The 121896-nt window shown below is 40.6% G+C and overlaps 2 protein-coding genes and 1 non-coding gene across 6 annotated transcripts; 1 reads left to right on the forward strand and 2 right to left on the reverse strand.

Annotated features, from left to right (window-relative positions):
• Nucleotides 1-14564: 14564 nt before the first annotated feature.
• GEN1 (GEN1 Holliday junction 5' flap endonuclease) lies at nt 14565-41301 on the reverse strand. 2 transcript variants are annotated; one of them, XM_075557081.1, is made up of 14 exons: nt 41135-41301; nt 34713-34891; nt 32127-32313; nt 29195-29371; nt 28159-28269; nt 25752-25825; nt 23697-23788; nt 22248-22398; nt 21920-21956; nt 21750-21830; nt 20002-20132; nt 19030-19091; nt 18561-18704; nt 14565-18072 (listed from the first exon to the last, which is right to left on the reverse strand). In XM_075557081.1, exons 2-14 carry the CDS (start codon nt 34871-34873, stop codon nt 16820-16822), a joined length of 2661 nt encoding a protein of 886 aa, XP_075413196.1. In that variant the 5' UTR covers nt 34874-34891; nt 41135-41301; the 3' UTR covers nt 14565-16819. The 2 variants fall into 2 exon arrangements, with proteins under 2 accessions (XP_075413196.1, XP_075413197.1); XM_075557082.1 differs by lacking the exon at nt 41135-41301 and adding an exon at nt 34496-34612 and having other exon boundaries at nt 34713-34842.
• A 216-nt stretch (nt 41302-41517) lies between these two features.
• Nucleotides 41518-121079, forward strand: SMC6 (structural maintenance of chromosomes 6). 3 transcript variants are annotated; one of them, XM_075557078.1, is made up of 27 exons: nt 41519-41736; nt 49847-49969; nt 53017-53134; nt 55368-55473; nt 60496-60632; nt 61728-61789; nt 66726-66806; nt 67525-67626; nt 71608-71727; nt 71829-71927; nt 75554-75700; nt 75968-76056; nt 76241-76405; nt 76773-76951; nt 77504-77708; nt 80477-80591; nt 82605-82765; nt 83743-83878; nt 87412-87492; nt 88427-88597; nt 93422-93559; nt 97146-97291; nt 101291-101416; nt 105959-106064; nt 114606-114758; nt 119726-119823; nt 120655-121076. In XM_075557078.1, exons 2-27 carry the CDS (start codon nt 49853-49855, stop codon nt 120761-120763), a joined length of 3267 nt encoding a protein of 1088 aa, XP_075413193.1. In that variant the 5' UTR covers nt 41519-41736; nt 49847-49852; the 3' UTR covers nt 120764-121076. The 3 variants fall into 3 exon arrangements, with proteins under 3 accessions (XP_075413195.1, XP_075413193.1, XP_075413194.1); XM_075557080.1 differs by lacking the exon at nt 93422-93559 and having other exon boundaries at nt 41518-41736; nt 120655-121079; XM_075557079.1 differs by lacking the exon at nt 66726-66806 and having other exon boundaries at nt 120655-121077.
• Nucleotides 117208-117404, reverse strand: LOC142455775 (small nucleolar RNA SNORA74). Its single transcript, XR_012785906.1, has one exon. It is a non-coding gene; the product is annotated as a small nucleolar RNA SNORA74 (small nucleolar RNA).
• Nucleotides 121080-121896: the final 817 nt, after the last annotated feature.

Genomic DNA, 121896 nt, shown 5'->3' on the forward strand with positions numbered 1-121896 from the left:
CCCGTCCCTCTCATTCAGCACTGTCTTTTTGCTAAACGCCCCACCCCCAGACACACGCAATTTATCCAAATATGGACTTTTTTAAAGAGATTTTTTTACAGATTTAATTTAGAGATTTTTTGTGATCATTTCTTCAGTGTTTGAGACGCCATTTTCTGAAAATGAAACTCTTCTGGGACTCCAAATTATTCTTATTTGTGGCCAGCTTTCTGTCAGTCAGATAAGTGCAGATTATTGCGTTTCTCTGATGAGCAGCTTCTTTGTAAGCCATGGATTCATCTTCACGTGACCCAGGCAGAAGCCACACTTCTTGCCCAAGAAGCATGAAGGAGCAAGGAAAGAGCAAGTGGAGCTTTGGAGTTGGACCAGCTCTGAGCTTAAGACTGGGCCTGCTGTTTGCTCACTGCTGACGTTGGATAGTGCTTGGCTTCTGGTAACCTCCCATATAAGTTGGTGATAGAAGGGCTTTTCTCTCATAGTTTTGGGGGGCATGAATGAAGATATTGAAGTATTCATAAAGCATGTCACAACCATTAGCAGACATTCAATAGATACCATCTTCTTTCCCTCAATATAATATTTTGTACACCAGATATTTGAAATTGAGTAACCTATTGACAATTTTCAGTGCCCAATGACCTTTCTCTTTTTTCTTTCGATGTAAACTAAAAATATCATTATGGCCCCACCCCTGAATGATACAGATCATAATGGGATGCATTTCAATACATGAGTTGCAGATTACTGGTAGTTTTATGAGTGAAGACCAGTAATGCCAAATGTCTACATTCATATGTCACTCAAAGGACCATTTATCCTTAAAATTGAGAGTGAAGGGAAAGGGAAATGCCGTTCTAACTTATGGGAAGAAAAAGGCCAAGGGAGGTTTGCCCCATGACGTTCGTCTCTATCAAGACTAGGACAACCACTAAGACCACTGTCTGGAGGGCTAAAGAAAATGTTCTTTGGCCGGCTTCATAGGACACAGGCCTGTCCTGAATCCTTTGGCACCCCTCATAGACCCATCCCTGCTGTGAAATCACAGGGTCTTCTGAGGGTGTGAACTTGGGGTAGGTGGTTTTTTGAACAACCCCAGGAGAAAACCCTCCTGGCACGTGGCATTCACCGAGAGCCGCATCTTCAGTTGAACACAGTTGTGAATCATCTTAGCAAAGTTGCCCGTATTGGAGCAGATGCTCAGTCTGGTATTGTGTCACAACAAAGAAAGAAAGGCAAAGGATTGTGGTGTATCTTCACGTGGGTGTTTTATACATCATTTATTCTCCATTTCAGATGCACAGCATGCGTGAGGGCAGGCCTGTCTGATTCCACTCAGTTGAAAGGCAGATATACCTGTTGAGGGGGAGATGGAGATTTTCATGATAAGGATGCATACACTATAAAATTCTGCCATTAGAACTTTGATCGGAGAATTCTAAATATACAGGCTGTTTGTTCCAGGGTGGTGAGTCAACATTTTCCCTTTCACGTCTTGGCTCAGAATAGTGCTGAGAAAGCTCAGATACCCTATGAAAGAGCTTCTACCAAAAGAATTCTGCTAAATGTTGGCAAAATATTCAAAGTCATTCAGGCTACGGAAGGGCCAGTGTGCTCTGCTGGTGACTCTGCCCTCCATTGCCGGCGAGAAAATGTATTGAATTTGTCTGGCCTGAAGCTAGATAAGCTATGCATTCTGACAATCATAAACAATGTGCCAGTTTGGGGGGTGGGGGACTATGGTTGGGGCTGTCGTGGCAGCATGTCAACTTAAAGGCGATGTGGCAAGTCTTTGTAAGAGGCTAACGCAAGCTGATAAAAGCTTCTCCTGGCTAAGCGTTGCCCCATTAATCCACAGATGAAAGGAGGCTGCCTTCGCTGATATTACTAAAGCCGGTTCACTCTATGTGCTGTAAGCACAACAGGAAGAGCCAGCAGTTGAGTTAGTCCCTGGACTTTCAGAAAGCAAGCATCAATCTCGCGAAATCTTAAAATGCCTGAAGGGGACGAGTGATCAGGCTGGCAGGGGCAGCCATCCGAGAAGATGTAGTCTTTCTTCAGCCTGCCTGGTCACTCCAGAATTGAAGCAAAACAAACACCCTGAAACAGTCCGTCAATGAGCACTCATTCTCCGAACACTGCTGGTGCCAGCTCATATTGGATCCTGGGGATTTAGAAAGACAAGCTGGTTTCTTTGCCTCCAGGATGCCTGGGGGCTAGTGGAGCAGGCAGCCTTGTAGACCAGTTTACCCACACTATTGACTGATGCATGTTGGTCATTGGGGGAATAGTAGAGATCTCTAGGAAGCAATTGAAACTTTTCTCAGGTAAAAGGCATGTTTCCAAAGAATCTTGATGGGAAGGGTCAATACCAGTTGGTAAAGTAAGGAAGGGGCAACGTATCAAACCCAGTTTGTTCTGGGAGATACAAAAATAAATACAATTTGAGTCCTGTGCTTAAAGGGTTCTTAGTCCAGTCTAGGGGGAAGAGAATTACATGCACCAGTTGGGTGTTTTTGCCCCTCCCCCTCCTTTTTAAATTCAAAATAAGATATGTGCAGTGTGCATAGGGATTTGTTCATAGTTTTTTTTTAAACTATAGTCCGGCCCTCCAGCGGGTCTGAGGGACCGTGAACTGGCCCCCTGTTTAAAATGTTTGAGGACCCCTGAGCATTCCAAAAGGAATGTTGTGCTTACCACATAGCAGGCGCTCAATTAGAGTTTGTTGCATGAACGAATAGATAAAATATGTGAGGGTGCGTCAAACAGTGCTGCCGGTAGGGTCCCACTTCACACGGGCCCAGCTGGGTCCCTAACAAACCACGTCAAAACCTATCTGCTTTAGTGGATGGTCACGGACAAGCTCTCCCAGCAATGCCCTGGTCTGGGTCTCACAAGGGCACCTTCAAATAAAAGGTCCAACTACACCTTTCTGCCCTCTGCCAGAGGCCACGGTAATGGTGAAACCAAAGGTCCAAAGGTATTACAGGAAGGAATTGGGGACTCCACAGGAACAAATGTTGAACAAAAGATGCAATTAAATTGCGTACAGTTATACATAGTTATAAACAGTTATGCATAGTTCCCACATGCAAGTATTCAGAACAGAATTTTCTATCTTTTTTTGGTACATCTTATTTTTAGTGATATATACTACATGCAGTGTTTTAGCACATAATTTGCTCAGGTTATTTCAGATGTTTAATTGAAGATGATCAAAGACAAATAAAAAATAGAATTATAATAATTCTGGTAATAACAGGCAATAAGAAACAAAATCAGGGGTCTGGTGGGCTAGCTAAATTCTAGGCAGAGAGGTCACTTCAGAAGGCTATGGTGATTTTGGCGGGGGGTTGGGGAATTTTCCTAGTATGTAATCTGATCATTCTTTTCAAAGGACCTAACAGGAGCCCTGGTGGTTTAGTAGTTATGCATTGGGCTGCTAACCTTAAGGTCTGCAGTTCAAAACCACCACCTGCTGTTTGGGAGAAAGACAGTGCTTTCTACTCCCTTAAAACGTTAAAGTCTCAGAAACCCAGAGAGGGTAGATCTGCCCTGTCATATAGGGTTACTATGAGTCGAAATCAACTCGATAGCAGTGAGTGTGAGGAAGGTCACAGGGGCTTCTTAGGAAAACGTTTTGGGAAAATTGAAAATGGCATTGGTGATTAAGACATAATAATAAAACAGGGAAATTGTGCCAAAGAATCCCTCCACCCCCCACTACCACCCTGCCATCATGACAAAGCACCTGCACGTTCTTTGAGAAAGCAAGGGCTACCCTACAAGAATTTCACAGGGAAGCGTTACCCTGTCCACCCTACAGCCCCAATCTCACCTCTTTAGACCTCCTAGGTCCTTAATTCAAAGGACATTTCAAGGGAACATGATTGCATCGCTTGAGGACAGCAAAGCTACCCTTTTGGTAAGATGTGAGTGGAAGAATCCGTTGGGGAAAGGTTAGTGAGACAGGAACATGGTCTTCAGGAATGTATAATCCCAGAGGGAAGAAAGGGTGCCCAAGCTCCACATTTTGGTATTTTTGTTTAATAAAGATTTCTATGATTTTATAGCCAAACTTGCCTTACCCTTCAATTGCTACAAAATCATAAAACTATTAACGATAACTTTTATCAACTCCATAAAGAAAAGTCAGTGGAGTTAAAAATGATTCTACATGAGCCTGTAGAACATGCTTAAGATTAAAAAAAATGTTAGATGAGGGTAAGCAGTTAAAAAAATCAACGCCTCTGAATGCAGAGTCCTCCTTCATTACCTTAATCACATAGCACTTGGTCTTCTAAATGGTTTTCAGTCTAGCTCGGAATTTACACAAATCCATGCTATATCTAACCTCAACTGTACACATCGCTACACAGTCAGCTATAAATAATTTAAAAGGCATACTTCTTTGAAAAATGAAATATATGGGCACTTAAAATTGAGATTGCTCAATTGTATGAAATTATGTGAAAATGTGGGTGTGCCAGTTCAAACACACACACGCACGCACGCACACACACACACCATCTACAGGCTTAGTGAATTATCAAACATGGCTCTTCTAGCCAAAGTCTCAAACTCCCACCAAAAGACCTTTCCCTGCATGGGCCATGGAAGTAAGTGAGGAAGATACTGGTCGGATTCCCCTTGTTTGTAATTCCAAACAGGATTCTCTGGAGTGCCAGCCTGGTGTGTATAAAGCGAGTCCCTCTGAAAATCAAGAGGGACTGGATTACCAGAAGGAGGCAGGAGTGGACCTGAGATCCCTGTGCAGTGACCCTGCTGGATCCATCTGGCAGCTACATCAGAGGAGCAGCAGCAGAGCCCAAAGCTAGAGCACACGGACCAGAGGGATGGACTCTGTTCACCCACAGAACACGGAAAGACCAGTGCTTTTGTGCAGGAGGTTGGGTTGTGAAATGGGGTGCCTCTGGGGAAGTTGGACTTGCTGACTCATAGCTTTGGGCTGAGTCTTCCTAGGGTGGGGTGCTTCTGGGCACTTAATTCTGAGAGCTGGGTTTGCTGAACCATAGAGTTTAAGCTGAATGCTTTCCAGTTGAGACTTGTAGCCAAGTAGTGTGCCTTTTGGGCATTTATTAGCAGAATTGACAGAACTTTGTAAATTGCCCTGATAAACCAATCAACCAGTATTTCTCATTGTCATTACCACTTGTTAACTTCCTTAACAAACCCTTTAATTTTGCTGGTGGTGAGTTCTGTGTAGCCATGGTAATGGATCTTAGAAAAGAGAGAAGTTAAATAGGACATTAAGACACTTCACTATCAACAGAACAAACCCAATTAACTACATCTGTGGAAAGAGATGAATACGTTCACCACCATCAGCTGTGACAAAGTCAAGGAGCAACTGTGAAACATCATCAGTTGCTTACGTCCAAGTTCACAATGAAATGGAAGGAATTCAAAGGAAGTCTATAGAAGTCAAAATACCCACACCCACCTGGATTTAGGGACTTTTGCAAGAATGTATTTGATGTAATGAACATTCGTGGCTAAAGACCAGAATTGTGAGAAAACATCAGGGCATTGTAGATTAAAAAATGTAAAATGTGTGGCAAAGACAGAAAAAAAGAGCAAGTTGAATGCCAAATAGGACTCTGAACTGTGCACTTAAGCGCAGAGTGCCTAAATGAATGGGAAAAATGACTAAGTGTACGAGCTCAACAAAATATGTCAATGGGCCACTTGAGAAGACAATCTAACGCATTATGATAAAATGTGCAAAGACCTGAAGTTAGAAAACCTGAAGGGAAATACATGGTCAACATTTTGTAAGCTGGAAGAACTGAAGAGCAAACTCAAGCCTCGACTTACACTACTGAGATGATGGACAAAAAGTGAAGTGACGGGGGAAACCTCAAAATACGACAGGAGTGCATAGAGCCACTGTGCCCCCAAAGACTTGGTTGTTGATTAATTGTATTATGAGGCCATATAATCGAGAACAGTGGATCTGAAGGAAGAAGTTCAAGTTGCACTAAAAACATGGGTGAACAACAAGCCTCAAAGGAATGGCAAGTACGATATGCTTCAAGGAGCTGATGCCCTGCTGGAACCACTTAAGTCAAGAAATTGAGAAGATTTCTGACCAAACAATTGGAAGAGATCACCAACCACTGAAAGGTGATTAAATTGTCAGACAATATCATGATGATCAACATTGTGTTAGGCCGGGTTGACTAGAGAAACAAAGTCAGAGCCACTCATGTGTATAAGAGCTTTATATCAAAGAGTCATTGTATATCAAGAAAACATCCCAGCCCTGTCCAGATCAAGTCCATAAGTCTGATATTAGCCCATAAATCCAATACTGGTCCATAAATCTTTCTTCAGACTCGTGCAATCATATGCAATGATGCAAAATGCATGAAGCTCACAGGCCAGTGGGTGCAAAGTCTTGTGGATCCAATGGTGGTGGAAGCATCTCAACGGTGGCGCAGGTCTCCATGTGGCTCCTCCAGGTCTCAGAATGTGGCTCTTCAACAGGAAGGTGAAGCAAAGAGAGAGGCTTCTCGCAGGTCTCAGCCACTCTCCTCATGGCTTGTCAACAAGATGAAGGCAGAGGGAGGAAGTTCCCAGAATTCTCATGAGAAGACCCACTAAGAGGCACCATCAGGCTGCGGCCTGATGGACAGATCAAACTCCACCCCTTCACCCTTAATACCCTCAAGCTGACAGAAGATTATGTAACTAGCACATACATGCTAACAAGATTGTGTTAAAGATCATTCAAAAATGACTGTGGTCACGCAGGGGAATTGCCAAAGTCTAAGTTGAACTCAAAGGAGAACATGAAACAAGGGGTAACATAGTTGGTATTAGATGGACCTTGGTCCCAAGCAGGCAATACTAGAAAGATGTTACCTGTGTTTTATTAACTACATGAAGGCATTTACCTATGTAGATCATGGCCAAATATAATATTGCAAAGGATGGGAATCCCAGAACACTTCACTGTGCTTGTGTGGAGCTCATATCTGGATCAAGTTGTTGGAATGGAACAAGAAAATACTATGTGGTTAGAAACTGGGCAAGGTGCACGGCAGGGTTGAATCCTTTCACATTATTCAATTTATGTGCTGAGCACATTTATGAAGGTGGATTGGATGAGAGAAGGTAGCACCAGGATCGGAGGAAGACTCACTAACAACCTACAATATGCAGAGGGCATAACCTTGCTTGCCGAAAGCGAAACCTTGCTTGCTCCACTTCCTGCTAGGCTAGAGGTAAAAAATTATAGCGTTCACTGTGGATTATGTCTAACTGTGAAAACGAAATGCCTCACAACGGGATGTTATCAGTTATTTCATTCTACTGGGATCAGCAATCGATGTTATGGAATCAGCAATGAAGAAATCAAACCATGTGACAGTGGGCAAATCTGTTGCACATGATCTCTTTCAATAGTTACAAAGCAAGCTGTCACCTTGATGAATTAGGGACACATGAGCCAGGGCACGATCTTTCCAGCTACTTCATATGCTTATGAAAGGCTGACACGAAAAAGGGACACAGACATGGATACACATCTTCACCATGGTGTTGGCAAAGAATATTTACTTTATCATGGACTTCCAGAAGGAGAGCAGTCTGGATGCTCCTTAGAATCTGTAAGAAGGGGAGTTCAGTTGGTTTGCTTTGGACACATCAAGAAAGACCCATCGATAGAAAAAGACATCATTTTTAGTAGAAGGCCAGCAGAAACCCAAGGAAACGCTCAAGGAGTTATTGGAACCATAACCATAATAGACTCAAACATACCTGTGATCCCAAGATGACACAGACTGAAGTTTTCTAGCATCAGGTTTTCAGAGTAAATTCTCTTCATACATTACTTATCATTACTATCACTTATTAAAGGATTTTAAGAAGCCTCTGGCGGTGTAGTGGTTCTGTGTTGGGCTGCGATCTGCAAGGAATTTACATCTATTATGCCAGCTATCCTCAGGAATGTATTCAGGGACACCGTAGCCTTGAGTCAGACAGACTATATAGTTATTGATCTAGAATTAATCCTAAAGTATATGTACAGGACAGCTCTGGAAGGCTGTGGAAATTAGGAAGAGTGCTTTCAACGTAAGAACTGGAACTTGAGCCTTAAGGATAGAAGAGATTGACGTCGCCACAGTATATTTTCTGAACCCTTTCACCTTTTTAATTAATCACGTAAAAGTATCACCTTAAAAGGGAATGAACAGTTAGCAAATAACTAGATTTTCAAACTGTATCCCTTCCATTATATAGAGTAGTTCCTCGAGGGCAGATGACTGACTGGCTTTATTTAATATCCCTTTTGCCTGCATGTGTTTAAGCCATAGGACATTGCTGCTGTGAACGTTTGTGGAGCTAACTTTCAATTCACAGTAAACCCATGGATTGCAGAGTAGAAGTAGGGTTCTCTTGATGGTGAATCTTTATGGAAGTCAAGCTCAGGCCTGTCACCAGCAGAGCCTCTGAGTGGGTTTGAATTGCCAAGGGCTTAGCTGGGTTCATCTGCTCCTGAGTTCTAACACATATAGAGTTTGCACTCAATAAACACATTTTTCTAAAACAAAATGAAGCTTGGTTCCAGCTATTTTGTATAGCTTAAACAAAATTAAACTTGGGAAAAGTAAGAATTTACAAATCGTCCAAATTTCAGTAGTGATTTACAATATGGCATAAGGTAATGTTAGATCAAGAGATTTAGACTTCATCTCCAAAACTTGGGAAAATCTTCATTTCTCTACAACTGCTTCCTTATCTATAAAATGATGATGGTAGTGCGAACATGAAAGTGAGTTTAAAATATATATTTTTAGCATTTAAAAAATTTCTGGATAGACAAAATTCTCTACATTAAAAAATAGCAGCTTTGTTGTATTATAATTCACATCATAAAAAATCAACCTCTTGTTTAATTCAATGTTTTTGGTATATTCATAGTTTTGCAAAAGTAACCATGTCCCCTCCCCCGAGAAGAATTTGTTTCAAAGGACAACATTGATTCTGCAGCTCTGGGAGAGGGACATATCTGATCAGAGCACACGGGAGCAGATGAAGGGGGAGGAGGAGAGAGTGGAGCACAGCCTGGCCCACCAGGCCGTGAGGATGATGTTCCTGATTAGAGCAGGCAGTCCACAGAGAGGACAACATGGCTGGCCCCATTATAAGACATGATGCCCCTCAGTGACCCATGGTGCTACAGGGGACAGCACCGGAGACACAGTGTGGGAATTGCACCTGACCTGATCCCACCACACCGAGGCAAAGCACTGGGGGAGTGCAGCGGAACAGCAAGGGAATGGAGTGGCAAGGTCCCCAGGGAATGCTGAAAGTGGACTTTGGGGCCAGGGCGTGGTGCCCCAACAGACTGGACTGGAGAGCACTCCTGAAGGCCAACAAACTATCCTTGAACTGACTGCAAAAAAAAAAAAAAAAAGTAACCATGTCTGACTTTCTAGAAGAAAACCACTGAAATATATTCATGGAAATGGCTTACATAGTTGTGAATCCTGGCTAGTCCCAAATCCATCGGTCAGGTAGGAGACTGTGTTCCAGTGACTGTAGTGGCAGTCAAACCCAGAATAGGTAAGAAAGAGAGCAAGCAGGGTGCTGGCTGAGCGAGCTGGCAAATTCCAAAATCTGGTTAGAGCAGGCTGTTGGCTCAAGTGCCAAGAACCAGGGTTTGGAGACGGATGAAAGAGAGATGGAGAGTTTTTCCTGAACACCCTCAGGTTTTGAACGTAGGCCATTCCCCCTTCCCCCTCAAAAGAAATTCTCCTTTTAACTAATTAGCTGCTCACAGCATAGCCAATTATAGAGGATGATTACTTATTTCCTGCCAAGCCAATGAAAATCATGGCCTTGCCAGGTGGACACATGAGCTTAACCATCACACAGCACATTCAACCAGAGTATTTCCATCACCTTCAGCCCCAAACATCATGAAGTCATAAACTCCCTTACCTCCACAGTTCTAGGCAGTCACAAATAGGTTTTCATTGATCTATTCTGAGCATTTCATGTAAACCAAATCGTACACTATGAGGTCTTTTGTGACTTGCTTCTTTCATTCAACAGGTTTGCAAAGTTCATCCACGTTTCAGCACTTATCAATACTTTATTTTTTTTTCATTGTCAACATTACCCATTTTATCAGTTGATGAACATTTGTATTGATTTCAGATTTTTACTATTATAATAATGCCACTATGTAAATTGGCATTCAAGCTTTTTGGATTTTAATTTAACTTGGATATACAAGGAGTCCTCAAAAAAACCCAGAATTGTGTTGGGCAGAGCAGAGCTTTTGTAGTACACACTTTTGCAGGCAGGTGAGCATCAAGCACCTTGCTCGGAGTTAGTGTACCCAGTGGCATCACCTAGGAAGGTTCTCTCTGGTCATAGGGAATTTTTTTATAAAAGCAGTTTCACTTGAACCTCGTTTTTTTGTGATGGCTGATTTAAGAGAACAGCATGCAACTATGAAATTGTGTTTCCTGCTCAGGAAATATGCTGCAGAAACTGTTGTGATGTTGAACACAGCTTACAAGGACAGCACTTTGGGGAAAACTCTAGTATGTGAGTGGTCATCTCATTTCTAAAAAGGTGGAATGTCAATTAAGGACAAAACTTGTTCTGGGCGTCCGTCACCTTCCTGAACAGATAAAAACGTTGACTCATAGTACCTTTGGAGTTCATTCCGACAGATCAGACTGTTCCTCAAGCTTTCTATTTAGAGGTTCTGAAAAGATTGCAAACTGTGCAACAAAAAAGGCCTGATTTGCGGCAGGCAGACAGGGAACTGGTTTTGTCACCATGACAACGCACCTGCTTCAGCAGGCCATCTCAGTGCGCTATTTTTTGGCAAAAGACAGCACGCCTCTCTTGCCCCATGCACCTTACTCACCTAACCTGGCTCTGTGCGACCTTTTTTTTTTTTGTTTCCGCAAATGAACAGGGACATAAAATGACAGTGATTTGATAACTTCAGAGGTGAAGAAAAAAATGAGGGAGGTGCTGTGAGCTACCCAAACAGATGAGTCTGAAAAATGTTTCCAAATATGGATGGAATCACACTTGACAAATGTATTAAGTGTAATGGAGAGTACTTTGAAGGTCATACGGTTGTTTTGTAAAAAAATGTACATATATAGCTTTGAAAAAATATTCCGGCTTTTGGGGGGCTACCTGTTGAAGGCCATTAAGACTCAGCCTTGAAACGGCTGAGAAGTCTCATGACCTATGTGTCAGTGTTTGCTGATTTCTTCTGGGACTTTATGCTTTGAACAGACTGTCAAGGACAAGAAAGCAAGCAAGGTCTGGGAAAAACAGGTGGTTTAATTTTCTCAAGGATGTCTGGCTTGGCAGAAGATAGAGTTCCTAAGTGTATCAAATGTGCTTGCTTAACAATGAGATAATTAACCCCGGGTTGTTTCTGCATGGATGCAAAGAGTGTGTAGAATAAATTCGGGTGCTTCAGTCCATCAGACTGTTGCCCTCCCAATACTTTCTCTCTTTTTTTCCTTAATCATCATTCCCTTTTCAGGACTGTTCGACTCGTCGGCTGGCTCCAACAGCTAAGCCCCCTCATATGTAGTGGTACGGTGTTGGGCTACAATCCTTATGGTTGGCTTCTCCCTGGGAGACTGGGCTTTCTGCTCCCGTAAACAGTCTCAGAAACCCACAGGGGTTGATACGGGTCAGCATTGTCTCCAGTGGCAATGAGAGAAAAGCTTACAGGTGAAATGGCTGGGTCACATAACTCTTAACTTTTTGAGGAACTGCTTGTTTCCCAAAGGAGCTGATTCATTTTAAATTCCTACCCAGCAGTGTATGAGAATTTCTCCATATCCTCATTAACATTTATCTTTTTATTATTCCACCAAAATTAGTGGGTATAAAGTGGTATTTCATTGTGAAATTGATTTTAAATTTCCCTAATGGTTAGTGAGGTGAAATTTTGCTTCATGTGGTTCTTGGCCATGTGTATGTTTTTGGAAAATATTCAAACATTTTGCCCATTCAAAAAGTTGGGCTATTTGCCCTTTCCTGAGTTATTAGTTTCTCATGAGATATATGGAGCACAACTCCCATTCTGTGGGTATCTTTTTTTTTTTTTTACATTTTATTAGGGGCTCATACAACTCTTATCACAATCCATACATATACATACATAAATTGTATAAAGCACATCCGTACATTCTTTGCCCTAATCATTTTCAAAGCATTTGCTCTCCACTTAAGCCCTTTGCATCAGGTGCCCTTTTTCCCCCCTCCCTCCCCGCTTCCCCTACCCTTGTGAGCCCTTGATAATTTATAGATTGTTATTTTGTCATATCTTGCCCTATCCGGAGTCTCCTTTCTCCCCCTTCTCTGCCGTCCATCTCCCAGGGAGGAGGTCACATGTGGATCCTTGTAATCAGTTCCCCCTTTCCAACCCACTCACCCTCTACTCTCTGACCCCCTGATCCTGAAGTTATCATCCACCTTGGATTCCCTGTGCCTCCAGCCCTCATATGCACCAGTGTACAACCTCTGCCCTATCCAGTCCTGCAAGGTAGAATTCGGATCATGGTAGTTGGGGGAGGAAGCATCCAGGATCTGGGGGAAAGCTGTGTTCTTCATTGGCACTACATCACACCCTGACACATCCTTTTAAACAAGATTTTAGTGTTATTTCTAAGAAATCTTTGTCTAAGGTCACAATTTACTCGTTTTATCCTAAAAGATTTTTTTTTTTTTTACATTTAGATCCTTTAACCACTTTGGAATTACCTTTTACATACGTTGTGAGATTAAGACCAACTTTCATTGTTTTGCCTGTGGACATCGTTGGGCATAGCATTTTGTTTAAAAACTCTTCTTTCTTAATTATTTTGACATCCAATTTATTATGAGGTTTATTTAGACTTTTAAGAAAATAAAAACGTTTATTGTAAATTAGGTGGTTAAGATCATCAGTAGCAATGCAACAATTCACATTTCTTTAGTTTCTGTGTTTTATTGCAAAGACCCAGTTTCAGCCATACTTTTAAAAAAGTTTTATTGGCATACACTTCACATGTCATACAACTTAATCGTTCAACTATATTAAGGTCTTCACAATCAATTTCAGAATATTTTCTTCTCCTACTATTGTTAGCTCCCAATTTCCCTCCATCCTCACTTGCCATGTCATTATGAATCCAGTTACTGTCTCTACAGAATCACCTATCCTGGGGTTTCTTCTAAAGAAAATCATAAAAAAGAAACAGAAAGCAAACAAAAAACAAACAAAAAAACCCAGCAGCAATGACTAGACAAAGCATAGAAAATACTCAAAGTGGAAAATATTAAAAAAGTGAAACAATTTTAAAATGGATCAAAAGGGAGATCAAATAAGGTATTGCACTTTAACCTAACTACATCTGCCATAATGGATGGCTATTCACACCTCTGGGCTACGTTCAGGTGTTCGCCAGAGGCTTACTCCATGTGGGAACCCTGCAAATGGATTTGGGGTTTCCACTGTCATCAGTAGCATTTGTAAAATAGGTGTTCACAATTTAAGCTCTGATACTATTTCCTCGTTGGGATTTGGGCTTTATTATATATGATCCTTGGATTACACAGGCTAGTATATTTTTTCCATGTAGCATTGCTTAGTTGATGTCTCACTTTATGAGGTGCTTGTACTAAGAAAAGCCTTTTAGACGTTATTCTTTGATAGCCTGGCACCAATGGTTTCTTCTCACCTTGCTATAGCACTCACATCTTCAGTTATCTCAAGAGAGCAAGCCATGAGCAAGGACATGAGGACTAATTGTTCTTAGACTGGGGCTAGAATAAAGTACCTGCCCCCAATCTATTCATTTATCTATGGTGTATATGGTGTATATCTATGGTGTCTGTTTTACTTTGGAGCATTATCATGTTATAATAGAGAACATTCAAATTAATCTCCCTGCGGCATGAGATAATCCTACTGGTAGCATCATTAGGTTTGCCAATGGTATAGAACTTAAAACACTGTTGAGGAAAATCAAATCATACAAGTATAGGAAAGCTTCAGATCACAATGGAATTTTATTTTTCAAAGCTATATATTTATTAAATTTTACAAGACAACCTTATCACCTTCAAAGTACTCTTTACACTTAGTACATTTGTCAACTCTGATTCCATTTTTGGAAACATTTTCCAAATTCATCTGTTTGGATGGCTCATAGCACCTCCCTCATCCTCATTGGCATTTCATGTCCCTCTTCACTCAAGGAAACAAAGAAGTCACATGAAGTGTGAGGTCAGGCGAGTAAGGTGCGTGGAGCAAGAGAAGCTTGTTGCTTTTTGCCAACAACGGGTGCATCAGAACGGCTGTGTGAGCAGGTGCATTGTCGTGGTGGCAAAACCAGTCCCCAACTGCCACAAATCAGGCCTTTTTTGTTGCACACGGTTATGCAATCTTTTCAGAACCTCTAAATAGAAAGCTTGATGAACAGTCTGACCTGGTAGAGCAAACTCCACAAACACTCTCCCCCTCACATAAAAAAAAAGCCACAAATGAGCATCGGTTTTGGGGGGGCGGGTACTCCCTGTACATGAAATGTTGACATGTACATCTGAACTCCTAAGTGACTGGATACTATTTACACAAACATCGGGGTTGGTGATAGGGCAAAACGTTCAATAACACTCATTCACAAAGGTGTTACCATGCAGACTAGACTAAGACATGTCTAAGAAAGCAAGGAGAGCATTAAAATGGCAAATACAAGGTAGTCCCAGGCCACCATTCGTTGGGCACTCTCAATAGCAAGAGATCTGAACCAAAGTCCCCCATTCCATGAGATGGCACTCATCTGCTTCTCAGTGAGATATTTCAGCCTTATGTCTCAGGAGTATGTCAATGCTTTCAATCGGCTACAGGTAAGTTTGAGGTGAAACACAGTTCAATTACAAGGGTTTCACACCGAGTCTATCTGGGGTGGCAATGAAGGATGTTGTGCCCCAGTCTAAAAAGTCCCAGTAGTCTGTAGCACACAGTCTGAGTCCCCAAGGGCTGGACAGAAACGAGCCCAAGTGTGGAATTAGGAACATAGTACCAGGTGTATTCTCCATTGGTGCCCTATGTAATTATTAAGCATTTTTCCATGGGAGGTTGCTTGACCTGGTGTACCCAATAGAAGTGTCATTGCCTTCTCTGAGACACATGCCCTTGTCCCCCATCTTGACTTGAATTTCCACTAAGGTTAACTTATCACTCTTGGGGGAGTGTCTACTGATTTGACTGTACCATGAAGCTGTATGGCTGCAATGGAATAGTCTTCTCCCTCTCCCCACCATCTTGAAAAACTGACCCCGGCCAACGCAAGGTCTTCTCTATGTGCTTCTTAAGATGTACAGATACAGAGGGTGCTATTATGGTTCACTGGCCCTAGGCAAGCCCTCTTCCTTGCTGCTTGGGAGATTATATGACCTGAGGGGAGAACCTGCTTTTTTTTTTGGCATTTATCCTAATGGTAGTGCACAACATTTTCCTTTTGTGATTGACTACACTCAGCATACTTGTTTCCAGGTTCATCCGTATCAGGTGTTTTTGTTCCGCTCATCTTTGTCTCTCCTATGCCAGTAATATTCTCTTATAACTGTAAATTTTTGCAGTACATTTTTAAATCAGGAGGGTGAATCCTCCAATTAAAAAACAATGTTTTGACCATTCTGGGGTCTTTAAATTTCTATATTCTGCAAAGAAGACAGCTGGAAATGATGATGACTCTATTAAATCTATAGATCAAATTGGCGAGTAATGACATTTTTAACATTAACCTCAGGAGTGCTGGTGGCATAATGGTTTCACATTTAGCTGTGACCCACAAGGTCAGCAATTCGAACTACCAGTCTGCTCTTTGGAAGAAAGACGGGGCTTTCTGCACCTGAACAGAGTTGCAGTCTCAGAAAATCACAGGGGCAGTCCCACGCTGTCTGAGGGGCCCTGTGACCAGCCACGGACTTGAGGGCAGTAAGTTTTGGATTTCTTTCCCCCCAATGAACACATCTTTCCACTTATTTTTCTTCCACAATATAGTTTTAAGACTATAAGGTTTACATTTCTTAATAAAAACTTATTTCTAAGTATTATATTACTTTTGATGCTGTCACAAATGAAATTTTAATATATTTTGGTATAAATCATATGAATGTAGAAAAATATAATTGTTTTTTCTACATTGATCATTTGTCCAGTAACCTTGCTGAACTAATTTTTTAATTTAAATCCCTTCCTTAGGATTGTCTATACACAAGAGCTTGTTATCTATAAATAAAAATAGCTTTCTTCTTTCTTTCCAACTTGGATACTTCTGGCATTTCTGAGTACTAAGTAGTTAATGTACAAGTTAATACGACTCAACATTGTATATTTTACACAGATTAATTTTATTTTACAAAGTAACAGAGAACAATCAAGTAGGATATTAAAAAATGGCAAAAACAAGGGGTAAAAATACACATTTCAAATGATTAGGGCAAAGACTGTACAGATGTGCTTTATACAATTGATGTATGTATATGTATGAACTGTGATAAGAATTGTATGAGCCCCTAATAAATTGTTAAAATTAAAAAAAAATACACATTTCCTCAAGTGTTAACCATAAGACATATTTTAAAACCAATGTTCCCTAGGAGCATTTTTAAAAATTACAATTTTGCTTAAAAGGGTCTATATGTTTCATGAAACATAGATTAGTTTTTCTAGCAAAAATTGATTAGATACCATCCTTTTGCCTCTGCTAATGCGAAATACATGAATAATAAATTCTATGTCCATTTCACTTCAAGTGCTTTGGAATCTCAGTTTTAATCTTTGGCACAAAGGCAGAGGACTAGCCATACAAGCATAAGGGTCTTCTCTGTGTTTAGGACCCTGTGCAAGACTCAGTGGGCTTTGTGCTGAGCCAAGGGACTCCTTTGCCTCGTTTCCAGGTATGCTATAAGCCGGGACACACTGTTTAGCTCCATTAATATGCATTTTCTGACTGTGTGGTCTGTTAGTGTCACTTTTCTTTACTTGGAGTAGGTGGTGGTTCTGAGAACACTGCTTACTTTTTTGAGTTCTGTATTTAGCTTTCCCACAAACCGGGGCGCTTTCTTCATCGGAAGAAGGTCTGTCAAGGCAAACACTCTTCGTCATTACCGTTTTCCGAGTGCTCTGAGCATCGACTTTACTGCCATGATTTAAAGCTGTATTTACTTTATAATTTTCTTGAAGTGATTGGTCTCCTTTTAGAATAGCATTGTTTCTGTATTCATTTTGCAAATGCATTGTTGTAAAGTTCTCTGAAAGAGATGCTGGACAAACAGTAACGCTGTTAGCAATGCAAGGCTCTTTCTCCTGAAGAGAAAGAGAAGCTTTCAAGTCCGTATCTGGTTGTACCTTATCCTGGGCATATGATGATTTCATACGTATTCGTTCTTTTAAAGGCAAATCTTGAAGATGCAAAGCAGTGAGGCCAGAGATCAGATGTTCTTCAGGATGAGCTTTTCGAAGATCGCCATCTGATACTTTTTTGATGTTTGTGGGGCACCATTCTGAGTCACTTGACAATTGTTCTGAGGTATTTTCAAAGCTGGTGTGGACGGCTGGTTCCAGTTCTGATTTTAAACTGTGAGAGACAGTGCTCTTTGGAAGAGCCGGAGAATGACTGAAAGAAGTACTTTCCCAGTCGATGGTGCTCAGTTGTAGATCAGTAATCACAGATAGATTGTTGGATAAGGGAGTGGGTTGACTAGATGCTGAAGTTTGAAGCTTACTGACATTTGCAATTTCATATGTAGCCATAGGGTCTGGTGAAGACATTAGCTCATCCTGTCTATCTAAACTAGCAGCAGCTCCAGGTGAAAGCAAGCAACTCTGAGACTGAGAAGGAGATTCCTGGGATAGTTTGGAATCTGGAGGAATTTCCAAAGGGAATTTAGAATTCTGCTCAGGACAGGTTACACTAGTGTGTTCTAAATTCATGTGTGACTGTAAATTTATTACATCATCTAATTCACGCAAAACATTTTCTTTAGGCTTAATTTTCATACCTGAAAAGAATAGAAATATAATTAAATTATTTTCCTCACATTGTGTTAAAAATTAACGAAAACATTCAGATCAGAAATATTCTATAGAAGCAGTATCTTACTGGTCTCAATGTATTTTTGAAAACTGCCATAAAACCGAATATTAAGAAATATTTTCCTTTGAAACAGTGTTATAATTGAGTTGTTTTCCTCACCAAGTTCTGGGGGAAAAAACAAAACCTTATTTTTATAACCAAAAATGTTATACATTGCAGGTGCTCAAGAACTGGCTCCTAGAATAGGTGGCACCCGGGTAAGCTAGGAGACAGAGAGCAGAGGCTTTCCCTTTGTAAAGGCTTCTCAACTCTAAAGCATGTCAAGACCAGAAAGCTGAGCACACTCCTTACTCTTAATTTTATACAATTTTCAACAAAAGTCAGACAAGGTAGATTCACATCTAGAGGCTCTTTCACAATATTTGTATATGTCCTATCAAATCTGATACTTACTTTTTGGTTTCTTTCCTTTAACTTCTAACTTTTGCTTTTGGTAAACAGCAACAATATCAGGGTAGGCGGCTTCAAACAATGATTCCTCTTCTATTGTCTGGAGACTCGATTCTCCGTGCTCTCTCTCTTCCATGGTATAATGTTCTAAAAGATCGGTGATCCAGTTAAACCTTCATTACAGAGTTCAGAAATTCTCCCCGACCCAACAAAAAAGTTTACTAACTAACCCATCCACACATAGACTACTAACTGCAAATCTTCTTTTAAGACATCTCTATTAATGTAAAATTACTTCAAATTATCATATTTATTATTAGTGAAAGTCTAAAGTAAAGCATGCAAGCAATGAAATTAGCCATGTAAAATGCTATATCTCTCCTACATTTTGATACACGCCTTTTATACATTATCTATGAAACATGCATAGTTAAGTCTTAAATAAAACACTGTGCCTAAAGTGAACACTTACCAGGTTTTTCCCATTCTATTTCAAAGCAATGAACTCCATTTCTGATTCGAGTCTTAATAATTCTGCAAAAATAAATTCATATGAAAATTCCCAATTCCAAGAATTATGAAAAACCTTTGGAACTTTCCAATTTCTACACAGATTGATTCAAAATTACTCCATCAGCCTGTGGCATCTACTACTTTGTTAAAAGACCAGCTATCAAACTGTCAGGCTTTTGAAGTTTACTTTTTGTTTTTGCTACTCCCCCCGTCAATATTTTATTTGGAAAATGTTCAGTGGCACCTAGCAACAAGAACATGGCTATTTTCATGAATTTCAATGAGCACTTTGGCTACCATTCTGAGACGCAGATGGCGAGGGAGATCAGATTGTTTATTATAATTACTTTAATCTGGTGAATTTCTTTAAGTACTGTATGTCTTTAGACATTGTGCTTTTCCCTTCCACCCTCTTTTCTTTACTCGGCTTTTTCATGTATCTTTCTGGTACTTCAAAGATAATTTTCAGCAGACTTCCAAGGCCTCAAGAAGCATTTGGCTTGAGCTTTTTCTCTGTACACCCAAGCCTTTTATAGCTTGCCTCCATCGAAATCTTGTACTTCCGACCTGCTTCCCTTTTCCTGCAGGAATGACGTACCTCCTGGAGTATATAGATACCCCACATCTCTGACTCTGCCGGGCCTGTTTCAGTCTCTCTATTCACTTGACATTTTTGTGTGCTTTTTCTTAGGTAGTGGAAATGTTATCTTAATAAGTCTGGTTTTATCTCTTATATTTCTTTCTAAGGTTTCTCATTACTGTATGTATATGTCATCCTGTAAACGCTGAAGAGTCTTTTATTATTTTAGTACACTTTTTATTTTTATACAACTTTGTGTATCATACTATTAAGATACTAAGAATAATATTTTTGATAACAAGGTATTCAAATGGAAGCCATAGACATCGTTCTATAACTCTGTTGAATTACCGAATTGGCTGTAGTTGATCAGTGTTCCTTCTACCAAGTTTTCTTTCTACCATGTCATAGTGAGTCAGAAGCATCAACAATTTCTCACATGCATAATGATTAGGCCAATCCATTTTTTCAAGGGTAAATCTCTGTTAAGGATAATAAAAACAAAATTAGGATCTTATTACCCTTAAAGACAAACGGTACTCTTAGATATTTTTTCCCTTCGCAATTAGTACTATAACTTTTTCCCATGCACAACTAGTAATATAAATGAGGATATTACCAGAAAAAAACACCAAGTCTCCTAAAGGAGGAATGTCATATGATTAATGGAGAGTCATGATATTGCAGGTAATGTGCTCAATAGCAAATTTTAAGTGTCTCATACATATTGACTATATTGGTATTATTGTTAGCAAAAAACAACAAGGAGTTAAATTTTATTATGCTATTTTGTATCCCAAGTTACTCCAGTAAAAGTTTATACACATAGTCTCATTTAACTTGCACGGTGACCTCTACCTTGAGGATAATACATATCCAGCTAGTAAGGGTAAAAGATGTGGCAGTCTGCTCCCATAAAGATTTACAGCTTTGCAAATTCTCTCAGGCTGTTCTATTCTGTCCTCTATGGTCACTATGAATTGGAATTGACCTGATTGGCATGGTTTTTAGTTTTTGGAAGTAAAGACTGTCCAAGTTTAAATTTAGACCGCTGATAACAAATTCTAATATCCTTGTTAGCTACATCATCTTCCACATTCTCTTATTAAAGCCTCCCTTCACTCGTGGTGAAGTGAAATCGCCTAACATGGCTCATCTATCTATTAGTCTGTAACTCCCGGTGCATGATTGGGTGAAATCATGCAAATAAGGTGTACAGGACTCGAATTCAAAGATTGGTCAGTTTCACCATTTGTGTATAACAGATGTATCTTAGAAGCAGTAGCAGAGGGAGTCAGGGGACCATAAAAAAAATAACAGCCACCAGTAGAACATGTGCAAGATCCCTGTCTGAAGTGGTGGAGGCATCAGAGGCTGCAGTGCAGAGACCAGAGACCATGCGACTGTGAGGCATAGTACCAGGAGGGCTTCCTGGCCCACAGAACAAGACCGAGGCTAAGAAACCACACAGTGGAGAGGTGAGAGAGGTGAGAAGCACAAAGTCATGTGGCTGGTAGCTAAGGAGTGCTACTGTGGAGCAAAGACTGTATCCTTACTGTTTTCTGATCCTAGCTTGTGGTAGGTAACTTGTTAACCTTCCTAATAAACCCCCATCATCTCAAGCATTGTCTTGAGTTCTGTGTGCCCACTGCAATGGGTGATCAAACCCAGCAGGGAAGCAGAGTGCTGGGAGAGGAACAGCTGGTGTCAGAATTGAGCAAAGAAAAAAACAATCTGACCTTAGCCTTGGTTGGACTCGTATGGAGATGGATTCTCCTCCCTTGTGATGCCAGAGGTGGGCAGATGTGGCCCCCATGTCATCCTCACTACTTCTCATGCCCACACCCCCTTGGTTACAATCTAACAATATATGATAGATAAGGTGGCGTCTAAAGAACAATGTACTTGTGGCTTGTCTTATCTGTAAAGTATGGTCACTGTGTTGCAAAGGACGGGAGATTAGAAATAAATGCTGAAAAATTTAGGCAGTACATAGCTTCATGCTGCAAACTTCCTCGTAGATTAATGAAAATGCTATCTCGCCCAATCTTTCCAATATCTAACTTTAAACTGTAAAGTAAAAAATTATTTTCAAATACCTGAAATAATAATAAATCAGGTCTCTGGTACCTGATAACCTTCAACAATTTATCCTTATTTGAAAGGAATTCTTGGATGACCTATCAAGGAAAAAGAAAATAAGGACTGGACTATAAACTTAAAAAAAAAGTTTCTGAAATAAATGCACAATGAAATAACCGGTTATTACCTCATGGAACGGGAATCCCTCACAACTGCAAGCTTTTCTGAAAATAAATTACACATCTATCATCAACACCATCAGGCAATTTAAGACAGACTCTAAAACCACCTCGCCTCACCTCCTCCTGTTTAAGAAAGAATGTCCTGCACAGTATCTCAAATAGTCCTCAGTCTTTTCTGCTAAAATAGTCCAATTTTTGAAGAGAATTAGAGAAGAATTAGAAAATATTTTACTAAACTACAATCGGAAAATCTATGTAGAAACAATTCAAGCACAGGCGTATAAAATGGGTCACGTCAGTATATCAGTATAAAATGGGTCTTGAAGAACTTACTTCTTAATGTTGTTTTCTAATTCACTGAGTTGTCGCTCTCGCTCCCCAAGGTGCCACTCACACGGACAGCAGTAATCACGATCATGCGGCTCACAGTAGCGGTCACTCTCACACAGTGCGCACCCACTGCGTTCGTGATCCTTAGGTGAGCCTTAATGGAGACACAGAGAACTATGGTTCCTAACGCTCTGTAGAATTATCTTTTACTTCCTGACTGCCTAACATATAGAAGGCTTTAAATACGTTTTGGTTGAACAGAGAAATGAGCAACATGGTAACTCAGGGTAAAGTTGGTCTTGAGCTATTACTATTGCGTGGAGAGAATTTTTTTCTCCTGGCAAATTGCTTTTCTGTCTGAAGGTGTTCATTTGAAACTGAGACGATATATTTATAATAATCAATAATTAGGAATCTTTGATGTGGTTTACATGGAAGTTACACGCAAAATTATATGCATTAGTATGAAAGATTATTTATGTATAATAGTTCTTAAAATCATTTCTCGAGAGCCAGCAGTAATGACCTTTGCAGCGTCTAGCTTCCAGTTGCCTGTGTCGTTATTTTTAAACTACACTTGGAACATGAACAAATTATGAGCAAGCGCAGGTGAATGGCACTACTTTCCCTTTACAGGAAAGCACTAACTGATTCAACATTGTTTTGAGAATGGAAAGTGTCCATACTTGCTATAATGTGAAATTGACATTTAAGAGCTATCAAAAAAAACGATAGGATAACATGTGATAAATGTAAATGTCTTCTTCCTGATGTCACCAATCATTTAACAATGTGAATGACAACATATTCAGACAGAGATACAGTAGAATTTCTTTTCTGAGATGATCTAACATGATCTCCTAATTTCTTCTATGAGAAAAGGTTTTCCGTCCCCCAAACTAGTGAATAGAGCCCAAGCTATTTTACAATAAGGTAGAAATTAGTATAAATCCCCTATTTTCATACACAATGTAGGACAACTCTTCTTTATATGATTGAACTATTGAAATGTATGATATTTGGATTATGTCTCAAACGGTGTATAAGAGAAATCATTAATAATACAAACCCTTAATGTAAAAACAGTGTGTTTCCTTTGAATGACTGATTAGTCTCTGATATCTTTTGCTCTAAAATTTTTTTTCTGTATGAAAAACAGATGAGTTTTAAGGTCTGATTAATTCACTATCCAACTAGAAACTGTACTTATCCTGTTTCCTATCACTTACATCACAAGATTTCAGTCAATAAACATTTACTGTGTTACTACTATGATACTGTGTGAGATTTATGATTCACCCCCTAATTCCTGTAAAGAATTTTCAATTTACTGGGGAAGATGTAAAAGGCTTCCAAATTCTATTAAGAGTGACATATCACAGTATGATGAGAACAGGATAGACAATGTGGTTACCAGGAATTAATAATCTCAAAATAATATTCCCTGCTTACCTGGATGGGAACATACAGAGCAGTGAGCCAGTGTTTTAACAACTTGTGCTTGTGGATCAGAGTAGAAAGATTTTTCATTCCACTGATTAAATCTTTAGTAGAAATGGTTTTATGAAGAAACAAAAGCAAAAATTAAGGTCACGAAATGTCCAAGCCCCCCAGTGTCAGGCTGTTCTCTTCCTTTGGTGGTAGATAAAGTTGCTGGCCCCAATTCCCCTGGGAGCACCCTTGGCCTATGGACCACAGTTTTTAATTCCAAAAGCTACATATAGTCTTTCAACATAAAAAAAAATCTTAACGTTGTTGCCAATATTCGAGAAGACTAATTTGAATTTGTATATACTTCTTACCTCTTCTGATTTACTTAACAGCCCTTATTTAAGGAAACATTTTAAGGAAAATTTGCATGAGGGGGGCGTGTCTCAAGAAGTCGGTGGAACATGGAATTTTTCACAAATGTTTTAAAGTCCCTAGCGCGAGCTGTCATTTAGGACTCACGGTGTTTTTGTCAGAGTAGAGCTACATAGAATATAGCGTTTTTCATGGCTGAGTTCTTAGAAGTAGATTGTCATGCCTTTTTATGGAGGTGCTTCTGGGCAGAAATTGAACTTACAAACTGAAGGCTAGTAGCCAGGTGAGGTAACTGTTTGCATCAACCAGACACTCCCACCACTGGGGTAGTCAGGTATTAAAAATAAAACATAAGCGTTATGAATCATGTTCCTCTACTTGTAGAAGTTAAAACTTTAATAAAAGCTAACTTATGTCTTTTGTTCACTGCATAGCATCTACACTTAAAAACATTTATTAAAACATTTGGAATTCTAACTCATTTGTTACCAAGACCAATTACAAGCTTGTCAAAATTAGCCTCATTTCTGGATAAACAGGCTTCAAAATTACAAATAACTAGGAAAAAATTAGTCTGAATTAGTGAAAATTAGAATTGTAGATCATTTTAGTAAAACGTGTAATTTCTTTATTTTCAGTGTTAAGACAAACATTTAATAAAATGTTGGCCCAAAGTACATATTTATAGGCTCATTTTCAACAAGGATCCTATCTGTTTGCTGTTCTCTTTTACCTCATTCTCAACAATCCCCAAAGGGGCTAACTCTAGCCAAATGCCAAAGTAGACCTTTGCTTTCCTGCATTGACGTCAATAATGGATTTAACTGGTCTTAAATCTATTCACAATCAAAAAGTGGCAAGACAACATTGTAAATCAGATTACAGTGATCTGAAATGTTTTTTAGGCCATTCCGTCTTCATTTCTACCACTTATCTTTGCTTTTCTGGCATTCATTATCTCAAACATATGCGAGGCCAAGAGGGCTTTCTGTCCCTTAGCATCCCATTTTATGTATTCTACATCTCAACATCATCACTAGTAATTTTATAAAACACTGCTATCACCAAGTAAGCATAACGCATATGCTTTTGGACAGCAAATAGCAGTTGCTAAATTTCAATACAATATACAGAAGGCTCAAAAAAGTTTGTGGAAAATTTCATATTTTTAATATCATTTTCCACAAACTTTTTGAAACCTCATATTGACTCTAAAACTATTATAGTCTAAATTATTTTATGTAATTAAATGTATAGTTACATTAAAAAGGTCAGGTAAAAATTTTGATCAAGTGCTGATTAAATATATACCAAGTAACACAGATATTTCATTCACCAAAAGTACAACCACAAAGCTTTAAGTATAGAGTTATTTTAATGCCATGTTTATCTTCATGTGGTTTTATGTAGCAGGAGAGAGCCTGTAGTAAAATGCAACAGGTCATAAAATAAATGCATTTGATACCATACTAATCATGTTTGTAGGAAGCCAATGATATTTGGGAAAGAATATAGTAAGGCTTAGAGCATGTATTCTCATCCTTTCTTGTGAAGCTTCAGAGTAAATGAAAAATGATTTTAAAATATAGATTAGCTTAACATAACATCCTATTTTTAGAAAATAAATTCCTTTATGACACATTGGCTAATAAGCTCAAAAAGAATAAAAGTTCAATGTCACACAAAAAGGTAGGTTTTAGTTACCTGTGCAGTAAACTTTGTCCTCTCAAAGTCTGTATAAGTTTTAACGCTTGTTCTTTTCCAACTCCAGGAACGCCCTTTCAGAATGGGGGTGGGGGGGGAGAGAAATGCACTCATTAATCACTGGGGATTGGTGTGTTCATTAACGGAAGATCAGGCACTGAAGGAAAGAATGGGCCCCTCTCTCTGTGATGCTAGGTAAAAATGCCCAAGATGCACTACCATGTATAAAGCAACCATTCAGAGAACAGCTTATAGGATGATCTGGTTTGTTAAATCAAGGAACAATTACAATGCTCGTCTATGTAAACAAAAAGGTACACAAAATACCACTGACGATGGAGCAGAATTTTAGAAGGTTTTTATGTCAATGGCTTTGGTAATTAAAATTTTTATATAATATATTATATTTATAATCAGGAAAAAGTAAGTTTATTTAATTACATGAAAATTTATTACTTAAAGACATGGACATTCAAAGAGAATAAAGGAGAGCATTGTGTTTACTTTATCTTAAAATGAAAATATTGAGAAAATTGAAACAAGCCAATTTTCTAATGCAAAACAACAAATATATATATATATAAAATCATCCGGCAATGAATGATTTAAATGGAGTCTCCCGCTCCTGTGGTTTATGGACATTTCTTTATACGCAGAGCTGCTATTTCGCCACAGGCAATAGTATAGACACAGGAGCAATAAGTCTTTTCAAACTAGCTAGTAAACAGGCACTGTCCTGGCGGGCAGTCTGCCTGCCTGCACCGGCAGGCCTCTTTCTCCTCTAACCTGGGCTGCCATCCCACCCTGCCTCACTCAGGATCCAGCTACTAACACGGCAGCATTTAACACAGCACGGCACATGCAAAACCTTGCTCCATAGCTTCAGTTTCTACCAGTTATATGTTTTGAATAGCACCTTCTTAGTTGTATCTTAAATTCTGGGGAGGAGTCAAATTATATTAATATATACTCTTAAAAACATTTAAGTTAAAAAACATTTAACTATAACAATGTAAAAAAAAGCAGTTTTGATACATCAGTGATAGATGGTCAAAAATTGCAAGAGGATAATGTGCAATGTAAACACCATTGCAGCAAAAGTTTATTTCTAAGTTTTCAAAAATTTCTCTAATTCAAAATAAAGTTGTTTCTACATTTTAATTATCACATAATTATGTATGGAAAATGGCAGACCTCTATTTCCAAATGATAATTAACATAAAATAGTTATGTAGAGGCTATTTTTAAAAGTTCCATATATTTCCTTTTCCTATTAGTAAAAAAAATTCTATTTCCCTATTTGGCCACTGATAAAAAAATCGAGTTACTAATTGTTCACTAACCTACAATTTCTTTCTTTCTCGTAAAGTCTGGTAGGGAAAAAAGATATCCCTCTTTAGACTTCTCTTAGAGAGACAGGTATAAAGAGTGGCGCTTTGAGAAGATGAGGACATGGTCAGCCTGACGGGGCTGCATATGGAGAGCTGTAATGCCTGTCATTCAATATTTTTACACATCACTTTAGAACCGGGGTTATGCTCATAATTCTCGGTCATCACTGACCTATTATGCCTATTGGTTAGAGTACTAATTTTTGTATCGTAAGATAAATAAAATGTTTTTATTAGTATAGCTCAGTGCAGGGTTAAGAGGCAGAGAAGGATCAATGGCTTACTCTGATAATCATGTTATCCAGCAACAGTAATATATTGATTATATGTGTACAATTGGAAAGCTACAGGGAGACTAAAAACTGTTTAAATGCAGACAGCATGTTTCTTTAAAAACAAAAAATTACTTCTAGCTTCCTTATCTCTCAAACCTAAAAATAGTAGTCTGAGTGGCTGAAAAAAAAGAGGAAATGGAAAAGTGAAATGGGCTTGGAGTCTTTAGTGACAAACAAGGCCATCTCAAACAAAATAAATAAAAACCAAAAAAAGATAAAACAGTGGAAAAAACTAGCATTGGTATCTGTAAAAAAAGATTCTTATATTTCTTTCAAAGCGTAGGCACACTTGAATGTGAATTTTTTAAAATTAAATACTTTTATTGGGGGCTCTTACATCTCTTATCACAATCCATAATTCATCCATTGTATCAAGCACATTTGCACATATTTTGCCATCCATCATTTTCAAAGCATTTCTTTCCACTTGAGCCCTGATATCAGCTCATGAGTGTGCATCTTACAGGAGAGTGCAGATGCAATCTGTGTAACTATTTGTTACTCGGTTCCCGCTTACACCAGTACGCCGGCATGTTAATGCCTTCGGTAATATTGATTTAAAATGATATTCTCAATTACAGGCTTCTTTAATCATATCACCATAACATGTTCTTACTTAGATAGTATGTCAGATTCTAAAAGGCAAACAGAGTAGAAACAAGACCGACGATTTCAGTGTACCTTGGGAAGATAATCACAGCCAAGTAGTACTGCGAGGCCAACCAGAGCCTCTCTGTCCAAACCTAGGTTACTCTTGATAGATGACATTGTGTAACAGTCAACGTGCGGGTCCTAAAGGAAAGTACTGATTTAGTTTAATCTTTAAATAGTGCACACTCATACATATATTAAACAGGCAGCTGGCTGTCAGAGTTATCTTTATTTTTCCTTGAGAAATGCATGTCTTCTTTCTGAACGATTTGTGACATCTTCAACAAAATGGACTTGGCCTCTTCCCCAGGGGATCTAGACCAAGACTAACGCAGAGGTGGGAGATCTGCATTACCCATTCTTGCCCCGGCTGGTGGTGCTGTGAACTCCACAAATGACTGTTTCCCAGTTTGCTATACTGACCATGGCAGTGGGACAAGTACATTCACCAAGTTCTCTCACATCATGGCTGTAGTTCTTTCTGACTTGGCGTCATCTTCTTGCCTGAGTGCCAAGTGCACCTTAATCTTACAACATAAAAATTGTAGAAATGAAATATCCCTGTCAGGATATCACCTAAAGTTAAAGAACAGTGCTTCAAAATCACAGAAATCTACACTCCACAAAAGTATCAACACGTGGAGCTATTAAGTGTCAACATGTCCTCTGTGTAGGTTTACACACATCTGAAGGCAGTGCTTCCAGGTCTAAGCCTCCTCCTCTAGAGAAGTCTTCCAAGGAGCAAGCACTATGTGGCGATTGCCACGGGACAGGCATTGCACTAAGCACCTGGCATGTACTATTTGGTTTATTCACTAAGAGCCTCTTCAGGACAAGGTAATCTGAGGAGGGAGCACTAGGACTGATTGTGAATACCCAATTCATTTTAAAGGCTATTTAACCATGGCCGGGCATGTTCTAAAATTGATTGTGGTAATGCTGGTACATTTCTTCTTGATACCATCGAATGACTGAACTATTGAATTATTTGATATGTGGATTAGGTGCCAATGAAACTGTTGAAGAAAACAAACAGAAAACCAGTGCTGACAAAGAAAGACGGAACCTTTGTATTCATAGTGAAATTCCTGTAAACAGTCTGTGCCCCATAAAGGAAAGCATCCCCGTCATTGGTGAGGCAGCCGTCCACATAGCCATTAGCATTGAGGTAGGCACACATGGCTTCTGCTTCTCCTGCAGCTTGAACCCAGGGGATGCCTAAGCACTGTAGCATATCAAGGCACTGAAAAGAAAAAGGACAGGAGAGAAACCGAACAATAGTTTTACTGCTATTTTCTTGCAAGTTTAAGTTACTTCAAGGTAAAAATCATTAATAGCTATTTGGTTACATTAAAAATTGTATTTAATGCATAATTGGAAATTTGAACACTGAATTTGATGGCGTTAAGGAAACTTTGGATGTAATAATACTTTTAAAATTTTTGTTGTGTAATGGATGAAGGTTTACAGAGCTGATTAGTTTTCCATTACATAATCAATCACATTTTGTTCTAAGACACTGACTATAATCGCCACAATGTAACATCAACTATCCCACTTTCTTCCTGTGCTTCCAACTTCCATTCCTCCTCCTAAACGTTTTTGTCCTTGGGTAAACACTGCCCCTTTGTTATCAAATGGTTGATGATCCCACGGAGTTTGCATGTCCCTAGTGTTACTGTTCACCTTGTAGAATTTGCTACTGTTGGGCTGAGAACTGAGCCACTGGATGACTTCAGTGCCAGACCTGAAGGGTCATTAAGGCCCGCGGTGGCGGGTATTCTGTGAGTGGTCAGCTGCCCAGTAAGCCTCACCTTTTTTTTGAGTTTGATTCCACATTTTTCTCCCACTCTCTCTCTTTCTATTTCTCTCTGACTTTCAAGACCCTTGGTAGGGGTTCCACTTAGGCAATTCTGGTCTCAAAGTGATAATAGGCTAATGTTTGCAAATTTATTTTTACAGAGTATGAGAGTCTTCATTGTAGGACACTTATTATCTATCATTCTCTTTGTAATGAAGAGCACTGGATATGGTGAGAAAAAGAGGCTATTGTAGTTTCTAGAGACAGTAAATCTCTCTTTTTTCAACTACTTGTACACTAATGTTATAAATAAAAATTCCTACCAGATATTGCCCACAGTTGGGCAAAACACTATGCTTTATTGTTTTTTTTAAAATTACTTTTCAGGACTCTGCCTGGATGATTCTGGGGAGGCACTTTGCTGTAGGTGAACTATCTGGCTTTATTGTAACATCACAGTTGCTTCTACTTTATTCTAGATGGGAGATCTCTCTCCACAATAAGGGTCTCAAAGTTAGTTCAGTTGCTAGCTTCATTTGTCATTCCAGATCTTTTCAGAGAACCAGTATAAAATTTGTGATGAGGTTGGCAACAATTCTCCCTTCTCTAAGTTTTTATGACATTGGATAGAGGTGATCCTGGAGAACTAACTGCTGCTTTTGATGCTTACACTTCAACGAGGGCAGCAGATTAGTGAAATTAGGGCTTAGCCAACTGAGAGGAATATGAAAATGATCATGGCTGGGTAGGACTGAAGTGATACCAAATGACAAAGAACACCACAATCCATGCAATAAAGGGGCAAAAATGAATCAATTCTCTCAAGAAATGACGGACATCATTTTGCTTTAGATAAGATCTTTAGTGTCCTAAGTATTGGGGACTAGGGCTATTTCAATGAGCTGATTGGTCAACATATATAGAATACTAATTATTATACAATAATAAAATAATAAAAACATTAAAAAATAATAGTAAAAAGATACTTTCTGACATTAAAAAATACATTCTAGAGAGAAAAATGCAATGTCTTCATATTATATATAATTTTTAGCCAAAATTGATATAAATGAAAGACATGTGATAAAAGGTTTGTTTTTAATAATATGGAAATTGACAAAACAAAAAATCCCCAAACTTCAAGAGCTGTGAGAAAAGACCATGATGAGTTCTTCCTAACGAGAAACTAAAATTAAGTTACAACTTGAACCCTACCAATAAAAGGAAACATATTAAACTAGACGTCTTCAGATTTGCATATTAAATGTGCAAAAGTAAACTTAACATCCATCATTCTTTTGGTACACTGAAATTTATTATATCTTTTCTCATAGAAAGTAATCGAGCAAAATCACTCCTAAACTTTGCTCTCTCAATCCCACTTTAGGTAACTTAATCTTAAAATCACAAAACAATAAAAATGCGTATCATTATTTCATGTATAATAGTGAAAAAGGCAAGAAATATAATCAATCACTGAGTTGACTCATCTTCAAATACATGGTATAATCATTGTAAATGATTTTTAATACATTGTTTTAAATATAGATTTATGTCAACTGAAACACCTAAGATAAAACTTTTTGTACACTATTATGTCAACTTTAAAATATATAAATTTCCAGACAAACAAAATACTAATGGCTTCCTTTTGCTATCATTATATATTTTATATTGGTGATGGCTCAACTTTTATTACAATATATAATTTTACAAGTAATATATGGGATATAATATTCATTATATACAACAATAATTAGGTTTTTTAATTACAAAGCAAAGTCGCAGGGGAAATCAAATATGTATTCTACCTATGAACCATTATGAATCAGTGAGATCTCGGGACACACATCCTGGGAATGCTTTAAAGTATTAACACTACTAAAACTGGTCACATGTATCAAGTCCCTATTATGTACTAGTTGCTCCAGATATATATTTGCTAATTTTTATTGCATCACTCAAAGTATTACTAACCAAATTTCAGCGAGTAAGAGAGTGAAAATTTTCTTTGTTCCAGAATTTCTAAATGTCTCTGAGAACTTGAATTTAGGTGAGTTTCACTCCAAAAAATATAAACTTTTCTTTCTATTCACAGTAAGGTTATTGAGTATTAAAGATGGCTAGACAACCGACCTATCAGAGTAAAATGTACTTCTTTTTTCAAATCAGAACTGCAGCAGGCCCGACATCTTACCTCTCTTAAGACTGATTTGAAATGAGATCTCCCTGTTCTCTGAGACGATACTTTTCCAGAAGGCCCGTACCGAACCTGATTCCTCTTGCTGATGACATCAGCTTTCAGCTTTGGGGGTTCCCCTTCCATAACAAATATCAGTTTTACATCCATTAGCGTTAAAAATGAGATTCGAAAAAACAGGTTCCTGAAATACATTATTGGTAATAAGTCAATCATCATGTATGAACACCAAAAGTCAAAATGATAGCATGACGCGACGCTAAGACCATTAGATTACCAGTGTCAAATGTTATGGATTTCACTTATGAGTCTAGTGTGATCACAGGGAAATTAAGCCTCAGTTGTCTCATCGGTAAGATGAGAATCAAAATAACCTTGCCAGCTTCACTTCCCCCTAGGTGAGGGACAATGGATGTGAAAACATTTCATAATACTTGCCTTAAGATATTTTCAAAGAGAGCACTATAACAATGTTATAAAAAATAACCCCCCCCCCGCCCCCCAAAACCCAAACCCAGAACCACTGAGTCGATTAGCTACCCTACGCAGGGTTTCTGAGACTAAATCTTTATGGGACCAGCAGCCACAGCTGGGGCACTTTAGCTGCCATCCCTGTGATTAACACTTAACTCACAGTGTGACCAGGGCCCTATGGCACTAGGATAATGAATGTCCACTCCCTGCCATGGATTATTTCTGACTCAGGATAGAGTAGAAATATCCCTATGGGTTTCCAAGATGATAAGTCTTTAGTGAAGCAGAATGCCTCATCTTCCTCCCATGGAACAGCTAGTAGTTCTGCACTGCAGACCTTGTTGTTGGCAGCCCCACACATAACTCACTATGTGACCAGGGTTCCCTCTAATGCACATTAAACGTTATCTTTAGCTTTTGTGGAAATGACGACTATTGACTTTAACAAATTACCACTCATTTAAAGTAACTATGATATCAGAGATAAGTGATTCATATATAAATAAAAAAGCATTTCTAAAAAATTACAGAAATCTTTATTAAACAAAAATATCAAAATGTGAAGCTATTATTTTTCAACATATTCTTCATCCAGGTCTAGACATATATATACTTCACTAACATTTCCCCGAAGAATTCTGGACTCTGCTTTACATCACGTCAAAATGGCAGTTTTGGCATCATCAAGTGACTCAAGTTTTTGGAACAAAAAGACATTTGAAGAAGCAAGATCAGGGTTGTAGGGTTGATATGGTCATGTTTCCCTGGAAAATTCTTGGAAGACAGACCATGCCACCCTCAAAGAATGTGCAGGCGCACTGCGGTGCTAGAAGAAATAAGTTCCTCTCAACCTTCCTGACTGTGCTCACTAAAGTGGCTTTCAATTTTCTTACAACTTCTTCATGATAAGACCCGTGATCATCTGTGTCCTTTGAGAAAAAGCTATCAACATTCCTACTTTGGAATCCCCAAACCAGTCTACATAGCCTTCAGAGCTGACCTCTCTGGCCCACCATGTCCCTGTGAGCCACAATGTAGACTGGACCTTTATGTTAAGGCATCCTGATGAGACGAAGACTGAACTTGTCTGCAGCCATCCAACGAGCAGAGATTTTGTTGGGAATAAACCTGTATAACCATGAACTGAAACTAACAGCAATACTTTTTGACTTACCCTCTTTCCAGCAGGAACTACTTAGTAAGCACCTACTTTGTGCAAACATTGCATCAGACGCTGGGGATACAATTATGAACAAGGCAGAAAAACACGGTTCCTGCTCTCTGGGACTTTAGGATTTCAATGAGGAAAAAAGCAAAAAAATATTTATAAAATAGACCAGGATAGGCTTTGTAAGGAGGCTGCATTTAAGAAAAATAAAGTAGTCATTTGGAGCAGGTAGAAAAAAAAAATATATGTATATACATATATATGAATGTTATAGACAATAGCCAAGAACGAAGTGGGGCACCACGGAATGTTTTTAAGTATGAGAGATTTATGCTTACACTAATTGCTATTAGAGGATCAGAACAGTGATGCTATTTTAGCAGTATACATGGTAACTAACATTAGAATGGACTGGGTGGTTTTTTACAGCATTGAGAAGAGTTTATAAAAAATATATTTTGGAAGTAGATGTGGATTAAATATGGGAGAGTTTTTTTGTTTTACAGTTTTTTTCTTTGGCATATATGTCACATATCATATGATTTAATTATTCGGTCATATTAAGAAGATTTCAACAATCAACACCACAGTGAAGTTCAGAACATTTTCTTTCCTTATAGTTGTTAGTTCATTCCCCCCATCCCTCCCCTGCCATGTGCCTAGGAAATTATCTCTATAGCTCTACTAATGAAGAGATATTGTAAATCTAAAATATCTGGCTTACGGTGATGAGAGCATTCTGCTGGGTATTCTAAGTAGCCTGAGTGTAGAGCTGGAAGGGTACGAGGGGTAGAATTGTGATTCATCAACATAAAGATGACAAGTTTGTATAATTTAAAATCTGAAAATATAAAAGAACAGAATAAAAGAAAGTGGAAACAAAACTGAGATGCCCGCTGTTCATGCCCTCATGCACTATATTCCACGAGCGTTCACTGTACCTCAGGTGGGGCTTCATGACGGTTCCCATCATTTTTCTGACAGTCTGTGCCTCACATACCCAGAGACTCAGGTCAACTGCGATGGTTTTCCCACCAAGACTATGCAGGTGGGTGTGTTGCTTCACAGGCTCCAAAATTGGCCACAGATGATGCACTCCCATTCTGCCGATTATCTGTTACTGAAACACATGTACAAAGACAGAGTTAAAAGAAACAAAGGCTCAGAATAAGAATCGAAGCTAGTTCAGAACGATTCATAAATAGGGTGTTTCCCTTATTTCTTCTATTAGTTTGTTGAATCAAGGATACCTGAAACATTATAGACGGCATCAACTTGGGTAAATGCATCAATGCGTTGAGAACATACTGATGCTATAAATCACTCATATTTCACTACTTGAAGAATTATGCCTTGATTTACAGGCTTGAAGAGAGAAGGGGATTATGCTTATCAGGAACAAAACCCACAAAAAATTCAGAAAGCATGCAAAACAAACAAGTAACTAAAGGAAAAACTACAGGGTTAAGGAAAGAAAATTGGGGGGGGGGGAGTGAAACTCAGAATTAGGGAATACAGAATTAAGCTTTAAAAAAGGATATTGTTTTTTGAAAATTACAACATTCCAAGTGTCCACTGGGGAAAATTCAATGAAAAAAATTACTTGTAGTTTCACTACTTAAAAAAGTTATTTTTTTTCTATGCACATTTACATTTTAAAAACAAAATTCTCTGAAACCCTGTTATTGCAACCTGCTGTATTTTCTAAAGACGAGTTTTTTTTCTTATTAAACACTGGATTAATGTCCCCTAATGATGACCTTTATTCAAAAAACACAAAGTAGGAATTGCTGTTGGTTCCAATTTACAGTTCAACAGAAGGAAACACTGCCTGGTCCAGAGCCATCCTCGCAATTGTTCCCATGCTTCAGGATGTTGTTGCAGCCGCTGAGGCAATCCATCTTGCCGAGGGTCTTCCACTTTTCCACGCCTGATATCCTTTTCCAGAGACTGGTCACTTCTGACAACATGTCCAAAGCACATAGGACCAAGTCTTGTCATTTTTACCTCTAAGGAGTACCCTGGCTCTACATCTTCCAAGACAGACCGGTCTGTCCATTTGGCACTCCATGGTCCTTTCAATATTCTTCTGCAGCACCAGAAGACATAGATTCTTCTTCAGTCTTCCTAATTCAAAGTCCAACTTCCACATGCATATGAGGCACTGGAAACTACCATGACTTGGGTCACACACCTTAGTCCTCAAAGTAAAATCCTTGGTTTTCAATACTCTAAAGACATATTATACAGCAGATATACCTAACATAACACATCTTTTGATCTCTTTTTGACGGCTGCTTCCAGGAGCATTGATTGTGAATCCAAGCAAGACAAAATCCTTGACAACTTCAACCTTTTCTCCATTTATCATGATTGATAAATTGGTCCAGTTTGAGGATTTTGGTCTTCTTTACATTGAGTGATAATCCATACTGATGGCTGCAACCCTTGGTTTCTATTGGTAGTGTCAGTAATTTAGCCAATGGTATAGAATTTAAAAGTGTTAAGGAAAAGAAATTATCCAAGTATAGGCCAGCTTCAGACTGCAATATAAGAATGGTTGACTTGTACAGAGTATACTCTTAAGTGACTGGATACTATTTTGAAAAATAATGGGGGTTGATGACATGGCACAACTTTCATTAACATTCATTCACAAAGGCAGAACCATGCTGACCAGATGAAACATTTCTCCTTTGCTTGTTAAAACTATAAACTTTTTAACCACTTCAGTACCTTAATCTGTAGACCCCATTTACTGAGATGAATTTGAAATGGTTTTTAGAGTTTCTCTTCTGCTTTTAAGCACACCCGTACACAGTAACACTTTTTCATTTCTCTCATAAGTTCAAAGTAATTGTGATTACTATGGAATATGCTTATCTTTCAGGTTTTTGTCTAAACGAATCAGGGAATTTTAGAAAATGGCTTATTCAATGACATGTCACATTTACTCATAATTCTTTTCTTCATTCCCCAATAGCAAATTGATCAAGCCTGCTATGTCCAAAATAGATGATAAATTTACATTTCTTGTGATACTTTCCTAGTTTGGGCCACATACAACTATAATATTTTCCTATCAGGCTTTCCTATTTTCACTTTTTGCTACATCTCTACTCTCACAATTTTCCCAACTAAATTTATATAAAAAACTTAAAGTATATTAACACAATGGTCTTATGGTAATGCATAATGAGATTCTTAATGAACTTTTAGCTGTAACAAGTTAATTTACTTCTTCATTTATAGTGGCTATCTTATAGACAGTTATAAACTGCAAAAAATGCTAACATAATTATGCCATTGTGTGATATGTTCTTAAGGCTGTCTTCAGTACACTTAAAATCTAGTGTTAGAGATTCACTACACTTAAATATACAAATTCCTTTGAAAAACACCTCATAGAAGCAGATATTTTAAAATATCTTCATAATTTCAAAAAGGAAAAGAGAGTACCATGTTAGAAGTGCACCATCTCCATCATTCATTGCCTGCCATCACTTGTTACACTTTCTACAGCATGCCTTCTTCTGAAGTGACATTTAATGGCAATGGTAAACCTGTAAAAGCCTATAAAGTTCTGAGCAGGGCAGAATGCAACAGCTTTTAAGATACTCGAGTAGAGCTAAGTGCTTAAGGATAAGAACAGATGGCGCTTGCATGAGGTTATAATCAGACTGAGGAGATTACTTGCAAATAGCCTCGCATGAAATAAAAATGTTGTACACTACCCATATGATAACTTTTTTACGTCTTGTAAAAAACCCATTTATTTATTTGCTTAATTTGGGTAAAAACATGTACCCGTCCAACAATTCCTACACACACAAAGATCAGTGACCTAAGACTTAAGTCTTCACTTTGTTTCAAACCTCTCACTAAAGTGTAGCCTCATTGTGCCTTGCCATTCCCTGATCTATGATTTAGAGTTACTGGCATCAATTGGACCACATATATATATACTCTTTGAAAAGAGGGCATTACTAAATGCATTTGCTCTTTAGTAGTTGAGCTAGACTGTGGCTGAGAGGTGACTTCAGGGAAACGTTTTGCTTAAAGATCTAGAGTGTTCCAGGTCACTAGACATGTGGGTGCTCCCACTCTCAAAATGTCAAGTCTGCAAATTGTAAGAATTAGAACTCAGTTCTATGCATATATTTTAACCTTGATTTTTATTTCTAATAAGGTAAGCTTGTTTTTTGTGGTGCAAAATTTGATAAATTCCTATTCCTATCTTTTATAATGTAATATGATAATAATTGTATTGACTACAACAACCTGATCTTACAATCAATACATCACTTGGGAGAAGTCTCACAACACACTGTTTGCAGCTAATTTTAAAGAATTAATTGTGACACAATGAAAACTATGTGAATCAACAAAAACAGAAAAATGCACAGCAAACAATTATGTCCCATCAGTGACTTACATTTTAATTTAGTGAAAGGAGTCCTGGATTAGGGATAAGTAGCCTGAGATTTAGTCTTGTTTTAGCGATTTTCACTAATTAATTGGTTCCCCTTAAACCAGAATGCCTAAAGAGGTGAATGATAAGATCCTTTGAATCACATGACAAATATTGATAGTTTGCTATTTAAAAAAAATCATTTCAGATATTATTGCTTAGTAGAAAAACTTGAATTTATAGTTTAAAGAAAGGACTTGGCATTTATTTCAGGTTAAAAAAAATCCTTTGATGTAACCATATGGTGCCCATAAATCAATTTATGCTCCTAAAACTTCCTTAAAAGCTAGTAAGCTTTTACTGGTTAATTATAAAGCTGAATGAGGTGAGAAAAACACATGGCCTTGCTAACTCCACTAATGAATCAAATTAAAGAGCATGAAAAGGTCAGTGGTCTGATTTACGCAAAACTGACATCAAATCAAATCAACAGTTTTCCTGTTTTACATCAGGTTTAAGCAAAAATATTAGGAAGAAAATTATTTTAGCAATAAAGGAGCAGAAAACTTTGTTTCCCAATTCTCATTTAGATGACTATATTTTCATAAAAATTTGGTAATGATGTAAGCTTTACTTCAAAATAGGATTATTTTGTATGACATTTATCACATTTCACTAATTAATGCTACCTATTAATATTTCTTTCTAGTCTTCTTTTCATATGAACTTAGCCTAAGTTAAAAAAAATAAATCATTTTATTGAGGGCTCTTACATATATTATAACAATCCACACATCACCCATTATAGCCTACACCTTAAAGCATAGCTCAGGGAAGTTCCATACTTGCTATCCCAAAAGCAAATTTTCTGCCTTTAAGTTGATTCCAACTCATAGTGACCCCATAGGGCAGGGTAGAACTGCCCCTGTGAGATTCTGTGACTGAAACTGTCTATAGGAGTAAAAATGCTATTCTTCCTCCCGAGGTGTAGCTGGTGGTTTCGAGCTGCTGGCCTTTTGGTTAACAGCCCAATGTGTAACCACTTGTTATCAGTAAGCATTTACTGAGTGCCTATTACTTTACCAGGACCTTTCCTAGGTGCTGGGGAGAAAGACAGGGGTGTCTATTGCCATAAAGAGTTACAGTTTCAGAAACTATGGGGGGCAGTTCTACTCTGTCCTATAGGGTCAATGAGTCGCCATCGAGTTGATGACAGTGAGTTTTAGGTGTTGGAGACACAATCAGGCACCCTGGTGATGTAGTGGCTACGAGTTGGGCTATGGTCTATGGTTCAAAACCACCAGCAGCTCCAGGAGAAAGTCTGGGCGTTTGATTCCCACAAGCAGTTAGTTTTGGAAACGTAAAGGGGGTTGCTATACATCAGCATTGACTTGATGGCAGTAAGTTTGGTTCTCGTTGGATATATAATTATCAAGACCTCCATTTAAGGACACTAGCAGCACAAATAAGACATATAATGTGGGACTTAAGCCAGTGTGGAAAGTACAGGCATGGCAATAAAGAGTATATAGATATGCTCTACCCAGTCTTGGTCACGAAGGAAGTGTATATGTGTAATTATGTATGTATGCATGTATGTATATATGTTACCAGTTGGGCTACTAACTGCAAGGTCAACAATCCAAAACCATTAGCTGCTTCTCAGAAAAAAGAAGATGCTTTCTAATCCTGTAAAGAATTAGTTTCAGAAACCCACAGGGGCAGTTCTACCCTATTCTAAAGGGTCGATATGAGTCTATGGCAATGAATTTGTGTTTTGGTTTAGGGTCTTAACCAACTCCATTGCTGAGGCATGGTAAGGAGCCCTGTCGGTGCTGTGGCCTAGGCAACGGGGCTCTTAACCACAGAGTTGGAAATGATTACATGGCAGGGGGTTTGGGTTCACCTATCACTTTATTTAGCACTTAGTGTATCTTTAATTTTCATGCCTCATGTCTAATTTTCACTGTCATACTTTTCATTTTCCTATGGTAAGAGCCACAATAGTAACACTGTACATACATTTGACTCCATTTTCAGAAGCCTAGGGTGACTTTGGTGGAAGGAAGTCCATGAGTGGAGAGCAGATGTTTAATTCATGTGGGGCTGGGGGTGCCGGGTTCAAGTCATTCTCTCATTCAGAAGAGATGATTCTGAAGTATGTGTAAAGTGTTTTACCTTGCGGCATATTCATTTGTGAGAACTCTGTAAAGTCTATATGAAGAGGGAGGTTTTTGTTGAGAAAAAACAAAACCGACCTCACTGCCATCAAGTTGATTCCAATTCATAACGACCCTCTCCAGCAGAATAGTACTGCCCCTGCTGATTTCAGACTCTTTCAGAGACTCTTTCCGGGAACAGGCTCATCTTCGTCCACTGATCAGGTTAAGGAGAGCGCTGAACATTAAGCCAAGGAATTTCAACTTCTCTCCTTTAGACATTTACTGAGAGGTTTACAATAGAGGGGACCGATAAAGATTAAATAAATCACCACAATGCTAAAGGTAAGTGCTAAAATGGAAGTATTTGCACAATGCAAGGCTTACGTGGACGCATGTGTGTCCACGGGCATCGGGGAAGGCTCTCCACGTCTGAGCCCTGGGCAGCGGGGTGGGGTGGGGGCTGGGCCAACTTTGGGAGGGCATCGCAGGTCGTGGGTGGGCACCCCGTTCCCGACGCCCCAGCGCAAGCTGCAGGGACCTGGGTGGGAGACCCGGTGTAGGAAGACGAGGCCAGAGTCACCGGCCGGCGACGACGTTCAGATTTTCCACATGACTCAGTGGGAGTCGGAGGAGGTGGTTTTTGGAAGGAGGGAGAATTTCACCCCAGCCGCTTTCCGAAATGACCCCGGTAGGAGCCTACGCTGCTCGGGCGGAACTAGCTCACCCCTAAGTCAAATTTCCAAAAGCAGAGGAAGCGGCGGACCAGTGTCTCCACCGTTCAGCGACTTACCCGGGCCAGCTTTGCTCCTTGGTTTTGGAAGAAGTCCCTTCGTTACATTATTCCTTTGGTTTCCGAATTTTTATTCTAAAAAAAAAAACAACGTAGCACCCAGAGCCCAGAAGCTTCCTGGAAAGTTTTTGAATTAGGCGCCGCCTCCACCCGTAGCCCTGCCCCTTCCGGGAAAGCGCCTGTCACTCCGCCGGTCGCTTTCCGGGCTCAGGCCCAGCCCCTCTACGCATGCGTGGACCTGTTGCCGGGGGCGCCAAGTTATCTTCCCTCCGACTAGGGCAAATCACCGCCGACGCGCTGCCCTCCCGCCGCTACATTCGCAATTGCTTCCCAGCTTCCCCCACCCACCTAGCAGGACTTCCGGTCCTGAGCGGCGCAAGCGCAGAGCGAAAGCCCGGGCCGCAGGGGGAGGCGGGGCGCAGGCGCGGACTCTCCCGCCGTGCGCGCCGCGGCTGCGGGGCTCCTGCTTTCGCCTGCGGCAGGCGCGCGGTCCAGGGCCGGCCAACGGCGGCTGACGGGGTTCGAGACGCCCTCGCGGTGCCTGTAGCTTTCTCGCCCCCCTCGCCAGTCGGCTTCCTCTGGGAGATTACGACTCGTCGGAGGTAGGGTGAGGGTGCGCACTGTCGCTCCTGCTCCGGGATCCGCGGGTTGGCTGGCGCCCACTCAGTGGAGAGAGCGAGCAGCGGGTCCCCGGAGCTGCGGGGGCGCCCAGGGTGGCCCCCGCGGACCCGGACGGGGGCCCTGGTGGCCTTGGGCTGGTGGGCAGGTAGAAGTCCTCGCGCCCTCTCTGCGGGCGGCTCAGGTCGTCTCAGCCGCGGGAAAATCTTGGCGGTGTGCGCGGGGTACCTCCCTCCTCGCGGCGGGGAGTCCGTATTCCTAAATGCCCAGCCGTGGGCTTCCGTCCGGAATGACCCGGGGAGGCTGGGCTCGGGAATGGGGCTCTCGTGAGCGAGAACTCACGGACGCGTGCAGCCCTCGACGTCTATCAGAGGGGTCTATGTCATTTGAGTTGGGGTTGTTTTCAGGAGAACATACTATCCTGTAGGAAAATGAAATCGTGAGATGGGAAAGTCTCTCTCTGCCGCTCTCCCCCCTCCCATGACATTGTATTTGCCCCTTTGTGGAAATGAACTTGAGGAGCCCGATTTTAGAATTGCGGAAAACTGGTTGAGAAGGGTCCTGGGACCAATCGAATTTCAGATAAAATTATGCTAATTCGTAGAAGGAAGAACTATTCGGTGTTTAAAAAAAGACAATTTATGTGAGGTCTCATTATATAAGTGGGATATTAAAGGACAGCCTTGCAGACTAGCTCTTTAGTGACAATTCTCTATATAATGCAAATTCTCAGGAATTAATGTCCAAATTCCCTAGTAGACGGCTGCTATGTAGTCTTTTGATATGGGAAATAGCTTACACAGTGGCCTGCCAACGGTTTCATGGATGCTGTGGGCATAAGGAGGGAGCATACTGGAATATGGGAATTTCTTTCCACTGGGCTGAATCGACTCTATGGCGGTGAAGTTGGTTTGGACTCCCCGTGCCGGGATAGGACGTTTCCGAAGCCGTGTATCTACAGGATCAGGCCAGCCTCAGCTCTGTCACCTGGAGACGGATGGGTTTAAACCACAATTAGCGGTCTGGTCTGCCGTCCGCTGTCCAATGCATACCCAACAGCGCCGCCAAGGCGCCTTCACTTTTTCTCATTCAACTACTGTAAAACATACGGTTTCACTTTTATTATATAGGTGAAACATAACTTTACCTTTGGTTATGTGTTATCTTTTTTCCCGGATTAGGTGCAATTTTACAATACTTTAGAAATCATTAGGGTGAAAGTATGTTTCCGTGTTGTTGGCGCCTGTGCCAATTTCCGTTCTCTTATTGTCAATTGGGGGAAATAGCATCATACCTAACTTACAAGATTCTTATGACAACTAATATAAAACATAGTTATATTGGCATAAAGCAAGTACAGATGTCATGCTTGAGTAGTTATGTGACAAACAAGTTAGATTACTGAGTGTCTAACCCAATGCCATGGAACTGATTAGGACTGACCCTGTGAAGAGTTTCTAGGACTATGGATCTTTATGGGAACTGACAGCCTTATCCTTCTCCCCCTGAGCAGTCGACTAGTGGGTTTGAACCACCAACCCCACCAGGGCTCCTGTTGAGTGTGTATAACACCTGCCTAAAATTTCATTATCATTGTCAGACCAAAGTTAGAAAAGTTAAAAGGTGCACTTGGCTTACTTTCAGGAATTGATAAAGGACTGAAGATTTTGTCATGGTAGGATGCATTGTACTTAAGACATAATTGAATGCCAAGGATACATGGGCACCAATTACTCCAGTTGGCCGAGGGTCAAGTGTGTAGTTGGTTACTTTTATTCACATTAGCATCTTGGATTTGCTAAATGGGTTACTACATCTCTTCTCATCCTAAGTACATTCCCTGATGATCAAATGCAAACTACTCTCTGAAGATTTTCTTGACCCACCTTCTGCACACTCTGTATTCCTGGCATTCGTACTTACTGATGTCTCTGGTCTCAGTATTTTAGGCGTTAGTCGGTTGTTAAGTGTCATTGAGTCAGGTCTGTTGCGCCACACCCTGCACATCAGAAGGAAGCCACTGGGTCTGTGCTAGTCTCACAGTTTTCCTAGGTTTAAGCCCATTTTTGCAGCGGCTGTGTCAGCCCATCTCACCCAGGGCCGTTTTCACTTTTACTCACCCTCTCCCTGGAAGCACTTCCAATAAAATGATTTTGTTTTTATTCCTTCCTTTCCAAACCCGCTCTTTCTATCTATAATGAAGATTGTTTCCGAAGATTAAACACAGTAACGTTATAAAGCAAGCCTATACATTTATTGTTAATACTATTTTAGAGGAACACATAACAGTGAAATCTGTTTTGTTTTTTATATTTAATTGCTAAAGAAGCTTTATTATCTATGAAGGATGTATCTCCACCCCATAAAAACAGATTTTTTTTTTAAAGCTAAGTGTTTAAATTTTTTAACAAAACAACTTTTTCACCTTCAAAGTACTCTTCTTTATACTTCATACATTTGTCAAATCTGTGATTCCATTTTGGAAACATTTTTCAAACTCATCTGTTTGGATGGCTGATGGCTTCTCTCTGGATTTTCCTTCTCTACATTGCCAAATCTCTGACCTTTCATGTCCCTATTCATTCACAGAAACATAAAGAAGTCACAGGGAGCTAGATCAGGTGAGTAAGGCAAATGGCGAAAGAGAGGCATACTGGGTTTTTTTTTTTGCCAAAAACTACCACACTGAGACGGCTGTGTGAGCAGGTGCATTGTCGTGGTGGCAAAAGCAGTCCCTAGCCTGCCACAAATCAGGCCTCTTTTTTTTTTTTGTCACACACTGTTATGCAATCTTTTCAGAATCTCTGAATAGAAAGCTTGATTAAGTCTGACCTGTTGAAATGAACACCAACTGTACCACAAGTTGACATTTTTATCTGTTGGGGAATTGGACGGAGTCCAGAATGAGGTTTGTCATCAATGGACGTTTCACCTTTTTTGAAACGTGGTTTTGCACACTTGAGTTTTCCCATAGAGCTGCCCTTATAAGCTTTGTGCAACATCACAATCGTTTCTGCGGCATTTTTCCTGAGCAGGAAGCCAGATTTCACAGCTGCATGCGTTTTGCTTCAGTCAGCCCTCACAAAATATGAGGTTCATGAAAAAGTTCACTGTGACAAGAGAGAACCTTCCCAGGTGATGCCACTGGGTGCACTAACTCAGAGTGGGTTGCTTGATGCTTGCCCAGCAGGGAAAAAGTGTACTAGGAGAGTTACCCTCTGCCCAGTGCAATTCCGGTTTTTTGGGGGGATACCACCTTGTATTACATCTCATGATTTCATATTATATTTGAAGCGGTGTGCTTCATTAGTTCACTATATTAAAAAAGTGAGACTTTACTGTAGAATGAATATGTCCGTTGTGCTGAAGTAATAGAAACACAAATTCAGCTGTGTAGCAGCAGTTGGGGTTTTGTTTTTTAAGACCGTGGCTGTCCATTGAAAAGCCCTGGGGGTGCTGTGGCTGAACATCGGACTTCTAGTGCAGATTAGTGGTTCAAGCCAACCAGCTGCTCTGGGAGAAAGATGAGTTTCTCTGCACCTGCAAAGATTTACAGTCTTGAAAACCTGACAGAATTGACTTGATGGCAGTGGTTTTAGGTTTTGGGTTTGGTTGCCTATTAATGTCTGTTTTCTCTGCTATTAATCCTTACATTGAAACTAATGGGAAGTCTGGATTGTTAAGTACTCACAATAACATAATTTAGAATGTATAGTTCTATCAAATGATATTTAATCAAATTCCTTGTGTATATGCATGCCACAGTGAATCTCTACATTTTCCTTCGTGAACTCTTTATCAATATCTACATATCTGTTACTGCTTCTGCTCTAATGGAGTTTGCTTCTTGCAAGGGAGTCATGACCTGTATACCTAACTCTACTTTTTAATTATAAATAAATATTAAGGACAATAGAGAGTTCTAAACGTACCCTGGTGGTCCAGTGTTCACACCATTTGGCTTCAAAAGTTTGGCAGTTCAAGCTCACCAGGTACTCCGAGAGAGAGATGCTGCAGTTCACGTCCATGAAGAGTTGCAGTCGTTGTAGAAACCCAATGGGGAAGTTCTGTTTTGTATTATAGGGCCAGTATGGGTCAGAATAGACCTCATGCCAGTGGATTTATGAGGAATTCTATGGATATATTGAAAATCCCAGAGAAGTACTCTGCCCTCTTTTTTTTAATGTAGTCTAGAATATTTCAAAGCATTTTTCCTTGTATTTATTTATTGTTGGTTTTTTTGCGTGCCTCTGAAACAGTTTTCATATTTTAACTAGTATCTAGTTCTTAGGACACTCATGTGTTTTTAAAAATCCATCTTCACTGAATTATAGTGATTCTAAAGCTAGGATTCCCTCAGTGCCCCTAAGTGCTTGTTGTCATGGCAACCTCATAGCAAACTGCAAATCCCAAGCCAAACCCAACAAATAGAAAGCATGGCCATCATTTGTTTGTGCGTGCACAGCCTTGTGGGTAGCGTAGCACATCACATTCAATGTCAGAAGCATTACCCTTAGTGCATCTTTCCTGCAGTTTGCTTGAAAAAATGTTTTAATGGAAGTGGTAAATGGCCTGAAGGTAGCATCTGACCTCAGAATCAAAATCAACGGCATCTTAAAAAACCCAAAAAAACCACAACAGCATCAGTGGTCCCAGGCCTATGCCTAGGAGAAAAAGGCCAGACATTCCTCCACCTTCCAACCTTCAGCAAGTCAGTTCTGAAGCATATTAACCCCTTGGGCCTAGCATCACTGCCCCGTGTGGGTGGTTTCAAGGCTGCAGAAGTTTACAGGCGTAGAAAGTCTTCTTTCTCCATTGGAGCAGATGGTGGTTTTGAACTGCCCTGCGATTAGCATTCCATCCTGTAACACTACGCCATTGGTTAGTTGGAATTGGTCATTAAAATTGTTCAGGATGCAGGTGTGGGCAGCCATTTCTTACTGTGCCTGCAGACTTCCTCTCTCATTGCCTTCCTCTGCCTCTTAAGCCCCCAGTCACCGCCCCTTGACCTCTGCTCTGCTTAGGCAGTGTTACAAAAAGCACTGCTGACAAATGGGCACAGGCCACTTAAGCTCTGGGTAGGCAAACCTAGCTCCCAAGGCAAGTGCTCAGGAGGTACCCCTTGATTTGCAATCAAGACCCTTGCCCAAAGACATCAACTTTCTTGCTACTGGCCAGAAAGCCTGTTGTGATTTGTCTTCGTGGTGGTGCTGCCACCACTGCCTCCGGCATCACCTTTCTCTGTCGCCTTAGAGAGGGTCAGCATGTAATGATCTGGGAGTCCAAGGGCTGGCTTCTGCTTTCAGCTCTTCTTTCCTGATAAGATGCTTTCCTTTGCCACTTCTGAGATGTCGCCTTTTAAACCTAGCAGGTTAAAGTTCTATGCATCCTGTATGGTGGCCCCGCCTTACGTGGGTGTTATATATTTTATTTATGTACGCAACCTGCCTGGTGGACCTCATACACCTCACATTTGCATAGTGCTGACCCGGTCATTTAGTAGGAATTTCAAAGACTGTGGATGGAAGAGCCATGTCAAGTAATTCATTGTCCCTGCCCCCATCAGTAAAATATAGAATTAGTCAGCTGTTGTCTGTCAGAGGGTACGCCAAGGGCAAGGTCATATGTTAGGTGTTAACGACAGTGCCTAAGAGGGCATTTCTTGTTAAGAACAGCAAAATTATAATGCTTTCTCTTTCTATTTTAGAATAAGTAAATTGTCCACTGCCAGCAAGTTGATTCCAACTTCCAAGGGCCCAAATGGGGTTTCCAAAGCTGTAACTCTTTCCAGGAGCTGCTGCGAAGGGGCTAACAGGCGGCCTCAAACTATGGCCCGCAGGCCACATGCGGCCCGCCGTGGACATTATCCTGCCCACCAGGTGTTTTTGCCCTGTTTGTTTTTTTACTTCAAAATAAGATATGTGCAGTGTGCACAGGAATTTGTTCATAGGTTTTTAAAAAGCTATAGTCCGGCCCTCCAACGGGCCTGAAGGACAGTGAACTGGCCCCACCCTGTTTAAAAAGTGTGAGGATCCCTGGGCTAGAGACTGAGTGGGGGAAACGGAAGTGCATTTGGGAAAATAATGGCCTTAGAATTCAAGGGGAATCCTGATTGGTGAAAATTATAAGTGTACTCTGCTGATAACTGAGAAGTTGGAAGTTTGAGATAACCTCCAAGGAGAGAGGCCATAAATCAGTCATCGAAAACCCTGTGATGCACAGTTCCACCCTGAGGCTATCGGGAGCTGGAATTAACATGGCGGTAACGGACTTGATTAATATTCCATTGAAATTGGAATTAACAAATTGAAACTAGTATACAATGATTTTCATAATAGTAGTGTGTTTCAGGTGAAAGCTCACATTGAAAAATGTTTACACAAATGGTTGGTTGACCTTGCTTACATTTCCACAATGTGTCATCATTCTCATTATTGGTTTTTTATTTCTCTTTATTAATTTATCCTTTCGAGTCAGTAAATGGTCACCCTTTGGTTTCCTGTCCTTGATTATTTAAAGGGGCACAGTGCTCAGTTGAAGGTGCTATTTATTTATTTTGTAAACGGTCGGTTATTTGAATGTCGGTTATTTGAATGTCAAATGACCTCCAGACCCGCCTTCACTTTCAAGTTCAGAGGCATTTTAGGAATTCTGCTACTCTTGTTTCCTCCAGTAAGTTTGGCCTTTTTTAGGAATTTGAGGCTTGCTCTACATTTCTCACCCATTCTGCACACGACCTTCTCTGGTGTGCTTCTAGAGGTCTTCTGGTCTCACGCAGCACGAGGCCGTGGTTCCTGGGGCTTTTAGTCCTGCCAGCGAGAGTTTCTGTTTGTAGGGCTTGGTTTCCTTCATTCTCTTTTGTTCCCGGTGGGTAGCGACACCATAGTTTGCTCGGTCTTCTCCCACATCCATTGTTTCTCTGCCCTCATTCTCATGAGTTCTCTCTCTGCACAGCCTGCCTGGTGTGAAACCACCCTTGCCATGCCTCTCTCGTACACCCTCGGGCCTACGCTTGTGGGACTGCATGCAGGTACCATCGGGAGAAAGCTGAGATGAGTTACAGTCGCGGGAAACTCACGATAGATCTAGCTTGTTCTACAGGGTTACTGCGAGTCAGAATCGACTCAATAGCAGTGAGTTTTTTTTAATAATACATATCAAATCCAGTTATCTCTTCCAATGAAGAATGATTAGGGCTTTTCGGTTCAGATTCATGGGAGAGAAATCTCATTTTGTCTTCTGTTACCATGAGGAAGAAGGGGAGCCAAGTCTATGCACAAAGACCGTTACTGTAGTCCACGTTGGGGCAAGTTAAATGAATTGAGGCTTGAAAGAATCCTTCATATTCTTATAGCTTGCAGACTTTTAATTAACCACGTTATGGATTTTTTGTCTATCTAGAAAACTGACTAGTTTTCCACTGTTTGAATCTTAAATACACTTTAAAGAAAGAAAAGTGCAGGCAATAGGCAGGGTAGTCATGAAGTTTATTTTCAATCACAGTCTATTAACTGTCACTTGAAGTTCAGTATTAACAAGTTTCGCAACAATTTCCTGAGACTTAAATTAACTCCCTAAGTCCAAGCATCTGGTTGTCCATGGACTGGCACAGACAACACAGCTGTCCCTGAGGAAACACTGAAGAGGATCTATCACCACTGCCAAGCAGCATGGCTCCGATGCATGCCTTTTGGGGGAGGGGGGAAGGGGGAGGAATAAAACAGATAAAAGGAAGTTGTCTGATTTGCTGTTACATCATAACTTGCAGAAATTACTCTAGGGTAATTTTAGATGTCATTATGTTATCTCTATAAATAGATTTAGGAAAATAGAAACTAGTTACAAAATTAAAATTGCTAACTTTAGGAATTTGGGATTCAAAGCATGTAGATAGTCTCAAATATAGGTAGCATTGTAATCACAGCGAAGTCTTAAAGCCAAGTAAGTGTAGAATATACATATATTTATGGGCATGCTACTTAAAACTTAATAAGGCTTATATGATTTATTATGTTAAATTTAATGTATCTGGACCAGCCACAGATCTCAAAATTGATTAAAATCATCATGTTTAATGTTTTCAATGTTTTTCAGAACCTGATGGCCAAAAGAAAGGAAGAAAATTTCTCATCTCCTGAAAATGCCAAAAGATCCAGACAAGAAGAGGCGGAGGATTTTGATAAAGATGGTGACGAGTTTAATGGCACCTCCACATTGGTAAGGACAGAATTAGCTCATGTCTGCTTTATAAATGGAATTTTTTTGGTAGTTTAGAATCAAGAAAGATGATAAGGTTGTTTAAAAGCTAAGGTGGAAAAACTGTATTCTGATTCATTTTGAACTTGATGGTAATTATTAGAGAAAATTCAGTGAAACAGGTCTGTGGTTTTTTTGGGTTTGGTAAAGATCAATAAACTTTACAAATGTCAGGAATGATACAGTGAGTGAGTGCGACTATAAACCTGCAGGCATTGGAAAGATAAAGGAGGGCTAACTGTGTATAACTCTAGCAGCCCTGGTGGTGTAGTCAGCAGGTGTCCTCAAACTGGCCTGTCCAGGACATTATCCGGCCCGCCGGGGGTTTTTGCCCCGTTTGTTTTTTTACTTCAAAATAAGATATGTGCAGAGTGCATAGGAAGTTGTTCATAGTTTTTTTTTTTTTTTAAACTATAGTCTGACTCTCCAACGGGTCTGAGGGACAGTGAACTGGCCCCCTGTTTTAAAAGTTTGGGGACTCCTGGTATAGTGGGTTGCCGCTTTGGACTCTTAGCCACAAGATCAGTAGTTCAAAACTACCAGCTCCTTTGTGGGAGAAAGATGAGGCTTTCTAATCATATGAGATCTCAGAAACTCACAGGGCCAGTGACCTTTAGGGTCACTCTGAGTTGGAATTGACTTAATGGTAGTGAGTGAATGAGTGAGTTTATTACTTAGCACACATACATTTGAAACCTTGATAATGTGGGAGTCTGGATTATTGATAGGAATGTGGTTGGGGACCTACATTCAGTGTCACAGTTGGCCGCCACTTTTAAGTGGGACACTGCTGGCTATTTCCTGTCCTGGTCAAAACCCGAGGCACAAGAGATTTGATTTGATTACTGTGCACCTTGCCCTTGTTACCATAGGCTGTAACTAGACTTTTACCATCAGTTCAGAGCTTTGCGTGATCCACAAAAGGAAAAATTGATGTCTTAGAAATCATCGAAATTTACACTTTTACTCTACAAAAGACTAATAAAAACCTTACATTGAAAAGAGTAAGGTGGAAGAACTGCCTTTCGAGGGGGCGAGAGAAACAGCGGAGGCATGGAATGTTGTTTAATGTTTCTGCTTTCTTCGTTTAAATGATAAAATTATATCATTAAAGCTGAAGTAGTTCATGCAAATCTTTTTAAAGTTGACTACATCAACTATTTTGGGATGAGAAGACTGAAAAACACCGATAGTTGTGAGGTGGACTTTGTGGAGATTCCTTTTATTTTAATGGCTTTGTCCCTGGTCCTGAGGGGGTTATAGGGAGCACGAAATAAACACAAGAAGCCAATCACTGAAGAGCACCATTATGTGATTCTTAACTTCCAGAATGACCAAATCTCTAGAGGGGAAGTAAGGCTGTGAGGACTGGGCTAGGGGGGTGGTATTCACGGGGACAGTTTCCTTTTGAGGCAATGACTGTGCCTTGCAGTTGACTGGTAAATGCACCTCCAAACATTCTAAAAGCCATTGAATTGTACACTTTAAGTGGGATTTGAGCTATTGCAATAAAGCTCTTTTACAAGAATAAATGAGTAAATATTTACTGAAACCTCTGTGCCCCCCCAAAAGAGCTTTGAATGATTGCAAGTTATATGACAAAGTGGAGAAAGTCTTGGCAAACCACAGAGGTGACTCACGAAAGGAGCCCTGGTGGTGCTGTGGTTAAGGACTAGACTGGTAGCCATTGACCACAGCAATGAGGATTTACCATCACACACAGACTCGGACTAGAAGCACGACGTGAATGGATAAACCAACTGCGGTGTACCAGACCAGGAAGTACCACCAGATCTACAGGCGCAAGCTATCGATGCAAGCAGCAAAGTAGATGAATCGCTAGAAAGTTATTCTGGAGAAAGATTTCTTACAGTGTGATTTCATTGATGTAGTGTTCTTGGAATGACAACTAGATAACAGTTGTTGGGATGGCCTGGTGAATGCTGGATGGTGATAAAGGGACAATATGAGGGGTCTTTGTGAGAGAAATATTCTATGCCTGGACTGCATCCCCTTAGATACTTGGCCTATCGTATCTGTTGTATACTATAGTTTTGTAAGATGTTGCCAATAATGGAGAATGGGTGGAGTGCACACAAGAATGCTGTAATTCACAACTGCCTATAGAATTAGAATTATCAAGATTTTCAACATTAGAATTTAATTTTAAAACATTCTTTCAACTAAGGTCTTCTTTATTGTGTTTATATGAGGATATAAGTAATTTGTACTTTTTCATAAGTTGTCTATCCAGAAGAGGAGATCCAGGAAATATCTTTTTTAGAAATCATTGAAACAACTGGAGGCATTAAAGCAGTTTGCAAAAAAAAATTGAAGGACTGTAGTATAAAATAGACTAGATTGATTTATTCTGTTACTCGATAACTACAAGGACAAGTGAGTATTGCGTATCAAACCCTTGCTTAAAATGCTTATACATGTTAATCCTGACATAGCCTTAAAATAAAATGGTTACTTATAGATTAGGAAGTTGTATATTCTTCATACATTACCACAAATCATGTAGCTCTGATCTTACCTGGCAGACCCAGAAAGGCAAATAAAAAAATCTTTTAGGAATATTGTCTCTTACTCTTTGAATTGACTGTGAGTTGGCCTATCATTTCAGATAATTTTATATTCAAAGCATGATTTGTGCATGCTAATGGCCTTGTGGATAGAAACTAGGGATTCTGCTAAACATCATATAATGCACACAAAAAGTTCCTGATAACTGAAAAATTATCTGGTCTCCAAAGTCAATGATTAGATCCTTTAGAAAGACTGTAATAAACTGTGACTTATTTGGCAAGTTAGTTTATTAGTTCCATTACATTGGTATGACAGTGTGAACGTTCCTATTGTATTTCACTTTCTTCCCTGATGGAAGTTAACATTTCTGGAAAACAATGCTTTCATTGGTCGTATCCCTATCAGTACATGTTCGGGTGAGTACAGTGAGTGAGCTAGATAGATTGACTGTTTGTCTTTTTTGTTTTTAATTACAGACTGCAGCAGAAGTTGGAATAATTGAGAGTATTCAACTAAAGAACTTCATGTGTCATTCTATGCTTGGTCCCTTTAAATTCGGATCTAATGTTAACTTTGTTGTTGGAAACAATGGAAGTGAGTTTGCCCTTCTTCCCATTTGAATTGTAATAGTGAATTCAGATCAGAATGCATTAAAGTTGTTTAATTGGTTACTAGTACTTATAAGTCTTTGTTCTGTAGATTTATATCTTGTAAATATAAACAGTCTTCAGTATTTACAGCCACCATACACATTTAGAAAATAGTGAGTTTACGAGGTTATTTATTTATTCATTCAGTAGGGATAGATACCCCTTTTTTCTTTTTTTTCAGAATCTGTCTACTGTATGTACCACCAAAAAAGTAGATGATCCATTTTCATTATATTGGATACAGCCTTGTACCTTATCTCTACTAGATGTTATAATTGGGTATCAATAAAGTATGATGTGAACCCAAAAGTGGGAGTGACTAATTCTCACTATTGTGGCCACTGAAAACTTTTAAGTAAGACAAGATAGTATTCATGCTAGCTCTTCAGTGGAAATTGTAGTCTCATTAGGGAGGAAGAAGCTGAGAGGGTCTAGACAGGGTTTGCTCATCTACTGAGATTTGGAGGGAGTTAAGTGTGTCTGAGGAGTGGTTAATGGCCCTGTAAACCTTTATCATGTAGATGATCGCCAAAAGCTGATGAGTTAAGTTATATTGCTGATCACATGACTGAGGATCTTGGATGTTAGAAGAGGGATTTGGGGATTCCATTCAGAAGTCAGTGGAGAATTGCTAAATACTTTTGAGTGAAGGGGATAGCATGGTCAATGTTTGTGAAAAACACTGGCCACATTATGGAAGATGGATTAGAAGGAGGGAGAAAGACTAGTTAGTGAGCTCCTGTGGAGAACCTGACTGAGATGATCCACATGGAGAGAAGGCTTGCCCAGAGTTCACCGACCTGTGACCTGGCTGGGATGTAAAAGTAGGTGTCTGGGGAGGGACTTCAAAACGTTTATGGAAAATTCCATTGTCTTTCCATTCAGTTTTTTCTCAAACATTTGAAGCTCTATCATAATATAGTTCCATATTCCATTCAGTTGCCGTTTGTTTTCTTTACCATTCAGTTAAGGAGAAACTTTTCAAAAATAGGGGATGAACAGAAACCGTATACATGCTACAGAGAATAAGTAGAAAGAAAGATCGAATGGCTCTGCATTTGGGACTTTCCTTCCATAAACATGGAAGAAAGTAATGGAAGTAGTTGGACAACGGTGAAATTGATAAAGAAGAGAAAGAAGAGACTCACAATAAGAACTTACAGTGCATTCCAGGAACTTAGTTGGGCAGCGGTAGTTTTGGTTAATTTGGGGTATTGGGTAGAGGGTCATGGTGCTGCTGTTGGGTTAGCATTGGGCTGCTATCCACAAGGTCGGCAGTTCAAGCCCATCAGCTGAGAGGATGAGTTACACCCTCGGAAACCCTGTGCAAGGTTGATTCAGAATTCACTTGATCTCCATGGACATGGTTTGGTTGTGGTGTGACGGGTCATGATCTGATAAGAGATGATCAAAATGGTGATTATAAAGTTCAGAAAATGATACCATATTCTGGGTCATTCATATATTTTGGAATTTTAAATTGTGACATTTTAGGGTAAAAACTATTGTTCAAAGATAGGAAATAAATGGTATTTTAATTATAATATTAAAAGTATTGTAAATGCTAATTTTTCCCTTTTAAAGTTCATTTATTCACTGTTATTTGTATGCTCATTAAGTGCTGAAACTGGCAATACGGCGTGGAACTGAAAAATAAGCCACGTGGAGCTCTGGTTGATTAAATAGTTTTGGAAAAGGGTGGTGCAAATGGTCAAGTGCTGGACCACCACCCAAGTGGTACCTCAGGAAGAAGGCCTGGCCGCCTGGCTCTGAGGGGCACAGCCCGGAAAAGTCAGGCGCATGCAGTTTTACTCTGCACACGAGGGACCACCGTGGGTCAGGATCCTCATGTCCACAGAGGGATAAGTCCATCTCATAGGTCGATGAACCAAGATGATACAGTAAACGTCAGGATGAAAAGCCATCACAAGGATTTTTCTCATTTCCTTATTAATACTTATAATTTGCTCCACACCATGTTTTTTCCCCCAGTAGCAGCCATTAAGTATCTAAGGATATACACCTGTTTATTTTTTTCTTTTCTTCAAGTTTGGTGCCACCTCACTAGAAGTAAATTATAACTCCCTTCTAAAAATTTTATTTCATTGTAACACCAGTCAGTTTCTTGCCAAACTTTTTTGTTGTTGTTGTTGAGTAATTTTTCCTTGTTTGTTCAGGTGGGAAGAGTGCAGTGCTCACAGCTCTCATCGTTGGTCTCGGTGGAAAAGCAATTGCTACTAATAGAGGATCTTCGTTGAAAGGTTTTGTGAAAGATGGGCAGAAGTAAGTGTTGCTTTCTACCTGTATTCTCACCTTTTCAGTAAAGCAGCAGCCACGTTAGCGCCCCAGTTGGTGTTGCCATTCCTGGACATGAAGCAGCAACTCTGGGGATGCAGCAGCAGAGGTATCATCTCATCACCTGTGCTTGCCCTTGGTTTCCCGCATGGCCAACTTCTGTTTGCAGACAGATACCTTGTGTATGAATTATTGCCATGTCACTTGCTACCCACTTAACACTCTCCAGAAGTGTGATTTTTCTGGAAGAACCACCAGTGATGTGTAAATGCTTCCATAAACATTAGTATGTGGGAATATTTAAACACTGGGCTTTCTTGGCGCTTGACCCAAATTCACATCACCTACACTCCTGTGGTAGCGGCAACAACAGAGTCACTAGTCAGGTAAGGTCTCCAGAGATGTCAAGGCAGTAGTCCACCCTCTGACTTTGATTTTATACCGTTTATCCAGATGACTTAAGTAATGAGGAGTATAGTCTAATTGTTCACTATTGTGACACTTGGTGAATGCCAACATCATCCTACTCCTTAGATTTATATTTCTTTTATACACTTTATTTTCTTAGCTATATATTCATTGTCCAGTTTGCATCATCATGGACTTTGGGCCTTTTGCCATCTAGAAATCCTGTCTTCAGGCCATTCTCTTTATTCCTTTTAACGCCACCACAGATACCTCTGAAAGGATTCTTGTTTCTAGTAACAACTAGATGTCCTGAACTCTCTTGTACCAGAACCCAGTGGGAGGCTACTCTCACTGCTCATTCTTCTCTCATACACCCAGTGCCTAGGCATTTTGAAACATTGGTAACTAATGATGCTCTGCTCCCCAGCCCTGCCTCCATCCCCCCCAAAATTAAAAAGAGATTGGGGTTGGAATGTAAACCAGGATTAGGAGCCTTGTATGTATTTCTAGATACCTTAGGTTGCGTGACAAGAAAGCTTTCAGTTCAAAAGTTTTCAAAGAAAAGAATTGGTGAAAAGATGCAGAACATAATTTTCCATGCTATATGGCCTTGGAAAAGAACAATTTGTTAATAGTTCTTTGGCATATTTTGTCTCTTCTTAATCTTTATTTTTGACTTCCAACCCACCAAGGTCTTAGCTACTGAAACAAACTTATGTCTGAAGTAAACAGCCATGATGACATGTTTAATAGTTCCAACTCTTCTATTTTATCATGTGTAATTACCCCTTTCTGTTTGTCCAAATCATCATCTAGTCCACAGATTGCCAAGCTTATTTGGCCTACAACCCCCTTTTCGGGGAGCTGGGGGGAAGGTTACTCAGTGCCCCCCTGGCAATTAAAAATTCCATCCTATAGCTTTTAATCCAGGATAAAGTGTGGGTACCAGTTGCTGTGGTCCACCTGGAAGATTCCTGCCACCTGGGAAATGAACCCGGCCAGAAAACACAGCGGCCTCTCAAACAGAAGTTGCAGGAAGAAATTGCCTTCCATGTTCCATGATGTTTTATGTCTCGGAGATACTTGGAATATTTTTGGAAAGCACCTGGGCAAAAGGTTGCTTTTTGTTTCCTATTACGTGCCACTGTCCAAAGTTGAGAAAGAGGCCAAGTTGTTCCTGGGGCTTTGCGTACTTACATTTCTCCTGAAAGCGCTCTCACCGAGAGTCCCATCTCTCTACTCCACGGCACTGTAATTTCAGACATTGGACTCTATGGTTCGTGACCCAAATTCCTCATCAGTAAAGACCAGGCTGCTATTATGGAGAGAAAGCAGAGTGGGTGTCCAGCTCAGTGGTTCCTGTCTCTTTGCCCAAGTGTTTCGGGTAGTTCGTTACTAGGCTACTTAGCAACCTCTCCCTCCTTTTTTTAAAAGAAAGGTTGCTTCTTTTTACTAAATTCCCATCACAACAGCATACCCATGCCAAATGAAAATTAAATGCAGTAGTTATCTGGTTTAAGATTTAAGATGTTTTCCTGAGGCATATTCACTTAATATTAGATGATTCTATTAATAAAGTAAAATATTTTAGTGCTTCATTTGGTTGGCTAGGTTTCGTTCTCCTGTCACACTTAATGGTTCCCAAACTTGGACTATTCATTAGAATCAACATGAGAAACCTTTACAAATGCTGTTATGTATAACCTTTAAGACTATGCCCTAGTCAAATGCTGATTAAAATCTACCCCCAATCACGTCAGGTGGCTTTAGAAAAAGTAATCTGCCGTAAGGATGCACGGATGTTTATCTGGAAGCTGTGGAGTGGAAGTGCCACTGGATTGCGTGAGGGACCACAATGGAGAGACACTCAAGAACGAAATATGTTCTGTCTGCAGGCATTGTGTGTGTGTGTGTGTGTGTGTGTGTGTGTGTTGTCTCGTCTCCAGGGAGTGTGTGTGTGCACGCGCGTGCGCACGTGTGTGCATTTCTACATATCTTTGTCTCCAAGCCTCTGTCCCCCTCTCCTTTTATTCCATCTTACACTTCGTCTCTTTGATGTCCCTAATACTCCGCACACTCAGCGTCACCTCCTCACCTTCTGTACTCTCCTCCTGTGTCTCTTCTCGTGGCAAGTGTATATGTACAGGACCGTGTGTCTATTTAATTGTCTAAGGGAAGCTTATGCTCTGGCACACTATCCATGTGCCCCAGCATTTAGATTTTGTGTGTGTGTGTGTGTGTGTGTGTGTGTGTGAGAGAGAGAGAGAGAGAGAGAGAGAGAAAGAGAGAGAGAGAGAGAGAGACGTGAGTGTAGGGATCTGCTCTTGCTTCCTCAGGGTCTGATTGACTGTGCCACCAGCCATTGTTTGTGCCTCTGTGCAGATGCCTTCCCCAACTCTTACTTGTTTTTTGCCCCTACTTTCTTTCCACACTTAAAAAACCATCAACATTTTATTATAAATTGAGTGGAGGTTGTTATGGAGCAAATCAGTTTTCCATTCAGCAGTTCATTTTATGTCTTGTCCGTGATTGCAAATCCCACAATGTAACAGCTCTTAGCCCACTTCATCTGAGCTTCCTGGTTCCATTCCTCCTTTCCTAAGCCTCATATCAAGGAGTACTGTACAGTTGCTACCACAGTCAGTTTCAAAACATCCTATTTCTTGAGCTCCTTAATACCAGGTCCCCTTTATTCCCCTCCCATACTGGACCCCCCCAGGAACCCTTATTTTACTTGTTTTCTCTGTAGGTTCATCACTCCTGGGTTTCATATACTGAAAAACAAAACATGTAACAGGAGATCAAGAGGGCTTCCCACAGTGGCAAAATACATCAGAGATAAACCTCAATACCAGAAGGAAAAAAACCCAAATTGTTGAAAAACCAGATCAGGTCCAATGTGTATTGGGCATTGAGCAGGCTCTCAAGTACCCAGATTTTAACTGTTCTAATCGGGGTTATCATCTTGATCTAGAATCATCTCTCCAGTACTCTTAGCTTAGTAACCAGTTTTTTCCCATGCCTCCATTTATGGATAGAGAGAAATCACAAGAGGCTTATTTCCTGTGAAAATGTCAGAAATGTATCATGGCCTTCCACTTTCATCTCACAACTGAGGCTTTGGAACTATTTCCTCCTTTGGAGTATATGAATTACAATCCTTGTGCCATGATGTTTGTGTGCTTCTTCCTATAGACTTAGCTGACATCTCACTTAGAAGGCTGCTTGTTTGGAAACAAGTCTTTGAAATCCAATAGTCCCCACACTTTGCCTATAGCAACCATATCTTCTCTGTTCCCTTCCTGTGGGCAAGTATTGAGCAGGGCCATGATGTAAGAACTAGTTGTTCTTAAATTGGAGCTAGGATTTAGTGTGAGCCCTCAATCCATTCCTGGGTCTGTATTGTTGTTTTTTTCCCCTGCCATTGGCTCCCCTTACAGACCTCCTTGTTAATGTACGGTCGAGCGTGATAACGATCATCTCCTTGTAGCATGAAAGATCTTGTCATTGATTATCCCCTGGTATTAATATATGAAACACTTTAAACAGAGATAGTGGACCAGTGAAGGCTAACTACATATCGTAATACTTGGGCTATTTTACAGAATAAATCCTTATTGCCTGGACACTATTTACATAAACTGTGGGAATCAGTTGTCAAGTGAAATTTATAATATTCATTGACAATGTCAATCACAGGTCTGCTGGGATAATCTGTATCTTAATACCGCACATAGTGCATTTGAAGATTCAACGCTCCAGCGTTCTCTGACACTTGGCCTGGCTCTCTAGGGTGTGTCCAGAAACTCAGGCCAATGTGGTGCATATTACCCTGGGTACCCTCCCCCCTCCTTAGGGTTTATAAAAGTATGTTAGTCATTTTTCTCCCAACTTTGAGGTCAGTCTTCCCCCCCATTTTCTGCCAACAGTCATATGCTGTGTTCTTCCAGACGTGTCTACTCCTTTTTCCCTCTCCTGACTTGCCTTTCCCATAGCATCCTTTATTCCTCTCATAGGGGTGTTTACCTTGTGGGGGGGCGAGGAAGGGGGCGAGACTTTGTCTTAGCTTTGCATGGAACCCCGTGGTCAGCATGCTTTCTTCCTCCCGTGACAACTTGACTCCAGTTGAGGTGAAGAGCCCTCTGTCAAAGTGATTTTCAGGATAGATACCTAGAGAGGATGGTGTGCTTTCCTGGCACCCGCTGGGCTCTCCACCAGCCTGTCGGGCTGCTCAGGCCAGCAGACTGCACACCCTGCAAGCCTGAGCTTGTGCCTGTCCTGTTCAGGCAAGTATGTGTTTTGAAACATTTTCTTTTTTTTTTTAATAAACTATAATTCTATTTACTTATGTTCAATTGGAATTTAATGCATATATTATTCCATAGTTCAATCATGAAGTTTTTTCTTCATCCCAACTTTATTTTTTATCAGAAATAAAATCTTTGACATTGATCTGTAGTAGACTGGAAGCCATCAGTTGCTGGTAGAAAGCTAATTTGCAAATGGATTTGTCAAATTATGTTGGGGAGCTCTGAAAATGATAGAAAGTTCTCATAACTGCAGTGTGCCATCATGTGACTTTGCTTACTCTAATTGTTCTAGCTCAGCAGATATCTCGATAACATTAAGGAACAGAGGAGATGATGCATATAGGGCAAATGCTTATGGTGACTCCATAGTCATACAGCAACACATCAGCATGGATGGAAGTCGATCTTACAAACTAAAAAGTGAAACAGGTTTGTATTTTTATTTAATATAAAATGTTAGTAAATACCCAATTAAGAAAGACTAAGTATTATACTGATAGAGATGGATGGGCACTTTTCAGTTTCTTTACATCTCTATGGGAAGGTGATTGGATGTTTGTATGTGTATTTACTATGTCTGTAAACATATTACTCTCGTGACTTTACCAATAGGACATTCTAAGCAGAACTTCCATTTGAAATAGGTCATGCCATTTTGTTTTCACTTTGTAGACCCTCTTTCCCCCCTGAGTTTGTACAGCATGTAAAGAGGAAAGGTTAAAAGATGTGAAAAGGACATGTATTAGTTTGGGTACTTTAGAGAAACAAATCCACAAAAATTCATGTATAAGAGAGTTTTATATAAAGGTTGAGTGCACATCAAGAAAACATCCCAACCCAGTGCTGCCCAAGCTCACAAGTCCAACTTAACCCATATGTCCGAGACCAATCCACAAAATCCTCCTCCATCTCACAAGCCACATGCAAGGATGTCGACTGCAAGAGGAAAGCTGAGTCAGTGAACATGTAAGCATCTCAGCGCTGGCAGGGGTCTCCACACTGGTGCTTCAGCACTCAGGGCTGCATCGGGGTAGGCCTATGTGGATTCTCCTTGGGGATGTCTTGCAGGAAGTGAGCCTTGCCAGCTGGAGCAGGGAAGTGGCTAAGACAGCTGCACCCTGGTCCAGCCATCACAAAGCAAGAGACCTGAGAACTCAAAAGGCGAGGCTCTCCGAGCCATTTGTCTCTCCGCCCTTCAATTAACTCCACATGTGTTTATTGGCCAGCTTGGCACAATAAACTAACTCAGGACACAAAGGAAGAGGTAATTGTTAAGTTACTGAGTAGAAGAGAGGAGTTGAAAGAGAAAGATTTCACAATGGGGAGAAGAGAGGCATTTTCATTTTATCTGTATGCTAATTCTGTTCTTGGGCTTATGCAATGATTAGAGTGTGACCTTAGTTTGTTTAGACTTAAGAATACTTCAGTGGTAGCTGCCTTATCTTGACATCTTACAGATACTTGTATATTATTGCCTTAATTAAATATTGCCATGATTAAATATATTTTATTTCTTATAACTAGGGAGCGTGGTCTCTACCAAGAAAGAAGAGCTGATTGCAATTCTTGATCATTTTAACATACAGGTGAATGTCAAATTTCCGGTTCAGATTAATTCACCAAACTGGTTGTCTTGTTGTGTTTTCACTTGCAGTATAGAAAGAGCTAAAATGATCTCTAGAGTAAGGTGACCACAAGAATGAATGTGAATAATTTTTTAATGATGTTTTTTACATGGAAAATTTTCATTATCTTTTAATAGCATTGTTCCACAAACTATTTTTAAAATTGTTTTATTGGCACTTTATCCACATATCATACAATTCTATAGTTTAGCCATATCAGGAAGTGTACAGTCATTACCACAATCAATTTCAGAATATTTTCTTCCTTGTACTCATTACTCATAAAATTAATTGTAGCAAAGAAATTACACAACAAAATATTCTCCAATTCAACAACATCTACATGTATAATTCATTGCCATTCATTATATATTCTCTTTGTGTTGTACAACCATGATTTCCAAATTATTCCACCACCATTATCATAAACTCAATGCCCTCTAAGCAAAAACTCTTCCACCTTCATCCATGGTAACCAAAGGTCAAGTTTGGTTTCTTTCTTTCTTTTTAGAAGTTTTCTTGATACGCTATTCATGTATCATACACTTCCATAGTTAAATCGCTTTTTAAAAGAGTTGTGTATACATCATCGCAATCAATCAGTTCTAATATTTCCTGTACCCTCCATGAACTTTTTGATACCCACTTGTAAAACGCTCTTAGTTTGAGAGAGCAGTTAATATCTAGTCTGTAAATGTTAAAATTTATGTTGGTGAAGCTAAAAAATTACATTCATATCTGCTACCCTAGTCAAAATAGTATCCGTTTCCTAAACTAAATTACCAAACTCTTTATGGAAGCAAATTAACTGCAAAAAGATTAAGCATTGCATTGGGTAAATCTGCATAAGACTCCTGTTGAGTGTTGAAAATTAGGTTATTTTGAGGATTAAGGTGCACCTGACCAAAGCCACGTTATATTCAATTGCTTCACATCAATGCGAAAGTTTCCCATTGAATAAGGAAGACCAGAGAAGAGTCTATGCATTTGAATTGTGGTGCTGACAAAAGAAAATTGGAAGTACCATGGGCTGCCAAAAGGACCAACACACCTGTCTTAGAAGTACAACCAAAATGCTCCTTAGTGGAAAGGAAGGAGAGACTTTGCCTTACAATCTTTGAACGTACTGTTCAGAGAGGCTAGCCCTTGGAAAAGGACATCATGCTTGGTAAAGTAGAGGGGCAGCAAAAAGAGGAAGGCATTTAATAGTGGCTGTAACAGTGGACTCAAACATAGAAACAGTTAGGAGACTAGTGCAGGACTGGGCAGTACTTCGCTCTATTGTGCATAAGGTCGCTATGGTTCAGGACCTACTTGATGGCACCACCACCACCAAGACATGGCTCTCTGCTCCTATCAGAGCCATCATCTAGTGGACCCACCGGGGCAGGGCTGTTCTGTCCTCTAGGGTCCCTTTGAGTTACTGGACTTGACTTCATAGCAGTGACTGGTTTTTTGGAGGTTTTTAGAGAACTAGGGGACACCAGACTCTGAAAGAGGACATGATGCTTGGGAAAGGAGGGTTAGTGAAGAGGAAGACTCGGTGAGATGGGTTGGCATAGTAGCTGCAGCCATAGACTTAAGCGTGGCAACAGTTGAGAGCAGGGCAGGAGCGCACAGTGTAGCTTGCATTATATTTCTAGTAGACTGTGATGGTCTATGTCGCCAGGTGAGAGGAGATTACTTAATTCTTTAAGTACCTGGTTATATTTATCCCTGTGCTGCCCCTTTTCATCCTTCCGAGGTCTGCTTGTTTCCCCAGGTGTTGGGGTCCTGTCAGGTGAAGGTATTTTAAAAACAATCTCTACAGTAGTTTATGCACTAGGAATGCAGTTTCAGAAGCAACGAAAGAGTAGAGATAGGAATATGAGTTTTGGTGAGGCATTAATCCAAAGTTGGTGGTTAATTGCTACTCATTACAGCTAATGTTTTAAACTATCTGGTGACTGGCAGTCTGGTCTACCTTTATGTGTTAGGCTGGGTTGACTAGAGAAACAAATCTAGAGACATATGTGTAAGAAAGAGCTTTATATCAAGAATTAATTATATATCGAGGAAACGTCCCAGTCCAATTCAGGTCAAGTCCGTAAGTCTGACTCAAGAAGCCACATGCAATGATGCAGAATGAAGGAACATCACTGGCTGGGGGTGCAAAGTCTTGTGGACCCAATGGCAGTGGATGTAGCTCCAGTGCTTGCACAAATCTTAGCGGGGTTTGGCAGCCAGTAGGTGAAGACAGAGAGGGGCTTGGCTCCCAGGTCTCTCCTTATGAGAAGACCATGCCCACAAGAAGGCACCATCCCACTACCTGATTGACAGGTTAGATAGGCCCCCCCCCACCCCACCCTTTCACTTTTAGTATATCTTGAGAAATGCTAACCCTGTTGTCTCTTGATTTTCTAATTCCAGATCTTTGCATATGTCCTTTATAAGCTTTGCTTTTTCTTCACACGCTGCTCTTTGAAATCTTAGGTATTTTTACTTCATTTCTTCTAGTCGCTTTAGCTACTGAACATTCAAGAGTATATTTCAGTCTCTATTGTTACTTATTTTGGTTTGGCCTTTTTGAATGACTTTTGCTTCCTTCATGTGTGATGCCCTTTTGGTCATTAATATTCAGTACACCAAATCTGTTCTTCATGTAGTCTCTAAATTCAGATGGGATATATATATACACAAGATCGTGTTGGCTCTTGTTTTAATTTTCTTCAGCTTCAACTGATGTGCATCTGAACAATTGTCCTTTCCATAGTTGCTCTCTAGCCTTCTTCTGACAGGTGCTGTTGAGCTCCGTGTCTCTCCACAGAGAGTCCCAGTCTGATTCCTGTGTTGTACATGCTGTGAGGTCCATGTGTACGAGATAGCTTCCAAAGATGTGTGAAAAATAGAATTAAAAGATAGTGCATTATGTACGTGCATTTATGTAAGCTCCCTTCAGTAGTCACCGTTTATTGTTGCTGACTAAATTATTGATTTTGCCAAATTCTCTCATTCAGTTTCCAGATTTCTGTCGCCAAGGTCATAATTCCCCGCTGCATATCCTTCTTGGTTTTCAACTTTCACATTCCAATCTCGAGTCATTATCAGTACATTTAGAATACACGATCAGCCACACATTTCAGAAATCTGTTGAGAACCTCGGTTTCTTCACCTTGGCCCTTGTGTTGATGTGTAAGTTTGATGAATAGTCATATTAACTTGTCCCTACAGGTTTGTGGCTATTATAACTGACAGCATTGCACTTCAGGAGAGAGGGTAAAACATTCTTTTTGAGAACGAATGCTTTTGTCATTGCCAGCACGATAGGCCATTAACTTGTCCAGTTTCGAGTGGGCAAACCAGTACACATTGGCTCCCCGTTATCCTCAGGTATTGCTCTTATACGCCGTACATTCCACTTTCTGATGATTCATGTTTGCTTGCTCATTTTGTCCGCATTTTGAGTCATGCCTCATCAGCAAGCGCAGGTCTAGAAAGTTGTAGTCTTTTCATGTCTTCAATGTCAGCTCTACTCTGAGGAGGCAGCTCTTCCCTGTTTTATTGTGAGTGCCTTCCAACCAGAAGCACTCATCTTCTTGCACTCTATGAGACAGCGTTCCATCGATACGCATAATGCTATCGCCAGTCCCTCTTCTAACCAGTAGGTCCTTTGCCCTGGTCTTTCTACTGGCTTTGAAAGCAGACCCTTTATTCTCTGTAAAAGGTATATCTACGACTAAGTTATAGAATCAGAATTTGGCAGTAAATAATTTTTTTTACCAGAATTTGGTGATAATAAAAGTAAAGGAGGGAACCTAATAAAGAATATGCTAGGTCATATAGTGGGCTGTTTCCTAGTCGGTCAGTGGTCTTCAGAAAGTTGAGTGAGTGTGCTCCCATAAAGGTCTCCAGTCTCAGAAACCTAGGACCCGGATGAATCAATTTCTCTAACTCATTTATATTGGACCAACTTTTATGCTGGTCTTCCATAATCCATTTGTAACCTATGAACAAAGTTATTTCGTAAAATTAAATTGCTTAATTCCAAAGGTATAATTGAGTAATGTTGCTGAATCTTTTAAAGCAAGTTAGGGTTGTTGTTTTTTTAACTTTTTCAAGTATACTTTGATAATCTTACTTAGGCAAGGGCAATTTAATTCAAGTAATGGCTTTCTTAATCTGACTTCTTTGCACCCCCTAAAAATGTTGCTCAGCAGTATTTGTAACTTTCAAAATATGATGAATAAATGAAAAATTTGAAGTTTTCTAGGCAGGTGGAGACAGCCAAAATAAGAACCCAGGTCAGCTAACTTCCCGCCTGCTGTGTCCCACCCTCCTGCCCCTTGATTAACCATGACCAATAGTGATGCCTATGTAATAAGGGGAAGAAATGAAAATGTCCTAATGAAAACACTTTCTCAGAAGTTCTTATACTTACGTTCTCAAGTTATGCCAGGATATATAATTTGAATGTATGATGTTGTCAGTATCCTTCAACTTAACGTTGTGTTTCACGGAACAAAATATTGCCTGCTCCTGTACCCAGCTTCATGATCATTAGTTTGGTTGAGTCCACTGATAATAGTATTATTATTTCACCATCATCACTTGTGGTATCGGTGTCTGACTTTCAGAACTCTAGATTAAGACAGGCTAAGCAGCTTGGTTTATTTGTGAAAATTAGGTGGTGAAACCATATGGATCTAGCAGAATTTTGCACTGTCGTCTGTTACAATGCAAGATGATAAGCTCTCTCAGCTAGAAGACACTCCAAATATACCATGGCTGCAATATTGGCTTTGAGGATGTCCTCCGTTCTGAGGAGGGTGTAGCACCAGGACATACTGCATTCTGTTTAACTTGAACCCACTGAAGTGAAACATTAAAAAATATTAATCTTTCTGTTTTTTTGTTTCAGGTAGATAATCCTGTTTCTGTTTTAACACAAGAGATGAGCAAGCAGTTCTTACAGTCTAAGAGTGAAGGAGACAAATATAAAGTAAGGTGTCACAAAAGAAGACACGTACAGATTAAACATGAACACTGACACTAACTCCTGTTCACATAATAGACACTGTAATTCCCTCCCCCACCTCCCGACCAGCCCCTTATGTAAAACAGTATAACAGGGTAAATTAGGACATGGTTAAGTTAAATAGAGGTATAATTAATTTTCTTTGCATTAACGGGGGTAGTTCTAAATTAATCTTTAAGGAAACAAGGGAATAATTGTCATACATACTGGGTTTTGATATTTTCTATTCTGAAAATTAAAGATGAACTGTGATCAAAGATTCAAATGTTACCATTTTTACTAAGACAATGAAGCTTTCAGTGAAGGTGAAAGACAAAAGTAAGCCTTCTGAAGAACTTTCACAATGGACACGTAGATGTGTACATAGCAGATTAAGTAAACCAGCGTTGCGTCTGAAGTGAGAAGTGCTCTCTGGTGAATATCGCATGTCTTGTGCCAACTCGAGCCCTGGTGGCGCAGCGGTTATGAGTTGGGCTATGGGGCTGTGATCTGCACGGCCAGCAGTGTGAAGTCACCAGCAGCTCAGTGACAGTGAGTTTGGTTGGGTTTGGCACCAGCTTGCGCATGCTGTTAGTAGCTTTTTACATTAATTAGTCTACAGTTATTTTTGAGAGATCAAGTTCCTTTTTTCCCAGTTCCATGCAAGTTTACAAACTCTTGAATGTTTTTATTATTGATGTAGTTCTTCATGAAAGCTACGCAACTTGAACAGATGAAGGAGGATTACACATACATTATGGAAACAAAAGAAAGAACAAAGGAGCAGATAAATCAGGGAGAAGAGGTTTGTAAATAATGTTATTTTTTGAGGTTAGCCAAATTCTTGTAATACTTCAGGGAAGTTGTAGTGTAAAGTTATATACAGATATACGCATTAGCTTATATGTAAGACTCTACCTGTGTATAAGCCAGTAATTTCTGTGTTTGGAGTGTTTATTATGTTAGCCTTTACTTTTTTGTTTTGTGGTAGTGGCTATTGGATAATACATGCACAAGAGACAGGGCATTCTTTTACAACTATTTGCTCTTTCAGTGATTTCTAAATTTATACTTTAGAACTAGAATTCTAGTGACAATTGACCCAAGACAAATTGATTAGCTGCTGCATTGACCTTTTTATAAATTTTGATGAATGTGAACTGTAAAATTAGGTTTGTAGCTGTGTGTGATTTACTAAGTGAAAGAAAAGCAAGGATGAGAGTATTGTTCTCCCTGCATTCACCTGTGAAAAGCTTACCCAGGAGGAGAGGACAGTGAGCCCAGGTCTCATCTTTAAGGATGCTCATGGAAACCAAGGGAAGAGAGCATGAAAAGGAAGTGGTTAGAACCAATCCTCAGCACTAGTAAGAAGTCAACCATCACAGCGGCTGATAAACACTAACTGTATTTACTCACAGAATCTTGAAAAACAACTGTACACGACTGCTTCTGTTATGCTGAACACAGAAGCCAGGCAGATAGATGGCACTGAGAACTTAGGGAAAGGAGGAGATAGAGATAATTTTCAAGAAACTTGGAGGGAAGGTGAAAACTAGAGTAAAAAATGATGGCCCGGGTTGGGTGGTGGTGTTTATTTCTGTAAGTTGGAAAGATATACAAGTAAAGATGTAAGCATGCTAGTAGAAGGGAGTTAGTGAAGAGTATGAAGGAGAAAATACAAGTTGAAAGAGGAGATGAAAATCAATGAGTTTAGACACACTGTCAAGAAGGGGTTTAAGTTCTGGAGTACAGGTAGGGTGCAGATAAGTGGGAATTGAATTGATGGCCGTGAGTTTAGTTTTTGAGTTTTGGTAAGAAAAATATGAGGTTTTCAACTCATAGGAGTTATCTGTCTTGGTAATCTAGGGCAGTTCTCTGCTGTAAGGGCAAACTATGAATCATAACTTGATGTATATGAGTTTGGTTTTGGCTTGGGGCCACCTTACTGCTGTGACAAGGGAAAGAAAAGACTACCATACATCTGTGGATAATGTTGGTAGTTGGACGGAGGTGTTTCTTTCTGATGACTTCTAAATTCTTTGAAGCTGGAAGCAGGAACAGCCGATGGGAGAAGAGGCTGTATGGATGGAGGAGGTTTGAACACAGTGACTGTAGGTTGAGATAACCCTGGTATAAGAAGGTGGATTGGTTGTGGAAGCACCGTATGACCCGCAGTGTTCAGTTGATGGTTGGATGTGTGGTGGTGGTTAGATGCTGTGGGGACCGTATGTACAGCCACAAAACATTGCCTGGCCCTGTGGCATCCTCACGACCTGTGCTGAGCCTGTCGTCATAGCAGCTGTGCCAGTCCATTTCATTGAAGGCCTTCCTCTCTCTCACTGACCCTCTGCTTGCCCAGAGTTGAATATAATAAGCTCGAATGAAGAGGATAGGCTATGTACCAGATGTGCAGAGCATGTAGTCAAGGAGCCAATTCAGAAGCTATCCTAATATAGACAGTAACTGTTTAGTGATCGACAGTATTTACAATGTCTCTCCCCTTTGGAATGGCTAGTAAGTACTCATGATCGAGAGCATTTAAAATGTGTCTTCCCTTTGGAATGGCTAGTAAGTACTCATGATCAAGAGCATTTAAAATGTCTCTCCCCTTTGGAATGGCTAGTAAGTACGCATTATCAGGATCAACAGATGTGCTTGCCTATCACGGGGTATGCACACTTTTGAATGGAAGAGCCAATCCACTCTTTCACAATAACTTAGAAATTATTTGAGAGCCATACATATATTTTAATAAACATGAAATCATGATTATCTAGATGCTAGCCTTTAACATTTTTCAATTTTACTTCAGAATCACACGTATGTACCAAAAGAGCCGAATATGGCTCATGCCAAATCCTGAGCTCTCAGATGAGAAATCAAGAGAGAAAATGGGAAACTGAGTTTTGGGATTTGTCTGCAACTGTGTCAAAGCCAGCTGATGAGTGAAACAGTCCTGCAAGGGGGAGTGAGGATTATGGAAAAACAGAAAGTATCTGGAGGGCAACAGTCTGATGGACTGAAGCACCCAAGTTTATTCTACACACTCCTTAGATCCATGCAGAAACAACCCGGGGTGAATTATCTCATTGTTAAGCAAGCACATTTGATACACATTGCAACTCTTATCTTCTGCCAAACCAGACATCCTTGAGAAAATGAAGCAACCTATTTTTCCCAGGCCTTGCTAGCTTTCTTGTCCTTGACAGTCTGTTCAAAGTGTAAAGTCACAGAAGAAATCAGCAAACAAATAGGTCATGAGACTTCTCAGCCGTTTCAAGGCTGAGTCTTAATGGCCTTCAATACAACTGTGTACTCTTATATCTGATTTTGATCTTTCTTGTTCGAAGAATGTTTGTCCAATTTTATAATGCAGAAATTAGCCACATTATTGCACCCTGTAAAGTAAAAGTAAAGAACCAAATCTATCAAATCAATGGAAAGAAGGTTGTAGGATGCCTAGTGGGCTCAATCAAGGGCAATGTAGCAACAAGGAGTTACTAAACCCGAATGAAGGCCGAACATGATGGTGGGGCAAGACTGTAAAAAGGAAATAGAGGACAGTAGAACCAGGAGGCAAAGGACATTAGTAGAGGCCTAACTACAGGCATGTCCACATGTAACTACATATATGTAACGAAAGGAACAGAACTATGCACTCCTAGCTATATGTTAAGAATAAAGGATGCAGATGGACATTGGACCTCAAGTCAAGTACTCCCTTAACACAAGAACACTTGTTCTAACAATCTGACATTCTGCGATGCTCACCTTCCCAACAAGATCACTGAAGACAAAATGGGTGCATAAGCAAATGTGGTGAAGAACACTGATGGTGCCCGGGTATCAAAAGATACAGCATTGGGGGTCTTAAAGGTTTCAAGATAAACAAGCGGCCATCTAGCTTAGAAGCAACAAAGCCCACATGGAAGACACACTCCAGCCTGTGTGATCATGAGGTGTTGATGTGATCAGGTTATCAGGCATCTAAGACCTAGAACAAAACCATACCCAAGGTGACTAGGGAGTGGGGCATGGAGTGGAGACTCAATGCCCATCTTAGACAATTGGACATCCCCTCACAGAGGGGTCACAGGGGAATAGATGCATCAGTCAGGGTGCAGTATAGCACTGAGGAAACACACAACTTTCCTCTAGCTCTTTGGTGCTTCCTTCACCCCACTGTCATGACCTCCATTCTGTCTTGCAAATTCCATTAGACCAGAGCATGCACATTGCTACGGATAAGAGCCCTCAACACATGGAATCCAGGATCAATAAACCCCTCAGGGCCAACAAGGAGAGTAGAGATACCAAGAGGATTAGGGGAGGATGCGGGGAGAAAGAGGGAATCGATCACAAAGATCAACTAGAACCCCTTCCCAGGGGGATGAATCACGGAAAAGTGGGTGAGGGGCAATGGAGGATGATGTAAGATATGGGAAAAATATCAAGGGTTTGTGAGGGAGGGTGGACGAGGGAGGGAGGAGGAAGAAATGGGGAGTGGATATCGGGCTTGGAAGAGAATGCTTTGAAAATGATGGTGGCATATGTGAAAATGAGCTTGGCACACTGGAGGAATAGATTGTGTTAAGAGATGTAAGAGCCCCCAATAGAAGTATTAAAAAAAAAAAACCAAACATGTCTTTATTTCTGCATTAAGTCATTTCTCAACCAGTGTTTTTGTAGTGCTTGTTTAGGCATGGATTTCAGAAGCAATTTTATTTGCCAAAATGATATTATTTCAAAGATTATGAGAGATAAATCCTTGTTTTCTCTTTTCAAGCGACTTATTGAACTGAAGCGTCAGTGTTTGGAGAAAGAAGAACGTTTTCAAAGTATTGCTGGCTTAAGTACAATGAAAACGAAATTGGAGTATTTGAAACATGAAATGGCTTGGGCAGTGGTAATTTTCACTTAATTACTTGTCCATCTATATTTGTAGAAATAGAATTGTTTTGGTTACAGTTTGTCTTTTTAATGCTTTGCTCTGTCATTTCTCTTCAGGTCAACGAAATTGAGAAACAGTTGAACGCCATCAGAGATAACGTTGAACTTGGGGAAGAGCGTGCTGCCAGACTTGGCAGGAAGGCGGAAGAGCAGCAAGTACTGGCAGCCCGTTTCATTGTGTTTTGGGCTGAGTCCTAACTGCTGGTTTAGATGATCTTAACCTTTAAAGATGTTCCGTTGACTCCGTGTTTGCCAATATTTGCTACCCCAGTGATGCAGACCTAGACTTTTTTTCTTCTTTTTAAAATCATTTTATTGGGGGCTCGTATAGCTCTTATCACAATCCATGCATTCATCCAGGTGTCAAGCTTATTTAATTTTTTTTTTCATGTCTTATACCGCCCTCTGTCTCCCTTCATCCACTTTTCTGTTCGCCCCCCTGGGAGGGGAAGGGCAGTTTATATGTAGATCATTGTGATCTCTTAGCCCTTTCTCCCCCACCTTCCCCTTCCCCTCTTGGTGTGGCTACTCTCGTTATTGGTCCTGAGGGGGCTATCTGTCCTGGATTCCCTGTGTTTTGAGCTCTTGTCTGTAACAATATACATTCTCTGCTCTAGCCACATTTGTAAGGTAGAATTAGGGTCATGATAGTTGGGGGGCGGGGGAGAGGAACCATTAAAGAAGTAGAGGAAAGTTATATGTCTCCTCAGTGCTATACTGCACCCTAACTGGTGTGTCTCGTGACTCTTCTGTAAGGGGATGTCCAGTTGTCTACAAATGGGCTTTGGGTCTCCACTTTGCCCTCCCCCTCATTCACATCAATATGACTTTTTGTTCTGGGTCTTTGATACTGATATAACCTGACCCCATCGATACCTGTGGATCACACAGACTGGTGTGCTTCTTCCATGCGGGCTTTGTTGCTTCTGAGCTAGATGACCACTTGTTTATCTTCAAGCCTTTAAGACCCTAGATGCTATATCTTTTGATAGCTGGCCACCATCGGCTTTCTTCAACAGGTTTGCTTATGCACCCATTTTGTCTTCAGCTATCGTGTCCAGAAGGTGAGCATCACAGCATGATGGATTAGTAGAACAAAATGTTCTTGGCATTGTGGGAGTACATGAGTAGAAACCCAATATCTGTCTGCCACCTTAATACTTAGACCTAAACTTTGCCCAAGGACTGTCTTTCCTTTTTTTTTTTTTTTTTTTAAATAAAAGCTGTTCTTGGGTATGAGCAGCTGGTCTGTGGCTCAGGATGTCGAACTCTAAAATTCATGCCTCTGTGGGCAATGGCTCTATTACTTACCAGAGTTTCCCAGTGAAGCTTTCCCTTTGGGCCCCACTCAGCTGAAATACGAAAGTACCTCAGAGGGTGCTAGCATAGGTCAAATAGCATCAAAGAGAAGAGGTGCAACTGGAAGACTCCCTGGAAATTGCTAATAGAACTTGAAAGGAACTGAGGTTTTGGGTCCAGAACCACGAGGATTTGCTGTGGGTAGAGTGCATGCAAGACAATGTTGGCTGCTTCCAACCCGAGATCTAAGAGCCCGTGTTGAAGCGTCTGCTTGTGTTCTACTTTCCCTTTAGGTGAGGCGCCCTCAGACTAGGCCCGCGGGCCACCTGCAGCCCGCCGAGGACATTCATCTGACCCGCCAGGTGTTTTTGCCCCGTTGTTTTTTTACTTAAAAATAAGATATGTGCAGTGTGCATAGGAATTTGTTCAATTTTTTTTTTTTTACTACAGTCTGGCCCTCCAACGGGTCTGAGGGACAGTGAACTGGCCCCCTGTTTAAAAAGTTTGAGGACCCTGCTTTGGGTCGTAAAGAAGTCTAGCTGCTCCCCCTCCACTTTAAATCGTTAATTCTAAGAGAAAATTCTGAAATGCTTGCCGTATATTTTTGTCTTCTCTGCATCATGTCTTAGTTTGTCATAGGGAAGGCCTTATGTTATTTCACTCCTTGGTTATTTCCAGTGTAAAACTGGAATAGGTGTTTGTCTTTTTCTCAAATGGGGAAAGGAGGATCTTGAGTCTAGTGGAGAGTCCTGCCGGACTCTGCCCCACTAAGTATTCATTCAGACAGTCCAGGCAGAATGTTTCTACAGGGTAAGGATCTTAATATTTACATCCTTTCGGCCATGTCTTTCATAAAACCTTATGCACAGTGTGTGCTTGATCACCATTATTTAGAGAATGACAATTGAATGGAAGGTTCATGAAGAAATAGTATCGAAAGCAGATCTTAAACTTGTGTTGACCTAGTTAAAGCTGAAAATATGGATTATGTTTAGTTTTAACACTCAACCTGCTTTCTTTTATAAACGACAACTTAATTTCAATGATAGAACCTTCATTACTACTTTGTGTGATATTGTCTAAATGCCCTGCTTCCTGGCACCTCCTGACTCCATAACTCCTGTCCAGACTTCGGTTCTCAACACTTAGCCCAGAGCTCTGTCTTCCCATCTCTCTGTACATTTCCCAGACCCTTTAAACCTAGCATGTCTGACTCGGAGTCTGTTGTTGGCTTTGTACTGGAGCTTTGGCGCATGGCATTGCTGTCTACTCAACTGCCTGATCCAGAAACCAGGAGGGGAGTTACCGCAGTGCCTGGTGATCTCTCTTTTCTTTCCTCTTTTGCCTCTTCCTTTTTTCTCCCCTTCCTCTTATTCCCTGTATCCATTCCATCATTGAAGGCACTGAAGTGCGGGGGGTGGGGAGGTGGGGGGGGTGTTGAATGTGGCCTGCGTTCCACATGGTGTCCTTGGAACACAGCCAGGCTCGTTTGTCCAGGCATTGTCCCTGGCCGGTTCTTGCTTCTAATGGCAGAGCTTAGTTATTGTGAAGGACACACAGCCCACAAGCTGAAAATAGATATTATTTGGCTCTCCACAGAAAAATATTTGTTGCCTTGTGCTGTGACCAGTTCTCTGATTTGTCCCTTATCTCTATTGCTTTAGGTAGCCTCATTTTGATCTCTGGTGAATCTTGCCCTGCAATAGTACTTCCTAACAGAATGTTTTCTTTAAAGGTCTCCCTTCAGCTGTGCCGGCCAGCTATTCCAGAGCATCTATTCCAGAGCATCGCTTCCCCTTAGAGCAGCGGTTCTCAACCTGCCTCACGCCGCGACCCTTTATTACAATTCCGCATGTGGTGGTGACACCCCAACCATGAAATGATTTTCGTTGCTACCTCATAACTCTAATTTTGCTATTGTTATGATTGGGCAACCCCCAAAGGGGTTGCCACCTACAGGTTGAGAGCTGCTTTCCCAGAGTTTAGAGCTGTATTAACTTCAAAGCCCTGCACCCTCACCATTATTTGAGCAGTTCTCTTACGAGCTTATATGTCTGGTTCTCCGTGGATTGTGACATATTTGTGTTTTATAACGGTAGCAGCTACTGTATATTTTGTCTCAGAAGATAGTATACTTGTAGAATAAAATGTTCAGAGCCACCAGACTGCTTTGGGGAAGAAAGAGAAGGCTTTTGACTCTCACAAAGAGCTGAAGTCTCAGAAGCCCACAGGAGCAGTTCTGCCCTGACCTATATAGAGTCCCTGTGAATCATCACCATTGACTCGAGGACAATGAGGTTTTTTGAGAAACAATAAATTATATTATGCTTTATATAATAACACTTGCCTAATGATTTGGGTTTGTTTAGTCAAAAATTAAATTTGTAAGTGCTATATGAACTATATGTAATTACTTTTTAGGAGTTGTCTGTTTATTGATGGAAAGTAGACTGCACTGCAAAAGTGTTACTCTTTCCTTAAAGGTCAGACTCAATGAAGCAGAGAAAAAGTACAAGGAGATTCAAGATAAACTGGAAAAGATAAGTGAAGAGACCAATGCACGAGCGCCAGAGTGTTTGGAATTGAAAGCAGATCTCACAGCTAAGAAAAGAGCCTATAATGAAGCTGAGGTGAGAGCAGAATTTAACTAAGATATTGTATAATTTCATGTCAAATATAAATACTGTTCCTTTGTTTTTGTAAGCAGGGATGTTGTTACTGGCTTAAAGTACAAGTTGCTTTCAGTCTTTTAAATCCGTAATGGCTTCACATGCTGTTTATATACTTATGTATTTGAGAAATAGATTTGTGCGTCTATTCAACCTTTAGTTTGGAAGGTTTGGCAAAAGGACCCAACTGGTCTATTTGTTTTCTTATTTTATCTTAACTTTTGCTAGGTTTCATATAACCGGTCCCTAAATGAATATAAAGCATTAAAGAAGGATGAAGAGCAGCTTTATAAAAGAATTGAAGAACTTAAAAGAAGGTACATTAGTTATTTCTCAATATTTATAATTGTATTATTTTGCAATAAAGTGATCTATGCAAAATAGAGTATTGTATTTTCTATGATGTTGCTAAAGATTTTGTCATGTTTGTTTATATATGAATTCTTAAAAATACTAATGTTTTTCATGTAACATCTTCTATTTTTGATTATTTGCTGATAGCACTGACCAGTCTTTGGAACCTGAGCGGTTGGAAAGACAAAGAAAAATAAAGTGGTTAAAAGATAAAGTAAAGGCCTTCCAAGATCAAAAAGTTTCCATTACTCAAGAGATTGAACAATTTCAGCAAGCCGTAGACAAGGACAAAGAAGAAAGGGACAGGATTAGGTAAGCGCAGCTTCCCGAGAGCCGTCTTCTGCATTGCATGAGCATCATGCAGCTTTGCTCTTTTAAATTAGTGTAGAAAACATTGTGTTCCTCTTGTTCTACATAATAAGGGGCCTTTTAAAAACTCACTTTTCCAAGATTCTTCTTAAACTTGTGGAATTGACCAGTAGAATCTCCTGGTTCATTATTGTGCCTCTTTTTGAAGGCAAATTGCTGAGAGTTTTCTTATGGCACAGTCCTTGAAAGAAAACTTCTGCTTTTAGTTCTGGCTAGCTGGGCAGCCCCTTGGTATCGGGGTGGTATCGGCGGTTCTGGCCTGTTTCTTATCTAATTGTATCCTGTAATGATTTTCCTACTGTGTTTTTAGAGGAGAAGAACAAGAAGTCAGGCATCTGCTGACTTATAACCAGAGGCAACTGAAAGAACTGAAAGATAGTAAAAACAATCGGTTAAAAAGATTTGGTCCTCACGTTCCAGCTCTCCTGGAAGCCATCGATGATGCTTTTAAACGAGGGCATTTTACTCACAAGCCTGTGGGCCCTTTAGGTAATTGTCATTGTTTAGTGAGGATATAGTAAGTAGCAACTAAGCTTTTCATTTCATGAAAGTTCACTGAATCTAGTTCTTAAGTTTTATTATAAGTTAGCTAATAGTATACTGCAGTTGCACATGTTTTAATGATAAAATCACCTTAAACTTTGTGGTGTTCCTTTTGTATTTGTAAAGCATTAAATAACCGTAACAAAGAAAAGCAAGAGGATAATTATAGAGTGGAACACTCGTCCGGCTTTTCTTAGGTGTTCATGAACGAGCTCATTTAAATATAAGTGATAAATCAGAAAAGCCCGAGGCCGTTCTCCAGTAGTCACCTGGGATGTTCTGATTCCTTAAGCCCCTTCCAACTGTAAGAGTGATTTTAATCAGGAAGTGATCTGTCAAGTATTTATAATTCTATACATTGTTACCTGGAAATTTATAAGTAGATACATATTTTGTTGGTATTGTGTTTTAGGGATCTAAGAAGTTCTCCTCATTTAAAGGAGAAATAATGATTATATAAATATTTATGAACCCTTGTATAATTGTTCCCTGACTTAGGAGCGTGTATTCACCTTCGTGACCCTGAGCTTGCTTTAGCGATTGAATCCTGCTTAAAAGGACTTCTACAGGCGTACTGTTGCCACAATCATGCTGACGAGAGAGTACTTCAGGCACTGATGAAACGGTTCTACGCCCCAGGTACCACCAGGCCGCAAATCATCGTTTCTGAGTTTCGGAGTGAGATGCATGACGTAAGGCACAGGTGAGCCATCGGTCATCTGTTTAACCCTGTGTGGGGCTCCGGTATCACACCAGGGTCAGCTGGCACTAGAGCATTTTGTGGTGTTATCATGGCCATGCTATGATTGGGAAGATTTCATCAAGCCGCTTCTTTAGGTTCCATTTAGGCACTAGTTCATGGCAACGGCGCTACATGTGTAAATAAGGTATGGATGCTTCTAGGAGCCCTGCTGGCCTAGTGGCTTACACGATGGGCTGCTAACCACACAGGGCCAGCGGCTGCTCTGTGGGAGAAAGGTGTCTACACCCTTAAGGGACTTACAGTCTTGGAAACCCAGAGACAGTTATACTCTGCTCAATAAGCCCGCCATGAGTTGGCATCGACTTGATGGCAGTGAGTTTGGTTTTGGAGTTTTTGAGATGCAGCCCATGTCAGGAGACAGTGTAGGTAAACAGAGTCCATCTCTGAAGGTACATTACAAAGGGAGATGATACAGACGTAGCCAATGCAGGACACACTGTACAGATTCTGACTTCTTGGCTTGTTAATTGCTGACTGACCATCATGCTTTAAAAGAACTAAACAGAAACCATGGCACGAGTATGTGTTCATACAAGGGGGCTTCAAAGTATGCGAATGGAATTCTTCATGAAATTTTTGAGGCCCCTGCATACCAATTGACCTATTTCCAAATGATGCGTTTATATTTCCCCGATTCTGTCTCCAGTTTTAAAAATCAATCCCATTTTTTGCTTTTGCTTATTGATCTGCCTAATGCCGTGTCCCCCTATTTCAGTAAATTTTTGTGCAGGCACGAATTGTCTCTAATTTATTTGACAGCGTTCATAAAATTTGAGATATAACATGCTGATAATTATCTTTGTAGGTCGATCAGTAAATGATTCAGAGAAGAGGTGATGAATTCTAATTTATGACTTTGCAAAGAGAGGGAATTAATTGCTTTCTAGACAAATGAACTTTGTGAAAAGCAGGGAAGCATAACATAGTAAGTCATTATGCCAAAAATAACATCTGCGTTGTTGATGGTAAGGGACAGATAAAGGACATATTTAGAACAAAATCAAAGTGTTTTAGGTGAACGTTTAAGTAAGAGAATTGGGAATTAGGGTGACAGTGAAGTTTCTGGCTGGCATGACTGGTGAAGGAGGTGTAGGGCGTTGACTTGGGAACCTTGAGGTGCAGCAGGTTGAGCGTTGCACTGGCTAACTGGAACCTACCAGCTCTGTGGCAGACAGAGAAAGTTGACTGTAAATTTTGTTTCTGGAAACCTATGGGGCAATTGTACTCTGCCCTGTAGAGTCTGAATCAATTCAGTGGGTTAGTTTGAGTATAAGGTAAAAAGTAGGTTGTTGAAAATTACATTGAAAGCCTCATTTCAGAATTGTTGATTTTGAGCTTTAAGACTAGAGATACGTATTTAGGAGTTGTAGGTAAATTGTTTTGGAACCCTATTTGATTGCTGTCTCTGCGCACATAGTCGTGAAATAAACGTGAAATTTCAACTATGTTGCTGATGGAAGACTGCCGGTAACTCTGAGGTTAGTTGCAAGAAGCCTTAGAGGAGCTGAGGTGGAAGCTCTTGGCTGTTAACTGAAAAAACAGTAGTCTAAAGCTATCTGTAGCATTGCTGTTCTCTTGAAAGACATGTCATTTGTTTAGCTGAACATTGGACCAGGGGCTCATTTTCAGAACTGAAGGGTGAATAAGGCCATAGTCTCTTGAGTCTTTGTTTGAACTTTAATCCTGGTTTTTTTTTATTACGGTTTTGGGTTTTGTTCCACGTTTTCTTGCACCCTATCCAGGACTTTATAATGTAATAGTTTGGTACAGGTAATCGGGTACCATGTAATTCTTCCGGTCTCAGGTGTGGAGGCTGGCGTTCGTGTGGTCCATTAGCCCACTGAACTAATTATTTCCACATATCTGGACATGAGAGAGGCTAATAACTGTACCTGGAACCCTGGTGATATAGTGGTTACGAGTTGGGCTGTGACCTGCAAGTTCTGCAGTTCAGAACCACCAGCTGCTTCATGGGAGAAAGACGGGCTTTCTATTCCCATAAACAATTATGGTCTCGGAAACCCGCAGGGGCAATTCTACCCTGTCTTAGAGGGTCACTATGAGTTGACTTATCGAGTCACTATGAGTCAGTTTGAGTTTTTGACTAGTTATACCATAGACACAAGTCACTTCCAGCTCTTTAGACCCAAGTTGGAAGTATGTCTTTGTCTCCTGTTGTGTCAGTTGACCTGGGTACACCCTGAGATCATGGCCCTGAGCCCGTCAGGTTCAGCAACTCTTTCTCTCAAGGTGTTTGGTTTTATCCAAGAGGTTTTCATAATTTTCCTCCCTGTGTTCTTCACCACATTCATGAACATATTTGTGGCAAAGGTTAATATAAATGCCCAGGTAGAAATATCCTCTGTCAGACCTATCTACATTCGTAGTTTAGCCCCACTCCCTTCCTTTCCATACCATTCAGTCTGCTAACCTATCTGTGCATCCAGTTGCCGATCACACCATTATTGCCGATTTACCCATTCTGTTTTCAGTCATTATCAGATATTTCCCATAATCTTATAAATTCTTCTGTTAAAAGTACACACACACACACACACACACACACACACACACGGACTTCAGAAAGCGAGTGGGAAATTCATAACTTTTCTCTTTTCCCAAGAACTTTTTTAAGCCGCTTAATATGTGTGTGTGTATATGTACAATTAATATTTGCTAAGTTAACCTCTCTATATTTTATCCCTTAGAGCTGCTTACCATCCAGATTTTCCAACAGTTCTGACTGCATTAGAAATTGATAATGTCGTTGTTGCCAACAGCCTCATTGACATGAGGGGCATAGAGACGGTGCTGCTAATCAAAGTAAGAACCAGATGCTTGCTGTCTGTCATGTTGCTTTTAAATTTTCAAAGCTAAAGATGGTTACCGCATATACTCGAGTATAAGCCAATCCGAATATCAGCCGAGGTACCTAATTTTACCACAAAACTGCATTAAAAATGTGCGGGACACTGGACTTATACACGAGTATATACGGTACATTCATTTTTATTCTCCTTTTATGTTGTTCTGTTTAGCTATTGAATTTTCACTTCTAAGGGAAATTTACGGAATAGATCTAGAACTGGTTGATTTGTGCTTCTTCTGCCCCATAGAACTTTATAACTTTTTTCCATTCTTCATAAAATAAGTTTAAAAACAAAAAAAGCCCCAAGAAACAAACAAACAAAAATCCCAAGAAACAAAAAATATTGTTTCCTATTGGATATTACACTTTTGTGTATGATGCTCTAAATTGTTTCTTAATTCTTTCTTGATTGATTGCCAGCTCCATATTTGATTTGCCCTTGAGGATATATAGTTTAATATTGTACTTTTCAAAAGAAGCAGTTACTTGCTATTGCATGGATTCTTTTTCTTAATAGTTCTCTGATCAGCATAAATCAATATTTTATATTTATGTATTTTTATAAATCTGTTTAACTAGATGACTGAGTGTATTTGATTTCTTGGCAAACATTTTCTCAGATAGGTTGAAAACAAATCTATATTCAAAGCAAACATTGTGAAATTTGCTTCTTCAGTGCAAAGTTAGAAGTAGTGGCATTAATAATCCCAAATATTCTATATTGCAAATTAGCATTATATGAGAAGACTTCAAAAAAATTCATGGGGAAATTCCACTAGCTTTTTATTCCATTTTTCTACAAACTTTTGGAAACCCCCTTAAAATTATTAGTTGTTTGGGCTCTCATAGAAGAGTATTTCAAACAAAATAATGAAATGGTGAGATCATGGCTATGTTAGTCCAGGTTGAGTAGAGAAACAAATTCAGAAACACTCATATATATGTAAGAGAGAACTTTACATCAAGAAGTTCATATGCATCAACAAGACATTCCCAGTCCAGATCGAGTCCATAAGTCCGATATTAGCTCATATGTCAGATACCAGTCTATGAATTCCTCTTCAGACTCACGCAACACATGTAATGATGTCGAATGCAGGAAGATCACAGGCCAGTGGGTAGAAGGCATGTGAATCCAGTGGTGGTGGAAGAATCTCCAGGGCTCTGGCTGCCATCAGCATGGCTCCATGTGGCTTTTCAATAGGAAGGTGTAAAGCAGTGAGTGTGTGTCTTGCTTCCAGGGAGGAAGACAAGGTCCCAGAATCCTCAGGAGAAGGCCATGCCCACATAGAAGCATCATTGGCTATGAGCTGATTGACAGGCTAGACTCCATCCTTCACTCAAGTTACAGGAGATTTTATGTACCATATATACTCATGTATCAGCCGAGTTTTTCAGCACATTTTAATGCAGATTTTGTGGTAAAATTAGGTGCATCAGCTGATATTCGGATCAGCTTATAATCGAGTACATACGGTAACTGCCACTGTGGCCTTTCCCCAGAAAGGGGACTAGTCCTTGGCTCTGCTGATCCCTCTTTTACTTTACCCATAGCCTAAATATTTCCAAGTTTTCCCTATATAATTCACTGTGCTGACCTTTCATTGGAATTTTCTATTCATGCTTATCTTTCTTAAGGCATAATAGTAATTTTTAAGAAATAAGATCTGTGAGTTGTTTAGAATTTATTCGTTAATGTGAAGAATTGAAAAATAATGTTTAGCTGTTGGCAAGAAAGATTAAAATCAAAGCGTGAATGAATAAGTTGTTCTAAGGAATATTTTAATAATTTTGAATCTTGGTTTTTGAAATTGGTTTATTTAACTATGATATAATTTCATTTAAATGCTTAAATAAAAATGCTTGAGTTAATATTAGTTAAAAGTAGTAAGAGTAGATCACATCTTAAATTGTGTGCATCAGTGTTTGGCATCAGTGTTAAAATGTATTTCCCCCTGTTCCCTTAGAATAACGCTGTAGCTCGTACGGTAATGCAGTCCCAGAAGCCACCTAAAAATTGTAGAGAAGCGTTTACTGCTGATGGTGATCAAGTTTTTGCAGGGCGTTATTATTCATCTGAAAATACAAGACCTAAGTTCCTAAGCAAAGATGTGGATTCTGAAATAAGGTTGGCATCAAGTGTTGACTTCACCATATTCCTTTCTCTGCTTTAGGGTTCCATGCCTTCCATCTTAGCTATTCCTTTGGTCGTTTATTTGTTTTATTTGTTTGTTTGTTTTTTTAAGTGAAGAACTGTGACTAATCTAGCTCAGTGTTTGGTGGCTAAAGACCATTTAGTTGGATGTATAATCCTAGATTGACATTTTTCATCATTGACGTTTTTTTTCACTGACCATATTCTGAGCTGAGTGTTTCAGAACAGCACCACTCGAAAGGTGACCTCCACATTGTTTCACCAGTCCGGAAAAAGAGGGGAACGGTCACTCAGCATGTTTATCAACTGTGTACTGACTAGCTCTTTTGTGGGGAGGGAACAGATGTACTGGCTTACATTTTGCCTTAAGCTTTTTTTTTTTTGTTTGACTAGTGCTTTAAGCTGCGTCCTTCCAGAAAGAAGGTAAATTGAATGCAGCTCACTGCTCCACTTCCAATTCCCATCTGTTTGCCTGTCATTTGGGGGCCACCAGGCAACCTGGTGTAAATAAGGCTTTGGCCTCTGGCAGTCCCAGTAGAGAGAATTGGTCCTCTATGTGTTGTATTTATGGGAGCAGACACGCCCCTCCTTCATAAAATGGCATAAAATGTCTCACTTTTGACTTTAATGGTTTATTTCCTGATTCCTCCCCCTCGTGCCTTTTTTGAGGGGAATCATTCTCAATTCTATTTCTACTTTTAGCTACCTGTGTGCACAGTGCCTGCCACGAGGATGTCATGGCTTAAATACCTGTTAATAAAATAAATAAAACTTCAGGTAAAAGATTATTTTGGAAATTTCTGTAACACATTGTTTATAATACCAACAACTTGGCAGGCTTAGAGAACTGGTTCCACTGAATGGGAGTTTACCTAGAAATTATTACCAATAAGTTTTGTTTTGTTTAAATGTCTTAAGTGTTATTTTTTTATCTTTTCCTCTTCACCAAGTCACTTAGAGAATGATGTAGAGAATAAGACTGCCCAGATACAAAATCTTCAGCAACATATGTTTGCTCTTGGAAAGGATATTAAACGCAATGAGGAACTTCTTAGAAGATGCCAACTACATTTAAAAGAGTTAGAGGTAAAATGTATATAAGCATTTGTTTGTTTCTCAAATTACCATTTCCAAGTTTTTTAAAAGATTTTGATAGTTAAAGCAGTAGTTCTTAAATTAAACATCTTGGTCTCAAAGAGTTTTTATTTATGTGGGTTATATCTATCAATGTTTATATTCAAAGTTAAAATATTAGTTCATATAAAATGATGCTGAATTCTTAGTGCTAATATTAATAACATTTTTTATGATTAGTGACTTTCAAAAATTCTGTTGGCATTTTATAATATTTCATATGTCCATATTGCCTGATGAAATGCAATCAAATTCTCATGTCGTGTTCTGCATTTAGCCTGTAGCAATATTATACCTACCGTATATACTTGAGTGTAAGCCAAAATGAATATCAGCCAAAGCACCTATTTTTTTTCCCTTTTTAAAATACTTTTATTGGGGCCTCTTACATCTCTTACCACAATCCATACATTCCTCCAGTGTGTCAAGCACATTTGCACATATGCCGCCATCATCATTTTCAAAGCATTCTCTTCCCACGTGAGCCCCTGATATCAGCTCCCCATTTCTTGCCCCACCTTTCCCCGCCCTCCCTCCCTCATGAACCCTTGATAAGTTATAGATTATTTTTTCCATATCTTATATCATCCTCCGTCGCCCCTCACCCACTTTTCTGTTATTCATCCCCCTGAGAGGGAGTTCTAGATTGATCCTTGTGTTGGATTTCCCCTTTCTCCCCCACCCTCTCTAATTCTCCTGGTATCTCTATTCTCCTTGTTGGCCCTCAGGTTTTTATTGATCCTGGATTCCCTCTTATCCATAGCAGTGTGCATGCTCTGGTCTAATCCAATTTGGAAGGCAGAATGGAGGTCATGATAGTTGGGTGAAGGAAGCATCAAAGAGCAAAGAAAAGTTGTGTGTTTCATCAGTGCTATACTACACCCTCACTGGCTCCTTTCTCCCATATGACCCCTCTGTAAGGGGATGTCCAATTGTCTACAGATGGGCATTGAGTCTCCACCCCATGCACCCCACCCCCAATTCACCTTGTGTATGGTTTTATTCTGGGTCTTAGATACCTGATACCTTATCCCATCGACACCTCATGATCACACAGGCTGGTGTGCTTCCATGTGGACTTTGTTGCTTCTAAGCTAGATAGCTGCTGCTTGTTTACCTTTAAGACCCAGACACTATATCTTTTGAAAGCCAAGCGCCATCAGCTTTCTTCACCCCATTTACTTGTGCACCCATTGTGTCTTCAGCGATTATGTCAGGAAGGTGAGCATCACAGAATGCGGATTTTTAGAACAAAGTGTTCTTGCATTGAGGGATTACTTGAGTGGAGGCCCAATGTCTGTCTGCTACCTTAATTCTTAACATATAAATGTGAGTACATCATTATATGTATGTTTATGTAAATACATGCCTGTATTTAGGCCTCTGTAAATGCCCTTTGCCTCCTGGTTCTTTTCTCTATTTCCTTTTGATTTCCCTCTTGTACCACCATCATGTCCGGCCTTCGTTCGCTGCTACATTGTCCTTGATTGAGCCCCACCAGGCATCTTACTCCCTTCTCTCCATTTATTTTAGTTCACTTGTTTTTCCCTTGCCCCTGGGTTGGGTCTTCCCCTGCCCCCTCCTTTCTCCCACTACCTCTTCTCCCATATCTCCCCAGAACCATTGGTCCAGTTTTCATCTCCGAATTATTTATTCCGCCTATCTTATTAGATACTCATGCAGATACATTAATAAGTGCAAAAACCAGGGAAAGCCAAACAAAACAACCAAGGAAGTCAAAGCAATAACAACAGCAGACAGCAAGAACAAAATACCAATAACAAAAAGAAAGCCACTGACAAAAATGGAAAAGCCTATACTTAGTTCAGTGTCTGTTGGCCTTTACGAGTGTTTTCCAGTCGAGTCTGTGGGGTGCCACACTCTATCTGCCAAGTCTATTTGTGGTATTCCCTGGGGGTTTCATCAGTGTGATCTTCTTGGTGCTCTGATGCATGCCCTCAGTGCCTGGCCTCAGCGTGATGGGGCCAGACCATGCACTGTATCTTCACACCGTGTCCCGTGGTGGGGCTAGCCCTACGGTCCTCCCTGTGCATTCTCTGCTCTGAGCAGGAACATCATCCTTGGGGGTTGGCGGGCCAGGATATCCTCTCCTCCCTCTATCCTTTGCTTTTCCTCATGTGGTCTAATTCGACCTGCCCCTCTCCCAGTGCTGTCTTCGGAAGTGCATTCTTCTGAGGGCAGTGATGTCCACATAGTTGGGATTGGGGGTGGCCCCACAGACCTCTCTATCGGTTCCCTGGTATTTGGCAGTATGTTGTATTCATGTCTTGGTGCATCAGGTTGAAGCCTGGTCTTTCTCTCCTCCTGTGGAGATATAAACAATACCCTCCCCTTGGGTGGATTAGTGCCCTGCTCCCCTCCTACCCATGTCCTTTTTTTTCCTTCTCTTTCTTTCCCCTCTTATGTAGTTGGCTGCTGTATGTATCCCTGGATTGGGTTTGGCCCCTGCCACATTTGTTGGACCTCACCCCAGGGATGTATGTAGGTAGTAGCTTTTGCCCATACTTTTTGCCATATGTTTTTTTTTTTAAACTTACCTCAGTGGATGCATGTTGTATTTTTCCTTTTGTGCTTGAGTGAACCTCACTTAGCATGATTTCCCCCGTTCTTCCCATGGGGCAGGCAATGTGCTTCGTGCGTTCGTCGCTGCATGTTAGGGACGCTTAGTACTCCATTGTATGCCTGTACCACAGTTTTTGATCCGTTCGTGCATTGATAGAAATTTGGGTTGTTTCCATCTCCTTGCAATTGTGAACTGTACCTTGATGAACATTGGAGCACAGGTGTCTGGCGTAGTTTGTTTCTTGCCTCTCTTGGGTATGTGCCCAGTCAGGGGATTGCTGGGTCGGATGGTAGCTCAGTCTCCATCTGTTTAGATACTGCCAAATCAGTTTCCATAGTGGTTGTACATACCTACCTGTCCACCAACAGTGGATGAGAGTTCCTGTCTCCCCACAACCCCTCCAACACTTGTTGCTTTCTGACTTTTTGAATTGGGTTACCTTTGAGGATGTAAGGGTATCTCATAGTGTTTTAATTTGCATTTCTTTTCTAGCTAATGATCAGGAACATTTTCTCTCATGTTTATTGGCCATTCAGATTTCTGCCCCTTGGTGAATTCTTTCTGTGTACACAGGTGATTTATCTTCACTTGTCAATTTGTGACTCCTCTATTTGTGTCCTTCCCTATTTCCGATAGCTTATGTGTTCCCTGTGCGGCACCTAATTTTACCACATAAACTGCATTAAAAATGTGCTGGAAAACTTGGCTTATACATGAGTATGTATGGTAACTTCCTTTGGTGTATTCAATAATGGCAATGTGCCCCTATTGTTGATTTCAAAAGTCTTCTCTATCATACAGCGTTTAGAATTTGGGGGGTTAATATATCTTGTCCAGGATTTTGCTTTTCTCCTTTTATATGGAACTTATTGTTATGTTACTAAAATTTTTTATCTTTCAGATGAAAATTAGAAAAAGTCTCTCTGAAATTCATGAACTTGAGAATATAGAAGAACATCAGTCTGTTGATATTGCAACCTTAGTAAGATGCTTTTCTTTCATTTAAGTGTGGCCTTCAAGGATAAAACCATCATTCGGGCTAATGGAATTTTCTCTGAACTTAAAAAAAATCCTATTAATTGAGACGAAACTTTAAGATGGCTATCTCTGGCCATAAATTAGGTAGTAACTACCTGGCATATAGTTTGCACATACTTTAATGTTAACATCTAGCCTGCATGAGTAACAGTTGTATCTTCGACCAGATGTGTTAATTGTGCTCTGACTACTGACCCATCAAACGGCCTTGTGTAGCTTGGTGTTTTTACAGTAGGGACTTTCAGAGGTGTTATTCTTGGCCAAAGATAGCAGTAGCATCTTTAAGTGAATTATAGTTGGTCTCTGCATTGTTTCTGTTTTCCCTCAAAGAAACAATGTTCATTTTAATTCACCACATAGTGTGAAGATGGTGCAAAACTGGATTGTACTTAAATATTGTCTAGTACAAGATGCATGGTTATAGTCATGGGATACTTTTTGACAGACAAAGTAGATCAGATAAAAATGCCTCTGACTAACCTTAGAGTATTTTTAAAAACATTTTTCTCCTAAGTGTCATGTCTTCTTTTATCTTATTTCCTAATTTAAAATTTTATTGCTTTACACTTCATTGTTGTATCTAAATTTATTGTAGTCTAGTATTGACTTTATACACGCACATGTATGTACGCACGCACGCATATATGTACATACATACTTGAGTTCAAGAGCTTGCTGGACTGGATTTAGTAAACAATATATTCATAAAATACTTTTTGAGATTTCTGTTTCGTCTTAATTCTGCCTTGGTTCCTAATTTATTTGATCTTGTTTACTCATAATTTTTAGTTTCGTCTCGCTCAGAATTTATTTATATTATTATTCTATTTGGTTACTTAGGTTTTAATTAGTTGTGATGGTTCTGTAAATGTTTTCAGGAAGATGAAGCTCAGGAAAATAAAAGCAAAATGAAACTGGTTGAGAAAAATATGGAGCAACGAAAACAAACGATGGAAGCCCTTAGAAATGTGAGAGTCGAAGCAGAAGACAAATACGATGCGATTAAGTTGAAAATCAATCAGCTGCTAGAGCTAGCAGATCCACTAAAGGTACCTATTGTGGATGTTTTGCCAGTTTCTTACTTCGTTGTGGTTTGTATGCACTATGTACTTGGTTATTCCTCTTAATTATTTATGATTAAATGAAATATGACCCTATAAAAAAGGGGTTGCAAGAATGGTAGTAACCAAGCACCTCTCGTTTGATCAATTAAAGCTTTAAAACTTCTGCCCATGCTTTTAGAACAATAAAGGCCACCACATTCCTATTTTCTCAGAAAATAGATCTCAGCTTCTATTTTTAAACTAAATGAACAAATAGACTGAACTTTAATTCACTGGCTCTTAAATCAAGAGTTTTAGAGAAGTTTTTTTTGCACTGTAATAGTATAGTAAACACACATATAAGAGGGCTTTAGAAAGTTTGTAGAAAGTGGAATGAACAGATAATAAGATTTTTTTCCACTGTCTTTTTGAATCTTCATGTATATAAATGTACAAATCATTGAAATGTACATTTCAGTGTCATGTGAAACTAGCATGACAGTCAGAACTGTGAAAATACCCAGAGTGCTCAAAACATCCTTTCCATTCTTGGTGCTCCCCTTTCCCTGATGTACTTTGTAGTACTGTAGTTTGAACCTTTGCTAGAATTTTATATAATGGATCATATATACTGTAATCTTTTTATCCTGACTAATTTTAGAACCTGACACACTTCCTTCTTGACACAATGTACACATTTAGTACATTTTGGAAGGAAAAATGAGTTGAAAAATAATAATACTTATAATCTATCAATGGGTCAGGGTAGGGGGTGGAGGGGAGGGAGGGGAAAAGGAGGAACTGATACCAAGGGTCTGTCCTGATAACATGTCCTAACTATCTCACCATTTTCACCTCTAAGGAGCATCCTTCTATCCTTCCTCCAAGACAGATGTGTTTCACGCTTCTGTCAGCCTATGATGTTCAGCAGTCTTCCCCAACACATAATTGAAAGGCTTACATTTTCCTCCAGTTTCCCTTCTTCATTGCCTAGCATTCACATTTATATTGAGCAGTGGAAAATACGATTGCTTGGATAGGGCACACCTTTGTCCTCCAAATGGCGTCTTTGACCCTTTGATGTGGTCTAGTGCAGCAGACTTGCCCAATGCGATGTGTGGTTTTCTTGACCGCCTTTCCACAACTGTGGGTTGCGTCCTGACCTTCGTTATCAAGGGCTTCAGGTCCTTCAGGTTCAGCCGGCCAGGTTGGTTGTGCCGTTTGCATATCACAGGTTGTTTAGAAGTCTGCCTCCAATCTTAGTGGCATCCCACTTTCATTTTGATTTGTATTTCCTTTTCATGTACTTCACTCATTTCTGAATTGACTTATTTATTTGTATTTTTGCTGTTGTAGGGTTTTTTAATGTTCTATATTTCAAGCTCATCGTATATCAAATATTCTCTCCTTATGCACGTTTTCCCTTCACTTTCCTGATAAAATCCTTTCATGCACAAATTTTTACATTTTGATGAGTCCCAGTTTATTTTTCCTTCTGCTGCTTGTGCTGTTGACGTAGCCCTAGTGGTTTTGGATAAAGTTAGAAAAGCAGTCCATTGAAAGGAAACCAGCCTTTCCAACAAGTGTGTTAGACGGGGAGTGGGCAGACTATTGAGATGGAAGAGCCAGTCCGATCCCGCACAACTAGGTAAAACTGACTCGAGAGCCAGCAGCATATTGTTACAAACAAGTGAGACCACCCTTTTCCGAATAATATCCTTAGACGCTTCTCAGTTTACTTGAGAGCTGCGTGTCTATACTGAAAGAGCTGCCGTCTGATGGCCCCTGTGATGGGGAACTGAGTTTTCAGCATCAGAAAAATGAACCGGAACTTAAGTTGTCATAAGGAAACCTTATACAGATTTACTCAAGATTGGCCACAGACTTTAAATTCAAAGTCCAAAACTGTTGTTTTATTGGAGGGAGTGAGGCGAATAAGAGAACATTTTAAAGTATTTGTTGCTTTGATGAAAAATTCAACTTGAAGTGAAAGGCCAATCCATAAATGAAGTATTCTGACTCTTCAGACTTCATCAAAACTAAAATCGTAAGCATTGCATAAGACCCTATTAAGATGGAAAGTGATGCTTCAAAGTATGAGACAATTTTTCGAGCCAGTGTATCTGATAAAGGACTTGCCTTATATACATGTGTAATATTTCAAGATTTAACTTGCTAAAATCTAATTATAAAATATGTACACACTTTGATAGTGCACCGCAGAAGACATACGGATGATAAATAAGCAAATAAAAAGGTTCTCAATATCATGGGTGACATAAAATTGCAGTGAGCTATGACTACGTGTGTGTCAGAAAAGCTAATATTCAAAAGTGGGGACAGACAATCATAAAAGCTGTGGAGGATTCAGAGAAATAGGATCTTAACTACCACCACAGCCCAGCAATTTTCCTGTAGGTCATTTGTCCCAGAGAAATGAAATCTTACATTTACATAAAAATTTGTGCACAAATAACTACCCACAGTAACTACACAGAGCAGGTCATTGTGGGAAATTTGACATGATGTAAGATAGGGAGCCACCCTTCAGCAGCAGTGCCCGCATCCCCCTTGTGTGTTTCAGGCTTCTCCCTTAGCACATCTTCCCACCTCCCCACCTATCCTGCAGTTCACAAGGCTTGTAGGCAGTGGTGGGAGGGTAGTGGCAGCTTCTCAGTGCACAGCCTGAGCAGGGATCCCTCTCATCCTTCACCCATTGTGACCCCACAGTCCCTGGCCTCTTCCTGTCCCTCTTCTGCTCCATTCATGACCTCTTGGCACCTTTGAGCCCTCACCTGGCCTTCCTCTGCCTGCTAACAACCTGGCATCATCCTGCGATCGCCCCTGCCCTCTGTTCCCTGATGACCACAACGTCATGGTTTCATAGATGCGTGTGGTGGCCAGTCGACTACTGTCCCTTCTGTTGAGCGGGCCTTCTCGGTCTCGGTGCCTCCAGTGTCTTTGGGCTGGCCTGCAGAGGGTACTGTGGACCCAGCTGGGACTTGTGTGGGACCTTTACTATTTGAGTGGGAACCTGAGGATTTGTTCAAAGCTGCTGTAAAGGCAAAATATCAGTTAAAATAGTTGGCTAATGAGAAGTGAGGAGTAGATAGATTTTCTGGTAATATCTCAAAACTGGAAACAACAGGGGAATGACCTGGTACACCTGTGCTGTGACTACTCATCAGTAGAAAGGGACAAATTAGTGTTACGTGCAACAACCTGGATGAATCTGCATTGAGTTAGGCTATGAAAAACCTGTCTCAAGGTTATAAGCCACATGGTTGGATTTTTTCTTGAAATTCAGCAAGATGGTACAGGAGGGAAGTGAGCATGATTACATATACGTGGGACCAAAATTTCTTGTTCCTTGACTGTGAATGTAAAGATCTGGCTGAAGAATTAGTCTAGTTTGCAAGATCTCTTTATGTTTTACAACTATATATGAATCTATAGTTATCTCAGAGTAAAAGTGTAAGAAAACAGTTTGATTGTGTAGTTACTTTGGATCTTTAAAATCTTGTTAGGTGCCATCGAGTCAGCTCTGAGTCATGCACAACAGAATGCGATGCTGCAGAAGTGCTGTCTAATGACGTTGAATACTCCGTTCCATGAAAGTGACTTACCCTTGCATTAAGTGTCTTCAGTTTCAGCAAACTCGTAGAGCAGCGCTTCTCCACCCACCTTCCTAGTGCTGTGACCCTTTCACACAGTTCCTCATGTTGTGGTGACCCCCAACCATAACATTATTTTCTTGGCTACTTCATAACTAACTTTGCTACTGTTAAGAATCGTCATGTAAATATCTGACATACAGGATATATTTTCATTGTTACAAATTGAACATGATTAAAGCATAGTGATCAATCACAAAACAATATGTAATTATATATTGTGAAATATTTATAATAATAAATGAAATTTTTTCCTGAAGCCTGGTGTAGCGGGTACTCGTATGTGGGCATATCTGCATGTGGGCCAACCCATCAGGAGACGGAGAGAGGAGCGGTGTTTCGGCTCCTAAGGCCATCAGAAAAATGTTTTGTCTGATGGTCTTAGGTGACCCCTGTGAAAGAGTCATGATCCACAGGTTGAGAACCGCTGTCCTAGAGTATCTTGAGCAGGAGTATTATTTCTATAAAATCTGTCCAATTAAAATATACAATTAAATGTTTTTCAGTATATTACAGAGCTTTGCAACAGCTATCAACATGTTACTTTGGGAATATTTTTATCACTTCAAAGAGAAACCCGTTAATTAGCAGTGGGGAGGATCATTCCCACTCCACCCCTACCCCCACCCCACGTCCAGGTAACCAGGAATTGCCTCCAAAAGAGTTTCCATGCTTTTCTTCCTTCACGTTGCAGCCCTTTCTCCCCGCACCCAAGTCTTGGGACAGCCACCACCCCACTTCCTTTCTCTATGCTGAACATTTCATATAAATGGAATCATACAACACGTGGCCTTTAATGACAGACTTTTTTCACTCATCCACCATTTTCAAACCAGTTTTACCAGCTGACCTTATAAACAGCTAACACTTGCCAAAATGGTTTTATCATAACAGTTTTATCAAAATTAAATGTACCATTATATCAATTGCCATAATATGAGAATTCATAAAAAATTTCTGACTATAAACTAATTTTTAAAAGGATGGAGAAATCCTCACTTCTTTTAAGATGCACAGGGAATATGAACTCAGTGCAAAATGATTTCTCTTTTGCTTTATTGTGTTAAATGTTTTATACCTATGACAGTATTTATTCTGACTATATGTATTTATTTTAAAAGAATCGTTATAGATTGTTGTGGCTTTATTTTAACAGGATGAATTAAACCTTGCTGATTCTGAGGTGGATAGCCAAAAACGAGGGAAGCGGCATTATGAAGACAAACAAAAAGAACACTTAGATACTTTAAATAAAAAGAAACGGGAGCTGACTATGAAAGAGAAGGAGCTTGAGGTTTGACTCCGTTCGCTTCTTCTCCTTTGTGTGTGATTTCCTTAATATCCTACTTCCAAAAATAGAAACACTTAAAAAATCATTTTATTGGGGGCTCGTACAATTCTTATCACATTCCATAGAAGCATCCATTGTGTCAAGCACATTTGTACATTTGTTGCCATCATCATTCTCAAAACATTTGCTTTCTACTTGAACCCATGGCATCAGCTCCTCATTTTCCCCTCCATCCCCACTCCCTCCTCCCTCATGAACCCATGATAATTTATAAATTATTATTATTTTGTCACATCTTACACTCTGACGTCACCCTTCACCCACTTTTCTGTTGGGCGTCCCCCAGGGAGGAGGTTATATGTAGATCCTTGTAATTGGCTCCCCCTTTCTATCCCACCTTTCCTCCACCCTCCAGGTATTGTTACAAATGAATATTTGCTTCCTCCAGCGTAACGGTAAAACACGTAGGGTCTCTCAAGAGTGTGGGGACTTAGAATAACACAAAGCAAACTTTAGTCCGTCCATTCTATTGATCTCACACAGCTTCTCAGGTGATTGGAAACTGACACACATACCACCACCCAGCTCATGTAGCTCCTTACACTCCCAGTTTCACAAGCAGATAGCAGTTTTTGTTTTCATTTGGAGCAGTGGTTCTCAACCTTCCTAATGCCATGACCCTTTAATACAGTTCCTCATGTTGTGGTGACCCCACAAACATAACATTATTCTCGGTTGCTACTTCATAACTGTGATTTTGTTACTGTTTATGCATCAGGCGGCCCCCGTGAAAGGGTCGTTCAATCCACAAAAGGTTCGTCTCCCACAGGTTAGAACCGCTGATGTAAAGGTACCCTTTTGCAAATGAATGGGCTCAACTGCTATCCAAAAAGTTGGCATTTTGATCTACCCAGATGCGTCTTGGAGGAAAGAAGTCACCGTTGTCTTCTGCAAGTCACCCCCTGGCAACGCTGTCGATTGGAGCCCAGCTCTGGCAACTCTGGGTCAGCCCGAGTTGGAATTGACTTGCTGGCAACTGGATTTCTCTTTGAGTAGCTGGTGGATGGGCTAGGATTCAGCTCCTATTGGGGGCCCTTTTCCCCACAACCATAAGCGATGGCTGTGTTGAGAGGAGAATCTATTAGCTGGGTTACAAACTTAATTAGAAAAGATGGTGCCGAATTTACTTCCATGTACTTTGAGGAAAGCGATTTGAACTGTTGTTATCTATTGATTTAGTTCTGACGTACAATACTGAATGTGGTAAAGATCAGATAAGCCCTGTGGACAGCGTTGCTTTGAATCCTTTAATTCTTCACAGACAGGAGGGTCTCTTTGTGTTCTCACAGTGCGCTGTGTAGTCTTTTAGTAGCCTTTCTCTGGAATGTGTTTCGCTATAAACTTGTGCAGAACTTAAAATGTATTACAGTCAAACACAGTGATGCCGTTTTTCCTTAAAAATGTATAAAGGCACCACTGTGTTTGTTTCATTAAGAAGTCATTTAATTGGGGCTCTTACACCTCTTAAAACAATCCATACATCAGTTGTATCAAGTGTATTTGTACATATGTTGCCATCATTATTTTCTAAATACTTTCTACTTATGCCCCTGGTATTAGCTCCTCTTCCCCCCCCCTTCTCCTACCTCCCACCCTCATGACCCCTTGATAAATTATAAAATATTGTTAAACCGACCTCTGTCTCCCTTGCCCAATTTCTGTTGTGTGTCCCCCCCCTCAGGGGGTAGGGGTTATGGTTATGTGTCGATCGTTGTGATCAGTTTCCCCCTTCCTCCCCTCCTCTCCCTGCCTTCTGCCTACCCTCCTGGTATCGCTACTTCCATTCCTGTTTCTGGATTCCTTATGTCCTGAGCTCTTATCTGTACCTGTGTACATGCTCCGGTCTAGCCTGCAGTGAAAGGCAGGACTGGGGCCCTGATAGTGGGGGGTGAGGAGACCTCAAGAAACTTGAGGAATAGTGTGTGTTTCATTGGTGCTTACCCTTGTTGACTCATCCCTTTCTTGTGACCCTTCTGTGAGGGAATGCCCAGTTGTCTACAGATGGATTTGGGGTCTCTGTTCTAACTCCCCTCGTTCTCAACAATATGGTTTTTGTTTGTTTGCTTGCTTTGGATATTCTGATGCCTGTTGCCTGATCCCAGTGACACCTCATGATTGCCCAGGCTGGTGTACTTCTTCCATGTGGGCATGTTGCTTCTGTGCTAGATGACCACTTGTTTAATGTCAAGCCATTAAGACCCCAGACACCATATCTTTTGATAGCCGAGTACCGTCCACTTTCTCACCACATTGACTTATCGACCCTTTTTGTCTTCGACGATTGTGTCGGGAGGGGGAACGTCAAAGAATGCCAGGTGGTTAGAACAAAGTGTTCTTGCGTTGAGGCAGGGCTTGAGCAGCGGCCTGAAGTCATTCCACTATCTCAGGGTATTGCCATATAACATATATATATATAGTCCTATACCTCTATTTTTATGAGTTAATGTATTCACATATGTACACACCCATACCTCTATCCATAGTTTTGCTTCCTAGATCTTCCCTGTTTCCATTTACTGTCCTCCTGCCCCACCATCACCCTAGCTCTTCTGCCTCTTAGTAATTCCCGTCAGCTAGATTTATATTGCTCCCACACCCCTAGGATCTCTATGTCCTCCTCATTGTTGATTTTGTGGTGCTGTTTGTTCATTGCTCCCATCCCCCACCGCCTCCCCCGAAGTCCCTTCAGAATCTTCTGTCCCATTGCTTTCTCCTCGAGTTTGAATCACATGCCAACCTTATATAGGTAGGCAAAACCACCATTAACAGGGACAAAACAAAAAAAACAGATTATTGAATATAAAGAAAAAATAATCCACTGTGTTTTTAATATGAACCTTAGATATCATTGATAGTGAATATATGAGGAGGTCCCCAAAAACCTGATGCTCGTTTGTTACTTTGATGTGAGGGGCGTAGTGCAATTAGAGTTTGTTCTACCAGGTCAGACTGTTCAGAGTTTTTATTTAGAGATTCTGAAAATATTGCCTAACCGTGTGTGACCAAAAAAAGGCCTGATTTATGACAGACGGGACTGGTTTTGCCACCCCGATAATGCACCTGCTCACACAGCCGTCTCAGTGTGCCAGTTTTTGGCAAAACAACATTCCTCTTTTGCCCTATGCACCTGACCTCCCTCCATGGAGCTTCTTTTTGTTTCTGTGAAAGTAGAGGGATCTGAAAGCACAGCAATTTGATGACACAGACGAAGTGAGGGGGGAAATGAAGGAGGTGTTGCCAGCCAGCCATCTAAACAGATGAGTTTGAAAAATATTTCTAAGAATGAAATTTCAGATTTGACAAATGTATGAAGTGTAATGCAGAGTACATTGAAGGTGATAAGGTTGTTGGGCAAAAAATTTCAAACACAGCTTTGAAAAAAAATTAAGTATTTTTGGCGGGGGTGGTTTTGGTTACCCCCTCATAATAAAAATACATTCCTTAACCATCAGTTCAGCATTTTATGTAAATGTACTGACAAATATTTCAAAAGAAAAACTAACAACATTAAACATATCTTTTATACCAGGAGAAAATGTCACAGGCAAGACAGATCTGCCCAGAGCGGATAGAAGTACAGAAATCTGCATCAATTCTAGACAGAGAAATTAATCGATTAAGGCAGAAGATACAGGCAGAGCATGCTAGTCACGGTGATCGGGAAGAAATAATGAAGTGAGTGGTTGTTCATTTTTCTGCTTGGTATCACATTACCTATACGTGCTATCAAAATATCCATACTGCCTAACACTTATATATACTGTATGTTTATATCTTTATACATGTTTATATGTAAATACAAGAAATTTGGATGGAATGTTACTCTGGCAGACAGGTAAGTTATAACTTGTTTATATTTGTTATTAGTAGTAAATGATAAATATTTTTTCACCTAAATTATTACAAAGCTCATGGAGTGGCATTTGAACATAACATTTTTATACCTCTGAGATTCATGTAGAAAATGAAAATGTTCAGCTTCATGAATAATCAAAGGAAATAACAAATCAAAATGATGAGAAACCATGTTTTAAAACCATCACATTGAATAGGATGGGAAAGAAAACAATAATGTCGATCACATTTCTATGACAAAATGTTCTCTTATATCATTGTTCAGAAAGCAGCTCTGTTAGCTCAGTGGTGAAGTGCTTGGCCAGGAGAATGACCTGCTGGCAGTGTGCATCCATACAGAATTAAAGCCCAGAAGCCCGTGATGGAGGTCCATTCTGCCACCTGGGGCCACTGGGCAAGAACTGACACCCCCTCACCACAACTACACAAAAAGGATAGGTAAAGAAGAGTCAGTCAGGGTGCGATGTAGCACTGATGAAGAATACAGTTTTCCTCCAGTTCCTAAATGCTTCCTCACCCCCAACTACTATGATCCAAATTCTGCCTTGCAAGTCTGGATAGAGCAGAGGATGTACACTGGTGCATATAGGAGCTGGAGGCACAGGGAATCCAGGGTGAATGATACCTTCAGGACCAGGGGGTGAGGGGCGATACTGGGAGGGTAGAGGGTGAGTGGGTTGGAAAGAGGGAACCTCCTCCCTGGGGGACAGATAACAGGAAAGGGGGTAAAGGGAGATGCCGGACAGGGCAAGATATGACAAAATAATAATTTATAAATTATTAAGGGCTCATGAAGGAGGGGGGAGCGGGGAGGGAGGGGGAAAAAAGAGGACCTGATGCAAAGGGCTTCAGTGGAGAGCAAATGCTTTGAAAATGACTGCAAAGAATGTACAGATGTGCTTTATACAGTTGATGTATGTATGGATTGTGATAAGAGTTGTATGAGTCCCTAATAAAATATTTAAAAACAAAACAAAACGATAAGGGCAATGAATGTACAGATGTCCTTTACACAATTGATGTATGGATGGATTATGATAAGAGTTGTATGAGCCCCAATAAAACATTTTTTAAAAAGCATAGTTAAAGCACATGTTCTGATATGACAGCACCTAAGTTTGAGTTGCATTGCTACCCTATGGCTTAGAGAAAGAAATATAATTGCTCTGGACCAACTTTCTCATCTATAAATGGATAAAATTGTAGTTCTTACTTTACTGTATTACTATGAAGTTGAATGAGATAATCTGCCGCAAACAGAATTAATCTTAAATAAAGAAGCAAACCAATTGCCCTTGAGATAATCCCTGCTCTTGGCAAAGCTCTGTGTCTCAGAGTAGAACTACTCTCTGTGGTTTTGGTTGCTCAGGGATCACTCTTAAATATGCTGTGTTCTTGGTGAGAAGGTTCCCTAGTGCCTTGGTGAAAGTTGCCAAGGAGCCTCTCCGTGCACTTGAACCACCACCAACCTATTGGTTAGTAGTCAAGTGTGTGAAACAATTCATTATTCTTAATATGAAGGCCTTTCTGAAAGACATTTAGTCCATATATACCAAACCCAGAGCCAAATCCTCTGCCACTGAGTCAGTTTCAATTTAGCAACTCTTTGGGACAATATAGCTGTGCTTAAGGATTTCTGAGAATATACATCTTTACAGAAGCAGACAGCCTCATTCATCTGTCTCCTGCTGAATAGCTAGTGGGTTTGAACCACTAACCTTGCAATTAGCAGCCGAAGGATTAACCCAAGGTTGTGCCAAATACTTTGATTAGGCCAAGTACATAATTGTACTGCTGTAACATAGTCTAAAATGAGAAAAGCAATGTATTCCCAGAGGTATTTATTGCAACCTCATTTATAATATAGGAAAATTAAGAGGAGGATGACGGTGAAAAAAATTACAGCTACTTTACTATACGGAGAACTTATATTTTAACAAAAGCCTGGGAATAGGTGTAATCTTTTTAGACGGGATGAAAGTTTGCTGAGTGAGTGGCCTTTCCCTTCATACATACGTTGACAATGTGACCCCTCTCTTCCATTGCCTCCCCGGGTTTGCTGTGTGCGTTCATCCTTCTTAATCCTTCCTGTCATTGGGCTTTGACCCTGGATCACTGCTGCCCTTTTCATTGTACGTGATTGGCGGTTCTGTTCTAGGAGTGCATACCTCCCTGGCTATAACTTCACCTTAGAAGCAATGGTTTAGCTGGAAGGTGAACCATAAAGGGTGTGGTGTAGTAGTTATGCACTGGGCTACGATCCACAAGGTCAGCTGTTCTAAACCACCAGTAGTTCCGAAGGGGCTTTTTCTACTCCTGTTAGCAGTTACAGTCTCAGACTTTAGCAGGGAGCTGTTCTACCCTATCCTGTTGGGTGGCTATGAGTTGACATTGACTCAATGACAATTGAGTTCTTAGAGAAGGATTCTAATAATGGGGACTCCGCCCATCTCTCTCTAGCAGTCACCCATTTTAAAAAAATGATTTGGAATGTGAATTCACTTTTTCTTGTCATTCTGTCCAAGATCTCCTAACCTTTCACAGTGGTTGGCAGTGGTAGCGTGTGCCATGTAGTTCTTCTGGCCTCCGAGTCCTAGAGGCCCAGCTTCCCCATTAGTTCTTTAGATCAAATGTTCCTGTGCTTATTTTTCTTCACCCTTTGTTGCCCAGGCAGGGAGAGAGCGCTATTTAACCTTAGATAGCCTCACAAGTTTCTGAGATCCCTATCATTGCTCAGTAAAGTAATATATAGAACATTGTCCTTGGGGAATGTGCTATACCAAACGACTGTGTCCCTCCCATGACTGTGGTCCTGCGTCCCCAGGACCAGCCACTCATTTCCTCAGGGTGTTTTGGTGTGGCCTAGGACTTAGCCCCTATGTACTCAGTTCATGGATATGTTTATAGCTATGTAGAAATACCCTGTCAGTCTCCTATGAGCAGGCATGTTCTTAGTCTGTTTCTAAAACATTGGAAAGCAAGAGGAAGAAATGTCAAAAGATGAAGGAAAATTTCTATTTTTACATATATTGTTCCCTTGTGGCGCAGTGATTAAGCACTCTGCTCCCAACCAAAAAGTCACAGTTTGAATCCTCCAGAACAGCCTGGGACGCCCTGGGAGAGGCTGTCGCACCCAGTCCTGTAGCATCACTGAGTCGGAATCTGCTGGGTGTCTGCAGCACCACTGCCCTGTGGGGTTGACAGCGACCTTGTGATAAGTCATACAGTGAAGGGTGTTACTACCTTTATTCTTGTCATCGCCAGCCCTTTTCTATCCTGTTGTTAACAGACTGGACAAGTCTCCCGTGTTTCTGTATGTAATGTGACTATGTACTATATTTCGCCCTGCTCCCGTAGCAGTTACAGCCTTAAAACACCACCCCACCCTCTCATTGAGCAGTTCTGCTCTGTCTCAGAGCTACTACTTATGAGTCAGTCATCCGACGGCAGCAGATTTGGTTTGCCATGTTGATCTCTTCACTCGTAGGTGTGTACAAAGGCTGTGAAAAGTATGTGGAACAATGCCATTTAAAAATAACGTTTTTTTTCCACAGACTTTTTGAAGCCCTCTCATGGTTGTTGATAGCCTCCAAGGTCTACCACTCCTGGGCCCAACTATCCATTTCTTTACGTGCTGTCTTCCTTCTGGAGGCTCTCACTCAGCAGACCACTAGGGAGCACAAGTTGACTGGAGATTTCTGGGATCTGCTACTACCAGCCTCTCTCCTTGTTCTTCCTCATCGAATTATACTTGGGCTTTTTCCTTTTTGTTTCTCTATGCGTGGTATTTATTTAATTAATCTTTTGTTTATAAACTAGGCAGTACCAAGAAGCAAAAGAAACATATTCTGATCTGGAAAATAAAGTAAAGACTTTAAAAAGATTTATTAAATTGCTGGAAGAAATAATGGGCCTTAGATTCAAAACATACCAGCAGTTTAGAAGGTAAGTGATTTATAAACAAATGGAGCATGTATTACATGTTTTTGTGTTTTGTTTGTTCTCACATTGGTCTTTATAAATATAGAAATTAAACGGGAAGAACATTACACGGTTCAGTTATAGAACAGACTGCCAGTGCTTGCTTTCTCAGCTAGGACTCGGTATACTGTTTATTAAATCAGAATTCTAAATGTAAAAGGAACTTTGGAATGTGTTTATCCAGTTTTCCCATTCTCTTAGTATTCTGTACTAAATAACTTATCGATGACTCTCCGGTCTGCCGAAGTGGGCCCTTTGAAAGGTAATTCATTGGTTCCGAAGCCTCCCCTTTGAGCCTTGACTCTGTCTTCTTCAGGGATACCCGTGCCTGGTAGGAGCTGTTAAGGCAGTGCATATTGTTTGATTTGCCATGATCTGTTAGAAAGGTGTAGCTCTGTGAATACAGAAACTGTGTTGTGTTCCCCGTTATCTCCCGTTGTGTGCCTAGAACTGTGCCCGGAATATAGCAGGAGATTGATACATACGAGGATTCCAACCATTTGTGGAAAAATTCCATTCTTTAGATCCTGTTTTCCACAAGTTTTTTAAAAGCCCGTAGTGCTGACTGAATGCATGAAGAGAGTTATAGGGAAACTAGTTGTTGCCCTCCCAGTGGACAGACTCAGGGATCGGTGGCTAAGCTCAGGGCAGTGTGGAGCAGCCATGAGCGTCCTTGACAAACGTGGACTGAGGACAACCCTGGTCCCCTCAGCCCTCTCCAGCTCTCCCTAGAGAAGCCACCAGCAGCACGCTCTCTACTCTGCTCAAGCGGAACACGGTGGACATAGCAAGCTCTAAACTTGCTTGGGGAAATTTAATTGAAGCCATTGAGTGAGAGCATTTTTGCCTTTTGTCTAAGTTTTCTGGTTGTGTGTTTCGGTACAAGGCGAAGTGTTAAGATTTGAATGAAATGATATTCGTTTTTGTGCTTTTGAGGCTGCTGGTAGGCTCTGTTGGTACAGACCCGACCAGCTGTTAGTCAAAGGCTAATTCTATTTTGGGCCAAGGGATCCTCTTCTGGCACCGTGAGTGTCAGGGGTTGTCGCCCCTGATACTTCGTGGTCTTTCCTTTCCCGGGATTGGGTGATGTCTTCATACATGTGCACCAGTCGACAGTGGGCTGAAGACGGGGCAGGATCGCCTGCTCTCTGTGCAGCCTCTACCCTCTGATCCTCTGCCTTGGCAACTTCAGTGCCCTTGGCTCCCCGGCACTGCCCTCAAACTGGAAGCCTTTCAGGCTTTGCCCTTACTCACCCCCGTATGTTTCCCTAGTAGTCATTTGAAGCAGGACTAGGTTTACCTTGTTAGTCCCCGTCTTTCAGAGATCACTGGCCTGTGTGATCTGATGCCTATAAGGTCTGAAAACTTCTGTTCCCTATATTCAACCCATTTTTTAGTAGTTTTAGACAGAGAGGAAATCCAGTCCCTAGTACTTCATGTCCAGAAGCAGAATACGATTTGGTGTTTTTAACACCCTTGGGGGGGGGGGTTAATTTGTACAAAAGTTTGTGTTTCATAGTTGATAGGAAGTTCTGAATTTAGACTACCAGTGTTTTCTCTAGCAACAAATGAAAACTCAAAGGAACTAGATGGTGACTAACTGCAACAACGAAGTGCTCTAAAAGAAATGGAGATCCCAGTTAGATGCGGAACAAACCTAATTCATAAGAAGACCAGACTTGCTGGCTGAATAGAGACTAGTGGAATCCCCAAGAATATGGTCCTTGGTCACCCAGAGGATTTTGGAACTTAGCTTGTCCTGGTGGCTCCACTTGGCAGCCAAACATTAGAGAGTCTGTGAGGGGGGCTAATGCACTACTGATGGATGCGTGCCTTAGACTAACTGATCGGGGGTGGGGTGGGGTGGGGGAGCTGCAGTTTGAAACCACCAGCCTCTCTGAGGGAGAAAGACAGGGATTTCTACTCCCATAAACAGTTAAAGTCATAAGCCCACGGCCAGTACTAGCCTGTCCTATAGGGTCACTATGAGTCGGCAGGGTGGGAGGGAGTGGAGGGCCATTGCAGTGAGTCCCACGTACCTGATACCAACTTCTCTGTCTCCCATAGCAGACTCTACTTTTAAGCTCGGTTCAGTAACTCATTGCCATGGCCACATGGAACTCAGACAATATTTGTGATGTAGGCTTTATCAAGGAAGTTAACAACTTACATTCAGGGGAGAAATACCCAGGGTACAGCCCTTCAGTCAGGACAGTCTCCAGCCAGGCCTCAACCCCACTCACTCACACAATGTTTCACAGCTTGTTTTTCGGGCTGCTGATAAAGGACATAAGGGCGCGCCATTCTGCTTTTAAGTCTGGACTTGAAGCCTGTCAGCTTCACCACTGTGGGTCAGGAAACTCAGTGCCCTTGATTAAGTGCCCAGACAGAGGCAACACACTCGAAAAACTAGCCTCCTGCCCCAAAGCAATCAGCTTTCCTTGCTCTTTGGACTGGGAACTCCACTGCTCCGACTCTGCTGCTGCTGTTGCAGCCGCTGTCACTCCTCTGGTGTCACAGCTGTCTCCTGGATCAGAGAAGTCCCATGCACAAGAATCTCAGGGTCCAAGTAACCTGCTTCCAGGATGGTTGATTTTATACCCGGCAGTCTTAATTCTGCTAATAGTTACTCACAGCTGAATCTTACAATCTAATCAATATGTTTTCCCTCCTTCTTACCTGGACCTATCAGGAAAATGAAGGTCATAGTAACAAAGACTGACCAGAAGAACCATATTACATATTCACCACCTAGTAGGATTATAGCTCACTATGGATAGCATTGCAAGGAATGGAGTTCCAGAATATTTTATTGTGTTCATTGAGAGCCTGTACATAGACCAAGTAACAGTGGTTTTGAACAGGGAGAGTAGCTAATACATGCTTTACAGTCATCAAAGGTGTACACCAGGGTTACAGCCTTTTCACCATAGTCAATCTGTATGCTGAGCAGATAACACAGAAGCTGGATTTTCTGAAGAACATGGCATCAGGATTGGAAGAAGGCTAATTAACCTGACATGTGCAGATAACAAAACCGTACTTGTGGAAAGCAAAGAGGACTCAAATCATTTGCTGATGAAGATCAAGTGTTAGAGCTTTCAGTATGCAGCGCAACTCAATATGAAGACAAGCGAAATCTTCGCAGCAGGACCCAGAGGAAGCAATAAATAGAGGAGAGATTGAAGCTGTCGAGGATTTCATTTTACTTGGAGCCACAGTTGACATCCTTGGGATCAGGAGTCAAGGAATTGGGCAGATCTGTGCAAGACCTCTTAAAAATGTCACTTAGCTACTGACCCAAGCTATGGCATTTATAATTGCCTGGTAGGTGTTTGAATACTAGACAGTGAATAAGGAAAACTGGGATTGAAAATGTGATGCATTTGAATCCTGGTGTTGGCCAAAGAATATTCAAAGTACCATGGACTGCCAGAAAATCAAATACACTAGTTTTGGCGAAGCACAGGCAGAATGCTCCTGAGTAGCGAGGGTGGGGAGACATCATCTCACCTTTGGACATGTTCTCAGGAGAGACCAGTCCCTGGCAAAGGACATCATGCTGGGTAGAGGGGCAGTGCAGAAGAGGAAGGTCCTCAGTGAGGGGGGCCCGGCCCACTGGGCTCAAACGTGACATTGAGTTTGCAGATGATGCGAGACATGGCAGTGTCGCATTCTTAATCACTTTGATTAAGAACTGACTCAACGGCATTTGTTACTTAGACAAAATGGTATCTTTATTCTCCTTAGAAATGTTTATTACAAAAGTAAGTGAACTGGTAGAAATGTGAGGACACACAAGCACTCCCTGATAGTAAACTCGATCTGTCCCCAAATGTGTTTGTAAGATTGGCTATATGGTTTAGCTGGAACAGGCAGGTCTAACTGAATGAAGGCTCTGAGCTGGAACAAGAAGAGACTTGAAGCCTTGACACGGATTTAAAAGCGGCGTGTGCACAGTAAGTGAAGATGATGGTGATGAAAATTTGTTGCACGAGCGTTCGTTCGATCATTTGAATGTGAGAGCAGATTTACATAACATTAAAGCAGGACTTTGAAATTGGTGGCCATCGGCACCACATTGAGTAGATACGGCTCTACTCAGCCCTACCATTGATCCACTCTTATCCATCAGGCTCTTAAAAGGACTCACTGTGCCTTTGCTGGTTCTCCCACTCTAATATGTCCACCTTCATTGTTCTGGTCTGCCACCTGTGGCAGCTCCCCCAAATGCTGAAAATGCAGGTGTGTTCGCTTCACTGGCCATGACAGAGCTAGTGCAAAGCAAGTAGTTGTCCATAAACTCAACATTCCATAACTTCGGGGACTACTTGAACAAATAAATATAAAGATGCAGGTAGAAAAAGAACCTAAAATCTTGCCTACTGGGAACAAATGTCAACATTTTGGTGTACTATTGTTTACTGTTTTTACGTAGACTTTTTCTTAGAACATACTAAATTTTGTATTTTTATCCTTTTAATGTACCAAATTTCTTTCTTAAAGGTGTTTGACCTTACGATGCAAGTTATACTTTGACAACTTATTATCTCAACGGGCTTATTGTGGAAAAATGAATTTTGATCACAAAAGTGAAACCCTTAGTATATCAGTAAGTATTTTAAGTTACGGAATTTTAATTGTAAAGAAAATTAGCTTTTTATTTTAATGAAACAGTGGTTAGCGTTAGCCTGTTATCTATGGAACACAAAATAACTTATTTTTAAATTAAGAATAGATCTTGCCAAAATGTTGAAAATTAAGTTTGCTAGTTGTAGTTGAATTTTTATTAATCCCGGTTAATCGGATTATTTTATTATGATAATATTTAGGAATTTTCTTTCAAAGACATGTATTTACCTTTCATTTCATTCCAGTAGTTTCATTTTTTTAAATTTGTGCAGCATTTTAAATTATGTGCATTAGTATAAGTAGTCCATACTATCCACTCTCACTGTAGGAAGCGAAAGAATGCTCTATCCATGGCTTCATACAATTAACTCGTGAAGGTATCCCTAGATTAGGCCTCCTTTGGATAAACAAAGCCACAACATTCCATTCTCTGTAGTCCGTGTAGATTCCTTGGTAATTCATAAAGGAGGGTGCGGGAAGATGGGACATGAGAAACTCTGTAGTCAGGGATGCAGGCTTTCTGAGTGATCTCAGCAAAAATGACTGCCATGAAGACTTCTTTCAGAAGAATTAGAGCCCCTGCGGCATCGTGAGTCACACCTCAGCTGTTTATAACAAGACTCACAACCGAGACCACCAGGCACTAGCAGGAGAAAGACAGGACTTGGTACTCAGGCTCGGAAACCCACGTGGCAGTTTTACCCTGCTCTGTCTGTAGGGTCTCTGTGGGTAAGCATCAATTCGATGGCAGTGAGTTTGGTTTTTGTTTTGAGTTTGAATCCCAGAGAGTTGGAGATTAACGATGTGCCATTCCGCTCCATTTCTTCCCCACCCCTCCCTGGTGTTCCTGGTTCTATCATGTGCTGCAGTGCCCACGGAGAATCACAAAATGTTAAGGAAACGTCTCGTGTGGTGGTGGGTTCTGTTTAGTCCCAAATCCACAGAGGTGGGCCAAAAGCAGGGTCCAGAGCCAGAATCTAAAAATGTCCCAAAAGGACAGTCAGTCTTCCTTTACCCAAACCAGAAAAATAGAGGTATGGCTTTGATGGAGGTGTGAGCTTTTGTTGTTGTGTTTTGCCTTTTCTACGACCACGCCTCCAAGGAAAACAAAGGATGGTGCCTTACCCCCGCACCCCAGGAAACAAAAGGTGTGACTTGCTTCACACTCTACTAAAGTCCAGTCTTACTGCTACCCTAATTCTGACCATAGTATAGTAGAAAACACCCTCCAAGATGGGAGGAGAGCCACAGGCTCAGAGTCCAGACGCTACTACCTCACAGAAGGAATAGGACTCCAGGGAGCACAACTCTAGTGCAGTTGCTGTACCTCAGAGCCTTCTGTTTCATCAGAGCCTTCTGTTTCACTACTTAGCGTTTTTTGCTGCCTTGGTCTTTTGCATCGCAACCAAAGTAGGAAGTTTAGAGTTATTCTCCCCATGTTTAACTTTCTTCTAATACATCATTGATAGCTCATTTCTACCTGGCTCTTTTTAAAGTTTTATTTTATGAGATTCAGATAATGATTAAAGATCTATATCTGAATGAATTGGCAGGGATTCTACTTTATAGGTAGGGCGCATAGTATGTAACAGTAGTCCAGAGTTCTCAGTGCATACGATGAAAAATACAAGTAAATTACAAAAATCCTGAGGAACCCTAGAGAAAAAGAAGAGCCCCAGGGACAGGGGAGCCTGTTCAGGATCATCTAACAGAGGTGCTGGACGTTTTCTTTCCTCGAGGCTTTTTGCCAGGTGTGATCACTCAGGTGGTAGAAGGAGACTGACAAAGAGAAAGAAAAGGTGGAGGGAAAAGGAACCCTTCTTTCGTAGAATATTTCAGGATCTTGAGTTACCATTTACAAAGGAGAGCACACTAGTATTTTTAGCCATGAGTAATGTGGTAAAAAATAGAATTAATGATGACAAAATGGATACAAGCTTCAACAGACTTGGAATGGGTAAGAATCAGTACAGAACCCCCCCCCCCTCCCCCTGCATTACCATCAGGCAGCTCTTGACTCAGAGACCCTAAGGGACAAAGTGGAACTGCTCCACAGGGTTTCCGAGGCTGTAACAACCTTTACAGACATAAAATGGCCCGCCGTGCTTCCACGGGACACAGGAGAAAGACCAACATCGTGATTGTTAGGAGGACCAAAGGGGAAAAAAGCAAACCTTACAGCATAAAATCAAAGCAAAACTTTGAAATGAACTTGAGCTATACAAAGGGGGTTGTTAAAGTCTGTAATTAAGGGTGCTTGGAATCATAGTAAGATAAAAGAGAGAATGGTGAGAAGGTTTCAAGAAATAAGAAAAAGATCAGGGATCACCATGAACTCCAAGTGAGATAAATACAAAGAAAGCCACATCAAACACAAACTAAAACCCATTTAATCCTAAATGGACCCAGAGAGACGCACAGCGCTACACTTCCCAAGGAACAGCAGTAGAACTGAAGGCAGAGTTTCTGGTATAGGGAGGTGATTATCAACTGCTACACTTCAAAACAACAAAGGAGTGTAAACAGGAGAACATACACACTTCATGTAGAAATCTCTAACTAGCAAAAATATCCTTCAGAAGTGAAATTGATAACAAGATGGTTGTACACAAGCAAAAAACTATTTTTTATTACACTTAGCCCATGAGAAATACTAAAGGTTTTCAGGGAAAGAAAAATGCTCCCTGGTGGATATATGGAACTAACTGGAGGAAGGAACGGAGCAATTCAAAAGGCAGATTTGTTGGTAAATATAAAATAGCTTCAACTGTTTAAAACAGTAATTAGAGTGTCTTCAGGGGCGACAGAAAGTGAAGCAACAATAGCCCCGAAAGAGATGAGTGCGTAGGAGTTAGACTATCATCATCGGGTCTGCGCATGCTCCCCAGAGTAATGCTAGTAACAACTTAGATGCACACTGCGATCTCGAGTAGCCTCTGAGAGCATCCGAGGAGCATGTGCTCAGGTGGAGCTGGGACGCCCCGTGGAACCATCACGAACCTCTGAATCCAACGAGCCAAGTTCCAGCAAGTGTTTAGTTGGATGTAAGCAGCCTCACTAGCTACTTTTACCTTTCCATGGTTTATTTTGTTGTTGTCTTTGTTGAAAGTATATAGTTCACACAGCTTAGCAAATGTCATTCTTAATGGTGGAATGTTAAACACTTCTCCCCCTAGATTAGGAGTCGGGCCAAAATGTCTGTTATCATCACTTCTACTCAGCATTTTACTAGGTGTCTTAGCCAACGCAGTGAAAATGAGAGATATGCAATGAAGAAGTTAAACTATTATCATTCACAGGTGATAGCGTATTTTTTAAAAATCCAAAAGAATTCATATGTGAACTCAGCTATTCTAACAGATAATTCGGAAAATAAATTAAGATATTATATCCAATAGCACTAGATAAGTGAAATAGAAAATATCTAAATTTTATACACTGTATAAACAGAGCTATGAAGAAAATTTTAAAATCCTGAATAAGTGGAGAGCTATGCCATGTTCATAGATTGCAAGACTTAAATTCTTAACAAAATTGGTCTTTGGATTTAGTGCAATCTCAGAATTTCAGTGGAGCTTTTAAAGAAGTCAACGAGCTAATTCTAAAAATGGTATTCAGACTTAGTGGATCCAGAGTAGCAAAGCTGTGTGAAGAGCATTATCGAGCATCAAACGTACCTGTACAGCTATAGTTATTAAAGACGGTGTGGTAGTTATTGATAACCAGATGAACAAGCAGACCATTGAAACGCAGTAGAAAGCTCAGACACACACCAGACAAGGTCTCCAGTGCAAGCCCGAGAAAAAGGGTGAAGCCTCTCTGAGTTGCGTTGGGCCAAATTGGATTTCCTGTTGGTAGCATGAAGGCATAGTCAACTCTGACCCGAGACCTTAGGGGCTGCTCCAAGACGAATGAACCGGGATTCATGTCTCACCCTACTCCCCAAACCAGAATGGATCGAGGACCTATGTGGAAACTACAGCCGTAACTTCCCAGGAGAAAGTGGGAGGTAGAGGCTGTGGGACCTAGCTTTTAAGGGTGGATCACCAGCTCCGACACAAGCATGAACAGCAGAAGACAAAACAGAAAATTGGAATCGCACATAAAGTAAATAACATTTGTTCACCAGAGGACTTCAAACAAAATGAAGAGAAAACCTTCAGATGGGAAGAAAATCAAGATAACCATATATGTGATTTGTGACTAGTCATATCTAGACAATGAAAAACTACATTTATAGCTTAACATAAAAACGAATAACCCCATCAAAAATGGGCAGGGGCCTTGAACAGATAATTCACCCCAAAGGACATTGAAGTGGCCACCACGCCCATGCAAAGGTGCCAGGACCAGCTTCATAGGCTAATACAGATGCATATCAAAACCACCTCAGTAGAAGTCAGTGATCAAAACCATAGAAAACAGAGGTGCAAGGCTGTGGACACACAAACACTTAGCCATTGCTGATGGCAGCATAGCATGGTACGGCCTAAGCGAAGTTCAGTTTGACGGTTCCTTGAAAAGTTGAACGTAGAATTACCATCGAACGCAGCTCTCCCAATCCTTAAGCTCATATTGACCCTATAGAACAGGGTAGAACTGCCCTCGTGTTTCTGAGTCTAGCAGTTACTAGAATGGAATGCCTCCTCTTTATCCTTGGGGTGGACTTGAACTTGCCAGCCTTGCATCTAGCAGCCCAACAAGTCGCCCGCTCTGCCTCCAGGGCTCTACTATGTCTTTTCAGCTGAAAGTCCAATCTTTCTACAAGGCAACCCACATGCAGTGATTGATGAGTGGGATGCATAAAGGCCCAGCCCCAGCAACATGAGGTAAGCAGAACATCTTTCTAAAAGGAAAAGTTGCTAATTTGTGCTTTATTAAAGTCCAAAAGCTCTGTTAATCAAAAAGTAACACTGAAAGAATGATAAGCATGCTACCGTCTGAGGAAAGCCAGTTCCTATAATAAATGCATCTAGTGGATGTTAGAGAACTAAATCTTAAGAAAAAGCATGTCGGTGTCAGAGGCCTGCACAGTAGCGTCCTAAATTTAAGATATCCAATTGAAAAATAAGTACATGGAAGAGTGTTCAGAGTCCTTAGCTGCTACAGAAATGCCCATTGATACTAGCAGCAGTTTCTGGGTGGCTCCCCAGGAGGAAGATGGGGCCTTGTGTGCCTTCAAATATTTCCGTCTCAGAAACCCTAAGGAGCAGCGTTACTCTGTCCTGCAGGGTCACCTTGCTGGCGGTGGGTTTTGTTTCGTTTAAGTAGGATGGCGGTGAGAGCCCAAGTGGTGGCACTGAAGAAAAAGGCCTGGCATTTGTCTTCTGTGATGTCTCAGCCAGAGAAACTATGGAGCAGGTCTCCTTTCAGCACATGCACCAACACGAGTCAGAATCTGCTCGTGGACACAACCCAGAGTCCTTGAGAAGATAATGGAGAAACAAACTCTGGTATAGCCATACAATGGAGCATTATTCAGCCGCAAAGAGACATTAAATTCTGGTACACAGCATGGATGACCTTTGGAATTATGGTGCTAATGAAAACAGCCGATGTGAAAGGACAGAGAGCGTGGTCCCACTTTGATGACATTTCTGGAAGAGGCAGAAATGGGTTGAATTGTGTCCTGCACTCCCAAATACTCCATGCTTTCAAGTCAGTGCTGCCTCACAGCAACCCCCTGAGTTTCCGAGACTACCACTGTTCGTGGGAATAGAAAGCCCGTTCTTTCTCCAAGGAGCTGCTGGTGATTTCACAGCCCAACGTGTAACCACCACTACACCACCAGATAGGTGCTAGGAGTATACCTGTGGTCGTCATCCTACGTGGATGAGGCAGGTTTCCTGTAGGGTATGTCCTGAATTCATCTCTTTTGAGATGTAAGAGAGTGAAGAAGCTATCGTGCAAGCAGAGCTCCAGCGAAGAGAAATGCCGAGCCATGTGAAGATCTAGGCACTGGGAGACAGAAGGAAAGGGACGCATACTTTGTCTGAGAGCTGACAGAAAGACAGCCTTTCCCTGGAGCTAACAACGCTGAGTTCCAACTGCCAACTAAGAAGATATCCTTGTGTTCAAGTCCTCCACGTGGGTTCTTTTTGAGACCGCAGCACTGGGTAAGTGAGACACATGGAGACAAGAGAAGTTTATGAGACTCAGGAAGAAGCCATTGCTGCTAGGGTTCATTTCACACACACACACAGATTTATTCCAAACCAAGTAAGTCCAACATGTCTCTGCGGTCAGCACGCGGCTGCGGACAATTCCTCTCAGTTATGTTCTGGTCTCAGTTACCTCAGGGTGCCTACAGTAGAAAAAGGTCCAGTCCAAACCGTGGCTTCCAGATGTTTGGGACTTGTTAAATTTAAGGGAGAGAGGTCAGTTCAGAAGGTGATGGCAGGGTCGTCTGGATAGGTTTTCCATAAGGACGTAGGATAGTCAAGGGCACTTATCATGAAGACATTTTAAAAGAAAAGTGCGTGATGAAAGAAGGCCCAGGAAACTACGGAATTTTTTTCTGTCGTGACAACCTGCTCGTTCTTTGGAGGGAAGCAGGTTCTGTTCTCTGAGAAGTTCACTGTGAAATCTTTCTTCATTCACTCCACAGCCCTGAACTTGACCTTCAGACTTATTTTGTCCCCCAAACTCAAAGAACATTTCAAAGGAAACACCAGTTCCTTGATTGAAGTCAAGACGGGCGTTTGGACGTGGTGTAAATAGAAGAGTACAGAATTCTTTTGGGAAGGGTTGGAGAAATGGAAATATTGCCTTCAGAAGTGAATAGGTCTGGATGGGAGGATATGTTTACATACGATAGCTTCTCATGTTGATAATTTTGTTTCATGATGATGGTTGTACAACATGATTAATATAAGCACTGTCTCCGAGTTGTGCTCATATCGACACACACACACACACACACACACACACACACACACATACATACATATCTTTCCTTACGATAAAAGTTGTTAGAAGGAGTTGAAGTGGCAAATGTGACATATGTTTACGTTTGCCTCAAGAACGTGTGTGGTGGCGTTAGTGGTTACATGTTACTGCGAGGCTGGGAGCTGGAAACCACCAGCTTCTCTGTAAGAGAGACTCCTCCCCCAGAGAGCTCCCTTAGCGTCTGGGAAGCCAGCAGGGCCCGGTTCACCAGGAGTCAGAATGAACTCCATGGCAGTGAGTTTGGTTCGGACTGTATCATTAGTTTTCATTTTCCAGATAAGGAAAATGAAATAAGGGAAATGACAAGTTAGTAATTTTACAAGGGGTAAAATAGACACCTCTGTCATGCATCTAAGACATCTTTCTTTGTAATGTATCTAAGATGTCATTCCTTAGATGCAAACTGCAGTTTAGAGCAAAGAATTGCACCTTAAGCATTGAATTCTTTTATGGGTTTTGTGTTTAATTTGGTCTGCTTTGTGTTTTTTCTGCTTAGGTTAATGTTGCTGTTTTCGTTTGAGTTTTCAGATAAGTGTGTTTCAAAATTCAGAAAGTTTAAGACTCAAAATATTAAAATCAGTGAATATTTGTGTGATAAGACAAACTTAGTCAAATACAAGATAGGAAGGAGACTACTTGAAGCAACATGCCTGCTAATGACATAGGGCTAGTGCTTTGCCTTGTGTGGGCCAATCAGGTCAGAGCAGGTCTAGAAATCTGTGGAAAGGAATCTCCTCGGAATATTACTTGTACTACTATCTCTTGAAATCTGTTGTGAATTTTAATACTGCTGACTATTCCTATGAACCCTTATTTCATAAAGAAGTGTTGTCATAAATTCCTGAGTTTTATTTTCATGCATTCAGGTGTTTTCATCCATTACAGTGATTTTTTGGCCAATGAGCCTCTTCAGGGCGGAGCTGTGGTCTAAACCAAACTCCTGCCTCAAGTGGATGCCAGCTCATTGTCACCCTTTTAGGACACGATAAAACTGCCCCTGTGAGCTTCAGAGAGGGAAACTGGGAGTAGAAAGCTCCATTTTTCTCCTTCGGAGCGGATATGGGTGTTAAGCTGCTGGCACTGCAGCTAGTAGTCCAGTGCATGACTAACCGCTAAGAAAGACAGACACCAGGGCCCTGGTTGAGAGCAATAGCTATGTTGAAAACAATTCAACCACTAGATGTCACTGTAGTTCAGATTACAAAGTTTGTCTTGCGTTTCAAATGTTTCCAATTTTCAATGTGGGCTAACTTAAATTCTTAATTTTGATCACTAATGAATATTGTTAAACCTTTGGACTGTTTGTATATTAGGCCCAGTTAGGGTAAGAAAAAGGTTTTCCATTTGATTCTCAGGGAAACACAAACCCAGATCATTAGACTCGTGTAACTTACTCTCTAATGTGAAGTATTTCAGAGAGAAACCACGCCGTTTTCGTGTCACTAGGTGATTTTCTTATGACATGTTTTTTTTTCTGTGTCCTATAGATGTGTTCTTTCTGATGCTAGCCAGCTCATGTTGTAAAGGATTTAACCCTTGTTTTCTTGGCCCTTTTTAAATCCTTCTACTCAAGGTTCAGCCCGGCGAGGGGGGGAAAGTTGCATTCAGCGACATGCGCGCCTTGTCTGGAGGGGAGCGGTCTTTTTCCACGGTGTGCTTCATCCTTTCTCTGTGGTCCATTGCAGAATCGCCTTTCAGATGCCTGGATGAGTTTGATGTCTACATGGTATTGTTGTTTTTTTTTTCTATTGTCACTTTTTGTTTAAAATGTGCCCTTTGAGAGGAAGCAGTTCTTTGTTTAGCTTTACCTGCTGTAATAGAAAGAACCCGCCCTGAACTTTTTAAGTGGCATAGATGAGCGGGAGCATGCCTGGTCGCGCCCACACTGCCCCACAGCCTCTCCCCTAGTTTCCCATCAATATAGAGCACGCTCGTCTCTTTCGTTTGTTTTAGCACAGTGTGGTGACCAGTTCACCAACCATCTTTGACTAGCTCTAGCTCCTGTGCATTCTCTCCCTTCAGAAGAGCCGGTGGGTGCCTCCCTCTTGAGGAGGAGACCCTGAGGGAGCAGGAACATTTAAAACCCCAGAATTTCAGACCTAGTTCTGTCACCCACTCCGCAGATGACTTTAGGCAGCATTTACCTTTCCGGGATCGCGGAGGTTTTTAATACAAGATAGTGAGACCTGAACAAGCTCTTGCCTGCCTTGTTATTGTTATAGGAGAGGCATGTAGCACTTACAAATGACTGCCCACCCCCTTCTTCACTGCCCAGTCTTAAGACCCCAGCAAAACATCATTCGCTGAAATCATAACTAAATCTTCCATCCCTTAAAGTGTGTCCACTGGCCACTGCCCATGCCCTGTTCTAGTGTCCGGCTTTTGGTTCTCTACCTGCCCAGCTGCTGCCTCGAATTCTGTTGCCCGAGTACCACGAGTGCTTTAAAACTTGGTGGAAAATTCCACGATCCTTTTTTTTTTAATATTCTTAAGGAGTAATTTTAATAATTATAAATGTCTTAGGTGTAATAATGGTATAGTGATATGTCTGCATCATATATACATGTGATTATATCAGCTTCAAAATGTCGGAGAAATTCCATCATGTGTTTTTAACGCACTTATTTCTTTTTAACATAAAAAGAAATCATCATAACATAAACTCACACACCAGACATTTCAAATGTTCATATTCATAAGAGCTGTGTAGCTACCACCAGTCTCAATTGTGGGCGTGTCTTCTTCATGGTCCTCGTTGTTAGCTCTCCATTTCTCACCCACCTCCGCAGTCATGTCCGTTTGAAACTGTTCGTCCAGTTACTGTCTCTAGGGTTATCTGTCCTGGGTTCCATACTCAGAAACATAGGCAAAATTAAAACAACACAAGCAGCCCAACAACAGTGACAGCGTGGAACAGGAAAGAAAGGGAGAAGATAGAAAAACCGGTACAATTATACATACATGGATCAAGAGGGAGATCAAAGGATAAGGTGTCACTTTTTAACCATACCTGCAATAGGCTGCCCTACAATGTACCATCTGATAACAAGGCCTTTCTCCTCGCTGGACGTTGTCAGGGAATTCTCCTCAGGCTTAATCCACGTGGGGGGGACCCTGGGAATGGGTTTTGGGCTTGTACCGTCATCCATACCCTTCTGCAAACCGGATGTGCAGAATTTAGGCTGTGATACCATTCCCTCCTCCAGGTTTGGTCTTTACAATTTGAAGTTAGTTCTTGGATCACATAGGCGGAGGTGCTTATTCCAGTTGCGCTTAGATGATCGGTGATCTTTTTTTTTTTTTAAACATTTTATTAGGGGCTCATACAACTCTTATCACAATCCATGCATATACATACATCAATTGTATAAAGCATATCTGCACATTCTTTGCCCTAATCATTTTCTTTCTTTTTTTACATTTTATTAGGGGCTCATACAACTCTTATCTCAATCCACACTTATACATACATCAATTGTATAAGGCACATCCGTACATTCTTTGCCCTAATCACTCTCAAAGCATTTGCTCTCCACTTAAGCCCTCTGCATCAGGTCCTCTTTTTTTTCCCCCCCTCTCTTCCCGCTCCACCCTCCCTCATGAGCCCTTGATAATCCAGACTGTTATTTTGTCATATCTTGCCCTATCCGGAGTCTCCCTTCCTCCCCTTCTGTTCCGTCCATCTCCCAGGGAGGAGGCCACATGTGGATCCTTAATTATGCGTTTTCATAGCTCTTTGAAACCTCTTTGTATCGGAGGCAGTCTTTGTCTTATTATCATACTGTTGCTGCTCTTCTTGAGCCTTGCACCCTACCCACACCCCCGCCACAAGCACACCCACAGTGCCCAAAACTGTTAGTGATGTTTGGATGCCTGCTACATGGTAGGCTCACCTCTGACATTTCTCTTGTTCTTGGACTTCAGTCCATATGCAAGTGACATCTCAAGTCCACATGCCTGATCCTAAATGTGCTGGCATCTTAGGGCGTTCGTCTTCAAAATCCCCTTCCTTGATTTGTGGCAAACTGCTTACTAACCTAATTTTGAAACCTGAGATTCTTCTTTCCTTCTTCACCGTCATCTTGTCTGAACTCTGTTCCTCTTTAAGAGTCTTCTCTATCACCATCCCTTCTTTCTTTCTTATTCATTTATTTATTTAGTTTAAGTTTTTAAGTAATGTTTGCATCCAGACTAGGACCAGCTCCACAGGACGAGTCGCTCCACTCTCGAAGGTGCAAAATGCTGCCCAGAGGTTGTGCGACCGCAACACGAACACAGTGCTGGAGCCAGACCTCCCTGGCAGCATTGCTCTTCCAACAGGGTAACGCTGCCCCAGGCATTGGGTTAGCCTGGACAGCTGACAGCCGCTGGGCTCCTCTTCTTTCTCACTGAAACTCTCCTGCCTCTCAGCTCCATCTCCTCACCTTTGGCCTGTTGAAATGGTTTTCCATCCAGGCTCCCAGATTTACATCTTCCGCCTTTCTGTAAGTTTATATTTCTTGATAAATATATTTCTATTTCTTTATATATATTAATTAAGAAATATAAACCTGTATATATATCCACATATATCTAGTTGGGGCTGCTTGCCAGTTGTTAATTACCCTGGAATATAATTTTAACTTGGGAGGTTCGCGTCCCCTTTCATTAGATAAGGTTTCACCCTACACTATCAGCTGCCCTACACTCCATGGTTATTTGACGAACACACCAGGCCTCTGCCCATGGTGCCCTTTTTCCTTGTACTGGCAGCCTCTGGGCTACTTACAGGCAATTCCTATTTACACATTAATGTTACGTAAATTTGCCCTCACTTTAAAATGATTGAGCCACCCCCTACTCTTATCACATTCTTCCTCATACCTGCCTTTACTTACCACACATGCAACTTTTTCAGTCATCGAAAAGCCTCCCTCCCACGTAAACTAAGACTAAAGTAGGACTGTGTGCCCCTCTTCTAGCTCACATAGAAATTCCACTGAGAGACACCAGAGCAGATCTCTTTCCCCACCCAGGGGCTGCCTGTGCTGTGCTGTGAAACCTCCTTCTCACTCACTGCTATGAAGCCGTCCACCTGTCGGTGACCAGCGCCCCTTGCCAGGCAGGTGAGGAGCTTCACAGCTCCCGGGACACAGCCAGAGAGAAGCTCCTCCTCCGAGTTTCCAGCCATCCATGGCGTATTTCTGTGACTGTGTCTTCTACCACCTTGCAAGGGCTGGTGGTCATGGGACATATTTTAATCATGTTTGTTATCTCCTAATGCCTTACAAATAATAAGCGTTTAGTTTAGTTTTGGGTTTTTTTCCTACATGTATCAGACATTTTTAGGAGCCCTAGAGTGGCACAATGGATAACACACTTGGCTGCTAACCCAGACATCAACAGTCCAGACCCACCAGCCACTCCTTGGGAAACAGATCTGGTTTTCTGCTTACAAGAAAATGTACAGTCTTGACAATCCTATAGGAGAGTTCTCCTCTGTCCCCAAGGGTCACTATGAGTCGGAATTGGTTTTACCACATTGGATTTAGTTTGGCGTTAAATGAGTGATGTTTTTACAATCCTTCCATGACAACGCTTTTTTCCTGGTTCCTCTGAGAGTGAGCGTCAAAGGCAACTTACAGATCACAGAAGATCACTCTTTCCATGCCATGTGTTTGTCCAAAATGGTATTGCGCATTTCAGTCCCCATGTTGTCAGATGTAATTCTGGGCAGCAGCTTTGCACAATGAAGAACATCTCCGCCAGAATGGCATGTTGCCCTCATTGAAATCATGGAGGTTTTGAGAACCAGTCCACAGGAAATGAATAAATAATTTTTGGCAGTTATTTTGATGGAACAATATTCTATTTGAGTAAACTCTGTTTTGTTCTGTTTTAACATTAAGTTAGATGACTTTTCAGATGAGCCTGATAGAAGAATTTATATAATCAGAGCCATTGAGCAATGTAAGTGTTGAGTCCCCCAGTTGTTTTCGGAATCCATGTTCTAAACCAACATGCTGTATTGGCCAAATAATTTCAAACAGACCTTTAAATTAAATACGCATGTTTTATAACTTTCTGATATTGACAAGGGGCCTGCTTTGTTGTTTGTGTTGCCATTGTTATTCTAACACAGAAGTGTAAAAGCACTCGTTCCAATTCATCTCATTTGAAAGCCTGTTACAACTGAGTCTTAGTGGTTCTCTAATAAACAGTTTCACATTTAAAAAATAATCAAGGAGTTTATCTGTAAATTTGAATTGGTTTGTTATTTAATTTTAAATTCAAATTGTTTAAAGTTGAGGGGCAACTGCAGGGGCAGAGTTCTTGAACATCTTAGTCACTGAGCCTGGGGTTGCGGGAATAAATTGGTGATGATTTTGTTATCGAAAATGATTACCCGTGATTGTACCAATTAGATTCATTCTGTAACATTTAGTGTGTATTTTACTTTCATTACTAAGTATATTTGAGGGGAGAGGGCTCAACATATAAATACGTTGATGATAAAAATAACCTGGTGGATGTGCTTATTCAGTTATTTTCCCTAGTAGTTTCTGGTATTGTCTTTGGCACATGAATTCCTGAGTTCTGTAGATAGGTAATTCCTGGGTGGGAGGTCCAGTGACATATCCTGTGGCAGAATGCGGCTTTTATCGAATGGACTTGCACCCTCGTGATGGGCCCTCTGTCCCCTCTGTTCTTCAGGACATGGTGAACAGAAGAATTGCGATGGACATGATTCTCAAGATGGCAGACTCCCAGCGCTTTCGACAGTTTATCTTGCTCACTCCTCAAAGCATGAGGTAACGTTTCTAAGTGTTTCATTAAAAACTTCCATCAGGTATATATAAAAAGGAACAATGTTAATTTCTTGAACACAAATGTATACATGGCCAATACAAAAAAATTAGCAGCCTTTGTGATATTTCAGGAAATATAAGATGATTTTGTCTTTCGTAGATATTTAGAATTTGCTCCTGTTCTCTCTCCCCTGTACTAAAGCAAGTTAATTTGACATGGTTATTGATATGTTGCTGTGCCTATTTTGTGTCAGCAATTCTGAGGTTATTGTGACCAGGTAGTATAACTACATTTGATGTAGACTAAAGAAATAACTCCGTATTTCTCTAGTCTTGATTCTTTCTGGGTGGATGACAAGCATTAACGTTTCTGAGTAAGAAGCTCTACTGGGCATCCGTGAGCAGTCACAACGCCAACAGCGTGTCCGTACTGTTTCACTTAGAGTTGCCCTTCCGTTTCCAAAGCGGTCCCTTGATGATGTAGGGGTTTACTTTTGTGATGGGAAATGATCAGTAACAACTTCTTGGTTAGATAAGAAGACGAATTAGAAGAGTTACATATACGTATAGAGCTCTTTTCATTTCTTGTGTGTGTGTGTGTGTGTGTGTGCGCGCGCACTTAAAATCCATGACATTTAACAAGAAGTTAATTATTTTAAAATGAAAACCTATTATGTCCATATCACAAATTGTATCTCTTAAAATGTAAGGCATTAATCTCTGTTAGCAGATTGTAGCCATTTTGATGTATCTATTCATAGGGAAGAATTAGAATATTCTTTCATAGGAAAAAATTTTTATGGAAAATGTAGTAATTAATTTTGTTTCCTCCAGCTCACTTCCTTCAAGTAAACTGATTCGAATTCTTCGGATGTCTGATCCTGAAAGAGGACAGAGTATTTTGCCTTTCCGGCCCATAACTCAGGAGGAAGACGACGATTGAGGTTGATTTGTAACCTCATATGCCATGTCTTCATGCTGAAGATTTATAAAGGGAAAAAACAAAATGTAATTGAAGATATATCTGAAAGGAAGGACACCTCTCCTTTATCTGAGCACAGGAAAATATGTCTATAAGCCTAGAAACCTAACTATAACCAGCACTTTTAAATTACAGTCACTTTACTTTGAGAACATCAACTTCATAGTCCTAGTTTTAAATCTTTGTAATTTTTTTAACCATCTGTTTTTATAGATTCTTTTTCAGAAGTAAAATTTGTACATATGTGCATATCTGTTTAGTTTGGTTTCATTTCTATAGTATTTTATAAGAATTAAAATAAAAACTTGTGCCCCTGATGATCCTTGGTTTGTCTTCTACATACTATTGCATTCTATCGTGAAGTTATGGAAACAGATAAAGTTAGAGAATTCTGTCCGTGGGGACAGAGCTTGGGGGGAAGTCTGTGAACAAAGACCAGGTTAATGACTATGAGTGACCTACACATGACTGAATGACAATTTCCCCATTTTCTGATAATGCATATGCCTTCGACTAAATCACCACCTACAGATAATGTCTAAATCTAACATAACTTGATTTGCCATGAATCTTTTAAATGCAATCTTTCATGAAACTGAGACATTGTAAGGCTTTATAGGGTGGGAACTGAGGTGACGCTCTGCCAACGATGCGGCACCGTTTCCCTAGTCTGGGACCCGGATCAGAGCTGGATGATGATGCAGTGCTTCCTGCTGGCCTCAGGTGTGCTCACCTGGTTTAGGATCCCCCAGTTTGTAGTGAGGAACTCGGGCTGAGGGTCAGCTGAGAACAGGGCACAGGGAGTGGGGGGTGGGGCACAGGCTTAGCTTCACCTGTCACAAAGCAGAAAGGTAGCCAGTGGTGGCAGAAGCTCAGTGACAAGCTGTTGTTGGTGAAATGAAACCATCCTGCTTTCAAAGGGCTTAAGAAGCAAGTGTCCAGGAACAACGAAGTACCCAGTCGTGTAACAAGTGGTATTTGTGAACATTGTTTAGAGACCATGAATGTGACTGCTTCCTGTGTTCTCTATTATTTGAAACCAGGATTAGTGCTGAACTTAAAGGAATATCCAACAAGAGGTATTCCCTCAATTG

The sequence above is a fragment of the Tenrec ecaudatus genome, chromosome 8 (assembly GCF_050624435.1).
Source record: "Tenrec ecaudatus isolate mTenEca1 chromosome 8, mTenEca1.hap1, whole genome shotgun sequence".
Classification (NCBI taxonomy): Eukaryota; Metazoa; Chordata; class Mammalia; order Afrosoricida; family Tenrecidae; genus Tenrec; species Tenrec ecaudatus.

Coding starts and splice junctions, on each gene's coding strand:
- GEN1 (XM_075557081.1), bottom strand. CDS start 34,873: ATGGGAGTGCATCATCTGTGGCCAATTTTGGAGCCTGTGAAGCAACAC. Junction 23,789..25,751: donor GGACAAAGTTTACTGCACAG/GTAACTAAAACC, acceptor TTTCTACTAAAG/ATTTAATCAGTGGAATGAAA. Junction 21,831..21,919: donor AGGGATTCCCGTTCCATGAG/GTAATAACCGGT, acceptor TTTCCTTGATAG/GTCATCCAAGAATTCCTTTC.
- SMC6 (XM_075557078.1), top strand. CDS start 49,853: ATGGCCAAAAGAAAGGAAGAAAATTTCTCATCTCCTGAAAATGCCAAA. Junction 106,065..114,605: donor GTGAAACCCTTAGTATATCA/GTAAGTATTTTA, acceptor CTTCTACTCAAG/GTTCAGCCCGGCGAGGGGGG. Junction 114,759..119,725: donor ATGAGTTTGATGTCTACATG/GTATTGTTGTTT, acceptor TCTGTTCTTCAG/GACATGGTGAACAGAAGAAT.